General features: G+C 40.7%; 2 protein-coding genes, 1 long non-coding RNA gene and 7 gene segments (V, D, J or C); all 10 read right to left on the bottom strand.

Annotated features, from left to right (window-relative positions):
* Nucleotides 1–7,311: 7,311 nt before the first annotated feature.
* On the bottom strand, nt 7,312–8,108 carry LOC125023828. The segment is given in 2 exon segments: nt 7,312–7,646; nt 7,898–8,108. Coding segments are annotated over 2 exon segments (399 nt in total).
* Nucleotides 8,109–9,620: 1,512 nt separating this feature from the next.
* LOC125023350 lies at nt 9,621–10,412 on the bottom strand. The segment is given in 2 exon segments: nt 9,621–10,108; nt 10,201–10,412. Coding segments are annotated over 2 exon segments (522 nt in total).
* Nucleotides 10,413–11,746: 1,334 nt separating this feature from the next.
* LOC125023366 lies at nt 11,747–15,256 on the bottom strand. The gene is made up of 3 exons (XR_007114584.1): nt 15,069–15,256; nt 12,134–12,812; nt 11,747–12,033 (listed from the first exon to the last, which is right to left on the bottom strand). It is a non-coding gene; the product is annotated as an uncharacterized LOC125023366 (long non-coding RNA).
* A 3,928-nt stretch (nt 15,257–19,184) lies between these two features.
* Nucleotides 19,185–20,090, bottom strand: LOC125023827. The segment is given in 2 exon segments: nt 19,185–19,857; nt 20,027–20,090. Coding segments are annotated over 2 exon segments (399 nt in total).
* A 602-nt stretch (nt 20,091–20,692) lies between these two features.
* Nucleotides 20,693–21,239, bottom strand: LOC125023826. The segment is given in 2 exon segments: nt 20,693–21,066; nt 21,153–21,239. Coding segments are annotated over 2 exon segments (426 nt in total).
* Nucleotides 21,240–21,873: 634 nt separating this feature from the next.
* LOC125023825 lies at nt 21,874–22,437 on the bottom strand. The segment is given in 2 exon segments: nt 21,874–22,296; nt 22,374–22,437. Coding segments are annotated over 2 exon segments (378 nt in total).
* Nucleotides 22,438–24,314: 1,877 nt separating this feature from the next.
* Nucleotides 24,315–24,773, bottom strand: LOC125023824. The segment is given in 2 exon segments: nt 24,315–24,628; nt 24,706–24,773. Coding segments are annotated over 2 exon segments (378 nt in total).
* An 8,492-nt stretch (nt 24,774–33,265) lies between these two features.
* LOC125023823 lies at nt 33,266–34,043 on the bottom strand. The segment is given in 2 exon segments: nt 33,266–33,579; nt 33,780–34,043. Coding segments are annotated over 2 exon segments (372 nt in total).
* Nucleotides 34,044–66,520: 32,477 nt separating this feature from the next.
* LOC125023347 (solute carrier family 2, facilitated glucose transporter member 1) lies at nt 66,521–73,151 on the bottom strand. Its single transcript, XM_047610573.1, has 11 exons — nt 72,978–73,151; nt 72,709–72,795; nt 72,280–72,378; nt 70,650–70,810; nt 70,323–70,563; nt 69,804–69,966; nt 68,801–68,985; nt 68,564–68,665; nt 68,249–68,350; nt 67,397–67,600; nt 66,521–66,957 (listed from the first exon to the last, which is right to left on the bottom strand). The coding sequence occupies exons 2-11, from the start codon at nt 72,766–72,768 to the stop codon at nt 66,778–66,780; spliced, it is 1,497 nt and encodes a 498-aa protein (XP_047466529.1). The 5' UTR covers nt 72,769–72,795; nt 72,978–73,151; the 3' UTR covers nt 66,521–66,777.
* Nucleotides 73,152–78,250: 5,099 nt separating this feature from the next.
* Nucleotides 78,251–135,553, bottom strand: smoc1 (SPARC related modular calcium binding 1). 6 transcript variants are annotated; one of them, XM_047610569.1, is made up of 15 exons: nt 135,161–135,553; nt 117,440–117,605; nt 116,864–116,947; nt 113,604–113,713; nt 113,410–113,509; nt 110,857–110,907; nt 110,298–110,345; nt 106,309–106,398; nt 105,607–105,687; nt 96,539–96,731; nt 94,254–94,336; nt 90,201–90,306; nt 89,498–89,742; nt 88,733–88,786; nt 78,251–81,981 (listed from the first exon to the last, which is right to left on the bottom strand). In XM_047610569.1, exons 1-15 carry the CDS (start codon nt 135,260–135,262, stop codon nt 81,965–81,967), a joined length of 1,530 nt encoding a protein of 509 aa, XP_047466525.1. In that variant the 5' UTR covers nt 135,263–135,553; the 3' UTR covers nt 78,251–81,964. The 6 variants fall into 6 exon arrangements, with proteins under 6 accessions (XP_047466525.1, XP_047466523.1, XP_047466524.1 ...); XM_047610567.1 differs by having other exon boundaries at nt 88,753–88,786; nt 135,161–135,552; XM_047610568.1 differs by having other exon boundaries at nt 78,251–81,978; nt 88,753–88,786; nt 135,161–135,552.
* Nucleotides 135,554–136,232: the final 679 nt, after the last annotated feature.

Below are 136,232 nucleotides of genomic sequence, written 5' to 3'. Positions count from 1 at the left end.
GCAGCGGCATTTTGAATTAGTTGTAACCTCTGAATACTTGAATTCGGGAGTCCAGTGAATAAACCATTACAGTAATCTAATCTACTTGTTATAAATGCGTGGATTCATTTTTCAGAGTCTGATTTTGACAGAAAGCCCCTCAATTTGGAGATATTTTTGAGATGATAAAAAGATGATCTTGTAATGTGATTGATATGACTTCTGAAATTTAGATTGCTGTTGATAATTACGCCCAGATTCCTTGCTTCAGTTTTGCTATGAAGAGAGAGAGAGTTGAGATGTTCTGCAATTTTCAGTCTCTGAGCCTGTGCACCAAAGATGATTATTTCCGTTTTGTCTTTGTTGAGTTGTAAAAAGTTTTCTGACATCCATTGATTAATATCTTTCATATTAATCGTAAGGGATATTATGGGTGATAGGTCATCTGGGTGTACTGAAATGTAAAGTTGCGAATCATCTGCATAATTATGGTAACTAACATTATGTTTGCGTATGACATGAGAGAGTGGAAGCATATAGAGATTGAATAGCAGTGGTCCAAGAATTGACCCTTGAGGTACCCCACATGTAATGTTCATTTTGTTTGACTTTTTGATATAATATCATTTGAAATACCCCATGCACAACAATGGTTCAGTATAAAGATCCAGATAATGAGAGACTGGAGAAGACAAACAGGTGCAGGAGGCTTTGAGGTGGATAAAAAAAAAGAAAACTGTGATGAGGAGGTTTTTGTATTGAGGAGGAGTGAGATGTAGCACTGTGGAAACTAGCAGCACAGAAGTACACTGCACTGCTGTTCAGGTCGACTTTCTCAATTTTTAATGTACAGTTTTTGTCTTTATTTGCATCCCCTTCTATCTTCACACCCGTTCCACTCTCTGGGGTTCCAGTGGTTGCGAATATGTATCCCAGGAACTGCATTTGTCCTTTTGACTGTTTGTACCAGAGGATTTGGTTGTAGGTGTCTATACTGTGTGAACAGTAGATTTTAGCTTCTTCTCCAGGATTTTTGTTCATATGAGCTGGAGTCTGGTGGACGTTATCACTTTGAGAGGAACCTGTTGGAAAATGATGAATAAAAAGTCAGAAACAGTACAACATGAAGGTTTCTGAAGTTAAAAAATTAATATTAATAATGTAAAATGATTCAAAACTGCAGCTGAAATACCAAATCTACAAACAGATCCTGTTTAAAAAAGTTAAATTAAAAATATTGATGACTTTACCTGAAACCAAAACAGAGTTAAAAGTAATGTAAAGGAATAACATGATCATTTTGTGTTTGATTGTTGTGAAGGAAATACGACGAATGAAGTAGTTGTAATGTTTCCAAGCTTCTTTCTGAACTAAACCCTCCCCAGTCTTTATGTGGGTGGTGTCATTGTGCGTCCTCCTCTTCTGACATGACAACAATGGTTCAGTATAAAGATCCAGATATTGATAGACTGGAGAAGACAAACAGGTGCAGGAGGCCAAGAGCTGTGATGAGGAGGTTTTTGTATTGAGGAGCAGTGAGATGTAGCACTGTGGTATCTAGCAGCACAGAAGTACACTGCACTGCTGTTCACATCCAGGTCTTTAATTGTTAATGTGCAGTTCTGGTTTTTATCTGCGTTTCCTTCTATCTTCACATCAAGTCCTTTCTCTGTAGTATCTCTGTCCCCGTACATATATCCCAGAAATTGAATTTGTCCTTTTGACTGTTTGTACCAGAGTATTTGGTTGTAACTGTTTATACTATGTGAACAGTAGATTTTAGCTTCTTCTCCAGGATTTTTGTACATATGAGCTGGAGTCTGGTGGACGTTATCACTTTGAGAGGAACCTGTTGGAAACAAAAAGACATCAAAGAATAGTCGACAAGAGCAGAATAAAATGAAACATGTATTTTACCGGATGTACAAATGAAAACATTACCTGAAACCAGAATGATATTAAAAGCTATGTAGAAGATGGAAATGATGACGTTGTATTTCATGACTGAATTTAAGTTCACCCTTGTTGCAGTTCTACTGATTATTGACGTCTCATCTCTGCTGGGTAAAGTAGTTGTTTAGGTGGGTGGTGCTATAGTGCATTGTTCTCTTCCTGATGTACCACTGTACACTACAAGCTCACTGCCACCTGATGAAAGGAACCTAAATAACAAAGATCTGGACTGAATCCACAAATCCTGCTTCAACAGAATAATATAATGTGTATTGTTTTTTAGTCTCGCTCTGAAAAAAAGCTTGAAGACGCTCTGTTTGGAACTGATTATGCATGAGCTTGGGCGTTTTTTCTTTTTTTTTTGTCATTTGCACAGGTACTTTACAGTACAGGTACATAGATAATAAAATAAATACAGCAAATTATTAAAAAATAATAAAGCTGGAAAGTGCACTAATAGGCACAGAGTAATAGATATATAATATGTATAATATGGAAATAGGAGATGCCCTTGGTGTGGCTACAGTCTATTGTTTCACTGTCACCGTGGTTTTTCCACAGTATGGAGGTCTGTGTCACATCACTACAATTACTACAATTTCACCTTTAATCCAGAGCATAAATATAACAAAGCTGAGGCGACCGTGTTGGTTAATGTCCATGTTGTGGACGTCAGAGGCTCATATGTAAATGAGAGTGTGTTTGCAGAGTAAATATAAAGAGTTGCAGGGTGGGAGTGTCGCCTCTTTGTGTGACGTTCTTTGAGTATTTGTGGTGCTTGACATCCCCCTACAGTACATGAGACAGAAGAGCAGAGCTGAGGTTTTTGTTCAGCTCTCACATGCGTCTGTATCACTGTGTTGACTGACTGCACAGAAATACAAGCCTTTATCTCCTGGGACCAGATCCATCACGGTGAATGTTCCACTGTGAGCATCGGGTTTGGTGACTGAGAATTTGTGACCCCTTGAATTCTGCTTCAAAGTCAGGTTGGGTGGTTGCTCTAGTGAATACTACTTGTTTCATGAGTTCTCCTGGCAGCTGTCTGTACCAGTACATCTGGTAGTAGGTAGCACCTTTGGTGTGTCTGCAGTCTATGGTTGCATTATCACCCTTATATTTCCACAGTATGGGGGTCTGGGTGACATCACTCCCATCAGTTAGACCTGTATAAAAAACAGTAAAACACTTTTTAACATTTGATTTAAAGGATTTCTCCTGCTCCTTGTTTTTATATATATATTTTGTTCCTTGCAGGTTTTATATGTTGTTTAATGTAGCTTGCGCATACAACATTACAATAAAACATCTTGAATTACTTAGTCTGCGTTACATATTTATTTCATATACTCAAGATTTATTTCAACAAAATGTTGGAAATGATTTAATGTAAGCGATTAATCTCATATGACATTACCTGAGCTCCAAAGTAAGAAGACTGACAGTACGAGGAGGTCTTGGTTCCTAACGATAATATCCATGTTAGACGTAAACTGACTGAGTCTCAGATTATTACACAGACATGAGGAGTTGCAGGTGGGAGTGTCTCTCTAAGTAGAAATGTGAGCGTTGGCGTTGGTTGGATTCGTCATCACTATGGAGGACCAACTCTGCCATAATTAAAAATGAAAAAGTAAAAGAATAAATAAATAAATACGCACAGATAATGTGATATATAAGTAAATACGTAAATATAAGCCATGAATGCTGTCGAGTTATTTATTTATTGATGCACGCACTTCACCATGCAGAAACTTTTTGCCTATTGGTTGTTTGGTGAGTGCATGGATCGACTGCACATGCCTTGCTTTTCACAACCAGCCAGGTAGTTTGGATTGAAAATAAATAAATAGCATTCATGGCTCATACATAATTATTCATTCATTACATTTCTTATAGAATATATATTCAGGTATTAATGGATTTATTTATGGCGTATGTCTGTGGGTATTTGTTTCTTCATTTATTTATTTATTTTTAACTATGGCAGAGTTGAACGATATGAAGCTGAGGTTGAGGCTGAGGCAATTCAGTTCTTCTAAATCTTCTTCAACCTCCTTTCATTCTGCATAGTTTTTTATTGTGAGCCTTGGTCTTTATTTGCCCTCCCTTCTATCTTCACACCCGTTCCATTCTCTGTGTTTCCAATGCCTCCTACCATGTATCCCAGGAACTGCATTTGCTAAGCTAAAAAGACATTACCTGACTTTATCACTGAGAGAGGAACCTGTTGGAAAATGATGAATAAAAAGTCAGAAACAGTACAACATGAAGGTTTCTGAAGTTAAAAGATGAATATTAAGAATGTAAAATGATTCAAAACTGCAGCTGAAATAACAAATCTACAAACAGATCCAGTTTAAAAAGTTGAATTTAAATGTTGATGACTTTACCTGAAACCAGAACAGAGTTAAAAGTAATGTAAAGGAATAATACGATCATTTTGTGTTTGATTGTTGTGAAGAAAATATGAAGAATGAAGCAGTTGTAATGTTTCCAAGCTTCTTTCTGAACTAAACCCTCCCCAGTCTTTATGTGGGTGGTGTCATTGTGCGTCCTCCTCTTCTTGAATGGAGTGCACATTGACAATAAACTGGACTGGTGTAAGAACACTGAGGTTCTCTACAGGAAGGACCAGAGTCCACTCTATTTTCTGAGGAGACTGAGGTCCTTCAACATCTCCTGGACATTGTTGAGGATGTTGTTTGAGTCTGTGGTGGTCAGTGTGCTCCTTTACACTGTTCCATTCTGGGGCGGCAGTCTGGGAATGAGTCTCTAACCGACTCAGCTATATACATATATATATAGACCCCGCATTGAGCGCTCAATCATACGTCAACGTCGCCGCCATCTTGGATGTGGCAAAGTGGAGCCATCGGAGAAGATTCCTCATTCATTTTCATGTGGAAGTTTACCAACTGGTTTACAGTACAAACCAGATCTCACGGCATTACCTTTCACAGATAAGAATGAAAAGGGAGTTTAATGGGTGCAACTGTTGGTAGTTGTAGTTGATTTTGTTTAAATATTTGTGATTTTAGAGGTTGTTGTTTGGACGGTTGCACAAATCTAGCTAATGGCTGTTAATTTTGGCTGTCACTTGTTGATAACACGCATGAATATTATCTGGGTAAGTGTATATGTAGATGTGGTGTTTGTATGTGTTTTAGGGGGCTGGAATAACGCTCCTTCAGCCAGACACTTCCAGGCCATCTACCGCCATTTGATGGTGCGGTGTGTCTCCAAGCACATCAGGAAATGTAGGAGGATGAGACCGTGTCCCTGACATACTATGGCACAGGGTATTTTGGGTAAAAATGGACTAATACTTATTTCTAAAAGCTTGTCTTACGTGGATAACTATTCTCTACCATCGTATACAATGATATGTATGTAGGACTAGTTGAAATTTTGAATATATATTTTTTTAATAATAGTTAAAAAATGAATAAAATATAAATAATTTCATTACTATTTGTTTCCCGAATATATAAGTGTGTGTGAATGGATGAATAAGAGGCATTAACTTAAAGCACTTTGTAGAAAGGCGCTTAATGAAGTTCAGTCCATTACCTTTTATTAGTTTACGGGGCAGATTTGCAACATCCAATATGGCGGACGCGTTAACGTATCGCAGGAACGGACCAACTCGTTCAATGCGGCGTCTATGTATATATGTCTATGGACTCAACAAACTGATCCACAAGTCCAGTGATGTTGTAGGGGTGGAGCTGGACTCTTTGAACACAATGTCAGAGAGGAGGATGTTGGTCAGAGTGACTGTGAATTCTTGTGTAATATTTCTTCATGCATCTTACATCTTATTTTTCATAGGACTTTTTTTTCTTTTTGTATTTGACTCTGTCACCTTGAAACTGTCACTTTATGGGAGCAACAAGGATTAATGAAGTAATTAAAGTACTCTGATTGATAAAATAACAAGAATGGTTCAGTATAAAGATCCAGATAATGAGAGACTGCAGAAGACAAACAGGTGCAGGAGGCTTTGAGGTGGATGAAAAAAAAAAACTGCAATGAGGAGGTTTTTGTATTGAGGAGCAGTGAGATGTAGCACTGTGGTAACTAGCAGCACAGAAGTACACTGCACTGCTGTTCAGGTCGACTTTCTCAATTTTTAATGTACAATTTTTGTCTTTACTTGCATCCCCTTCTATCTTCACACCCGTTCCACTCTCTGGGGTTCCAATGGTTGTTAATATGTATCCCAGGAACTGCATTTGTCCTTTTGACTGTTTGTACCAGAGGATTCTATCATAGTTGTCTATACTGTGTGAACAGTAGATTTTAGCTTCTTCTCCAGGATTTTTGTACATATGAGCTGGAGTCTGGTGGACTTTATCACTGAGAGAGGAACCTGTTGGGAACAAAAAGACATCAAAGAATAGTCGACAAGAGCAGAATAAAATGAAACATGTATTTTACCAGATGTATAAATGAAAACATTACCTGAAACCAGAATGATATTAAAAGCTATGTAGAAGATGGAAATGATGACATTGTATTTCATGACTGAATTTAAGTTCACCCTTGTTGCAGTTCTACTGATTATTGACGTCTCATCTCTGCTGGGTAAAGTAGTCGTTTAGGTGGGTGGTGCTATAGTGCATTGTTCTCTTCCTGATGTACCACTGTACTCTACAAGCTCACTGCCACCTGATGAAAGGAACCTAAATAACAAAGATCTGGACTGAATCTGCAAATCCTGCTTCAACAGAATAATATAATGTGTATTGTTTTTTAGTCTAGCTCTAAATAAAAAGGTTGAAGACGCTCTGTTTGGAACTGATTATGCATCTGCTGTGACGTTTTTTCTTCTTTTTTTTGTCATTTGCACAGGTACATTACAGTACAGGTACATAGATAATAAAATAAATACAACAAATTATTAAAAAATAATAAAGCTGGAAAGTGCACTCATAGGCACAGAGTAATAGATATATAATATGTATAATATGGAAATAGGAGATGCCCTTGGTGTGTCTACAGTCTATTGTTGCACTGTCACTGTGGTTTTTCCACAGTATGGAGGTCTGTGTCACATCACTGCCGTGGGTTAAACCTGTGTGTGTAACAGTTAGGTTAATATAATTCAGATTTTTAAATAGAAAACTTAACAATTACTACAATTTCACCTTTAATCCAGAGCAGAAATATAACAAAGCTGAGGCGACCGTGTTGGTTAATGTCCATGTTGTGGACGTCAGAGGCTCATATGTAAATGAGAGTGTGTTTGCAGAGTAAATATAAAGAGTTGCAGGGTGGGAGTGTCGCCTCTTTGTGTGACGTTCTCTGAGTATTTGTGGTGCTTGACATCCCCCTACAGTACATGAGACAGAAGAGCAGAGCTGAGGTTTTTGTTCAGCTCTCACATGCGTTTGTATCACTGTGTTGACTGACTGCACAGAAATACAAGCCTTTATCTCCTGGGACCAGATCCATCACGGTGAATGTTCCACTGTGAGCATCGGGTTTGGTGACTGAGAATTTGTGACCCTTGAATTCTGCTTCAAAGTCAGGTTGGCTGCTTGCTGTAGTGAATACTACTTGTTTCATGAGTTCTCCTGGCAGCTGTCTGTACCAGTACATCTGGAAGTAGCCAGCACCTTTGGTGTGTCTGCAGTCTATGGTTGCATTATCACCCTTATATTTCCACAGTATGGGGGTCTGGGTGACATCACTCCCATCAGTTAGACCTGTATAAAAAACAGTAAAACACTTTTTAACATTTGATTTAAAGGATTTCTCTTGCTCCTTGTTTTTATACATATATTTTGTTCCTTGCAGGTTTTATATGTTGTTTAATGTAGCTTGCGCATACAACATTACAATAAAACATCTTGAATTACTTAGTCTGCGTTACATATTTATTTCATACACCCAAGATTTATTCCAACAAAATGTTGGAAATGATTTAATGTAAGCGATTAATCTCATATGACATTACCTGAGCTCCAAAGTAAGAAGACTGACAGTACGAGGAGGTCTTGGTTCCTAACCATAATATCCATGTTAGATGTAAACTGACTGAGTCTCAGATTATTACACAGACATGAGGAGTTGCAGGTGGGAGTGTCTCTCTAAGTTGAAATGTGAGCGTTGGCGTTGGTTGGATTCGTCATCACTATGGAGGACCAACTCTGCCACAATTAAAAATGAAAAAGTAAAAGAATAAATGAATAAATACGCACAGATAATGTGATGAATAAATAACTACCTAAACATAAGCCATAAATGCTATATATTTATTTACACACACTTCACCATTCAGAAACTTTTTGCCTATTGGTTGTTTGGTGAGTACACGGATCGACTGCACATGCCTTGCTTTTCACAACCAGCCAGGTAGTTTGGATTGAAAATAAATAAATAGCATTCATGGCTCATACATAATTATTTATTCATTTAATTTCTTATAGAATATATATTCAGGTATTAATGGATTTATTTATGGCGTATGTCTGTGGGTATTTGTTTCTTCATTTATTTATTATTAACTTTGGCAGAGTTGAACGATATGAAGCTGAGGTTGAGGCTGAGGCAATTCAGTTCTTCTAAATCTTCTTCAACCTCCTGTCATTCTGCATAGTTTTTTATTGTGAGCCTTGGTCTTTATTTGTCCTCCCTTCTATCTTCACACCCGTTCCATTCTCTATGTTTCCAATGCCTCCTACCATGTATCCCAGGAACTGCATTTGCTAAGCTAAAAAGACATTACCTGAAACCAGAATGGTGTTGAAAGTGACACTTAAGAACCAGACCAACATGTTGAGTCCTGTAAATGTTAAACTGAATATATTGTTGTGATTGATTGTTTCCTTCAGTGCTTCTGCACTTGTACTGATTATTTCCAACCTCCTCTCTGAGTCAAGCCTCCTATCAGCAAAGCATCATGAGTTCATTAGATGGGCGGAGTCACCGTTGATCCTCCCCCTCTCAACGTGTCAATCATCTTCTCCATTAGCTCCAAACACCACTAGTTGAGACTAAAGGCCTTGTTGGAGATGTGCTACTGCCACCTAATGAGAGGAAGGGAAACAGGAGGCTGTGTTAGAGATGGAGGTTTTTGTATTGAGGAGCAGTGAGATGTAGCACTGTGGTAACTAGCAGCACAGAAGTACACTGCACTGCTGTTCACATCCAGGTCTTTAATTGTTAATGTGCAGTTCTTGTCTTTACTTGCATCCCCTTCTATCATCACATTAAATCCTTTCTCTGGAGTAACACTTTTAAAATAAAGATATCCCATCAGCTGCATTTGTCCTTTTGACTGTTTGTACCAGAGTATTAGGTCATAGTTGTTTATACTGTGTGAACAGTAGATTTTAGCTTCTTCTCCAGGATTTTTGTTCATATGAGCTGGAGTCTGGTGGACGTTATCACTGAGAGAGGAACCTGTTGGAAAATGATGAATAAAAAGTCAGAAACAGTACAACATGAAGGTTTCTGAAGTTAAAAGATGAATATTAAGAATGTAAAATGATTCAAAACTGCAGCTAAAAATAAAAAATCTACAAACAGATCCAGTTTAAAAGGTTGAATAAAAAATGTTGTTGACTTTACCTGAAACCAGAACAGAGTTAAAAGTAATGCAAAGGAATAATAAGATCATTTTGTGTTTGTTGTGAAGAAAATACGAAGAATGAAGCAGTTGTTATGTTTCCAAGCTTCTTTCTGAACTAAACCCTCCCCAGTCTTTATGTGGGTGGTGTCATTGTGCGTCCTCCTCTTCTGACATGACAACAATGGTTCAGTATAAAGATCCAGATATTGATAGACTGGAGAAGACAAACAGGTGCAGGAGGCCAAGAGCTGTGATGAGGAGGTTTTTGTATTAAGGAGCAGTGAGATGTAGCACTGTGGTAACTAGCAGCACAGAAGTACACTGCACTGCTGTTCACATCCAGGTCTTTAATTGTTAATGTGCAGTTCTGGTTTTTATCTGCGTTTCCTTCCATCTTCACATCAAGTCCGTTCTCTGGATTACCATTGGTCTTGTACATATATCCCAGGAACTGAATTTGTCCTTTTGACTGTTTGTACCAGAGTATTTGGTCATAGTCGTCTATACTGTGTGAACAGTAGATTTTAGCTTCTTCTCCAGGATTTTTGTACATATGAGCTGGAGTCTGGTGGACTTTATCACTGAGAGAGGAACCTGTTGGGAACAAAAAGACATCAAAGAAAAGTCGACAAGAGCAGAATAAAATAAAACATGTATTTTACCAGATGTATAAATAAAAACATTACCTGAAACCAGAATGATATTAAAAGCTATGTAGAAGATGGAAATGATGACGTTGTATTTCATGACTGTATTTAAGTTGATCCTTGTTGCAGTTCTACTGATTATTGACGTCTCATCTCTGCTGGGTAAAGTAGTTGTTTAGGTGGGTGGTGCTATAGTGCATTGTTCTCTTCCTGATGTACCACTGTACACTACAAGCTCACTGCCACCTGATGAGAGGAACCTAAATAACAAAGATCTGGACTGAATCTACAAATCCTGCTTCAACATTTGGGTATAATGTGTGTTATTCTTTAGTCTGGCTCTGGATCATAGTTTGGCTTCGTTTGAGAAGAAGGAGAATAATCTCAAGTTGTAGAGTGAAATGAAACCTTAGTTCAGATCTGTGAGATAGTATAAACAGTCGAAAGAGTGTTCGGATGAATATGAATAAAAATCTATGTCTGAGCTGAATGGAGAATACGACTGTGGAATATAAAGATATTATATAAAGTACGTGTGTAGAAAAATGATTGTATGAAAATCAAACTCTTCAAACCTCCAGTTTCAGGACAGTCTATGGTGATAGAATTAAAGTTTGATTCTCAACTGCAATACAAGCTCTTCAGTTTGGTTCATAACCTGCAAAGAATCAACATAGAGTCATTACTGGTGACCTATGCTGTTGACCTTTCACAGTGGCTGCACCGTGACGAGTAGTTAAACCACATTTATGGTTATACAACAGATCTACACCCTGTCCTGACGTGTACCTCCCCAGAGATGTAACTACATGTTACAACAACGCAGACCACAACAACTGTCTTGTCCCTATGGGATGTAAAGTAGCAATAAATAAAAATGGACACAATTATAGTCATTTGACACAAATAGACACAAAATCATCACACAAAGTTCAACATTCCCAAATATTCTATCCAGTCTTTTGTGCATTCTTGCATTTTTATTTTAAAACATATTTAAAATGTCTGTGGTTTCAGTGACAGTGACTGTTGTTCAGCATTTATCACCTCCAACTCCAGCACTAATGTTGTCGTCATTCTTTGACTGCCTTCTAGTGTTTTAGTGGTGTAATTACAAAAAAAGGCTGACACAACAGTGCACAGGTAGCATGGTGGCCAACCTGAGCTCCCACAATTTGCTTGAATAATGTTGTGAAACCTGGAAACTAAACCTTGACTGATTTGACCTCACAGTCGTGGACCTTGGAGTCAGGTGACTTTGTAGCCCTCAGCTCCTGGAGTCAGTGGTCTCCTCTTGAATCTGTTAGTTCCTCTTTGCTGGATCCAGTCCAGTCACATGTTGTGTTTACTGTGTTAGATGAGATTTAGAGATGACTCAACCAATGACTGACCTGGAGACCTTTTGATATAATATCATTTGAAATACCCCATGCACAACAATGGTTCAGTATAAAGATCCAGATAATGAGAGACTGGAGAAGACAAACAGGTGCAGGACGCTTTGAGGTGGATGAAAAAAAAAAAAACTGTGATGAGGAGGTTTTTGTATTGAGGAGCAGTGAGATGTAGCACTGTGGTATCTAGCAGCACAGAAGTACACTGCACTGCTGTTTAGGTCGACTTTCTCAATTTTTAATGTACAGTTCTGGTCTTTTTCTGCACTCCCGTCTATCTTCACACCCGTTCCACTCTCTGGGGTTCCACTGCCTGCGAATATGTATCCCAGGAACTGCATTTGTCCTTTTGACTGTTTGTACCAGAGTATTTTATCATAGTTGTCTATACTGTGTGAACAGTAGATTTTAGCTTCTTCTCCAGTAGTTTTGTACATGTCAGCTGGAGTCTGACGGACTTTATCACTGAGAGAGGAACCTGTTAAAAAGAAAAATATGAGCAGAGTGAAACAGTTTCAATGTTAATTTTAAATCCACAAATTGTTTTAAAATATGTGTTGAAGCTAAAAAGACATTACCTGAAACCAGAATGGTGTTGAAAGTGACACTTAAGAACCAGACCAACATGTTGTGTCCTGTAAATGTTAAACTTATTATATATTGTTGTGATTCATTGTTTCCTTCAGTGCTTCTGCACTTGTACTGATTATTTCCAACCTCCTCTCTGAGTCAAGCCTCCTATCAGCAAAGCATCATGAGTTTATTAGATGGGCGGAGTCACTGTTGATCCTCCTCCTCTCAACGTGTCAATCATCTTCTCCATTAGCTCCAAACACCACTAGTTGAGACTAAAGGCCTTGTTGGAGATGTGCTACTGCCACCTAATGAGAGGAAGGGAAACAGGAGGCTGTGTTAGAGATGGAGGTTTTTGTATTGAGGAGCAGTGAGATGTAGCACTGTGGTAACTAGCAGCACAGAAGTACACTGCACTGCTGTTCACATCCAGGTCTTTAATTGTTAATGTGCAGTTCTTGTCTTTACTTGCATCCCCTTCTATCATCACATTAAATCCTTTCTCTGGAGTAACACTTTTAAAATAAAGATATCCCATCAGCTGCATTTGTCCTTTTGACTGTTTGTACCAAAGTATTACGTTGTAGGTGTCTATACTGTGTGAACAGTAGATTTTAGCTTCTTCTCCAGGATTTTTGTTCATATGAGCTGGAGTCTGGTGGACTTTATCACTGAGAGAGGAACCTGTTGGAAAATGATGAATAAAAAGTCAGAAACAGTACAACATGAAGGTTTCTGAAGTTAAAAAATGAATATTAAGAATGTAAAATTATTCAAAACTGCAGCTAAAAATAACAAATCTACAAACAGATCCAGTTTAAAAGGTTGAATAAAAAATGTTGTTGACTTTACCTGAAACCAGAACAGAGTTAAAAGTAATGTAAAGGAATAATACGATCATTTTGTGATTGTTGTGAAGAAAATACGAAGAATGAAGCAGTAGTAATGTATCCAAGCTTCTTTCTGAACTAAACCCTCCCCAGTCTTTATGTGGGTGGTGTCATTGTGCGTCCTCCTCTTCTTGAATGGAGTGCACATTGACAATAAACTGGACTGGTGTAAGAACACTGAGGTTCTCTACAGGAAGGACCAGAGTCAACTCTATTTTCTGAGGAGACTGAGGTCCTTCAACATCTCCTGGACATTGTTGAGGATGTTGTTTGAGTCTGTGGTGGTCAGTGTGCTCCTTTACACTGTTGCATTCTGGGGCGGCAGTCTGGGAATGAGTCTCTAACCGACTCAGCCATAGACATATATACGTAGACGCCACATTGAGCGCTCAATCTTACGTCAACGTCGCCGCCATCTTGGATGTGGCAAAGTGGAGCCATCGGAGAAGATTCCTCATTCACTTTCATGTGGATGTTTACCAACTGGTTTACAGTACAAACCAGATCTCACGGCATTACCTTTCACAGATAAAAATGAAAAGGGAGTTTAATGGGTGGAACTGTTGGTGGTTGTAGTTGATTTTGTTTAAATATTTGTGATTTTAGAGGTTGTTGTTTGGACGATTGCACAAATCTAGCTAATGGCTGTTAATGTTGGCTGTCACTTGTTGATAACACGTATGAATATTATCTGGGTAAGTGTATATGTAGATGTGGTGTTTGTATGTGTTTTAGGGGGCTGCAATAACGCTCCTTCAGCCAGACACTTCCAGGCCATCTACCGCCATTCGATGGTGCGGTGTGGTGTGTCTCCAAGCACATCAGGAAATGTGGGAGGATGAGACCGTGTCCCTGACATACTATGGCACAAGGTATTTTGGGAAAAAATGGACTAATACTTATTTCTAAAAGCTTGTCTTACGTGGATCACTATTCTCTACCATCGAATACAATGATATGTATACAGGACTATTTGAAATTTCAAATATATATGTATTTTTAATAATAATTAAAAAAATAAATAAAATCTAAAAAATTTCATTACTATTTGTTTCCTGAATATATTAGTGTGTGTGAATGGGTGAATAAGAGGCATTAACTTAAAGCACTTTGTAGAAAGGCGCTTTATGAAGTTCAGTCCATTACCTTTTATCAGTTTACGGGGCAGATTTGCCACATCCAATATGGCGGACGCGTTAACGTATCGCAGGAACGGACCAACTCGTTCAATGCGGCGTCTATGTATATATGTCTATGGACTCAACAAATTGATCCACAAGTCCAGTGATGTTGTAGGGGTGGAGCTGGACTCTTTGAACACAATGTCAGAGAGGAGGATGTTGGTCAGAGTGACTGTGAATTCTTGTGTAATATTTCTTCATGCATCTTACATCTTATTTTTCATAGGACTTTTTTTTCTATTTGTATTTGACTCTGTCACCTTGAAACTGTCACTTTATGGAAGCAACAAGGATTAATGAAGTAATTAAAGTACTCTGATTGATAAAATAACAAGAATGGTTCAGTATAAAGATCCAGATAATGAGAGACTGGAGAAGACAAACAGGTGCAGGAGGCTTTGAGGTGGATGAAAAAAAAAAACTGTGATGAGGAGGTTTTTGTATTGAGGAGCAGTGAGATGTAGCACTGTGGTAACTAGCAGCACAGAAGTACACTGCACTGCTGTTCAGGTCGACTTTCTCAATTTTTAATGTACAATTTTGGTCTTTCTCTGCACTCCCATCTATCTTCACACCCGCTCCACTCTCTGGGTTTCCAGTGGTTGCTACTATGTATCCCAGGAACTGCATTTGTCCTTTTGACTGTTTGTACCAGAGGATTCTGTTGTAGCTGTTTATACTGTGTAAACAGTAGATTTTAGCTTCTTCTCCAGTAGTTTTGTACATGTCAGTTGGAGTCTGACTGACTTTATCACTTTGAGTGGAACCTGTTGGGAACAAAAAGACATCAAAGAAAAGTCGACAAGAGCAGAATAAAATAGTAACAGATGAAAAATGTATTTTACCAGATGTATAAATAAAAACATTACCTGAAACCAGAATGATATTAAAAGCTATGTAGAAGATGGAAATGATGACGTTGTATTTCATGACTGAATTTAAGTTCATCCTTGTTGCAGTTCTACTGATTATTGACGTCTCATCTCTGCTGGGTAAAGTAGTTGTTTAGGTGGGTGGTGCTATAGTGCATTGTTCTCTTCCTGATGTACCACTGTACACTACAAGCTCACTGCCACCTGATGAAAGGAACCTGAATAACAAAGATCTGGACTGAATCTGCAAATCCTGCTTCAACATTTGGGTATAATGTGTGTTATTCTTTAGTCTGGCTCTGGATCATAGTTTGGCTTCATGTGAGAAGAAGGAGAGTAATCATAAGTTGTAGAGTGCAATGAAACCTTAGTTCAGATCTTTGAGATAGTATAAACAGTCGAAAGAGTGTTCAGATAAATATGAATAAAAATCTATATCTGAGTAGAATGGAGAATACGACTGTGGAATATAAAGATATTATGTGAAGTACGTGTGTAGAAAAATGATTATAACAAAATCAAACTCTTCAAACCTCCAGTTTCAGGACAGTCTGTGGTGATAGAATTAAAGTTTGATTCTCCACTGCAACACAAGCTCTTCAGTTTGGTTCATAACCTGCAAAGAATCAACATAGAGTCATTACTGGTGACCTATGCTGTTGACCTTTCACAGTGGCTGCACCGTGACGAGTAGTTAAACCACATTTATGGTTATACAACAGATCTACACCCTGTCCTGACGTGTACCTCCCCAGAGATGTAACTACATGTTACAACAACGCAGACCACAACAACTGTCTTGTCCCTATAGGATGTAAAGTAGCAATAAATAAAAATTGACACAATTATAGTCATTTGACACAAATAGACAAAAAATCATCACACAAAGTTCAACATTCACAAATATTCTATCAAGTCTTTTGTGCATTCCTGCATTTTTATTTTAAAACATATTTAAAATGTCTGTGGTTTCAGTGACAGTGACTGTTGTTCAGCATTTATCACCTCCAACTCCAGCACTAATGTTGTCGTCATTCTTTGACTGCCTTCTAGTGTTTTAGTGGTGTAATTACAAAAAGAGGCTGACACAACAGTGCACAGGTAGCATGGTGGCCAACCTGAACATGTTGTGTTTACTGTGTTAGATGAGATTGAGCGACGAGTCAACCAATTCAATTCAATTCAATTCAATTTAATTCATAAAGCACATTTCATGCACAAGGCAGACTCAATGTGCTTTACAAGATGTATACATAGTTACAATACCAACATTTACATAAAAATTCGTTTGGAATCAATTGAATGGTATAGGTGCAAGTAAACAATCATATGTATGCCATTTTCACCACATACACACCTAAACTCACACAACCACACAACCACACTTGACACACACAGCTCAGCAGAATGCGGTTGAAAAAAGATGACAGTTTTTTAATCTGTTTTTAAAGATGGCTACTGATGTGGATGTCTAACTGTGTCAGGCAAGGTGTTCCATTTTTGTGGGGCATATACACTAAAAGCTGCCTCCCCTTCTTTGGATCTGGTGCGAGGGATGAGTAAATTGCCTCTGCCTGTTGACCGAAGTGTTCTTGCTGGGGTGTACGTGATGAGCATATCTGTGATGTACTGAGGTGCAAGACCATGTAGTGCTTTATAAACCCGGAGCAGTATTTTGAAATTGATTCTTGTTCTAACAGGTAACCAGTGCAAAGATTTAAGAACAGGTGTGATGTGTTGATATGTGTGATGCAGCTGCATTTTGAATTAGTTGTAACCTGTGAATACTTGAATTCGGGAGTCCAGTGAATAAACCATTACAGTAATCTAATCTACTTGTTATAAATGCGTGGATTAATTTTTCAAAGTCTGATTTTGACAGAAAGCCCCTCAATTTGGAGATATTTTTGAGATGATAAAAAGATGATCTTGTAATGTGATTGATATGACTTCTGAAATTTAGATTGCTGTTGATAATTACGCCCAGATTCCTTGCTTCAGTTTTGCTATGAAGAGAGAGAGAGAGTTGAGATGTTCTGCGATTTTCAGTCTCTGAGCCTGTGCACCAAAGATGATTATTTCCGTTTTGTCTTTGTTGAGTTGTAAAAAGTTTTCTGACATCCATTGATTAATATCTTTGATATTAATCGTAAGGGATATTATGGGTGATAGGTCATCTGGGTGTATTGAAATGTAAAGTTGCAAATCATCTGCATAATTATGGTAACTAAGATTATGTTTGCGTATGACATGAGAGAGTGGAAGCATGTAGAGATTGAATAGCAGTGGTCCAAGAATTGACCCTTGAGGTACCCCACATGTAACCTGAGCTCCCACAATTTGCTTGAATAATGTTGTGAAACCTGGAAACTAAACCTTGACTGATTTGACCTCACAGTCGTGGACCTTGGAGTCAGGTGACTTTGTAGCCCTCAGCTCCTGGAGTCAGTGGTCTCCTCTTGAATCTGTTAGTTCCTCTTTGCTGGATCCAGTCCAGTCACATGTTGTGTTTACTGTGTTAGATGAGACTGAGAGACGACTCAACCACTGACTGACCTGGAGACTTTTTGATATAATATCATTTGAAATACCCCATGCACAACAATGGTTCAGTATAAGGATCCAGATAATGAGAGACTGGAGAAGACAAACAGGTGCAGGAGGCTTTGAGGTGGATGAAAAAAAAACTGATGAGGAGGTTTTTGTATTGAGGAGCAGTGAGATGTAGCACTGTGGTAACTAGCAGCACAGAAGTACACTGCACTGCTGTTCAGGTCGACTTTCTCAATTTTTAATGTACAATTTTGGTCTTTCTCTGCACTCCCATCTATCTTCACACCCGTTCCACTCTCTGGGTTTCCAGTGCCTGCGAATATGTATCCCAGGAACTGCATTTGTCCTTTTGACTGTTTGTACCAGAGGATTCTATCATAGTTGTTTATACTGTGTGAACAGTAGATTTTAGCTTCTTCTCCAGTAGTTTTGTACATGTCAGTTGGAGTCTGACTGACTTTATCACTTTGAGAGGAACCTGTTGGGAACAAACAGACATCAAAGAAAAGTCGACAAGAGCAGAACAAAATAGTAACAGATGAAAAATGTATTTTACCACATGTATAAATAAAAACATTACCTGAAACCAGAATGATATTAAAAGCTATGTAGAAGATGGAAATGATGACGTTGTATTTCATGACTGAATTTAAGTTGATCCTTGTTGCAGTTCTACTGATTATTGACGTCTCATCTCTGCTGGGTAAAGTAGTTGTTTAGGTGGGTGGTGCTATAGTGCATTGTTCTCTTCCTGATGTACCACTGTACTCTACAAGCTCACTGCCACCTGATGAAAGGAACCTAAATAACAAAGATCTGGACTGAATCTACAAATCCTGCTTCAACAGAATAATATAATGTGTATTGGTTTTTCGTGTAGCTCTAAAAAAGTTATTTTGATTTTGTTTATTTGTTTTCCTTCAAACGTTGCAGCGACAAAGACCACAACAACTGTTTTGTCCCTATTGGGCACAAAGTAGCAAAAAAAATGGACACAGTTACAGTCATTTGACACATATAGGCCCAAATACAGCACACAGTTCAACATTCCCAAATATTCTATGGAGACTTATGTGCATAGCATGGAAGTGAACCTAAGCTTTCCCTCCCACACACAAACCTTTAATGGTGGAAATCTCTCTTGAAGACGCTCTGTTTGGAACTGATCATGCATCTGCTGGGCCGGGTTTATTTTGCCATTTGCACAGGTACATTACAGTACAGGTACATAGATAGTAAAATTAAAACAACAAATTATTAAAAAATAATAAAGCTGGAAAGTGCACTCATAGATACAGAGTAATAGATATATAATATATATAATATAGACCAGATGTACAGAGACAACATCAATATCAGGGCATGGTGTTGGGCTCAAGTCACTCAGGTTGTGCAGTGTAAACACTTCTACACATATGAAAAAGCACATTGTTATAAAAAATATTGTAATGTTCATCATGTTTGTCGCTGTGCTGTAAGGTCAGTCACATGAGGTCACTCCCTCATTTGTCGCTATTCTGACAGGGGCTGGGAAGGAGGTCATCAGCTGAAAAAGTCCCTGCAACGACATATAAATCGTATGTTACCAGACTCCTATTCTGTACGTCCTGTTTCTGAAGAGGTGAGACAGGGCTAAAACGTACCTAGGGACATACTGGCTCAGAGGCATGACTCCACATTGCAGAATAAAAATCTATACGTCAAAATTTCCGGCTGTAGTTATAGTTTATTTACTGATACTGAATTGTTAACCTAAGTGACTCCTCTGAACTTGGTCTTCAGAATATTCAGCAATTCCAACATAAGTGAGAAGTTTAACAGCGTCACATTGCTCTTTGATGATCTGTCATTGTGTAGTACAGGAGATAACGTCACCACCAGTTCATTGGGGTTTTTGTTCAGCTCTCACATGCGTCTGTATCACTGTGCTCACTGACGGCACAGAAATACAAGCCTTGATCTCCTGGGACCAGATCATTCACCGTGAACGTCCCCTCCTGAGCCTCGGTCTTGGTGGCTGAGAACTTCCCTCCACTGAATTCTCCAAAGTCGTGATCTTTGTTAGTTGTTGTTGTGTACACGATCAGTTTCATAGTTTCTCCTGGCAGCTGTCTGTACCAGTACATCTGGTAGTAGCTAGCACCTTTGGTGTGTCTGCAGTCTATGATTGCATTATCACCCTTATATTTCCACAGTATGGGGGTCTGGGTGACATCACTCCCATCAGTTAGACCTGTATAAAAAACAGTAAAACACTTTTTAACATTTGATTTAAAGGATTTCTCTTGCTCCTTGTTTTTCTATATATTTTGTTCTTTGAAGATTTTATGTCTTTTATTTGATTAGTGTTGCTGTTTTTACTGTGCATACGACAATAACCGATTAATCTCATATGACATTACCTGAGCTCCAAAGCAAGAAGACTGACAGTACGAGGAGGTCTTGGTTCCTAACCATAATATCCATGTTAGACGTAAACTGACTGAGTCTCAGATTATTACACAGACATGAGGAGTTGCAGGTGGGAGTGTCTCTCTAAGTTGAAATGTGAGCGTTGGCGTTGGTTGGATTCGTCATCACTATGGAGGACCAACTCTGCCATAATTAAAATGAAATAAATAAAAGAGTAAATAAATAAATACCTACAGATATATGTCATGAATTAATAAACAGATTGTTTAATACATAAATATATGTGCCATAAATAAACAAATACCTAAATATATGCCATAAATGCTATTTAGTTATTGATGTAAGCACTTCACTATGCACAAAGAAATGTAATGCAGATAAGGGGCTGTCCAGACTGTTTGAACGTTTTGCCTATTGGTTGTTCGGAGAGTGCATTGATCGACTGCACATGCCTTACAGCCAGCCAGGTAGTTTGGATTGAAAATAAACAAATAAATAAATAGCATTTATGGCATTTATTTAGGTACTTGTTTATTTAATTACTTATGGAAATTTTTTTTAGGTATTACTTAACCGTGACCTCAGAGGGGGTCAAAATTGTGTCGAAACATTTTCAAAGCGTTTCAGAGGAAGGCAGGCTGCAGGTGTTCAGAGCGTTATCTCTCTGCAGACAGATCAAAGGCACTTTTTGTACTGACTCCAGGAGAGTCTGCAGCACTGTGTCGAATGGCGGCACAGAAATACACAGCACCGCCGTCGTCTCGAGTGACGTTGGAAACAGTCAGGCTTGAATTGTTGCTGCCGTCGCCGGTAAAGCTGATCCTTTCCTTCACCTTGTCATCTGAAAATGGAAACTTCATATTCAGATACCCCAAGAACATCAGGCCTCCGTGTTCGTCCTGTTGGTACCAGAGAGTCCGATCAAAGTGTGTTATGCTGTGTGAGCAGTGAATCTCACTGACTATAGATTCACCAGCTTTTTTAAATATGCTAGGCGGTGTTTGGAAGACTTTAGGGGAGTTAGAAACACCTGTTTGAAAAAACAAAAAGCACAAGAGATGTTTAGATTGTGAACTTCTTTGATGTTTTGAGTGTTCCTCTGACCGGAGTACTCACCATTATTCACTGGCAGATGAAGCAAACAGAGCACGGAGATCAGGTTAAACATGTTTAGAAGGTCCTTCCTTTCTCCTCTGTGACATATATTAAATTATAGCTGTCTCTCCAGGAGCAAGGAGCGGCATTGTGTGGTGTGTCGTGATCTTTTGGGGGTTTTCCTGTGTGGTTGTGTCCTCATTTCATTTGCAGAGATTTGTCTCCCCCTGTGGGTTGGAAAAAATACCACGTGTGCTTTCTGCAAACAGACTTTGAGGAAGTTGGAGCAATAATTCAAAACTACAATATATATAAATATATATGTATGTATATATATATATTTATTTACTAAAGGGATAAGGATGGAGGTTGAATAGCTTAATAATGAATGCAAAATTATAATAATAATGGATATTTATAAATAGCATTAGGCAAAGTTTTGTGTTGTGTGTTAATCCTTATCCTTAAACTTAAATTAATAAACCATGTTCAGTATTTCCTATGACTGCATCGATCTGTTCCGTGTTATGTGGCATAAATGTCTTCACATCCATCGGTTTGACCTGTAATGATATTTGCAAGCTGTAACGTAATAGACAGTATTAATTTTACCTTTTATTCAAAACAGAATTTAAAAAAATAAAAGAAGAAGGGGAGATGATGATGGATACTATTAATGTCAGGTTAAAATCTTGTATAAATGAGGGGTTGGATGTTTTATGGTCGTTTTCACCGCTTCATTCAGAGTCACATGTGGTTCTCGAGGTCCCCCTAGAGTGCAGGAGATTATCAGTTTTGGTAAACGTGAACATTGCACTGAGGTTTTTGTTCAGGTGTCTGCAGCGTCTGTATCACTGTGTCTCACTGACAGCACAGAAATACAAGCCTTTATCTCCTGGCTCCAGATTCTTCACTGTGAACGTCCCACTCTCAGCAACATCCTTGGTGGCTGAGAATTTCTCTTTGCTGAATTCTCCAAAGTCATGATCTTTACTGCCGGTCATAGTGAACACAATTCGCTTCATAGTTTCTCCAGGCAGCTGTCTGTACCAGTACATCTGGAAATAGCTGCTGCCCTTGTTGTGGTTGCAGTGTATTGTTGCATTGTCACCCTTGTTTTTCCACAGTATGGAGGTCTGTGTCACATCACTCCCATCAATGAAACCTGTGTAGATTAATATTAAAGGTTTGCGTTGTTCGTGTAATACGTTGACATGTAACATTTGGTTTGTTTTTAATTACCTGAAATGCACAGCAAAGAGAGGAACACCCTGAGGACGCCTTGTTTAATGATGCTTGTATCCATGTTGTGACAGACAGAAACTGCCACAGTCTCGTACAGTTACAGAGTTATCAACAGCTGCAAGGGGAGTTTCCCAATGAGCAGCTCCATACAAATCTGAATTGACAATTAAAGAGCAGTGGAAGTGGCGTTAGAGCACCGCCAACAGGTCATCATCTGTACTTTAGATCAGAAACAACAACAAGCTTAAGAAGGCTGATTTGATGATATGATGTATTTCCCCCCTTCAGGAAGCGTTTACGCTCCTGGCAAAGATCTGCCAGGCCAATTAAAAATCATTTATGTGAACTTTAATGTAGTGATGGACTGAAGAGTCACAGAGATGCTCGTTATCTGAGTGACTTGGGTGAAGTTTAATCTGTATTCACTATATTTTGTCACTAAGAAGAACAGTGTGATCAAGTCAAGATGAAAATTTGCTTCACAAGGACTTTTCTAGCTATGTGCATGTAATGTATGTCGAAATTAATCTCAGTACAACCTCAACAAAATAATTTCAACATTTCTCTCTGTGATAAACCAAATGTTTTTCACTTTTCTTCGGATTAAACTATTGCAAGCATGTTTTATACAGATTGACCCAAGCAAACAGTTGTGGTAAAGCAAAAAGTTAATTAATTTTCTATACCAGGAACTGTAATTTTGGGCGCTAAGGATCTTCAGCCCTGGTTGAACTTAAGGAAGAGATTTTATCTGACAAATAAATGATCAGTTTGTAAAATAAATAGTTAGAAGCATTAATGTTGCTGTAAATTAATCTTTACTTACACATTTAGTCAAAATTTATGTAATTAATGTCAGAAGACGTCAAAGCTGAAACAAAACTGGTGATCAGATTCATCAAAGGTTTGCTTGAGGTGGAGGCTGCAGGTGTTCAGGAGCTTCAATGTCTTTCTGTGTGTCAGACAGATAAAGGAAGGTTTTTGTATTGGGTTTAGTGGAATCTGAAGCACTGTGTCGACTGGCAGCACAGAAATACACAGCGCTGTCACTTAATTCAAGATTAGAAATGTTGAGGCTTGACTGTGTACTTCCATGTCCATCAAAGCTGATTTTATCCTTCACGTTGTCTTCAGGATATGGGAATATGGTGTTCAGATATCCCAGGAGCTTCAGAGCTTTGTGTTTGTCTTGTTTGTACCAAAGAATAACGTCGTAGTTTGAGATACTGTGTGAACATTTAATCTCACTGTTCACAGATTCACCAGCTTTCTTCACCATGAAAGGAGGTGTCTGGGTGACTTGTTTGTTGTCGGAGGCAGCTGTGGAACAAAGCAGACCAGACTTTAAATGCAGGAACTGTAAACTTTGTCTTGTTCTAGAACATAGTTGTTTGTCTCACCCTTATTTCCCGACAGATGAAGAAAACAGAACGTGAAAAGCATTAAAATCATGTTGAAGAAGTTTGGATTGGATTGGAGACTCCTACAGCCAGTTTGTCTTTCAGGTCCTTGTCAGTTCAGTCTGTGGATGAGAACGTTTCACTGGTTCAGTGGAAAGAGCAGAGGAGGAGTCAGAGAGGAGTCATTTGTTGAAGTGTGTCTCCTCCTGCTGGAGGAAAAAGATGCTTTCAGAGAGGAAAGACTGTTGAGCTGCATCAGGACTTGTTTGTTCTCAGGATGATAATTATTTCAGTATTTAAAATATTTTGAACTTTTCTTTTTAACAGACTTTTGTTCCGTCTGCTGATCTTTACTGTTTATATTTGGTAACAAAGTGATGAGACCATGTTTGACAATGTGTCTATAAAGTCAGAATCTGACACATAACTGTCTCAGAGATAAAGAGCTGCAGGTGGGGGTGTCATGCATTGTGTGGTGTGTACATAGCTGCTCTGACGGTGCTTTGGGGTTTTTGTTCAGCTATTAAATGCGTCTGTATCACTGTGTCTCTCTGACAGCACAGAAATACAAGCCTTTATCTCCTGGCTCCAGATTCTTCACTGTGAACGTCCCACTCTCAGCAACATCCTTGGTGGCTGAGAATTTCTCTTTGCTGAATTCTCCAAAGTCATGATCTTTACTGGCAGTCGTAGTGAACACAATTCGCTTCATAGTTTCTCCAGGCAGCTGTCTGTACCAGTACATCTGGAAATAGCTGCTGCCCTTGTTGTGGTTGCAGTGTATTGTTGCATTGTCACCCTTGTTTTTCCACAGTATGGAGGTCTGTGTCACATCACTCCCATCAATGAAACCTGTGTAGATTAATATTAAAGGTTTGCGTTGTTCGTGTAATATGTTGACATGTAACATTTGGTTTGTTTTTAATTACCTGAAATGCACAGCAAAGAGAGGAACACCCTGAGGACGCCTTGTTTAATGATGCTTGTATCCATGTTGTGTCAGACAGAAACTGCCACAGTCTCGTACAGTTACAGAGTTATCAACAGCTGCAAGGGGAGTTTCCCAATGAGCAGCTCCATACAAATCTGAATTGACAGTTAAAGAGCAGTGGAAGTGGCGTTAGAGCACCGCCAACAGGTCATCATCTGTACTTTAGATCAGAAACAACAACAAGCTGAAGAGGGCTGATTTGATGATATGATGTATTTCCCACCTTCGGGAAGCGTTTACGCTCCTGGCAAAGATCTACCAGGCCAATTAAAAATCATTCATGTGGACTTTAATGTAGTGATGGACTGAAGAGTCACAGAGATGCTCGTTATCTGAGTGACTTAGGTGAAGTTTAATCTGTATTCACTATATTTTGTCACTAAGAAGAACAGTGTGATCAAGTCAAGATGAAAATTTGCTTCACAAGGACTTTTCTAGCTAGGTGCATGTAATGTATGTCGAAATTAACCTCAGTACAACCTCAACAAAATAATTTCAACATTTCTCTCTGTGATAAACCAAATGTTTTTCACTTTTCTTCGGATTAAACTATTGCAAGCATGTTTTATACAGATTGACCCAAGCAAACAGTTGTGGTAAAGGAAAAAGTTAATTAATTTTCTATACCAGGAACTGTAATTTTGGGCGCTAAGGATCTTCAGCCCTGGTTGAACTTAAGGAAGACATTTTATCTGACAAATAAATGATCAGTTTGTAAAATAAATAGTTAGAAGCATTAATGTTGCTGTAAATTAATCTTAACTTACACATTTAGTCAAAATGTATGTAATTAATGTCAGAAATGTCAGAAGAAGTGAAAGTGATCAGATTCATCAAAGGTTTGCTTGAGGTGGAGGCTGCAGGTGTTCAGTGGCCTCAATGTCTTTTCTGTGTGTCAGACAGATAAAGGAAGGTTTTTGTATTGGGTTTAGTGGAATCTGAAGCACTGTGTCAACTAGCAGCACAGAAATACACAGCGCTGTCACTTAATTCAAGATTAGAAATGTTGAGGCTTGAATATTTACGTCCATCTCCATCAAAGCTGATTTTATGCTTCACGTTGTCTTCAGGATTTGGGAAGTCAACATTCATATATCCCAGGAGCTTCAGAGCTTTGTGTTCATCTTGTTTGTACCAGAGAATAACGTCGTAGCTTGAGATACTGTGTGAACATTTAATCTCGCTTTTCACAGATTCACCAGCTTTCTCCACCATGAAAGGAGGTGTCTGGGTGACTCGTCTGTTGTCGGAGGCAGCTGTGGAACAAAGCAGACCAGACTTTAAATGCAGGAACTGTAAACTTTGTCTTGTTCTAGAATATTGTTGTTGGTCTCACCCTTATTTCCCGACAAATGAAGAAAACAGAACATAAAGAGCATTAAAATCATGTTGAAGAAGTTTGGATTGGAGACTCCTACAGCCAGTTTGTCTTTCAGGTCCTTGTCAGTTCAGTCTGTGGATGAGAACGTTTCACTGGTTCAGTGGAAAGAGCAGAGGAGGAGTCAGAGAGGAGTCATTTGTTGAAGTGTGTCTCCTCCTGCTGGAGGAAAAAGATGCTTTCAGAGAGGAAAGACTGTTGAGCTGCATCAGGACTTGTTTATTCTCAGGATGATAATTATTTCAGTATTTAAAACACTTTGAACTTTTCTTTTTATCAGACTTTTGTTCCGTCTGCTGATCTTTACTGTTTATATGTGGTAACAAAGTGATGAGACCTTGTTTGATAAAATGTCTATAAAGTCAGAATCTGTCACATGACTGTCTCAGAGATAAAGAGCTGCAGGTGGGGGTGTCATACATTGTGTGGTGTCTACATAGCTGCTCTGATGGTGCTTTGGGGTTTTTGTTCAGTTATTAAATGTGTCTGTATCACTGTGTTGACTCACAGCACAGAAATACAAGCCTTTATCTCCTGGCTCCAGATTCTTCACTGTGAATGTCCCATTCTCTGCGAAATCCTTGGTGGCTGAGAATTTTTCTTTGCTGAATTCTCCAAAGTCATGATTTTTGTTGCCAGCTATTGTGTAGACGATTTGTTTCATAGTTTCTCCAGGCAGCTGTCTGTACCAGTACATCTGGTTATGACTAAAATCCTTTCTGTGGTTGCATTCCATTGTTTTACTTTCCCCCATCTTTCCCCACACTATGGAGGTCTGTGTCACATCACTTCCATCAGTTAGACATGTGAGATTAACAAATACACACTTTAATATTCTACAGAGTTGTGCATGTCTTGTTTCCCTCATTACTTCCTCTTCAAATAAGAAACAGTCACAACCTGAAAATGACCTGAAATCCACATTTAAACTGAAGAACAACAATCTGAGGATGCCTTACTTAACAACGATAATATCCATGTCGTACTGAACAGGAAGGATTTTACCTTTCATCCACAGCAGAAATATAACAAAGCTGAGGTGAGCGTGTCTGCTAACTTCCATGTTCTGGAGGTCTGAGGCTGATCAATGAATGGCAGCGTATTTACAGACATGTGAAGAGTTTTAGGTGGTGGGAGTGTCTCTGCTTTGAGTGACGTCCTGTGATCATCATGATGAGTCAAGCTGTGATTGTTGTGGTATTTATGAAGAAGAGTGTCACCACTTTCATTTTCTAAGTCACTGAGTGGATCTGAAACAGACTGTACTGAGAGGAGAGTTTACAGACTTTAATGCTCTTGTTCCACATTAAGAGTTGTGACTATTTTCATATTTTATTGATATTAAAAAAAAAAAAAGGAACAGTTTAGAGGTGGGTGGGTTCCTTGTTCATGAACACTTCATCCATGGATAAACGGGATTAGTACCAGTGACCCTATGGTTCCACATCCACTCTTTTAACCACTTGTCATTTTAACTCTCTTTAACTGATCAGATGATACAGAACATCATCATCAGCATATCTGATGATTTAAATGCATCTTTAGTTGCATATCGAGTCAATATGTATGTCATTAATGTTTGATAAATGCTCACAACCATCATAAAGTGAAGCAATATTTATTTCCAACATCACAACAAGTGTCAGAAGACGTCAAAGCTGAAACAAAACTGGTGATCAGATTCATCAAAGGTTTACTTGAGGTGGAGGCTGCAGGTGTTCAGGAGCTTCAATGTGTTTTCTGTGTGTCAGACAGATAAAGGAAGGTTTTTGTATTGGGTTTAGTGGAATCTGCAGCACTGTGCCGACTGGCAGCACAGAAATACACAGCACTGTCACTTAATTCAAGATTAGAAATGTTGAGGCTTGATTGTTTACTTCCATCTCCATCAAAGCTGATTTTATGCTTCACGTTGTCTTCAGGCTTTGGGGAATCATAACTCAGATATCCCAGGAGCTTCAGAGCTTTGTGTTTGTCTTGTTTGTACCAGAGAATAACGTTGTAGCTTGTGATGCTGTGTGAACATTTAATCTCACTGTTGACAGATTCACCAGCTTTCTTCACTATGAAAGGAGGTGTCTGAGTGACTTGTCTGTTGTCGGAGGCAGCTGTGGAACAAAGCAGACCAGACTTTAAATGCAGGAACTGTAAACTTTGTCTTGTTCTAGGATATTGTTGTTTGTCTCACCCTTATTTCCCGACAAATGAAGAAAACAGAACATGAAGAGCATTAAAATCATGTTGAAGAAGTTTGGATTGGAGACTCCTACAGACAGTTTGTCTTTCAGGTCCTTGTCAGTTCAGTCTGTGGATGAGAACGTTTCACTGGTTCAGTGGAAAGAGCAGAGGAGGAGTCAGAGAGGAGTCATTTGTTGAAGTGTGTCTCCTCTTGCTGGAGAAAAAAGATACTTTCAGAGACAAAAGACTGTTGAGCTGCATCAGGACTTGTTTGTTCTCAGGATGATAATTATTTCAGTATTTAAAATATTTTGAACTTTTCTTTTTAACAGACTTTTGTTCCGTCTGCTGATCTTTACTGTTTATATGTGGTAACAAAGTGATGAGACCATGTTTGACAATGTGTTTGACAGAATCTGACACATAACTGTCTCAGAGATAAAGAGCTGCAGGTGGGGGTGTCATGCATTGTGTGGTGTGTACATAGCTGCTCTGATGGTGCTTTGGGGTTTTTGTTCAGCTATTAAATGCATCTGTATCACTGTGTATCACTGACAGCACAGAAATACAAGCCTTTATCTCCTGGCTCCAGATTCTTCACTGTGAACGTCCCACTCTCTGCGACATCCTTGGTGGCTGAGAATTTCTCTTTGATGAATTCTCCAAAGTCATGATTTTTGTTGCCAGTCGTTGTGTAGACGATCTGTTTCATAGTTTCTCCAGGAAGTTGTCTATACCAGTACATCTGGAAATATAAACTCCCCTTTGTGTGGTTGCAGTGCATTGTTGCACTTTCACCCTTCTTTTCCCACAGTATGGAGGTCTGTGTCACATCACTTCCATCAGTTAGACCTGTGAGATTAACAGATATACACTTTCATATTCTGCAGAGTTGTGCATGTCTTGTTTCCCTCATTAATTCCTCTTCAAATAAGAAACAGTCACAACCTGAAAATGACCTGAAATCCACATAAAAACAAAAGAACAACAATCTAAAGATGCCTTACTTAACAACAATAATATCAATGTCGTACTAAACAGGAAGGATTTTACCTTTCATCCACAGCAGAAATATAACAAAGCTGAGGTGACCGTGTCTGCTAATGTCCAAGTTTTGGAGGTCTGAGGCTGATCAATGAATGGCAGCGTGTTTACAGACATGTGAAGAGTTTCAGGTGGTGGGAGTGTCTCTGCTTTGAGTGACGTCCTGTGATCATCATGATGAGTCAAGCTGTGATTGTTGTGGTGTTTATGAAGAAGAGTGTCACCACTTTCATTTTCTAAGTCACTGAGTGGATCTGAAACAGACTGTACTGAGAGGAGAGTTTACAGACTTTGATGCTCTTGTTCCACATAAATGGTTGTGAGGCTGCAGGTGTTCAGGAGCTTCAATGTCTTTTCTGTGTGTCAGACAGATAAAGGAAGGTTTTTGTATTGGGTTTAGTGGAATCTGCAGCACTGTGTCGACTGGCAGCACAGAAATACACAGCGCTGTCACTTAATTCAAGACTAGAAATGTTGAGGCTTGATTGTTTACGTCCATCTCCATCAAAGCTGATTTTATGCTTCACGTTGTCTTCAGGCTTTGGGGAATCTAAGTTCAGATATCCCAGGAGTTTCAGAGCTTTGTGTTCATCTTGTTTGTACCAGAGAATAACTTGATAGTTTGTGATACTGTGTGAACATTTAATTTCTCCGTTGACAGATTCACCAGCTTTCTTCACCATGAAAGGAGGTGTCTGGGTGACTTGTCTGTTGTCGGAGGCAGCTGTGGAACAAAGCAGACCAGACTTTAAATGCAGGAACTGTAAACTTTGTCTTGTTCTAGAACATATTTGTTGTTCTCACCCTTATTTCCCGACAGATGAAGAAAACAGAACGTGAAAAGCATAAAAATCATTTTAAAGAAGTTTGGATTGGAGGCTCCTACAGCCAGTTTGTCTTTCAGGTCCTTGTCAGTTCGGTCTGTGGATGAGAATGTTTCACTGATTCAGTGGAAAGAGCAGAGGAGGAGTCAGAGAGGAGTCATTTGTTGAAGTGTGTCTCCTCAACAAGATGCTTTCAGAGTGGAAAGCTTGTTGAGCTGCATCAGGACTTGTTTGTTCTCAGGATGATAATTATTTCAGTATTTAAAACACTTTTCTTTTTATCAGACTTTTGTTCCATCTGCTGATCTTTACTGTTTATATGTGGTAACAAAGTGATGAGACCTTGTTTGATAAAATGTCTATAAAGTCAGAATCTGACACATAACTGTCTCAGAGATAAAGAGCTGCAGGTGGGGGTGTCATACATTGTGTGGTGTGTACATAGCTGCTCTGATGGTGCTTTGGGGTTTTTGTTCAGCTATTAAATGCGTCTGCATCACTGTGTTGACTCACAGCACAGAAATACAAGCCTTTATCTCCTGGCTCCAGATTCTTCACTGTGAACGTCCCATTCTCAGCGAAATCCTTGGTGGCTGAGAATTTTTCTTTGCTGAATTCTCCAAAGTCATGATTTTTACTGGCAGTCGTTGTGTAGACGATCTGTTTCATAGTTTCTCCAGGCAGCTGTCTGTACCAGTACATCTGGTTATGACTAAAATCCTTTCTGTGGTTGCATTCCATTGTTTTACTTTCACCCTTCTTTCCCCACAGTATGGAGGTCTGTGTCACATCACTTCCATCAGTTAGACCTGTGAGATTAACAGATACACACTTTAATATTCTGCAGAGTTGTGCCTGTGTTGTTTCCCTCATTACTTCCTCTTCAAATAAGAAACGGATACAACCTGAAAATGACCTGAAATCCACATTAAAACTAAAGAAACATCAATCCGAGGACGCTTCGTTTGACAACGATAATATCCATGTCGTACTGAACAGGAAGGATTTTACCTTTCATCCACAGCAGAAATATAACAAAGCTGAGGTGAGCGTGTCTGCTAACGTCCATGTTCTGGATCTCTGAGGCTGATCAATGAATGGCAGCGTATTTACAGACATGTGAAGAGTTTCAGGTGGTGGGAGTGTCTCTGCTTTGAGTAACGTCCTGTGATCATCATGATGAGTCAAGCTGTGAGTGTTGTGGTATTTATGAAGGAGAGTGGCACCACTTTTTTTTTTTATACTAAGTCACTGAGTGGATCTGAAACAGACTGTACTGAGAGGAGAGTTTACAGACTTTGATGCTCTTGTTCCACATAAATGGTTGTGACTACTTTCATATTTTATCGATATAAAAGAAACTTGAGGAGCAGTTTAGAGGTGGCTAGGTTCCTTGTTCGTGGGCACTTCAGCCATGGATGCACAGGAGTTTTCCCAAGTGCTTTTAAGAAAACTCTGGTCAGGTCTCTTCTGAAGAGGAATAATTTCGACACTATTCCAGACCAGTGTCCAATCTGCCAGTTTTAAACAGAATTTTTCACAAAGTGGGTTTTAACTAGTTGAATGATTTTATGAAAAGTCACAGTTTGTACAATATTTTCCAATCTGATTGTCGGACAGTCACAGTACTGAGACTGCCCTGATCAGGTTTTAAATGATATTCGTATGAACCTGGAAAAGGGTAAAGTCTCTGTCCTGGTTATACTGGATTTGAGTGCAGCGTTTCTCATGGTAGACTACAATATTTTTTTTTAAGCCAACTTCACGACATGATCAGCCTCTCATGTGCTGTTTCTAACTGGTTTAAATCCTACCTCTCTGGCAGACAATTTTATGTGTTTATCAATGGAGCCTCCTCTTCTGAGAAATAAAAACTGGATTGTGGTGTCCCCTAAAGCTCAATCCTAGGTCCACCACTTTTTAATCTGTACATACAGCTACTTGGTGATGTCAACAGGAGAATGTTTTCACAGCTACGCTGATGATACCCAGCTATACATCACCATGTCTCCTGATGACCTTGGACCGGTTGATGTTCTTTTTAACTGTATTTTAGATATTAAGACCTGGATAGCAGAGAACTTCCTGCAGCTCAACCAGGACAAAACTGAGGAAACTTTTACCAAAATTATGATCAATGTCTCTATCTCCTTCACAATAGGTAAAACAAACCTGGGCGTTGTTATTGACTTTCATCATTGTTTTATCCATCACATTAAAAACTTAGCAAAAACTGGATTTTATCACCTCAAGAACACAGCCAGAGTCAGGCCATTTCTCTCTCGAGCAAACACAGAGACTCTGACCTAAGGCTATTTTTTTGGTTTATAGATGTCTTAATGGTCTTGGTCTCTCATATTTGTCAGATCTGCTTTTACCATGTCGCCCCCTTGCAGCCCTGAGGTCCTCTGGTACTGGCCTTTTAGTGGTTCCTAGAGTTAAGACAAAGAAGTATGGTGAGACATCTTTTCAGTTTTATGGCCCACATCTACGGAACAGCCTGCAGGAGGACCTCAGGGCTGCACAGTGTTGATATTTTGAAAAAGACACTCAAGACCCACCTTTTTACCTTAGCTTGTAATTAATCTTAAATGTATATTTTACCTATTTTTTTCTGTGGGTTCATTTTATATTTGTTTGTTTTCTATGTAAATCACATTGTGTTGCAATTCATTTGTTCAAAAGGTGCTATGTAAATAAAGTGATTTGAGTTAGGAGTCATTTGTTAAGCTGTGCCTCCTCCTGCTGGAGGAAAAAGATGCTTTCAGAGAGGAAAGACTGTTGAGCTGCATCAGGACTTGTTTGTTCTCAGGATGATAATCATTTCAGTATGTAAAACATTTTGAACTTTTCTTTTTAACAGACTTTTGTTCCGTTTGCTGATCTTTACTGTTTATATGTGGTAACAAAATGATGAGACCTTGTTTGATAAAATGTCTATAAAGTCAGAATCTGACACATAACTGTCTCAGAGATAAAGAGCTGCAGGTGGGGGTGTCATACATTGTGTGGTGTGTACATAGCTGCTCTGATGGTGCTTTGGCGTTTTTGTTCAGCTATTAAATGCGTCTGTATCAATGTGTATCACTGACAGCACAGAAATACAAGCCTTTATCTCCTGGCTCCAGATTCTTCACTGTGAACGTCCCATTCTCAGGAGCAGTCTTGGTGGCTGAGAATTTCTCTTTGCTGAATTCTCCAAAGTCATGATTGTCATTGCCAGTCCTTGTGTAGACGATCTGTTTCATAGTTTCTCCAGGCAGCTGTCTGTACCAGTACATATGGATAAAAAACAACCCCTTTGTGTGGTTGCAGTGCATTGTTGCACTTTCGCCCTTCTTTCCCCACACTATGGAGGTCTGTGTCACATCACTTCCATCAGTTAGACCTGTGAGATTAACAGATACACACTTTAATATTCTGCAGAGTTGTGCATGTGTTGTTTCCCTCATTACTTCCTCTTCAAATAAGAAACAAATACAACCTGAAAATGACCTGAATCCACATTAAAATAAAACAACAACAATCTGAGGATGCCTCGTTTGACAGCAATAATATCCATGTCATACTGAACAGGAAGGATTTTACCTTTCATCCACAGCAGAAATATAACAAAGCTGAGGTGACCGTGTCTGCTAACGTCCATGTTCTGGAGCTCTGAGGCTGATCAATGAATGGCAGCGTATTTACCGACATGTGAAGAGTTTTAGGTGGTGGGAGTGTCTCTGCTTTGAGTGACGTCCTGTGATCATCATGATGAGTCAAGCTGTGATTGTTGTGGTATTTATGAAGAAGAGTGTCACCACTTTCATTTTCTAAGTCACTGAGTGGATCTGAAACAGACTGTACTGAGAGGAGAGTTTACAGACTTTGATGCTCTAGTTCCACATAAATGGTTGTGAGGCTGCAGGTGTTCAGGAGCTTCAATGTCTTTCTGTGTGTCAGACAGATAAAGGAAGGTTTTTGTATTGGGTTTAGTGGAATCTGCAGCACTGTGTCGACTGGCAGCACAGAAATACACAGCGCTGTCACTTAGTTCAAGACTAGAAATGTTGAGGCTTGATTGTTTACGTCCATCTCCATCAAAGCTGATTTTATGCTTCACGTTGTCTTCAGGCTTTGGGGAATCATAACTCAGATATCCCAGGAGCTTCAGAGCTTTGTGTTCATCTTGTTTGTACCAGAGAATAACGTTGTAGCTTGAGATACTGTGTGAACATTTAATCTCGCTGTTCACAGATTCACCAGCTTTCTTCACTATGAAAGGAGGTGTCTGGGTGACTTGTCTGTTGTCGGAGGCAGCTGTGGAACAAAGCAGACCAGAATTTAAATGCAGGAACTGTAAACTTTGTGTTGTTCTAGAACATAGTTGTTTGTCTCACCCGTATTTCCCGACAGATGAAGAAAACAGAACGTGAAGAGCATTAAAATCATGTTGAAGAAGTTTGGATTGGAGACTCCTACAGCCAGTTTGTCTTTCAGGTCCTTGTCAGTTCAGTCTGTGGATGAGAATGTTTCACTGGTTCAGTGGAAAGAGCAGAGGAGGAGTCAGAGAGGAGTCATTTGTTGAAGTGTGTCTCCTCCTACTCGAGGAAAAAGATGCTTTCAGAGAGTAAAGACTGTTGAGCTGCATCAGGACTTGTTTGTTCTCAGGATGATAATTATTTCAGTATTTAAAACATTTTGAACTTTTCTTTTTATCAGACTTTTGTTCCGTCTGCTGATCTTTACTGTTTATATGTGGTAACAAAGTGATGAGGCCATGTTTGACAATGTGTTTGACAGAATCTGACACATAACTGTCTCAGAGATAAAGAGCTGCAGGTGGGGGTGTCATGCATTGTGTGGTGTGTACATAGCTGCTCTGATGGTGCTTTGGGGTTTTTGTTCAGCTATTAAATGTGTCTGTATCACTGTGTTGACTCACAGCACAGAAATACAAGCCTTTATCTCCTGGCTCCAGATCCTTCACTGTGAACGTCCCATTCTCAGCGACATCCTTGGTGGCTGAGAATTTCTCTTTGCTGAATTCTCCAAAGTCATGATTTTTATTGCCAGTCGTTGTGTAGACGATCTGTTTCACAGTTTCTCCAGGAAGTTGTCTGTACCAGTACATATGGAAATATAAACTCCCCTTTGTGTGGTTGCAGTGCATTGTTGCATTTTCACCCTTCTTTCCCCACAGTATGGAGGTCTGTGTCACATCACTTCCATCAGTTAGACCTGTGAGATTAACAAATACACACTTTAATATTCTCCAGAGTTGTGCATGTCTTGTTTCCCTCATTACTTCCTCTTCAAATAAGAAACAGTCACAACCTGAAAATGACCTGAAATCCACATTTAAACTGAAGAACAACAATCTGAGGATGCCTTCTCTCTGAGACTGTACTGAGAGGAGAGTTTACAGACTTTAATGCTCTTGTTCCACATCAACAGTTGTGACTACTTTCATATTTTATCGATATAAAAGAAACTTGAGGAGCAGTTTAGAGGTGGCTAGGTTCCTTGTTCGTGGGCACTTCAGCCATGGATGCACAGGAGTTTTCCCAAGTGCTTTTAAGAAAACTCTGGTCAGGTCTCTTCTGAAGAGCAAGAATTTAGACACTATTCCAGACCAGTGTCCAATCTGCCAGTTTTAAACAGAATTTTTCACAAAGTGGGTTTTAACTAGTTGAATGATTTTATGAAAAGTCACAGTTTGTACAATATTTTCCAATCTGATTGTCGGACAGTCACAGTACTGAGACTGCCCTGATCAGGTTTTAAATGATATTCGTATGAACCTGGACGAGGGGAAAGTCTCTGTCCTGGTTATACTGGATTTGAGTGCAGCGTTTCTCATGGTAGACTACAATATTTTTTTTTAAGCCAACTTCACGACATGATCAGCCTCTCATGTGCTGTTTCTAACTGGTTTAAATCCTACCTCTCTGGCAGACAATTTTATGTGTTTATCAATGGAGCCTCCTCTTCTGAGAAATAAAAACTGGATTGTGGTGTCCCCCAAAGCTCAATCCTAGGTCCACCACTTTTTAATCTGTACATACAGCTATTTGGTGATGTCAACAGGAGAATGTTTTCACAGCTACGCTGATGATACCCAGCTATACATCACCATGTCTCCTGATGACCTTGGACTGGTTGATGTTCTTTTTAACTGTATTTTAGATATTAAGACCTGGATGGCAGAGAACTTCCTGCAGCTCAACCAGGACAAAACTGAGGAAACTTTTACCAAAATTATAAACAATGTCTCTATCTCCTTCACAACAGGTAAAACAAACCTGGGCGTTGTTATTGACTCTCATCTTTGTTTTATCTATCACATTAAAAACTTAGCAAAAACTGTTTTTTTTTACCTCAAGAACACAGCCAGAGTCAGGCCATTTCTCTCTCGAGCAAAGATAGTGACTCTGATCTAAGGCTATTTTTTTTGGTTTATAGATGTCTTAATGGTCTTGGTCTCTCATATTTGTCAGATCTGCTTTTAACATGTCGCCTCCTTGCAGCCCTGAGGTCCTCTGGTACTGGCCTTTTAGTGGTTCCTAGAGTTAAGACAAAGAAGTATGGTGAGACATCTTTTCAGTTTCTTGGCCCACATCTACGGAACAGCCTGCAGGAGGACCTCAGGGCTGCACAGTGTTGATATTTTGAAAAAGACACTCAAGACCCACCTTTTTACCTTAGCTTGTAATTAATCTTAAATGTATATTTTACCTGTTTTTTCTGTGGGTTCATTTTATATTTGTTTGTTTTATATGTAAATCACATTGTGTTGCAATTCATTTGTTCAAAAGGTGCTATGTAAATAAAGTGATTTGATTTAGGAGTCATTTGTTGAACTGTGTCTCCTCCTGCTGGAGGAAAAAGATGCTTTCAGAGACAAAATACTGTTGAGCTGCATCAGGACTCATTTGTTCTCAGGATGATGATTGTTGCAGACTTGTATTTAAAACATTTTGAACTTTTCTTTACAGACTTTTGTTCTGTCTGCTGATCTTTACTGTTTATACATGGTAACTGAATGATGAGGGATAAAATGTCTATAAAGTCAGAATCTGACACATAACTGCCTCAGAGATAAAGAGCTGCAGGTGGGGGTGTCATGCATTGTGTGGTGTGTACATAGCTGCTCTGATGGTGCTTTGGGGTTTTTGTTCAGCTATTAAATGCGTCTGCATCACTGTGTCTTGCTCACAGCACAGAAATACAAGCCTTTATCTCCTGGCTCCAGATCCTTCACTGTGAACGTCCCATTCTCAGGAGCAGTCTTGGTGGCTGAGAATTTTTCTTTGCTGAATTCTCCAAAGTCATGATTTTTACTGGCAGTCGTTGTGTAGACGATCTGTTTCATAGTTTCTCCAGGCAGCTGTCTGTACCAGTACATCTGGTTATAAGTAAAATCCTTTCTGTGGTTGCAGTGCATTGTTGCACTTTCACCCTTGTTTCCCCACACTATGGAGGTCTGTGTCACATCACTTCCATCAGTTAGACCTGTGAGATTAACAGATACACACTTTAATGTTCTGCAGAGTTGTGCATGTGTTGTTTCCCTCATTACTTCCACTTCAAATAAGAAGCAATTACAGCCTGAAAATGACCTGAAATCCACATTAAAATAAAAGAGCAACAATCTGAGGATGCCTCTTTTGACAACAATAATATCCATGTCGTACTGAACAGGAAGGATTTTACCTTTCATCCACAGCAGAAATATAACAAAGCTGAGGTGTCTGTGTCTGCTAACGTCCATGTTCTGGAGGTCTGAAGCTGATCAATGAATGGCAGCGTATTTACCGACATGTGAAGAGTTTTAGGTGGTGGGAGTGTCTCTGCTTTGAGTGACGTCCTGTGATCATCATGATGAGTCAAACTGTGAGTGTTGTGGTATTTATGAAGAAGAGTGTAACCATTATTATCTTCTAAGTCACTGAGTGGATCTGAAACAGACTGTACTGAGAGGAGAGTTTACAGACTTTAATGCTCTTGTTCCACATTAAGAGTTGTCACTCTTTTCATATTTTATTGACATAAAAAAAAAAAAAAAGGAACAGTTTAGAGGTGGGTGGGTTCCTTGTTCATGAACACTTCAGCCATGGATAAACGGGATTAGTACCAGTGACCCTATGGTTCCACATCCACTCTTTTAACCACTTGACATTTTAACTCTCTTTAACTGATCAGATGATACAGAACATCATCATCAGCATATCTGATGATTTAAATGCATCTTTAGTTGCATATCGAGTCAATATTTATGTCATTAATGTTTGATAAATGCTCACAACCATCATAAAGTGAGTCAATATTTATTTCCAATATCACAACAAGTGTCAGAAGACGTCAAAGCTGAAACAAAACTGGTGATCAGATTCATCAAAGGTTTCTTGAGGTGGAGGCTGCAGGTGTTCAGGAGCTTCAATGTCTTTTCTGTGTGTCAGACAGATAAAGGAGGGTTTTTGTATTGGGTTTAGTGGAATCTGCAGCACTGTGTCGACTGGCAGCACAGAAATACACAGCGCTGTCACTTAATTCAAGATTAGAAATGTTGAGGCTTGAATATTTACGTCCATCTCCATCAAAACTGATTTTATCCTTCACGTTGTCTTCAGGATTTGGTAATTTGTTGTTCAGATATCCCAGGAGCTTCAGAGCTTTGTGTTCATCTTGTTTGTACCAGAGAATAACTTCATAGTTTGTGATACTGTGTGAACATTTAATCTCACTGTTGACAGATTCTCCAGCTTTCTTCACCATGAAAGGAGGTGTCTGGGTGACTTGTCTGTTGTCGGCGGAAGCTGTGGAACAAAGCAGACCAGAATTTAAATGCCAGAACTGTAAACTTTGTCTTGTTCTAGAATATTGTTGTTTGTCTCACCCTTATTTCCCGACAAATGAAGAAAACAGAACGTAAAGAGCATTAAAATCATTTTAAAGAAGTTTGGATTGGAGGCTCCTACAGACAGTTTGTCTTTCAGGTCCTTGTAAGTTCAGTCTGTGGATGAGAACGTTTCACTGGTTCAGTGGAAAGAGCAGAGGAGGAGTCAGAGAGGAGTCATTTGTTGAAGTGTGTCTCCTCCTGCTGGAGGAAAAAGATGCTTTCAGAGAGGAAAGACTGTTGAGCTGCATCATTTGTTCTCAGGACGATAATTATTTCAGAGTTGTATTTAAAACACTTTGAACTTTTCTTTTTAACAGACTTTTGTTCCGTTTGCTGATCTTTACTGTTTATATGTGGTAACAAAGTGATGAGACCTTGTTTGAGAAAATGTCTATAAAGTCAGAATCTGACACATAACTGTCTCAGAGATAAAGAGCTGCAGGTGGGGGTGTCATGCATTGTGTGGTGTGTACATAGCTGCTCTGATGGTGCTTTGAGGTTTTTGTTCAGCTATTAAATGTGTCTGTATCACTGTGTTGACTCACAGCACAGAAATACAAGCCTTTATCTCCTGGCTCCAGATTCTTCACTGTGAACGTCCCACTCTCAGCAACATCCTTGGTGGCTGAGAATTTGTCTTTGCTGAATTCTCCAAAGTCATGATCTTTACTGCCGGTCGTAGTGAACACAATTCGCTTCATAGTTTCTCCAGGCAGCTGTCTGTACCAGTACATCTGGTAATAGCTGCTGCCCTTGTTGTGGTTGCAGTGTATTGTTGCATTGTCACCCTTCTTTCCCCACAGTATGGAGGTCTGTGTCACATCACTCCCATCAATGAAACCTGTGTAGATTAATATTAAAGGTTTGCGTTGTTCGTGTAATATGTTGACATGTAACATTTGGTTTGTTTTTAATTACCTGAAATGCACAGCAAAGAGAGGAACACCCTGAGGACGCCTTGTTTAATGATGCTTGTATCCATGTTGTGTCAGACAGAAACTGCCACAGTCTCGTACAGTTACAGAGTTATCAACAGCTGCAAGGGGAGTTTCCCAATGAGCAGCTCCATACAAATCTGAATTGACAATTAAAGAGCAGTGGAAGTGGCGTTAGAGCACCGCCAACAGGTCATCATCTGTACTTTAGATCAGAAACAACAACGAGCTGAAGAGGGCTGATTTGATGATATGATGTATTTCCCACCTTTGGGAAGCGTTTATGCTCCTGGCAAAGATCTGCCAGGCCAATTAAAAATCATTTATGTGAACTTTAATGTAGTGATGGACTGAAGAGTCACAGAGATGCTCGTTATCTGAGTGACTTGGGTGAAGTTCAATCTGTATTCACTATATTTTGTCACTAAGAAGAACAGTGTGATCAAGTCAAGATGAAGATTTGCTTCACAAGGACTTTTCTAGCTATGTGCATGTAATGTATGTAATGTAATGTATTGAGGTTCATTTGTCAAAATTAACCTCAGTACAGCCTTAACAAAATAATTTCAACATTTCTCTCTGTGATAAACCAAATGTTTTTCACTTTTCTTCGGATTAAACTATTGCAAGCATGTTTTATACAGATTGACCCAAGCAAACAGTTGTGGTAAAGGGAAAAGTTAATTAATTTTCTATACCAGGAACTGTAATTTTGGGCGCTAAGGATCTTCAGCCCTGGTTGAACTTAAGGAAGAGATTTTATCTGACAAATAAATGATCAGTTTGTAAAATAAATAGTTAGAAGCATTAATGTTGCTGTAAATTAATCTTAACTTACACATTTAGTCAAAATGTATGTAATTAATGTCAGAAATGTCAGAAGAAGTGAAAGTGATCAGATTCATCAAAGGTTTGCTTGAGGTGGAGGCTGCAGGTGTTCAGTGGCCTCAATGTGTTTTCTGTGTGTCAGACAGATAAAGTAAGGTTTTTGTATTGGGTTTAGTGGAATCTGCAGCACTGTGTCGACTGGCAGCACAGAAATACACAGCGCTGTCACTTAATTCAAGATTAGAAATGTTGAGGCTTGACTGTGTACTTCCATCTCCATCAAAGCTGATTTTATGCTTCACGTTGTCTTCAGGATTTGGAAATTTGTTGTTCATATATCCCAGGAGCTTCAGAGCTTTGTGTTTGTCTTGTTTGTACCAAAGAATAACGTCGTAGTTTGTGACACTGTGTGAACATTTAATTTCTCCGTTGACAGATTCACCATCTTTCTTCACCATGAAAGGAGGTGTCTGAGTGACTTGTTTGTTGTCGGAGGCAGCTGTGGAACAAAGCAAACCAGACTTTAAATGCCAGAACTGTAAACTTTGTCTTGTTCTAGAACATAGTTGTTTGTCTCACCCATATTTCCCGACAGATGAAGAAAACAGAACGCGAAGAGCATTAAAATCATTTTAAAGAAGTTTGGATTGGAGACTCCTACAGACAGTTTGTCTTTCAGGTCCTTGTCAGTTCAGTCTGTGGATGAGAACGTTTCACTGGTTCAGTGGAAAGAGCAGAGGAGGAGTCAGAGAGGAGTCATTTGTTGAAGTGCGTCTCCTCTTGCTGGAGGAAAAAGATGTTTTTATAGAGGAAAGACTGTTGAGCTGCATCAGGACTTGTTTGTTTTCAGGATGATAATTATTTCAGTATTTGAAACATTTTGAACTTTTCTTTTTAACAGACTTTTGTTCCGTCTGCTGATCTTTACTGTTTATATGTGGTAACAAAGTGATGAGACCATGTTTGACAATGTGTCTATGAAGTCAGAATCTGGCACATGACTGTCTCAGAGATAAAGAGCTGCAGGTGGGGGTGTCATGCATTGTGTGGTGTGTACAAAGCTGCTCTGACGGTGCTTTGGGGTTTTTGTTCAGCTATTAAATGCGTCTGTATCACTGTGTCTCTCTGACAGCACAGAAATACAAGCCTTTATCTCCTGGCTCCAGATTCTTTACTGTGAACGTCCCTCTCTCAGCAACATCCTTTGTGGCTGAGAATTTCTCTTTGCTGAATTCTCCAAAGTCATGATAGCCAGCTATTGTGTAGACGATTTGTTTCATAGTTTCTCCAGGCAGCTGTCTGTACCAGTAAATCTGGTCATAAGTAAAATCCTTTGTGTGGTTGCAGTGCATTTTTGCACTTTCACCCTTCTTTCCCCACAGTATGGAGGTCTGTGTCACATCACTTCCATCAGTTAGACCTGTGAGATTAACAGATACACACTTTAATATTCAGCTGAGTTGTGCATGTCTTGTTTTCCTCATTACTTCCTCTTCAAATAAGAAACAGTTACAACCTGAAAATGACCTGAAATCCACATTAAAACTAAAGAACAACAATCTGAGGACGCCTCGTTTGACAACAATAATATCCATGTCGTACTGAACAGGAAGGATTTTACCTTTCATCCACAGCAGAAATATAACAAAGCTGAGGTGACCGTGTCTGCTAACGTCCATGTTCTGGAGCTCTGAGGCTGATCAATGAATGGCAGCGTATTTACAGACATGTGAAGAGTTTCAGGTGGTGGGAGTGTCTCTGCTTTGAGTGACGTCCTGTGATCATCATGATGAGTCAAGCTGTGAGTGTTGTGGTATTTATGAAGAAGAGTGTCACCACTTTCATTTTCTAAGTCACTGAGTGGATCTGAAACAGACTGTACTGAGAGGAGAGTTTACAGACTTTAATGCTCTAGTTCCACATAAATGATTGTGAGGCTGCAGGTGTTCAGGAACCTCAATGTCTTTCTGTGTGTCAGACAGATAAAGGAAGGTTTTTGTATTGGGTTTAGTGGAATCTGAAGCACTGTGTCGACTGGCAGCACAGAAATACACAGCACTGTCACTTAATTCAAGATTAGAAATGTTGAGGCTTGAATATTTACGTCCATCTCCATCAAAACTGATTTTATGCTTCACGTTGTCTTCAGAATTTGGGGAATCTAAGTTCAGATATCCCAGGAGCTTCAGAGCTTTGTGTTCATCTTGTTTGTACCAGAGAATAACTTGATAATCTGTGATACTGTGTGAACATTTAATTTCTCCGTTGACAGATTCACCATCTTTCTTCACCATGAAAGGAGGTGTCTGGGTGACTTGTCTGTTGTCGGAGGCAGCTGTGGAACAAAGCAGACCAGACTTTAAATGCAGGAACTGTAAACTTTGTCTTGTTCTAGAACATATTTGTTGTTCTCACCCTTATTTCCCAACAGATGAAGAAAACAGAACATGAAGAGCATTAAAAACATGTTGAAGAAGTTTGGATTGGAGACTCCTACAGACAGTTTGTCTTTCAGGTCCTTGTAAGTTCAGTCTGTGGATGAGAACGTTTCACTGGTTCAGTGGAAAGAGCAGAGGAGGAGTCAGAGAGGAGTCATTTGTTGAAGTGTGTCTCCTCCTGTTGGAGGAAAAAGATGCTTTCAGAGAGTAAAGACTATTGAGCTGCATCAGGACTTGTTTGTTCTCAGGATGATAATTATTTCAGTATTTAAAACATTTTGAACTTTTCTTTTTAACAGACTTTTGTTCCGTCTGCTGATCTTTACTGTTTATATGTGGTAACAAAGTGATGAGACCTTGTTTGATAAAATGTCTATAAAGTCACAATCTGACACATAACTGTCTCAGAGATAAAGAGCTGCAGGTGGGGGTGTCATACATTGTGTGGTGTGTGTACATAGCTGCTCTGATGGTGCTTTGGGCTTTTTGTTCAGCTATTAAATGTGTCTGTATCACTGTGTTGACTCACAGCACAGAAATACAAGCCTTTATCTCCTGGCTCCAGACTCTTCACTGTGAACGTCCCACTCTCTGCGACATCCTTGGTGGCTGAGAATTTCTCTTTGCTGAATTCTCCAAAGTCATGATTTTTATTGCCAGTCGTTGTGTAGACAATCTGTTTCATAGTTTCTCCAGGAAGTTGTCTGTACCAGTACATATGGAAATATAAACTCCCCTTTGTGTGGTTGCAGTGCATTGTTGCATTTTCGCCCTTCTTTCCCCACAGTATGGAGGTCTGTGTCACATCACTTCCATCAGTTAGACCTGTGAGATTAACAGATACAAACTTTAATATTCTGCAGAGTTGTGCACGTGTTGTTTCCCTCATTACTTCCTCTTCAAATAAGAATCAAATACAACCTGAAAATGACCTGAATCCACATTAAAACTAAAGAACAACAATCTGAGGATGCCTTACTTAACAACAATAATATCCATGTCGTACTGAACAGGAAGGATTTTACCTTTCATCCACAGCAGAAATATAACAAAGCTGAGGTGACCGTGTCTGCTAATGTCCATGTTCTGGAGGTCTGAGGCTGATCAATGAATGGCAGAGTATTTACAGACATGTGAAGAGTTTCAGGTGGTGGGAGTGTCTCTGCTTTGAGTGACGTCCTGTGATCATCGTGATGAGTCAAGCTGTGATTGTTGTCGTATTTATGAAGAAGAGTGTAACCATTATTATCTTCTAAGTCACTGAGTGGATCTGAAACAGACTGTAATGAGAGGAGAGTTTACAGACTTTAATGCTCTTGTTCCATATTAACAGTTGTGACCACTTTCATATTTTGTCGATATAAAAAAGAAAGGAACAGTTGAGAGGTGGGTGGGTTCCTTGTTCATGAACACTTCAGCCATGGATAAACAGGAGATTAGTACCAGTGACCCTACGGTTCCACATCCACTCTTTTAAACACTTGACATTTTAACTCTCTTCAACTGATCAGATGATACAGAACATCATCATCAGCATATCTGATGATTTAAATGAATCTTTAGTTGCAAATTGAATCAATATTTATGTCATTAATGTTTGATAAATGTTCACAATCATCATAAATTGAAGCGAACTTCATTTCAAACATCACAACAAGTGTCAGAAGACGTCAAAGCTGAAACAAAACTGGTGATCAGATTCATCAAAGGTTTGCTTGAGGTGGAGGCTGCAGGTGTTCAGGAGCTTCAATGTCTTTTCTGTGTGTCAGACAGATAAAGGAAGGTTTTTGTATTGGGTTTAGTGGAATCTGCAGCACTGTGCCGACTGGCAGCACAGAAATACACAGCGCTGTCACTTAATTCAAGATTAGAAATGTTGAGGCTTGATCGTTTACGTCCATCTCCATCAAAACTGATTTTATGCTTCACGTTGTCTTCAGGATTTGGGAAGTCAGCATTCATATATCCCAGGAGCTTCAGAGCTTTGTGTTCATCTTGTTTGTACCAGAGAATAACGTCGTAGCTTGAGATACTGTGTGAACATTTAATCTCGCTGTTCACAGATTCACCAGCTTTCTTCACCATGAAAGGAGGTGTCTGAGTGACTTGTCTGTTGTCGGAGGCAGCTGTGGAACAAAGCAGACCAGAATTTAAATGCAGGAACTGTAAACTTTGTCTTGTTCTAGAATATTGTTGTTTGTCTCACCCTTATTTCCCGACAAATGAAGAAAACAGAACATAAAGAGCATTAAAATCATGTTGAAGAAGTTTGGATTGGAGACTCGTACAGACAGTTTGTCTTTCAGGTCCTTGTCAGTTCAGTCTGTGGATGAGAACGTTTCACTGGTTCAGTGGAAAGAGCAGAGGAGGAGTCATTTGTTGAAGTGTGTCTCCTCCTGCTGGAGGAAAAAGATGCTTTCAGAGAGGAAAGACTGTTGAGCTGCATCAGGACTTGTTTGTTCTCAGGATGATAATTATTTGAGTATTTAAAACACTTTGAACTTTTCTTTTAAACAGTCTTTTGTTCCGTCTGCTGATCTTTACTGTTTATATGTGGTAACAAAGTGATGAGACCTTGTTTGATTAAATGTCTATAAAGTCAGAATCTGACACATAACTGTTTCAGAGATAAAGAGCTGCAGGTGGGGGTGTCATACATTGTGTGGTGTGTACATAGCTGCTCTGATGGTGCTTTGGGGTTTTTGTTCAGCTATTAAATGCGTCTGTATCACTGTGTTGACTCACAGCACAGAAATACAAGCCTTTATCTCCTGGCTCCAGACTCTTCACTGTGAACGTCCCACTCTCTGCGACATCCTTGGTGGCTGAGAATTTCTCTTTGCTGAATTCTCCAAAGTCATGATTTTTATTGCCAGTCGTTGTGTAGACGATCTGTTTCATCGTTTCTCCAGGAAGTTGTCTGTACCAGTACATATGGAAATATAAACTCCCCTTTGTGTGGTTACAGTGCATTGTTGCATTTTCGCCCTTCTTTCCCCACACTATGGAGGTCTGTGTCACATCACTTCCATCAGTTAGACCTGTGAGATTAACAGATACACACTTTAATATTCTGCAGAGTTGTGCACGTGTTGTTTCCCTCATTACTTCCTCTTCAAATAAGAAACAAATACAACCTGAAAATGACCTGAATCCACATTAAAACTAAAGAACAACATCTGAGGATGCCTTACTTAACAACAATAATATCAATGTCGTACTAAACAAGAAGGATTTTACCTTTCATCCACAGCAGAAATATAACAAAGCTGAGGTGTCCGTGTCTGCTAACGTCCATGTTCTGGAGGTCTGAAGCTGATCAATGAATGGCAGCGTGTTTACAGACATGTAAAGAGTTTCAGGTGGTGGGAGTGTCTCTGCTTTGAGTGCATCCTGTGATCATCAGGATGAGTCAAGCTGTGATTGTTGTGGTATTTATGGAGAAGAGTGTCACCATTATTATTTTCTAAGTCACTGAGTGGATCTGAAACAGACTGTACTGAGAGGAGAGTTTACAGACTTTAATCCTCTTGTTCCACATCAACAGTTGTGACTACTTTCATATTTTATCGATATAAAAAAAACTTGAGGAGCAGTTTAGAGGTGGGTAGGTTCCTTGTTCGTGGGCACTTCAGCCATGGATGTACAGGAGTTTTCCCAAGTGCTTTTAAGAAAACTCTGGTCAGGTCTCTTCTGAAGAGGAATAATTTCGACACTATTCCAGACCAGTGTCCAATCTGCCAGTTTTAAACAGAATTTTTCACAAAGTGGGTTTTAACTAGTTGAATGATTTTATGAAAAGTCACAGTTTGTACAATATTTTCCAATCTGATTGTCAGACAGTCACAGTACTGAGACTGCCCTGATCAGGTTTTAAATGATATTCGAATGAACATGGACAAGGGGAAAGTCTCTGTCCTGGTTATTCTGGGTTTGAGTGCAGCATTTCTCATGGTAGACTACAATATTTTTTAAGCCAACTTCACGACATGATCAGCCTCTCATGTGCTGTTTTTAACTGGTTTAAATACCTCTCTGGCAGACAATTTTATGTGTTTATCAATGGAGCCTCCTCTTCTGAGAAATAAAAACTGGATTGTGGTGTCCCCCAAAGCTCAGTCCTAGGTCCACCACTTTTTAATCTGTACATACAGCTACTTGGTGATGTCAACAGGAGAATGTTTTCACAGCTACGCCGATGATACCCAGTTATACGTCACCATGTCTCGTGATGACCCTGAACCGGTTGATGTCCTTTTTTAACTGTATTTTAGATATTAAGACCTGGATGGCAGAGAACTTCCTGCAGCTCAACCAGGACAAAACTGAGGTTTTAGTTTTTGGCCCTGAGGCTCAGAGAGAGAAACTTTTACCAAAATTATAAATAATGTCTCTATCCCCTTCACAATAGGTAAAACAAACCTGGGCGTTGTTATTGACTCTGATCTTGGTTTTATCCCTCACATTAAAAACTTAGCAAAAACTGGATTTTATCACCTCAAGAACATAGCCAGAGTCAGACCATTTCTCTCTTGGGCAAACACAGAGACTCTGATCTAAGGTTCATTTCTTGGTTTATTAATGCCTTAATGGTCTTGGTGTCTCATATTTGTCAGATCTGCTTTTACCATGTCGGCCCCTTGCAGCCCTGAGGTCCTCTGGTACTGGCCTTTTAGTGGGTCTTAGAGTTAAGAAGAAGAAGTATGGTGAGACATCTTTTCAGTTTCATGGCCCACATCTACGGATCATCAGATGTTGTGGTATTTATGAAGAAGAGTGTCACCACTTTTATTTTCTAAGTCACTGAGTGGATCTGAAACAGACTGTACTGAGAGGAGAGTTTACAGACTTTAATGCTCTTGTTCCACATTAAGAATTGTGACTATTTTCATATTTTATTGATATTAAAAAAAAAAAAAAAAAAAAAGGAACAGTTGAGAGTTGGGTGGGTTCCTTGTTCATGAACACTTCAGCCATGGATTAACAGGGGATTAGTACCAGTGACCCTACGGTTCCACATCCACTCTTTTAACCACTTGTCATTTTAACTCTCTTTAACTATTCAGATGATACAGAACATCATCATCAGCATATCTGATGATTTAAATGCATCTTTAGTTGCATATCGAGTCAATATTTATGTCATTAATGTTTGATAAATGCTCACAATCATCATAAAGTGAAGCAATATTTATTTCCAATATCACAACAAGTGTCAGAAGACGTCAAAGCTGAAACAAAACTGGTGATCAGATTCATCAAAGGTTTGCTTGAGGTGGAGGCTGCAGGTGTTCAGGAGCTTCAATGTCTTTCTGTGTGTCAGACAGATAAAGGAAGGTTTTTGTATTGGGTTTAGTGGAATCTGCAGCACTGTGTCGACTGGCAGCACAGAAATACACAGCGCTGTCACTTAATTCAAGATTAGAAATGTTGAGGCTTGATTGTTTACGTCCATCTCCATCAAAGCTGATTTTATGCTTCACGTTGTCTTCAGGATATTGGGAATCTAAGTACAGATATCCCAGGAGCTTCAGAGCTTTGTGTTCATCTTGTTTGTACCAGAGAATAACTTGATAATCTGTGTTACTGTGTGAACATTTAATTTCTCCGTTGACAGATTCTCCAGCTTTCTTCACTATGAAAGGAGGTGTCTGAGTGACTTGTCTGTTGTCGGAGGCAGCTGTGGAACAAAGCAGACCAGAATTTAAATGCAGGAACTGTAAACTTTGTCTTGTTCTAGAATATTGTTGTTTATCTCACCCTTATTTCCCGACAAATGAAGAAAACAGAACGTAAAGAGCATTAAAATCATGTTGAAGAAGTTTGGATTGGAGACTCCTACAGTCAGTTTGTCTTTCAGGTCCTTGTCAGTTCAGTCTGTGGATGAGAATGTTTCACTGGTTCAGTGGAAAGAGCAGAGGAGGAGTCAGAGAGGAGTCATTTGTTGAAGTGTGTCTCCTCCTGCTGCAGGAAAAAGATGCTTTCAGAGAGGAAAGACTGTTGAGCTGCATCATCACTCATTTGATTTCAGGATGATAATTATTTCAGTATTTAAAACACTTTGAACTTTTCTTTTAAACAGTCTTTTGTTCCATCTGCTGATCTTTACTGTTTATATGTGGTAACAAAGTGATGGGACCTTGTTTGATAAAGTGTCTATGAAGTCAGAATCTGACACATAACTGTCTCAGAGATAAAGAGCTGCAGGTGGGGGTGTCATACATTGTGTGGTGTGTACATAGCTGCTCTGATGGTGCTTTGGGGTTTTTGTTCAGCTATTAAATGCATCTGTATCACTGTGTTGACTCACAGCACAGAAATACAAGCCTTTATCTCCTGGCTCCAGATTCTTCACTGTGAACGTCCCACTCTCAGGATCAGGCTTAGTGGCTGAGAATTTCTCTTTGCTGAATTCTCCAAAGTCATGATTTTTGTTGCCAGCTATTGTGTAGACGATCTGTTTCATAGTTTCTCCAGGCAGCTGTCTGTACCAGTACATCTGGTCATAAGTAAAATCCTTTGTGTGGTTGCAGTGCATTTTTGCACTTTCACCCTTCTTTCCCCACAGTATGGAGGTCTGTGTCACATCACTTCCATCAGTTAGACCTGTGAGATTAACAGATACACACTTTAATATTCAGCTGAGTTGTGCATGTCTTGTTTCCCTCATTACTTCCTCTTCAAATAAGAAACAGTTACAACCTGAAAATGACCTGAAATCCACATTAAAACAAAAGAACAACAATCTGAGGACGCCTCGTTTTACAACAATAATATCCATGTCGTACTGAACAGGAAGGATTTTACCTTTCATCCACAGCAGAAATATAACAAAGCTGAGGTGAGCGTGTCTGCTAACTTCCATGTTCTGGAGGTCTGAGGCTGATCAATGAATGGCAGCGTATTTACAGACATGTGAAGAGTTTTAGGTGGTGGGAGTGTCTCTGCTTTGAGTGACGTCCTGTGATCATCATGATGAGTCAAGCTGTGATTGTTGTGGTATTTATGAAGAAGAGTGTCACCACTTTCATTTTCTAAGTCACTGAGTGGATCTGAAACAGACTGTACTGAGAGGAGAGTTTACAGACTTTAATGCTCTTGTTCCATATTAACAGTTGTTACTGTTTTCATATTTTGTCGATATAAAAAAGAAAGAAACAGTTTAGAGGTGGGTGGGTTCCTTGTTCATGAACACTTCAGCCATGGATAAACAGGGGATTAGTACCAGTGACCCTACGGTTCCACATCCACTCTTTTAACCACTTGTCATTTTAACTCTCTTTAACTGATCAGATGATACAGAACATCATCATCAGCATATCTGATGATTTAAATGAATCTTAAGTTACAAATTGAATCAATATTTATGTCATTAATGTTTGATAAATGTTCACAATCATCATAAATTGAAGCGAACTTCATTTCAAACATCACAAGTGCCAGAAGACTTCAAAGCTGAAACAAAACTGGTGATCAGATTCATCAAAGGTTTGCTTGAGGTGGAGGCTGCAGGTGTTCAGGAGCTTCAATGTCTTTTCTGTGTGTCAGACAGATAAAGGAAGGTTTTTGTATTGGGTTTAGTGGAATCTGAAGCACTGTGTCGACTGGCAGCACAGAAATACACAGCGCTGTCACTTAATTCAAGATTAGAAATGTTGAGGCTTGATTGTTTACGTCCATCTCCATCAAAGCTGATTTTATGCTTCACGTTGTCTTCAGGCTTTGGGGAATCTAAGTTCAGATATCCCAGGAGCTTCAGAGCTTTGTGTTCATCTTGTTTGTACCAGAGAATAACTTCATAGTTTGTGATACTGTGTGAACATTTAATCTCACTGTTGACAGATTCACCAGCTTTCTTCACTATGAAAGGAGGTGTCTGGGTGACTCGTCTGTTGTCGGAGGTAGCTGTGGAACAAAGCAGACCAGACTTTAAATGCAGGAACTGTAAACTTTGTCTTGTTCTAGAATATTGTTGTTGGTCTCACCCATATTTCCTGACAGATGAAGAAAACAGAACATAACGAGCATTAAAATCATGTTGAAGAAGTTTGGATTGGAGACTCCTACAGCCAGTTTGTCTTTCAGGTCCTTGTCAGTTCAGTCTGTGGATGAGAACGTTTCACTGGTTCAGTGGAAAGAGCAGAGGAGGAGTCAGAGAGGAGTCATTTGTTGAAGTGTGTCTCCTCCTGCTGGAGGAAAAAGATGCTTTCAGAGAGGAAAGACTGTTGAGCTGCATCAGAACTTGTTTGTTCTCAGGATGATAATTATTTCAGTATTTAAAACACTTTGAATTTTTCTTTTTAACAGACTTTTGTTCCGTCTGCTGATCTTTACTGTTTATATGTGGTAACAAAGTGATGAGACCATGTCTGATAAAGTGTCTATGAAGTCAGAATCTGACACATGACTGTCTCAGAGATAAAGAGCTGCAGGTGGGGGTGTCATGCATTGTGTGGTGTGTACATAGCTGCTCTGATGGTGCTTTGGGGTTTTTGTTCAGCTATTAAATGCGTCTGCATCACTGTGTTAACTCACAGCACAGAAATACAAGCTTTTATCTCCTGGCTCCAGATTCTTCACTGTGAACGTCCCATTCTCAGCGACATCCTTGGTGGCTGAGAATTTCTCTTTGCTAAATTCTCCAAAGTCATGATTTTTACTGGCAGTCGTTGTGTAGATGATCTGTTTCATAGTTTCTCCAGGCAGCTGTCTGTACCAGTACATATGGATAAACAACATCCCCTTTATGTGGTTGCAGTACATTGTTGCACTTTCGCCCTTCTTTCCCCACAGTATGGAGGTCTGTGTCACATCACTTCCATCAGTTAGACCTGTGAGATTAACAGATACACACTTTAATGTTCTGCAGATTTGTGCATGTGTTGTTTTCCTCATTACTTCCTCTTCAAATAAGAAACAAATACAACCTGGAAATGACCTGAAATCCACATTAAAATAAAAGAGTAACAATCTGAGGACGCCTCGTTTGACAACAATAATATCCATGTCGTACTGAACAGGAAGGATTTTACCTTTCATCCACAGCAGAAATATAGCAAAGCTGAGGTGACTGTGTCTGCTAACGTCCATGTTCTGGAGGTCTGAGGCTGATCAATGAATGGCAGCGTATTTACAGACATATGAAGAGTTTCAGGTGGTGGGAGTGTCTCTGCTTTGAGTGCATCCTGTGATCATCATGATGAGTCAAGCTGTGATTGTTGTGGTATTTATGAAGAAGAGTGACACCACTTTTATTTTCTAAGTCACTGAGTGGATCTGAAACAGACTGTACTAAGAGGAAAGTTTACAGACTTTAATGATCTTGATCCATATTAACAGTTGTTACTGTTTTCATATTTTGTCGATATAAAAAAGAAAGGAACAGTTTAGAGAGGGATGTGTTCCTTGTTCATGGGCACTTCAGCCATGGATGTACAGGAGATTAGTACCAGTGACCCTATGGTTCCACATCCACTCTTTTAACCACTTGTCATTTTAACTCTCTTTAACTGATCAGATGATACAGAACATCGTCATCAGCATATCTGATGATTTAAATGAATCTTAAGTTACAAATTGAATCAATATTTATGTCATTAATGTTTGATAAATGTTCACAATCATCATAAATTGAAGCGAACTTCATTTCAAACATCACAACAAGTGTCAGAAGACGTCAAAGCTGAAACAAAACAGGTGATCAGATTCATCAAAGGTTTGCTTGAGGTGGAGGCTGCAGGTGTTCAGGAGCTTCAATGTGTTTTCTGTGTGTCAGACAGATAAAGGAAGATTTTTGTATTGGGTTTAGTGGAATCTGCGGCACTGTGTCAACTAGCAGCACAGAAATACACAGCGCTGTCACTTAATTCAAGATTAGAAATGTTGAGGCTTGAATATTTACGTCCATCTCCATCAAAGCTGATTTTATCCTTCACGTTGTCTTCAGGATTTGGGAAGTCAACATTCAGATATCCCAGGAGCTTCAGAGCTTTGTGTTCATCTTGTTTGTACCAGAGAATAACGTTGTAGCTTGAGATACTGTGTGAACATTTAATCTCGCTGTTCACAGATTTACCAGCTTTCTTCACCATGAAAGGAGGTGTCTGGGTGACTTGTTTGTTGTCGGAGGCAGCTGTGGAACAAAGCAGACCAGACTTTAAATGCAGGAACTGTAAACTTTGTCTTGTTCTAGAATATTGTTGTTTGTCTCACCCATATTTCCCGACAGATGAAGAAAACAGAACGTGAAGAGCATTAAAATCATGTTGAAGAAGTTTGGATTGGAGACTCCTACAGACAGTTTGTCTTTCAGGTCCTTGTCAGTTCAGTCTGTGGATGAGAATGTTTCACTGATTCAGTGGAAAGAGCAGAGGAGGAGTCAGAGAGGAGTCATTTGTTGAAGTGTGTCTCCTCCTGCTGGAGGAACAAGATGCTTTCAGAGAGGAAAGACTGTTGAGCTGCATCAGGACTCATTTCTTCTCAGGATGATCATTTGTTCAGAGTTGTATTTAAAACATTTGGAACTGTTCTTTTTAACAGATTTTTGTACTGTCTGCTGATCTTTACTGTTTATACAGTTCCCTCCAAAAGTATTGGAACAGCAAGGCAAATTCCCTTGTTTTTGTTGTTCACTGAAGACATTTGAGTTTAAGATCAAAAGATGACTATGAGACAAGAGTCCAGAATTTCATCTTTTATTTCCTGGTATTTACATCTAGATGTGTTAAAAAACTTAGGATATATCACTTTTGTATTACACCACAACATTTTTAATTGAGCAAAAGTAGTGGAACATGTGAATGACAAGTGTTTCTTGTTGACCAGGAGTTGCCTTTAAGGTTGATTGTTCAAACATTAAATAGCTCTGCATGACTAGTCTACTTATTGGCCTGGGTTGAAACCTAAATTATGCATTTCTTGTTAAAGAACATAAACCAACATGAAGACCAGAGGTCTGTCTATGGGAGAAAAGCAAGCCATTTTCAAGCTGAGAAAAGAAGGAAAATCAATCAGAGCCATTGGACAAACATTGGGCATAGCAAGCCCAACAATTTGGTATGTCCCAAATAAGAAAGAAACTGCTTCTGTACTAAGCGACAGACGTCGAACAGGTCGGCCAAGGAAAACAACACTGGTTGATGATAGAAATATTGCGAGAGCTGTGAAGAAAACCCCCAAAACATCAGTAAGTGACATCACCAACGACCTCCACAGTGCAGGCGTGAAAGTATCACAATCCACTGTTGGAAGAAGACTCCGAGAGCAGAAATATAGAGGCCACACCAAAAGATGCAAACAACTCATCAAGAGAATCAAAAGGCCAAATTGAAATTTGCAAAGAAGTACAGAGATGAGCCACAAAAGTTCTGGAACACAATCTTATGGACCGATGAGACCAAGATTAATCTCTACCAAAGGGATGGAAAGGCCAAAGTGTGGAGAAAGAAAGGAACTGCTTATGATCCACAGCATACAAGGTCATCTGTGAAGCATGGTGGAGGTAATGTCATGGCTTTGGCGTACATGGCCGCTTCTGGAACAGGCTTGTGGTAACAAAGTGATGAGACTATGTCTGATAAAATGTCTGGAGTCAGAATCTGACACATAACTGTCTCAGAGATAAAGAGCTGCAGGTGGGGGTGTCATGCATTGTGTGGTGTGTACATAGCTGCTCTGATGGTGCTTTGGGGTTTTTGTTCAGCTATTAAATGCGTCTGTATCACTGTGTTGACTCACAGCACAGAAATACAAGCCTTTATCTCCTGGCTCCAGATTCTTCACTGTGAACGTCCCATTCTCTGCGACATCCTTGGTGGCTGAGAATTTCTCTTTGCTGAATTCTCCAAAGTCATGATCTGATTTGACCGAACTTGTGAACACGATCAATTTCATAGTTTCTCCAGGCAGCTGTCTGTACCAGTACATCTGGTTATAAGTATAACCTTTTGTGTGGTTGCAGTGCATTGTTGCACTTTCACCCTTCTTTTCCCATAGTATGGAGGTCTGTGTCACATCACTTCCATCAGTTAGACCTGTGAGATCAACAGATACACACTTTAATATTCTCCAGAGTTGTGCATGTCTTGTTTTCCTCATTACTTCCACTTCAAATAAGAAGCAATTACAGCCTGAAAATGACCTGAATTCACATTAAAACACAAGAACAACAATCTGAGGACGCCTCGTTTGACGACAATAATATCCATGTCGTATTAAACAGGAAGGATTTTACCTTTCATCCACAGCAGAAATATAACAAAGCTGAGGTGACCGTGTCTGCTAATGTCCATGTTCTGGAGGTCTGAGGCTGATCAATGAATGGCAGCGTGTTTACAGACATGTGAAGAGTTTTAGGTGGTGGGAGTGTCTCTGCTTTGAGTGACGTCCTGTGATCATCATGATGAGTCAAGCTGTGATTGTTGTGGTATTTATGAAGAACAGAATCGCTGCTTTCATTTTCTAAGTCACTGAGTGGATCTGAAACAGACTGTACTGAGAGGAGAGTTTACAGACTTTAATGCTCTAGTTCAACATAAATGGTTGTGAGGCTGCAGGTGTTCAGGAGCCTCAGTGTCTTTTCTGTGTGTCAGACAGATAAAGGAAGGTTTTTGTATTGGGTTTAGTGGAATCTGCAGCACTGTGTCGACTGGCAGCACAGAAATACACAGCACTGTCACTTAATTCAAGATTAGAAATGTTGAGGCTTGATTGTTTACGTCCATCTCCATCAAAGCTGATTTTATGCTTCACGTTGTCTTCAGGATATTGGGAATCTAAGTACAGATATCCCAGGAGCTTCAGAGCTTTGTGTTCATCTTGTTTGTACCAGAGAATAACGTCGTAGCTTGAGATACTGTGTGAACATTTAATCTCGCTGTTCACAGATTCACCAGCTTTCTTCACCATGAAAGGAGGTGTCTGGGTGACTTGTCTGTTGTCGGAGGCAGCTGTGGAACAAAGCAAACCAGACTCTAAATGCAGGAACTGTAAACTTTGTCTTGTTCTACAATATTGTTGTTTGTCTCACCATTATTTCTCGACAGATGAAGAAAACAGAACGTGAAGAGCATTAAAATCATGTTGAAGAAGTTTGGATTGGAGACTCCTACAGCCAGTTTGTCTTTCAGGTTCTTGTCAGTTCAGTCTGTGGATGAGAACGTTTCACTGGTTCAGTGGAAAGAGCAGAGGAGGAGTCAGAGAGGAGTCATTTGTTGAAGTGTGTCTCCTCCTGCTGGAGGAAAAAGATGCTTTCAGAGAGGAAAGACTGTTGAGCTGCATCAGGACTTGTTCATTCTCAGGATGATAATTATTTCAGTATGTAAAACATTTTGAACTTTTCTTTTTAACAGACTTTTGTTCCGTCTGCTGATCTTTACTGTTTATATGTGGTAACAAAATGATGAGACCTTGTTTGATAAAATGTCTATAAAGTCAGAATCTGACACATAACTGTCTCAGAGATAAAAAGCTGCAGGTGGGGGTGTCATGCATTGTGTGGTGTGTACATAGCTGCTCTGACGGTGCTTTGGGGTTTTTGTTAAGCTATTAAATGCGTCTGCATCACTGTGTTGACTCACAGCACAGAAATACAAGCCTTTATCTCCTGGCTCCAGATTCTTCACTATGAACGTCCCATTCTCAGCGAAATCCTTGGTGGCTGAGAATTTTTCTTTGCTGAATTCTCCAAAGTCATGATTTTTACTGGCAGTCGTTGTGTAGACGATCTGTTTCATCGTTTCTCCAGGAAGTTGTCTGTACCAGTACATATGGAAATATAAACTCCCCTTTGTGTGGTTGCAGTGCATTGTTGCATTTTCGCCCTTCTTTCCCCACAGTATGGAGGTCTGTGTCACATCACTTCCATCAGTTAGACCTGTGAGATTAACAGATACACACTTTAATATTCTGCAAAGTTGTGCATGTCTTGTTTCCCTCATTACTTCCTCTTCAAATAAGAAACAGTCACAACCTGAAAATGACCTGAAATCCACATTTAAACTGAAGAACAACAATCTGAGGATGCCTTACTTAACAACGATAATATCCATGTTGTACTGAACAGGAAGGATTTTACCTTTTATCCACAGCAGAAATATAACAACGCTGAGGTGACCGTGTCTGCTAACGTCCATGTTCTGGAGGTCTGAGGCTGATCAATGAATGGCAGCGTATTTACAGACATGTGAAGAGTTTCAGGTGGTGGGAGTGTCTCTGCTTTGAGTAACGTCCTGTGATCATCATGATGAGTCAAGCTGTGATTGTTGTGGTATTTATGGAGAAGAGTGTCACCACTTTTATCTTCTAAGTCACTGAGTGGATCTGAAACAGACTGTACTGAGAGGAGAGTTTACAGACTTTAATGCTCTTGTTCCACATTAAGAGTTGTCACTCTTTTCATATTTTATCGATGTCAAAAAAAACTTAAGGAGCAGTTTAGAGGTGTCTAGGTTCCTTGTCAATGGGCACTTCAGCCATGGATGCACAGGAGTTTTCCCAAGTGCTTTTAAGAAAACTCTGGTCAGGTCTCTTCTGAAGAGGAATAATTTCGACACTATTCCAGACCAGTGTCCAATCTGCCAGTTTTAAACAGAATTTTTCACAAAGTGGGTTTTAATCAGTTGAGTGATTTTATGTAAAAGTCACAGTTTGTACAAAACTTTCCAATCTGATTGTTGGATAATCACAGTACTGAGACTGCCCTGATCAGGTTTTAAATGATATTCGAATGAACATGGACAAGGGGAAAGTCTCTGTCCTGGTTAGACTGGATTTAAGTGCAGCATTTCTCATGGTAGACTACAATATTCTTTTAAGCCAACTTCACGACAAGATCAGCCTCTCATGTGCTGTTTTTAACTGGTTTAAATCCTACCTCTCTGGCAGACAATTTTATGTGTCTATCAATGGAGCCTCCTCTTCTGAGAAATAAAAACTGGATTGTGGTGTCCCCCAAAGCTCAATCCTAGGTCCACCACTTTTTAATCTGTACATACAGCTACTTGGTGATGTCAACAGGAGAGTGTTTTCACAGCTACGCTGATGATACCCAGTTATACATCACCGTGTCTCCTGATGACCTTGGACTGGTTGATGTCCTTTTTTAACTGTATTTTAGATGTTAAGACCTGGATGGCAGAGAACTTCCTGCAGCTCAACCAGGACAAAACTGAGGTTTTAGTTTTTGGCCCTGAGGCTCAGAGAGAGAAACTTTTACCAAAATTATAAATAATGTCTCTATCTCCTTCACAACAGGTAAAACAAACCTGGGCGTTGTTATTGACTCTCATCTTGGTTTTATCCATCACATTAAAAACTTAGCAAAAACTGGATTTTATCACCTCAAGAACACAGCCAGAGTCAGGCCATTTCTCTCTCGAGCAAACAGAGACGCTGACCTAAAGTTCTTTTCTTGGTTTATAAATGTCTTAATGGTCTTGGTCTTTTATATTTATCAGATCTGCTTTTACCATGTCGCCTCCTTGCAGCCCTGAGGTCATCTGGTACTGGCCTTTTAGTGGTTCCTAGAGTTAAGACAAAGAAGTATGGTGAGACATCTTTTCAGTTTCATGGCCAAAATCTACGGAACAGCCTGCAGGAGGACCTCAGGGCTGCACAGTGTTGATATTTTGAAAAAGACACTCAAGACCCACCTTTTTACCTTAGCTTGTAATTAATCTTAAATGTATATTTTACCTATTTTTTTCTGTGGGTTCATTTTATATTTGTTTGTTTTATATGTAAATCACATTGTGTTGCAATTCATTTGTTCAAAAGGTGCTATGTAAATAAAGTGATTTGAGTTAGGAGTCATTTGTTGAGCTGTGTCTCCTCCTGCTGGAGGAAAAAGATGCTTTCAGAGACAAAAGACTGTTGAGCTGCATCAGGACTCATTTGTTCTCAGGATGATAATTATTACAGACTTGTATTTAAAACATTTTGAACTTTTCTTTCTTACACATATTTGTTCGTTAGCTGATCTTTAGTGTTTATCATGGTATGTAATGACTGCTGAGGGTAGAATGTCTATTAAAGCCAGAATCTGAACAACTGTCTCAGAGATAAAGAGCTAGCGTGGGGGTGTCATGCATTGTGTGGTTGTACATAGCTCTCTGATGTGCTTTGGGGTTTTTTTCAGCTATTAAATGTCTGTATCATGTGTATACTACACACGAAATACAAGCCTTTATCTCCTGGCTCCAGATTCTTCACTGTGAACGTCCCATTCTCAGCAACAGTCTTGGTGGCTGAGAATTTTTCTCTGCTGAATTCTCCAAATTCATGGTCGTCATTACCAGTCCTTGTGTAGACGATCTGTTTCATAGTTTCTCCAGGAAGCTGTCTGTACCAGTACATCTGAGTATACGTATAATCTTTTTTGTGGCTGCAGTGCATTTTTGCACTTTCACCCTTCTTTCCCCACACTATGGAGGTCTGTGTCACATCACTTCCATCAGTTAGACCTGTGAGATTGACAGATACACACTTTAAATTCATCGAGTTGTGCATGTTTGTTTTCCTCATTACTTCTCTCAAATAAGAAACAAATACAACCTGAAAAGATCTGTAATCCAATTAAACAAAGAGCAACATGACATGCTCGTTTGACAACAATAATATCCATTGTGCTAGTCTGAACAAGGAGGATTTTAACCTTTCATTCAGCAGATGAAATATAAGCATGAGTGACGTGCTTTTCTAAGTCCATGTTTGGAGCTCTGAGGCTGATCAATGAATGGCAGGTATTTACGACATGTGAAGAGTTTCAGGTGGTGGGATGTCTCTGCTTTGAGTGACGTCTGTGATCATCATGAGAGTCAAGCTGTGATTGTTGTGTATTATGAAGAAAGTGTAACACATTATTATTTCTAAGTCACTGAGTGGATCTGAAACAGACTGTCTGAGAGGAGGTTTTAAGACTTTAATAGCTCTTGTTCCATCGCATTTTCAGAATCAAAGTTGGTTTAACTTACTTTCATAAATAATTTTATTCCTGATTATACATAAAAACTTGAGGAGCATGTTTAGAGGTGGCTAGTTCCATTGATTTGCTGGTGCATTCAGCTTGGATGAACAGGAGTTTTCCATTAGACTGCTTTTAAGAATAACTTGGTCATGGTCTCATTACTGAAGAGGTATATGGTTTTTAGGACGCAATTTCCAGACCAGTGTCTGCAATTATGCCAGCTTTTAACACAGAATTTGTTTATCACAAGTGGGTTTTAACATAATTGAACTGATTTTATGAAAAGTCACAGTTTGTAAATTTTCCAATCTGATTGTCAGACAGTCACAGTACTGAGACTGCCCTGATCAGGTTTTAATGATATTCGAATGAATGGACAAGGGGAAAGTCTCGTCCTGGTATTTGGATTTGAGTGCAGCTTTCTCATGGTAGACTACAATATTTTTTAAGCCAACTTCAGACAGATCAGCTCTCATGTCTGTTTTAACTGGTTTAAATCCTACCTCTTGCAGACAATTTTATGTGTTTATCAATGGCCTCTCTTTGGAAATAAAAACTGGATTGTGGTTTCCCCCAAGCTCAGTCCTAGGTCCACCATTTTAATCTGTACATACAGCTACTTGTGATGTCAAAGGAAATTGTTTTCACAGCTACACTGATGATACCAGTTATACATCACCGTGTCTCCTGATGACCTTGGACGGTGTGATTCTTTTTTAACTGTATTTTTAGATATTAAGACCTGGATGGCAGAGAACTTCCTGCAGCTCAACCAGGAAACTGAGTTTTAGTTTTTGGCCCTGAGGCTAGAGAGAGAAACTTTTACCAAAATTATAAATAATGTCTTATTCCTTCACAACAGGTAAACACACCTGGGTGTTGTTATTGACTCTATCATGTTTTATCTCAAGTTAAAAACTTAGCAAAAACTGTTTTATTTTACTCAAGAACCACCATTGAGTCAGGCCATTTCTCTCTCAAAGATAGTTTTTGATCTAAGGCTATTTTTTTTGGTTTATAGATGTCTTAATGGTCTTGGTCTCTCATATTTGTCAGATCTGCTTTTACCATGTCGCCCCCTTGCAGCCCTGAGGTCCTCTGGTACTGGCCTTTTAGTGTTTCCTAGAGTTAAGACAAAGAAGTATGGTGAGACATCATTTCAGTTTTATGGCCCACATCTACGGAACAGCCTGCAGGAGGACCTCAGGGCTGCACAGTGTTGATATTTTGAAAAAGATACTCAGGACCCACCTTTTTTACCTTAGCTTGTAATCAATCTTAAATGTATATTTTACCTGTTTTTTTCTGTGGGTTCATTTTATATTTGTTTGTTTTATATGTAAATCACATTGTGTTGCAATTCATTTGTTCAAAAGGTGCTATGTAAATAAAGTGATTTGAGTTAGGACTCATTTGTTGAGCTGTGTCTCCTCCTGCTGGAGGAAAAAGATGCTTTCAGAGACAAAAGACTGTTGAGCTGCATCAGGACTCATTTGTTCTCAGGATGATGATTGTTGCAGACTTGTATTTAAAACATTTTGAACTTTTCTTTACAGACTTTTGTTCTGTCTGCTGATCTTTACTGTTTATACATGGTAACTGAATGATGAGGGATAAAATGTCTATAAAGTCAGAATCTGACACATAACTGTCTCAGAGATAAAGAGCTGCAGGTGGGGGTGTCATACATTGTGTGGTGTGTACATACCTGCTCTGACTGTGCTTTGGGGTTTTTGTTCAGCTATTAAATGCGTCTGTATCACTGTGTCTCACTGACAGCACAGAAATACAAGCCTTTATCTCCTGGCTCCAGATTATTCACTGTGAACGTCCCATTCTCAGGAGCAGTCTTGGTGGCTGAGAATTTTTCTTTGCTGAATTCTCCAAAGTCATGATTTTTATTGCCAGTCGTTGTGTAGACGATCTGTTTCATAGTTTCTCCAGGAAGCTGTCTGTACCAGTACATATGGATAAAAAACAACCCCTTTGTGTGGTTGCAGTGCATTGTTGCACTTTCACCCATCTTTCCCCACAGTATGGAGGCCTGTGTCACATCACTTCCATCAGTTAGACCTGTGAGATTAACAGATACACACTTTAATATTCTGCAGAGTTGTGCATGTCTTGTTTCCCTCATTACTTCCTCTTCAAATAAGAAACAGTTATAACCTGAAAATGACCTGAAATCCACATTAAAACTAAAGAACAACAATCTATGAATGCCTCTTTTGACAACAATAATATCCATGTCGTACTGAATAGGAAGGATTTTACCTTTCATCCACAGCAGAAATATAACAAAGCTGAGGTGACCGTGTCTGCTAACTTCCATGTTCTGGAGGTCTGAGGCTGATCAATGAATGGCAGCGTATTTACAGACATGTGAAGAGTTTCAGGTGGTGGGAGTGTCTCTGCTTTGAGTGACGTCCTGTGATCATCATGATGAGTCAAGCTGTGAGTGTTGTGGTATTTATGAAGAAGAGTGACACCACTTTTATTTTCTAAGTCACTGAGTGGATCTGAAACAGACTGTACTGAGAGGAGAGTTTACAGACTTTAATGCTCTTGTTCCACATTAAGAGTTGTGACTATTTTCATATTTTATTGATATTAAAGAGGTGGTGGGTTCCTTGTTCATGAACACTTCAGCCATGGATAAACGGGATTAGTACCAGTGACCCTATGGTTCCATATCCACTCTTTTAACCACTTGTCATTTTAACTCTCTTTAACTGATCAGATGATACAGAACATCATCATCAGCATATCTGATGATTTAAATGCATCTTTAGTTGCATATCGAGTCAATATTTATGTCATTAATGTTTGATAAATGCTCACAACCATTATAAAGTGAAGCAGTATTTATTTCCAATATCACAAGTGTCAGAAGACGTCAAAGCTGAAACAAAACTGGTGATCAGATTCATCAAAGGTTTGCTTGAGGTGGAGGCTGCAGGTGTTCAGGAGCTTCAATGTCTTTTCTGTGTGTCAGACAGATAAAGGAGGGTTTTTGTATTGGGTTTAGTGGAATCTGCAGCACTGTGCCGACTGGCAGCACAGAAATACACAGCGCTGTCACTTAATTCAAGATTAGAAATGTTGAGGCTTGATTGTTTACGTCCATCTCCATCAAAGCTGATTTTATGCTTCACGTTGTCTTCAGGCTTTGGGGAATCATAACTCAGATATCCCAGGAGCTTCAGAGCTTTGTGTTCATCTTGTTTGTACCAGAGAATAACTTGATAATCTGTGTTACTGTGTGAACATTTAATCTCACTGCTGACAGATTCACCAGCTTTCTTCACCATGAAAGGAGGTGTCTGGGTGACTTGTCTGTTGTCGGCGGAAGCTGTGGAACAAAGCAGACCAGAATTTAAATGCAGGAACTGTAAACTTTGTCTTGTTCTAGAATATTGTTGTTTGTCTCACCCATATTTCCCGACAAATGAAGAAAACAGAACGTAAAGAGCATTAAAATCATGTTGAAGAAGTTTGGATTGGAGACTCGTACAGCCAGTTTGTCTTTCAGGTCCTTGTCAGTTCAGTCTGTGGATGAGAATGTTTCACTGGTTCAGTGGAAAGAGCAGAGGAGGAGTCAGAGAAAAGTCATTTGTTGAAGTGTGTCTCCTCCTGCTGGAGGAAAAAGATGCTTTCAGAGAGGAAAGACTGTTGAGCTGCATCATTTGTTCTCAGGACGATAATTATTTCAGACTTGTAATTAAAACACTTTGAACTTTTCTTTTTATCAGACTTTTGTTCCGTCTGCTGATCTTGACTGTTTATATGTGGTAACAAAGTGATGAGACCTTGTTTGATTAAATGTCTATAAAGTCAGAATCTGACACATAACTGTCTCAGAGATAAAGAGCTGCAGGTGGGGGTGTCATACATTGTGTGGTCTGTACATACCTGCTCTGATGGTGCTTTGGGGTTTTTGTTCAGCTATTAAATGCGTCTGTATCACTGTGTCTCACTGACAGCACAGAAATACAAGCCTTTATCTCCTGGCTCCAGATTCTTCACTGTGAACGTCCCACTCTCTGCGACATCCTTGGTGGCTGTGAATTTCTCTTTACTGAATTCTCCAAAGTCATGATTTTTATTGCCGACCACTGTGTAGACAATCTGTTTCATAGTTTCTCCAGGCAGTTGTCTGTACCAATACATACGGATGTAGCCAACTCCCTTTGTTTGGTTGCAGTGCATTGTTGCACTTTCACCCTTCTTTTCCCACAGTATGGAGGTCTGTGTCACATCACTTCCATCAGTTAGACCTGTGAGATTAACATGAAGACATGCAAACCGTTTATATTTCAACAGAGTTGTGCATGTGTTGTATAAAACTTGCACTTACAGATTGAAAATTACCTGAAGTCCACTGTAAAAAAAGCAACAATCTGAGGATGCCTCGTGTGGTGATGATAATATCCATGTTGTTCTGGACAGACGATGTCAACGTGTCATGAAGGTGCAGAGATATGAGGAGGTGTAGGAGGGGTTGTTACTGCAGAGTGTCATGTGATTCTGTGAGCACGTCTATAGAAAGTTCCCCGTACAGTCCATCACTCACATCTGCATTAACTGAGACGTGTTCAATTGAATGTTTGTTGTCAGCTCCTTATACTGTATCATTTGTCAAACCGCTGCCAAGATTTTGCGTGCAAATATCTTAGTTATTAGTTTGTGTGCATAATATTCCCACGTATTAGAAGTTGCTAATTTTACAGAGTGCAGTTTTATAGTTTTTGCAGATTAGTGCAGATTGTATCACTGGCAATCATTTTATTGTTCATTTCCCCCAAAGTTGCTGGGACTATAACATTTAAGCTCGTGTCACATGGGAATCTGGAGGTAGAATGTTTCCTCATAAAGATACAGATGCATGACTCTGATATTCTTCAGACACATGAGTTGGATCACACTCTTCTTTCTACGGCAAATTAATTGATTCTACAGTTTAAAACCGGGACTGAATTTACACTGAAATGAGATAAAATTTGAAGTTTATTTGCACAACAGCATGTTTTATAGTTTGGTCCAGTAGGTGTCGCCATTTCCATACCTTTCATGGAGACAGAGAGGTTTCCAAACAAGTAAAAATCATAAGTGAGTTATTGTGTCTTTGAATGGACCAGTGAAGTTGTTGATATTTAAACGTAATACTACATGATTTCTGATTTAAAACTTCTTCTCTAACTTCCTGGTTACCTTCCTCGTGCATTCCTCCCAGTGGATGACGCTGGAGGAATCATGTGTCCTCAGATAAACCTGTGGTTGGTTTTTACAGACAGGTGTACACAGCTCAGAGACGTGAGAATTTCACAGACTGATATTAAACTGGAAGGTTATGTCAGAAGTGCAGGAAACTAAAATTCAAGGAAACATTGTTCGCTATGAGACAGGTTCGACTGTGGAGGTCTGACAGTCTGATTGGGTGACTCAGCGTATCAGTAAGATAAAATGTTATTCTAATCCACTAATAATCGGAATAAAAAAGCCTCTTGTAATTCAATCAGAACAGAATGGGCCAGTTGATCAGATCATTAGGTGTGATGTAAACCTTTGATGGTTGGAGTGAATTCATTGTTCTTGCACATGTTTACCCCACAGTGAAAATGTCTCAGTCCATGTCAGTCACCTTATGTTCACTTAAGTTGAATAAGCTTCTTTTGTTTCATTTCTGACAGATTTGAGCCTCCACAACTCACAGAACCCCTTTTGGGATGCTTCAACCCATCCGCCACAACATTAAAACCACTTACAGGAGAAGTAAATATAAAACATTGAGCATCTTGTGACAATTCAGTGTTCCGCTGGGAAACTTTTGGACCTGGAATTCATTCATGTGGATGTTACTTAGTCATGTACCACCCACCCAGACCAGACAATGCACCAAATTGGTATTTCTGATCATTATTATCTCAGTCAGGTTGCAGTATTGTAAACGTAGCCAGCGTCTCTCTCTCTCTTTTTTTTTTAACTGAAACGTTCACTCGGTGCTTCATACGTCTGCTTGTGAAGGAAAAACAAAACCAACTTTCTCCAAGAACTATATTAATAACTTGTTGCAGATTTGTTTCATTGGAAACAGGACAATCAGGAATGCCTGAAAACTTGCAGTACAAATGTTAGCCATTATTCACTTTTAAACTGTTGGGAAAGTAACTGAGGCCATGTCAACCACAACAGGAAACTTGAAAGAGTCAGTGCATTTAACATGATTGCAAAATGATTGCAATATTTTTATTTATTTATTTATTTCCTTGTTGTTGTGACTTTTGAAAGGATTTGTAAGGACGATTGTGGCTGTTCGGGATAACTTTGGCCGAACTTTTTTGTTGTTGTTTTTTTTTCTTTTTTGAGAAAGGCAGATTTTGCTAAAGAAGAAGAAATGAGATTTGTGAATTGCGCTGATTAAGTATGGCTTTTTATTTTTATCACAAGAAGTGTCTCTGAAGTCATTCGTTCAGTGGTGTGAGGACCGCAATCAGGATCCAAAACTTGAGAAATAAAACTGAAACTATATCGGGCTGTGTCAGGTGAAGGTGTTGAACCCAGTCTTATTGTGCAGAGGGATGCCCTCCGCTCCTCTGAACTCCTCCGCAATATCGTCGAACGTTCGGCCTTTCGTCTCCGGGAGGCGAATCCAGGTGAGGGTGAAGGCGAGCAGAGCCACGCTCATGAAGAGGAGGTAGACATAAGCGCCACAGATTTTCTGTGTGTGAGACAAGAATCAAACTTTAGCAGGATATGTGCATATAAAATATCACTTAGAAATAAATGAGAAAGGAGAAAAACAAGAAGGTTGTTTGATTTGGTCCCAGTTTCAGGCTGGCTGCTCTGTTTCCCTGGTTAACGGTTAATTTAATTACTTCTTAAACTATTTCAGCCTGGTTTTAAAGGGATAAAGGAATAGATTTATAAGTGTAATAAATAAGTAGAACATTTACAAGATTTATATCTGTTTTACTAAAGCTGCAGTTTAAAGCAAACTCAACAGATTTATAGCCAGAGTTTAACAGCCACGTCTCTAAGGTGTAGGTGAAATTGCAAAAGCAAACAAAGAAATCCACCTCTGTTCCCCTGAAGTCTATTTTAATTATACAGCACACAGGCCAGCAGTTTAAAAAAAAACTAAAATTGTAAAATTGTACCAGTAATGGAGGAAAGAGGAGAGCCAGGACAAACTTCCCTCCCCAGTTGAGCATGCTGGTGAAGGCCATGGCGATGGGTCTGCCGGGATGGTCGAACAGCTCAGCAGCGATGAACCAGGAGATGGGACCCGGGCCCAGCTCATACGCAGAGATCAGGCAGAACACCAGCAGGACCTGAAGGCTCCGCAGCTCTGGGACCAGGTGCTGCATGGTGTACACACAAGTGAACAATACGCAGCCTGAGCTCACAAACAAACCTCCGCAAACATTCACAGTTCAGCCAGGAGTTATAGTTCTGTTCTGGGACCTCCTTCCCCTCCCACGTGGAAAAACTAAGGCAAGGAGAACAGCAGCGATGACCCCCTCCCCCAGGTATAGAACAAAGTAGACATGAGTGGCACCGAAACTGAGACTGATGCACCATAAAACAAGGAGCTGGGTCTCATGGAGTCAATAGTCAACGGTATCGATACATCTGATACCAGGTCTTTATGCTCTACAATCGATTCTCAAATCAAAATACTTTCGATACTTCAGTCATTGGTGGTATTGTGGTGGAACATTAGAAAGTAACTAAACTATTGAGTTGTGGCAACACAACAAACCTTGTGAAACACCTCAGGTTAAACCACAACACAGAATATGACGCATTTATAATGAGGAAGACCAACACCAGAATTCTCCACCTACCAGTTAAGTGCTAGTTACATATTCATTTATTGGAGGCTGCAGCCATTGTTTTTATTTTACATACATATATGCATTGATTAGTACTTATTGATTGATTGTAACTGCATCAACAACGGTTTACTTGTTGTTTACATAACGACCACTGAGCTACGTAGGTCTTACCAGGACCGAGTCGACTATGGTCACGAGTAAGTTGCACACAGCTATGGAGATGAAACCAGTCAGGAGCAACTTCCTCCTCCCTGCCCTCTCCATCAGGAAGACCTGGGGGAAGGGGAGGGAAGAGACAACAGAGCGGTGGCTCCGCTCACATTTCAAGTCTGCTTTTAAAATTAAGATGCAACGTTATCTTGTTAGTGTTCAAACCGTTAAACTAGTGACAAAAGTTTACTGCAACAGCCAAGATTTGGTTGCACTTTGCATCAAACGTAGTCAGTTACAGAGGGAATCATTAGCTGACTACGTATCTGTACTCACTGCTACCAAAGTGAAGGTCACATTGACAGCTCCAACACCCAGAGTCAGATATTTGGCCTGGTCGAAGTTGGTCTGGAACATTTTGGTGGAATAGTTGATTATCTAGAAGAAAGTAGGAGGAATTGGGTTTAGTTTAGGATTTTTAGTGGGATACTGGACATTCCACTGAGCTGTGGCTGAATATTCATCACAACGAGCATCATATCACAAAAAGATAGAATGCGTTTTACGACCCACCGCGTTGAATCCGGAGAGCTGGCTTCCCAAGTTGACGATGAGGACGATAATAATGGGCTGCCTGTAGCTGCGTCTCTTGAAGAACTCATGGATAGTGACCCCGGTCTGAGCGTGGGCAGCCTCCTCCTTCATCTCCTCCAGCTCAGCCAACATCTTGTCTACACTGCCCCTCAGCCTCAGCAGAGCTACAGGGTCACAGCGGCAGGTTATTAAATTATTTTGGTTTGATTCCTACGAGTCTTAAAACTTCTCCACCTCATGTCTGTGTGACCAATGAAGCTGGATGACTGTGTTTAAATGCTGCATCATAGAAATGGTGATAATGGGATATGTGCAATAGTGTTAAAGGGACGTGCATAAGTGTAAATATGTATAATGATATAGGGATATGTGCAATAGTGAATAAGAGGGATGTGCAATGCATCATATGTAACTGTGGAATCTTGTGTATAATATTGTAATAGTGGCAGAGGGTTATAGGCAATAACAACAAAGGGATATTTACAAAACAATCATGTGCAAAATTTAATTAATTTAATTGTTATTTCTTTTGCTTTTTTTTGCATTTTTTTGTTGCTTTTTTTTCCTGCTAATGGGATTCAGGATGGAAATTAGCCATATGACTATAATTTACGTCTAAACATTTATTAAAATCACCCGATCAACCAACCAACCAATCAACCAATCACCCAGCAACCCAAACAATCAACCAACCAGGTGACCAGCTAATCACCCAACCAATTAATCACACAACCAATCAATCACCCAATCAATCGAACAACCAACCAACCAACCAATCAATCACCCAATCAATCAACCAACCAACCAATCAATCACCCAACCAACCAATCACCCAACCAACCAATCAACCAGCCAACCAATCAACCAATCACACAACCAACCGATCAGCTAATCAACCAACCACCCAACCAATTAACCAACCAATAAATCAACCAATCAATCAATCATAAATTGTTCATACTAAAACCAGAGAGGGACCCACCAGTTTCTGCCTTGGCCTCCTCTCCCCGGTTGATGAGGAGGTAGCGAGGGCTCTCAGGGCAGAAAGGCAGGACCAGGTACTGTATCAGGGCTGGAATGAGAGACAGGGACAGCATCATGGCCCAGTGATGCTCTGTGCCCAACGCCGTCTCCAGACCAGCCACCTGCAGCAGGCAAATACAGGACTGACTTAAATAGCCGCAACTGCTCAACAAACGCAAGCTATAATAAAAAAAGAAAGCCACCTAGGCCAGACCAGGCACTCCCACCCCATAGCAATGACACTCCTTGATGGCAAACCTGTACAGTATTAGGAAGGTGGTCATCATGTTTGGCCTAATTGTTTACTATTAGCGTCATCCACAAATATGAGGATAAAACTGGCCATGATGCACAAAAGTAAGACCTTCAGTAATTGACAGTCTGTTATTGGAAATGTGTGGAAGACAGTTGTCCAACAACCTCTGACCAAAGCCAACCTGAAGGGAATAAAAATCAAGACTGGCAGCGTTGTTCTCACCATTCCCACCAGGATGCCGGTGGCAAAGGACACTTGGTTGAGTGTGGCAAAGGCCCCCCTCAGGTTGGTGGGGGACACTTCCTGGATGTAGAGGGGGTTGAGGCTCATCACCAGGCCACAGAACAGGCCGAACACCAACCGTCCCAGGATGAGAACCTCGAATGACTCGCTGGCCTTGGAGGCAAACATCAGACACGCTCCGGCCACAGACAGACAGTTGACTATCAAGATGGAGTTACGCCTGGAAGTAGGCGGCATTGAAAACGAAATCAACTGTGGAAAGTCGGCAAAAAATAAAGGAAAAATGTGTTTACTTTGTCTTTTTACCTGCCGTAAGAATCTGCAAGGTATTTTACTCCCAGTGAGCCCAGCAAAGCTCCAAAGTCCTTAATGCTGACGGAGAGCGACCACAGGATAGTCAGACTGTGATCTGGCATCGACTGGTTGTGTCTGGTTCTCCAGGTGTGGTTGAAAAACTCTTCGATGATCTAAAAACAAGACACGATTTGCAACAGTAATGGCTGTATAAGTAAAGAGGGTTTACACTGATGCACAGTTTGCACTAGTTTGCATTAGTACTGCGTGTTTTACAAGTTAAGAAGATGACTGCAGAAAAAAAAAATCTTAAGGTTATTCAAAGATACATTTGGCGTTTATGACGTAGAGTTTAGTGCCGTCCACATGTGAAAAAGCCGAGAGGAGCCAGGCCTGGAGCTGAGCCGCAGAGTTTCAGGGGATCGTTAAATTTATTCAGTGTTTTATTCGGGCTGTGAAATAGTTCTTTGACAGGCATGTTTGAAAGGAGCATTGGCCTCTGCATGACTGTCTGTTTGGTCCTCTCATGGAATATGAGCCAGAACGGGACGTCTGTGATTTCAGTGGTATTCTGTGTGTGCAAAATGAAAAACTGCATTTGAAATAACAGTTTATTTGAAGAATGGATCTTCACTTACTCTTTAAACTCAATTTATAAGTAAGATTGAGAGCAAATGAAGTAACAAACTCTAAACATGTGACACTGTGACACTGTTGGGATTCTGACAATGAGAAGCTCCAGAACTCTGAAAGTATTACCATCTAATTCAACCTGCTACCTTATTCATCTTCTCCTTCTTCCCTTGGAATGTGATAAACAAAGTCTTCATTCTAAAGGACATACTTCGATTAGTGGTTCTTAAGTTACGAACTGGAATGGAAAGGCAGCTTCTAGGTTTTCTGCTCCTGCCGCATGGAGCAACCTACAGTATGAACTTCAAGATGTAGAATCCCTGAAAAAGTCTGGTTTGTCTGTGGGCAAATGTTTTATCTTTGTTATGCAACTCTGTGATTTTATAAGTGTGCTGCCCTCACTCTTGGAGAGGTCTCTCTTGTAAAAGATGGGAATAGTTGAATCAAAACAAAGGCTGGAAGTCGAACTAAAAAGCGTGGAGACACAGATAAACCAGGAACAGATCTTAAAAAAAAAAGAAAGAAAATAGAGGTCATGCATTGACGTCACTGCCACTCTGGGCCACGCCCCCTGAGTGGCAAAAACATGGTAAAATGTATCAGTAAATACAGCGAGACCAAGAAAAATGTGGATTATCAGATCAAATTAAGGACAACTGGATTCGACAAAGAATCATACGAACTAGTATGGATTTGTAAAAGTGAATTAGCCTCAGTTTCAGTTAGTTTAGATAAAAGATGCTAAAGCTAGAAGCTTTACTAAGAAGTAGCGTCAGCCATACAATACTGTAGCGTCTGACCGGACGTTAAAAGGATGGCGAGGAGTGATCGCAAATATTCAGTTTATTGTTTTATTGTTATTTATTGTTGGAACTGAAATAGTTGCTGTCGGCCGTAACCATGGAGACTTCAGCTCGCTGTGACGTGCATACCCCTCCATTCCCCGAACAACCTGACCTTAAACCCTTTTGTCGTGTTTCGCCCCTCAGCTCCTGCCGGCTCTGCTCACCTTGGCTGGAGCGTTGACGTTGCCCGTGTGGTATCCGATCTGCAGGGAGCCCAGCACCGCTGCAAGGATGGAGGTCAGGAGTGTGGCTGTCAGATGGCTCTGTGGCATTTAAGATAAGATGAATCCCACCAAAAAAACACATTTAATATATTTATTTAACCCTTAGCATTAGCTGCGTTAAACGGATGATACAACAACATCAATAACTGTTAAATAATATTCTGTATTATACTCTCAATATATAAAACACTCACAGCTCAGAGACTTAACTAATGCCACCAGTTTTTTCAATACAAGCAGTCCTATATGACTATTTGTAAAGATCAGCAGAGTATTTTTACACATCGGTAAGAGGCATATAGTAAGTGAGTCATCCTCTAGTTCTCCTGTGTTTTAATTTGTAGAGAAAAAGGGTTAAAAGGAACAAACCTCCTGAGACGCCATTAGTCGCGGTGAGACGGATATCGCTCTCTCTCGATGTAGGAGCATCTATTTTCTTCTGGTCGAGTTTTGACACTTACACATACGTATGGTGAGAAAAAGAAAAATCATGCACATGCTGGTGGTTTTAAAATGTAATTTTCCAGTTTTCTCCCAGCTACATCTCATCAAAACTATAGATAATATGGTTTTAGAACAAATATACATTAGCATATGTTATACATCCTACATTCAGTTTCTCACTCTCTTTAACTTACCTGTGCTGTGGAGTAAAGCAGAGGCTTGTAGCACGAATTCAAATGAAAAGTGGTCGAAACCTCACGTCTGTATCTACATATCTAGATATTCTTTTCCTCAACACTGTTCCTGAGCCTCGTACATTGATCCCGTCTTCATCCCTGAGTTTCAGATATAATCACACACACACAAACACACACACACATATTGGACCAGCGAGTCCAGTGATGAATTCACACCCAGCTGATGAATTTGCTGCAGACCTGACAGAATGGCAACCGTGGGCCTCCTCCGGTTCTCATGGATCAGCTGACCGACGTCCCGACTTCGGACTGACCGAGGATCTGTTCACAGGAACACCTGACGTTAACTCTAGACGCAGCTAAGCTGATCCCAGGCCAGGGACCTAAAAGGAACCGGTTTCCATTTGGAGCACTGAGCAGGCAATAATGCAGCCACGTGCTTCAGCTGAGTGTGTGTGTGTGTGTGTGTGTGTGTTGAATATGTATATGTGGAGTTGCGGGAAACGTCGTGTCCTCGGATGGTGTTCATTACGCTGGAAAACGAGAAGTAGCTCATAGACTTTCATCTAACTCCTCATGTCTTTCTAGGAACTGAGGGAAGATTGGTTCTGGTCCAACCAACTCATACTAGGATCGTAGCACTTCCCCCCACATACACCAAGACAAAGACACCCTACCACTGACAATGAAATGTACTAGTTAACATTTTCACTTAAATTCGGTTTGTTTTGCAATTTTGGACTTTATCCCATCAACATAAATGTCTAAGTAACAGGTCATCTTCACAGGGTTTCCCAGAATCAGGTTGAGTAATCCTTCTTGTAATCCCTCCTCTATCTCTGACTTGAATCAGTGCCTGTTAATAATTTAAATAGTATAAATCTGCTTTCCTGTAAGGCTTTACGAGAGTTCATTTAAAATGAAGCAGGACTGCGCTTCGTTGGTGGAGAAATGCTGAGGCAGAGATGCTGCTTTCAGGGCCGGTCGACGCCCATCTCACAATGCTGTGACAATGTGGAGCCTCAAGGATTTAACAGTAACAGCACCAGGATGGATGCATGTGTGTCACAAAAAAAATATCCTGGTAAACTGAAGATCCCAAACTAAGCTGTTTCTAGTCAAAGGAATAAAAAAGATAACGAGAAAACCAAGGGCTGAAGCCTCCTTCGCCTGATGTGTTGCTCATGCTTATGTTATTATATGTTTATATTTAATCCCTGTCTCCATAAATAGGTTTAACTTCCTGGAATAGGTTTGTCTGCACTCCCCATGCACCTCTTTCATGCTCTGCACTTATTCGGACTTGTTTCATACATAGTTTTTACTTCTCATTTCTTAGTACTATGCACTTCACGCATTGTTTGCACTCCTACCTTGCACTTTAATTGTCACGTTTATAGTGGTTATTGTGTTCTGTTGATGTCATTTGATGTTGTCCTTGTCCATTGTGTCTCTGATGTTTGCTGCATAATTAATTTCCTTCAGGATTACAGATAAATCTGAACTGAACTATATGAGCTCACAAGCCCAGAGTTAATGTATGAACCAGCTCATATCAGCTGATTGCTCAGCTGACGCCTCCACTGAAGCATCATTGGCTCCTCCGAGTCCTTTTAGTCCTTTGCCGTTTCCCAGCGAGCTGCTTTGCGACCCGCCTCCACCCCAGCTCCTCTTTTAATGCTGTGTCTGTTCATTAGTGTCATTACTGTCATTGCTCTGTTCCGTTCTAGGGTCTTTGCTGCTGTTTGCTTCCCAGAACAGAATTTACTGCCAAAAGTAGTTTACTACAAATTCAATAATTTAGTTTGAAACGCAAGTGATCCGGACCCAAACGCTGCTGAGTGCATATTTGTGTGCAGGCTTGTGAGGAGGGGGTTAAAGTTTGTGAGCGTATATTATATGCAGGTAATGTGAACCACGTTTTCCAACGAAGTTACACTTAGAATCCTAATGTCATTAACTCCCCCGCTTTATTTTCGTGTGATGTATTGTGCCGTCCTTATTGTTTCGTCCTGTTTCTTCTCATGGATCAGTGACGTTTAATCCGATCCAGCCTTATTGAATGGCTGTTAGACCGTCGGTTTGTGCGCTCGTTCGCATGTCGGCATGTAGTAAGTGCACATTTGCACATGAAGCATTTTCACCAGTAAAACACACACCTCGCCTCTTAAGTGGCTCCAACCGGAGCAGAATCTGATTATTTTCACTGCCGAGAACAACGGGCCAAATGAATAAAAAGAACGGAGGAGAAGAAAGATGAACTTAATCATAATGTTAGCGGAGGACGCATTCCCTGGCCTCACCACAAACCACATCATTTGTGCATGAAAATAAAGCTTTATCATAAAACGCACGAAAATATGTGCAAATAAATATTAAGTGTCCCCTGAGGGTAAGAGGTGATGGAAAACAGATCATCCGCAGAAAAGCCTCATAGATGCAATAGATGGTACTAGATTCTTATGTGTTATTTTTGCGATTATTTGCTACGACTGGCTAAGAAATCTGCAACGCAAAGAAGAGACATATAATGTATTTATTTTAAAGGGTTAATAGGGTAAATGCATAGACTAAAAGTGCAGCCACAACATTTGGAGCTCCCCCTGGTGGCTGGCTGTAGTATAGCAGTCATGCATTGATGTCACTGCCACAGAGGCCACGCCCCCTGAGTGGCAAAAACATGGTGAAATGTATCTGTAAATACAGTGAGACTGGGAACAATGATCCATATGAAGTAGTAAATGTAGTAAATTAAAAAAAAAAAAGTAGTGAATTTCTTATTGGGATGAATAAAGTATCCATCCATCTATCCATCCATCCATGAAAAGTGGACTAGCCTCAGTTTCAGGTTATTACAGTTATGATAAATGTAGATAAATAAAAGATGCTAACGCTAAGAGCTTTACTGAGAAGTAACGTAACATACAATGAAGAGGAGTGATCGCAAATATTTGTTTTGTTGTTATTTATTAGTGGAACTGAAATAGTTACAATTTAATTTGGAGCTCCCCCTGGTGGCTGGCTGCAGTATTGCTCATAAACTCCACCCCCTTCATGTTAGCAGAGAGACAAGCTGAGCTAAAACCTCAAACACACACACATCAAACAATTTGGCGTCTGTTGTTTTTAAGTTGTTCTTATTGTGTTTTTTGTTGGTTAGTTTTTTGTTTTATGTAGTTATGGTCGCTGTGATTGACCACTGTTCTCGGGGGAAGTAATTGTGGTCATATTTCCTGCCGACTTTGGAAATGCAGTGTTAACTTTAACTTTAATGGATAGTTTCAAGCGAACAAAACGACTCACTGTGCACTAAATTGTATTAGCGAACCTATTAGTTGTGGGAATGGAAGCATATTGCATTCACTTGAGAGTTAATTTCAGTTTTGATGAAAAAGTTCCATTAGGTCTTGTTAATACACTGGAGGCCTGCAGTTTATGGATGAAGATGAAGTGAACAGATAATTGTATGTCTCATTCAATCAGCTTTAATATGGATTTTTCACTCAAGACACACAGAGATACTTTAGTCTTTACGTTAAATAGATTCTATAATAGATGATGGATTGTATTTTTATTAGTTTTCTCCTAGTTTATGTAGACACATTTCAGGGATCAATAACTCACTAAAAGGAACAATCTTAAGACACTTATTTCCTCTTGTGATTGCCTGGACAATAACTGAGTGTCAGTCATTAGATAGCGCCGCACAGTTAGTTAAACGCCCACAAGTACAAACACACAATAAGAAAGTAGTAGTTAGCGCTACGGGTTAAAATGCGTCATCCACCTGCAAGCTCTGTTTCTGCAGCTGAGTTCCTAATCAGCGTGTGGATACGCCTGTCTGGAGCGTGACCTCTCACCCCTGAGCCCTGGCCTCCTGGTAGGCAACCCCTCTGACCCTGCGCTCAGGCAGCTGGGCAGGTGCTGCTGCACGCACAGAGGGCATCGGGCACAAATGGTGAACAGTGCCCCCCCCCCCTCCACACCATCCCCCCCACCCTACAAATACACACACACACAGCTTCCCCGCCCCCGCCGCTAATGTTTAGCTATCGCAGATGCTAATGGCCCTCTCTAAATTACCTGTAATGGTGGTTTTGATCTGTTTCTAAGTGTTTCAATGCGCACACAAAGGAGGGGAGGGGGGGGTAAAAAAAACTATGAGGACTTACTCATCCACACCTAAACATGTGGAAGATTGTCAATATGATCCCTGAATATGATTTACTGTCAATGAGCAAAAACATTGGAGTTAAAAATCCTATTTCAAAATAAACTACAACAATGCATTTGAGTGCTTTTGTTTACAAAATGTCCAAAACGGCACTTTTAAGTGTGTGTTAAGTTCAGCCAACAGTCCCAGACAGGCTACACAGAAATAATCTTTTTTTTTTTTTTTTTTTTTTTTATCCATAAATCCTTTGGTTTATTCTCAAGGAAACGCAGCAAAAGAAAGAGCATGTGATCAAAGCTGTTTTTACAGTTGTTGAGGCTATCTTGGACATCTTTAGTGACTTTTTTGGAAGTAAAATCTGTTATCACACCATCAGATTCAGAGAGAAGTAGAGGGGAAGAAAAAAAAAACGTAAACTGACGCCCTTCTGAAAGTTTTAAGCCTCATTAAAAAAAAAAAAAAAAAAAAACATCGCGCAGCACCTGTACTGCCCACACGTCACTTTCAAAAACCCAAATTCCTGCTTTCACCTATGAAACCCCCTCCGGCAACACGCCCACCCTCAACCCCACCTTAAACAAAGGAGAAAACACACACACACACACACACACAAACACACACATCCCTAAGCAGCTGCGTCATTATAAAACTCTTTTGAACTTCACACTGGAAGTCAAATGCCACATGTGTCAGTACAAGACAGATGTACTGCAGCTGCCTCTTGGCTCCAATTTCATCTGTGATACCCCCCCCTCCCTCCCTCCCTCCACCTCCAATTTCCAACCCCACTTCACCAACAAGCGCTTACCCCTCCACCTCCACCTTCCTTCATGCTCTGACAACATCCACACCTTTGAAGTCCCATCACTAAATCAGACGCACAAATCATCACCGGGGCAAAGACGGGTGCGTTTGTGGAGTCCGGGGTTCGGCACTCAAATCACAGGGGGGGGCGGGGGATTACCCTTAATTCTTTTCAGAGCGTCATCATTTGTAAAACAGAGGTCTTTCCTGTTGCACATCCAACAAAAAAAAAAGAAGAAGAAGAAGAAAAGGAAGCGTGAGTCTGCAGTAAAGAAAAAAAAAAGACATGAACTTTCTTCAAAATATTTATTGCCAGTTCATAAATTTTCAGTCAGCTCGGTTGATGCTGTGCGTGTAAGCTCCTTGTGCATACATGGAAAAATAAACCGGGCTTCAGTGTGAATTTATAGCCTGCAGTGAACCATGTTGGCCGTTAGGGGGCAGTGTTAAACTCCTTCTCCGAGGCTGAAGATGGTTTACAGACATGGGATAAAACTGCTTCAAGATCTCTGGAATAGTTTTTATTATTATTAAGCACAATTATGAAACTTTTTAAAAAATACATCCTTTACTCTTTGCGGTAATAGCTTGAGTCACAAGCAGTAGCAGAATAGTAAAAAGTAGCCATGTAGCATGTACACTTTTTTATTTATGTGGCAGCTTTGTGCCAGACTCGGTTGTTGAGCGTTTAAATTTAACTCTTAAGTGCGTCTTACCTCAGTTTATAAGTGTCAGGTGTCAAATGTGAAACGACTGGTATGTTTGTTTCAGGATTTAATGTGTCCACAGACATTTTTCTCATTACGGCTGCTTTACATTCAGGTGGGAGACGACATGAGGGGTACGCACCGCTGGGTGCCAAGATACACCTCATAAAATCAAGCAGTTTATCAATTTGGTCTCCAAAAAAAAAAAAATCTGTGTCAGTTTCAAATAGCTAGGGAGTTAAAAGTTTCACATAAAACATGTCAGATTTTATTGTGTCAACTGTAACTAAGAAAAAAAATATCAAAATCCCGGTCTTGGCATTCCTGTTGGTCCAAGACAATTCTGGCTTTTTTCCCCATCGGACTGACAGCCGTCTCCAGCCTCCTCCTCCACCAAACGTGCCCCTTTGTGATTTGCAGTGATTAGCCTGTTGGGTTGTTTTAGAGCTCGCATGTGATCTGCAGCGTCTGGAAGCACTTCAGCAGACACAAACACACACACACACACACACACACAAGCTCAGTGTTCAAACCCACATTGAAACAGGCACTCGGGACAGATACTGCGCAGCCGTCGGAGGAAGAAGAAGAAGACAGGTTTTCTTTCTCTTCCTTGGCGTTGCCGTCCAGTTGGAATTGGACCAAACTTGGTGATTGCAGTGGATTGAGCACCAGATACCGTATATACATTCTTGACTGTGTATAGCGATGAAGACAGAGGTCGTAAAACACGAGCTGGAATAGTAAAACAAACTTCACCATGGATCAAATAAACACTCCCCGCGGTGGATAACATGCAGTCTGCTTTAAGCATTTCATTGTTGTGGATTAGCTACTGCAGTAGCCTAATGTTTGACATAGTGTAGACACACAGAAAAGTATATATATATATATTTTTTACAAGAAGTCAGAATGACAGTGAAGGAAGCGAACACCCAAATGCCCCACAATGCAGTTTAGTAAGACCAACCAACAAAGCTTATTGTACATATTTACAACAGGAGCCTTTCCTTTAACTTTTTCTTTTCTTTTGTCTCATGAGCTCTTTACACAAAACAAACACACAAGCGTTCAGATCCCAACAGCAAAGGCACCATTCTCCAATTTTCAATTGCTCCCAAATGTGAGCGAGGAAATTTTATTTTACTTTTTACAATCCAAACCTTCTTCATAAGTGTTTTTTCCCCATGTCTGCTCAGCCATTTTCCTATTAATCTAACACCCTGCGGGGGTACTTTCAGAGACTTAACCATCTTGCATAAGGTGGCAAAGCTCCAGTATGCGCAATGTTGAGGGTTTCACAGACCAAGACTGACATCAGCTGCTGGAGGACAGACTGTAATTACATCCACATACACAAAATTACTTCTGATATTACTTGGGAGTATCCAATAATCACTCTGTTTGTAAATGTCACATCAATAACTCCGTAACTTCGTATGTGACAGCTGGAATGAGCTGAAATGGACTAAATTCTGAGCCGTGTAAACTTTTCAGTCCACTTACTGGTTTGGGTTTACTCATCGGTGGCACCTGTTTTTCCTGGCACCATAAAGGAAACAGATTTTTTTTGGACGGACTTGGAAAAATAAAATCGACGCCAGGGGGTCACAGATTTACAAATCCCAATTTGTAGTGGAAGAAAACAGAGGAAGAAAAAAAAAAGATATGACTGCTGCATAAGGAATTCAGCACCAGTGTTCTGGAAATACCCTTAATGTTTTTTTTGTTTTGTTTAAGTTTGGTGAAAATCAAAATTAACCTTATTTTACAGTTGCAGAACTGTGCATAGCGACTTGTAACAGGATATAACATTGCACACACGTTGTAAACCAATGGCCTTGATTGTGATATAATGTGTTCAACCACCAGCAGGAAGAAAGTATGATCACAACTCTGCACGTTCAGTTTTCTTTAAAACCTTTTTTAACATAGTATTTTCCAACAATCTTAATGTATTCTTTCATTGCAGTGGTTTCATCAAACTGAAAATGAGCTGTGACAAGCCCTCCGTATGTTACCCATTAGCATTTAGCTAAACTACCAGTTGGTGGAGACTAAAATGGAGCTAAAACATGAGTAAATATGAGGCTTGGTATGTAAGGATTGTGTCTCTCAAGTTTTTGAATGCCATAACGCACCTTTAATGTTCATTTCATCTGTTTAATTTTTGTTTGGTGCTACAATAGGTATATCTTTGTCTCTATATTGTATTTCTTTTAATGAAAAAGACAAAATTTGAATTATCTTCCTCTGTCTAATCACAGGAAACATGACTAATACCAGCTGACAAGAAGGAATAATTACAACTTGCCCAACTGAAAGCTCTCTCTCTGTTTTTCTTTCTGCTTCTTCTTCTTCTATGTCTTGTTCAGTTCTTTTCCATCAGGCTAGTTTATTTGGATTAAATAGATGTTAACTGACTTGTCTTTTTTATGCCCGATTTTAAAATGGTTTCTTTAAATTTGTGAAATGAGTTACATGGCTAGCATAAAGTTGCATCAGCTTGCAATGCATGCGCGAACGCACCGATAACCGAGAAAGGTCGGTCATGTTCTTGCATCAATTTTAAGTTTCCTAAAAAAATTGTTTAAGCTAAGTAAGTAAAAATTAGCTTTCCTTCTACACGGGTCACGGTGAAACAACATTTGATTCTAGAGGCGAAATGTTCACGTGTCTGGAAGCTTTTGTTTCAGTGCAAGTGGATTCATGCAGCTACTTCTCTGCTGATAATTTAGACTTCATTGTTAAATGCAAATCACAAATTACAAATTTGCTGAAATGGGTCATTTGGCTGAGAGTGATTTGTCTTCTGTGAGTTTTTCCACCAGCCTGTGTGCTGCTACGTTCAACTCGGGGCCTGTAAGTTTAATTTAATCGCCGCAAAAATGTAAAATTAGTGCCTGTTCTTGTTTTTCCGAGGACAGAATGAACCAAAACGGCCGACTGAACATACAGGGAGATGTATGTGCTCCTCCAGTGATGAGCCTGGCATCTCTTTACAAATATATTCTCATTCTTACCAAGAAACTTTCAGTCACTTCAAGAGAAAACAAAATAAAAAAAAAACAAAAAAAAAACACGCATAAACAGATAAAATGTCAAACACAGGGAGGAGAAAGTGCAAATATTTTGGCGCCGCTTCGTTTTCTCGTTTTTCTGTTTGTCTTTTTTTTTTTTTTTTTACTCAGGAACTTCTTAATTTTTCTGCTCCATCTTTCTCTTTCCTCTCAGCAAGCGTACAGATGCCTTCCCTCTGTGCCCTCTGCTCTTGTCTCAGCTTCTCAAACCTTCTCTCCTCACACCAGACGACCTACTGGGAACAGAAGAGGGACGGAGAGACAAAAGAAAACGTATTCACTCGTATGTTTCAGTGACCGGCATGCAGACAAGCTCATTGTTTGTATGACCATCTTTGTGAGGACATAACATAATTGTAACCATTACCCTAAAACTGAGTCTTAACCCTAAAACAGCCTCGTAAAGACGCGAGGAAAGTGTCCTCACTTTGTCAAATGTCCTCAATCTGATGGTGTAAAACTCAAACCGGTCCTCAGAAAGATAGTCGTACAAGAACACACACACACACACACAGCTTTTCCTCTTTACAAGACAACGGCCTAACGCACATTATTAAAGCAAATGTGTGCCACTGATGTATCAGCCAAACCCTTGAGTGCACAAACACACTGTATATGTATGAATGTCTGTACATGTGTCTGTCTGAAGGACCATGTGGGAAACAGATCCACCCTCTGCAACCGATGTCTCGGTTCATGTAGTTCATGTCTCACCATCATCATCTTCTTCGGTTCTACCACGCCATGCTTTGATGGACAATATAACACATTTAACCATTTACACAGACACTAAATAAATTATTTAATTAGATGTACTGTTTACACCGATCATGCATAACATTATGACCACCTTCCTAATATTTTGTAGGTCTCCCTTGTGCCATACCGTACTCTTCTGATTGAGGTGGTTAGGTGAGACTTTTCTTATTAAATGACAAAAGTAAACCCATTTAAACACAACTTCTTCATTTTCTTCCTCTTAATTTGTTATTAATTATCCTAAAGAGTCAACGTGTTAGCTGTTTGGCAGCTGTGCACCACCTACACACACAAATATGTACCATTGCATGGGCTCACTGTGCTACAACCAAGCCATAAGTTAACATGTCCCTGAACTTTTTTTTTTTTTTTTTTGAGTTGTAGTGCTGAAACTGCAGGGGGACGGCGCACTCATCAATCAGATACGTGGGTGATGGAGGGGGGGTGGGAAAAAAGAATGAGAGGAAGATGGGTAGAGAGTTGAGATTGCTTACAGATGGCTGTCAGAGGAGCAGAGGTCCTTCTGAGAGCGTAGGATGTATGCATTATATATGGATTTGCATTTGTCTTGTTTGAGTGCCCTTGTGTGTACGCCGTTCTTTTTCTATGTCGCATATGCAGTGTATATAGAAAACTACTGTCTTACATGAGGTTGCGTATGTGTTTGAGAGAGCAGCATGTGCAGATGCTGTCAGTGCTGCTCATGTTCTCAGTGAAATAGAAGTCCAGCTGATTTCACTCAGGAAGCTTCTTTAGTCTCAGACGATGCATTTAATTCTAAGCATGCGCATCACAGCCCCGTCCATCGCTCCGTAAATCACTGGTCACCCTCCATATGAGTAAATCTTACAGCGGGCACTTTTACATATACTTTAAGTGTATAAAATAAAACATTATTGCCTTTTGATTTTACCGTGAGCGGGCGGAACCAGCTGCCGACTGTTCGCAGTTTAAACTTTGACACTTTTATGTTAAACGTTGATTAAGTTGCTGTGTGTTACCAGATCACATCACTCAATCAGGTTATATGCAAACCTTCTTCTCTTTTGCTGTGCTCAAAGAGAGACCGGCTCAAGTGGTCATTAGATGAACTGCACATTTTTTTTCAATTCTTTCTGGTTCTAGAAAGAATTCCCCAAAAAAATCCCCACATGTTTTCAAAAGACTTTGTGAACCACATTTTTGATCAAATCAAAAGTGAAGAAGAGAATGTGGCACACAAAGTTAAATATTTGGAGCTCTTGGAGAGTCCAAAATGGACATATTGTTCAGTTTATCAAAATGTTGGATGTTGACCTGAGTTAGGTACAAGTGGCTAAATAGAGTAAGAAAATGATAAACGTAAAAAAAACAAAATGTGCAGCTCCACTCATAACCACTTGAGGCTGTCTGCAAAAGCGAGTGAATCTCAGTAGACCTCTATTTTTAAAATGCTAAACCTTAAAGCAGTTTACGTACAGCCTGGTACACAACACTCTTAGAAGCTAACTTCCCAATGCAGGACAACTTTCGTCGTCATTATCTACTGCAGCAACGTCAGTCCAGATGACCTTCTCCCCAGCTACTTTCACTAGCTCCTCTGGAGGAAACCCCAGGCACTCCCAGGCCAGACGGGAGATATAATCCCTCCATCGTGTCCTGGGCGACACCGAGAACTCCTTATGGTGTGGCATGCCCACAACACCTCTAACAGGAGGTGTCCGGGAAGCATCCTTACCGGATGCCCATCCAACCTCAACTGACTCCTCTCAACGTGAAGGAGCAGCGGTTCCACTCTGAACTTGTCCCGAGTGTCCGAGCTCCTAACTCTATCTCTAAGGCTGAGCCCGGCCTCCCTGCGAAGGAAACTCATTTCGGCCCCTTGTATCCGCGATCTCGTTCTGTCAGTCATTACCCAAAGTTCATGACCATAGGTGAGGGTTGGAACGTAGATCGAACGGTAAATTTAGAGCTTTGCCTTAAGGCTTGGCTCTCTCATCACTGCAGACACCAATCTGATCCATCTGTTGATCTAGCGCTCCATCCTACCCTCACTCGTGAACAAAATCCTGAGATACTTGAACTCCTCCACTTGAGGCAGGACAATCCACCCTTTTTGAACTGAGGACCATGGTCTCAGATTTGGAGGTGCTGATCTTCATTCCAGCCATTTAACTCTTGGCTGCGAATCACCTCAGTAAGAGCTGGAGGTCGTAGTTCGATGAAGCTAAGAGGACCACATCATCTGCAAAAAGCAGAGACGAGATCCTCTGATCACCGAACTCGACGCCTCCACCACCCAGCTGGTCACTGGTTTAAATTACTATATCAAGGACTAAACTTATGCATATTACGAGCTTTGCCTCTTTAAGTGACTGGATGTACTCACAAGTTGCTACTAGAGAGCCCATCCATACATCATCAATGGTACAATTAGAAATGGATTACTCAGGGGGGACCTCAAGATAATTATAATTTATCATTAAATACACAATAAATGTCTCATTAACATGGCCAGTCGTTAGATCATTTGGTAATCATTAAATTATAAAATCAACGGAGAGATCTTTGGACAAAAGTCTATTCTTTCCTTCCAAAATCCTTGACCTTTCCAACATGTACCTGTTAAACTTTACAGCACCACCACAATATTTCCTGATGCCTCTTTCCACTGAAGTCATGCTGCTCCTCTCTTTAGCTCGGATAAATGTCTCCGTTGTACTGAGCGGAGCGACAGTGGTGCTGATGAACTGGCTCGGCAATTACCAGGCTCCAGAGCAGCGAATGGTCCTCTCCCTCCCCTCTCCCCACTCACTGAGGACTCTGTCTGTGCCATTAACAACACAAAGCTCCTCCGGCCTCTCCCCGGACACCTTGGCCCCAGCCGTGATAAAGAGCTGAAAGCAGATCCTGTCTAGTGGTGAATCGCCTCGTCTCACCTGGGACCGGCCAATAAAGACACTTGGCTCAAGAGCTGGGAATGGTGGTGGCAACGGAGGGAGAAAGGACGTGGCTAAGAGGACGGATTCAGCGGCTGCTTCGCAGAACATGGATTTTAGTAGCAAACTCATCACAGGTAGTGATGTTAAAATTATGGCCTCTGATATTTCCAGTCTAATCTGATGTCATAGTTACTAATAGACGAGTAGAGCGGGGTAATTGCTGCTGGCTCTGAGAGCCTGAGAGGACAGGGCTCTGGACTCTGTAATGGTTCTGCAGCCTCGGTGCCAACAGGCCGGTTTAATAATGCCCTCCTTTCATTTCGGCCAAGACAAACAGAGGAGGAGCACAGGTGAGCAGGAAAGCAGACGAGAGGAAGCAAGAAGAGGATTTTGACATAAAACAGACAACAGACATGATACAAATAGCAGAAAACCATTTGCTTCTGCCAGTACCAACGTCATCTAAAAAAACAGCGGTGGAATTTTAAAATAGTCTTTGTCAGATTAAATCATCCTCTAGAGCGTAGAGGTGGTAACACTCATTATTCTTTTTCCTATTCACCAGTGCTGCTAATATATTATGATGATATGATCATACATTTGTGTAATTCATCATCCAATTAAACTACGTCAATATGGGTAAAAGAAATAAACATTTCTTTATCCACACTCTTCTTCCCACATTAGAGTTCTGACGATTCATTTAGAAAAAAAAAAAAGAAAAACTCATACTCATCAATCTTGATTTGAAAGATCTCAATTCATAAAATCCTTGGATGGACTTTTAAATATGCACCAGCAGTTCATGTGTGAGGGCGATCCAAAACCCTGAGAGCAGCGTCAGGCCTGAAAACTGATGGGATTTAAAAAGCACGCGACAGAGAACAGCTGTGCAAAAGCAAAGCAGTATGCAAGATGTGAAACTAGAGGTAAAATATTGTGGAAATACAACAATCGTATCTGCAATCGACTTTCATTTTAGTTTTAAGTGAAACTGGTTAGAATCTGAAATATCTCAACTTTAATGGAGACGCTGTGAATCTGAATCAAATTTAAGAAAATGGCAGTCACACCCAGACCTAGATGCAAACCTTTTTCCACATACGTATCTTTATTTATTACGTATCTTAATCAATGACCTCTTCTCCCTGTCAATCTTCCAACAAGTTTAGATCTACAACTAATGATTGTAATTGATGTTGATTAACTTTCAGAATAATTAAGTAACTAAACTGTTTTAAATGTTCCAGAACTTTTACGTATTGTAATCTTCAAATCAAAATCAAAATCAAACATTTGGTTACCGTTCTTGCACTATACACAACATGTTACTAAAGAGTTAAAATTATTAGTAATCGCATATATTCCCGCTTCAATAGTGCACCTAGTTTTTAAATACATATCCTGTCATTCTCGAAAAACAGCCAATGATGCATCAGGCAAACTCAAATCTCTCACTGCATCCTCTAATATCTTACACTCATTCTAAGGGTTGCAACTTTCTAAAAAGAACATCGTGACCTCTGCTGCTGAAGCACACTGCAAACTCATCAAACTGCTAGGGGCTAATTGAACCCTCCAACCAATAGCGTGACCGTGAGATGGGTTTGCAGAGACAGCCCCAGGCTTCCTGCTACGTATCCCATCTATAATGAGGTTTGCAGTGTCTCTAGAGGATGGATGCCACCCTCTGCACAAAGTCAAATCTCACACAAGGTATTCAGATGTTTCCCTTCGCCGCTGCCAACGTGTCAAGAGCGAGGAACCTCGTTGCAGATGTGCCCAGTCCCCCCCACCCCACCCCACCCCACCCCAAAACCCTTCAGCTAAAGGCACGTACTGTAAACTGTAAATACGTCTAAGCGACAACCCAGAGTTGCGACAAGGCACGATAAGATTTAATGCCTGACAGAGGCAGCTTGACTTAAAGATATCCAGGCCATTAAGGAACAGCTAGGCATACCTGAACAAAATGGCTGTCTATCTTAGCAAAGGCAGAATGCTGCCATATGTTCTCGCAGCCTCCTGATCCTTTCAAGCAGTCTCTACTTTTCTTTCTACATACCTCACTCTCTCTCTGAGTGTCAGCCATATAAAGCTGTCAGGCCATTTACCTCTAGCTCTTGAGCGTGAAGGTGATAGATTCAGTGAATGCAGCAAAAACAACCAGCCGAGCCGAGCCGAGCCGAGCCTCCCCTGCTCCACTCTGCTCCTCCAATACGGCGGCTGTTGATCCTGGCAGACGTTCCCAGGGTCTGGGAACCCTGACGTTATGCCCGCTCAGAGCCACTGTTCTCCGAGTGCTACAAGGCAGAGCCAGGGTAAACACATGACCTCAGTGCTATGTGGCACTGAACTGTCCCAGTGGCGAGAGTCGGCAGCACCAGCGTGACCAGCAATCACTCACCGGGGGAGAATCCCGAGAGACGGATTGAGTCAGAAAGATGGAGACAGACACAGGCGACCAGTAAAATAAATTCTTTGTATTATTTTTTTTATTATTACTGTTATTATTATTCTTGTTGACTTGCCATTTTTGGTATCCAACTCAAAGTGGGAGTAGGATTTCTAAATGACAAAAAGAGCTGGAACTGATGATTTGCTGCTTGTCTCGCTCATAAATGCCAGGACTGCGTGTATCGGCCTAAATATCGGTAGTATCGATACCAAGACCAGTATCGGTATTGGATCGATACTACAATTTCTTTTCTATATGTCCCCAAAAGTACTCCTCGCAGAGTTCATGCAAGTTACATTGTTCTTTTTTCTTATTTCAAAACAAAACAAAACAATTGTGCGCCATAAAAGGGACATTTTTAAAAATTTTATGCTGTTAAATAGTTTTATATTGTAATTCATTGATTAAAAACATGTTTATTTGCCTAAATATTTGTCCTGTATTTTATCATAATCAACTAACTAAAGGCAAAAATCCAAAGTTGTTCAATGATAAGGACATTTTAAGAAAAAGTATTAGTGTCGGTATCTGCGATACTATCCCTGTATTTACTTGGTATCAGATTGATACCAAAATTCCCAGTATCGCCCACCCCTAATAAACCCGATTAAACTGATGTTGAGGTAAAACTAGACATTTAAAGAAGGAGCCTAGGATTTTTGCAGATAACAGCAATGTTTCACTATCTTCAGCTTCCACCAATTGCGCGTAACAAAAGATGCCAATCACAATTGTGCACACAGGGACACCAAATGCTGCTGCTGTTAGTAGTTTTAACACAGGTAAGCCAACTGCTGCGCTCAAAGCCAGAGGCCAGAGGGTTAGTGAAAGCTTATTAGTTTGGCTTACTGAACAAATTTGTCCCTTGCCTTGTCCCTTGGTTGCCACTTGTCGTTGAGCTTCCTGCAAAACAGGGAATACAAAGGGATTTAGCTTCACACAGGATGTCTTGGTAATTATTACATTTTAAGATGATATTCATCTAATAACTGTGCAAAAGTGCAATTTACAAAAACACGTTATGTTAATATAATATAAACATATGTGACTGTGAAAGCCATTATTCACTTAAACCATCATTAATTAAAGTTTGGTGTGTACCTGGCAGCAGCCCCTCTGACAGTTACTAATGACCTCTGTTAGCAGCGCTCTGTAAGCTCATGGTGAGTTCTGATGAGGGATCTGCTAATACACCACGTTAGCCTTGTCTAAATATTCCTCGGCGAGTGCTGAGTGAAGTGGTGGACCTTATTTAGACTGCCAGCACATCTGTTTGTCACGTGCACCACATCATCTTTCACGCTAAATTACCGACCTGACTTTCTGAAACCACGGAATGATAATGAAATATTAACTTCTATTACAGTGTTAAAGCCGTTCAGCTGACTCAGGATATTCCCAATTTGAACACTTTAAAAGAAAAACGCTACCTAACTGGATGCCAAAGGCTATCTAAGCTGTCTAGTTCTTGAAGTTTCTGCGTTCAGATTTTCCCAGCTGGCTTGAGGTTCGTGCGAAGGTTGTGACCTTGCTCCACAACCGTGCCAAACCACTTTCAGCCCCCCCCCCTCTTATACCCCCACCCCCGCTTCAGCTTCTTTCTTCCCCTCTTACCCTCCTTGCTGACGCCCAGGCAGCCTTTCAGCTCCTGCAGGGAAATGGCCCTGTCCTTATTCAGGTCACAGTAGTCGGTGAATTTGCGGGCACATTTCTTGGGCTTGGCTTTCTTCTTCAGGTACCTCTTGAAAGGTTTTTGTTCCTTCTTGTTGATGTCATGGCTACCGTTGTTGTCCAGCTGGGCAAAGTACCAGTGCACCACCCTCTCCTCTAAAGTGTGACTGGGGTCGGGCTCGACAAATCTGGGAAAGGACAGAGGAACGTAGAAGACCCAAGAAAGGAATAAAATCTGATGTGTGTGTTTAAGATCCTGCATTGCACGTCTGACATGTAACCTCATCATGTGCCAAAAACATTCTTTTATATATATGTATATACGGTTATTTCAGGCAGTCTTGTTTTAGGGCACAAAATGACATCTCAGCTTTATTACACCTCAGCTTGGAACAACATTATTTTTAATATATTCTCTTCTTTAGCCTGGCTTAGTTTGGAATAGGTTCATCTTTTCAGACAGTGACACAGCCCAGTGACGTATGGCATGATATGAGCAGCTAGTTTTGCTAATGAAAAAAAGGAATTCATAGTTTATGTTTCAGAAAAGCAGAGGGAACTATTTACTTAAAGGAAAATCATGAATAAGTTTGAGGTGTTGCATAAAGAATCGACCAAGAGCTAGATAATAATTTACTGTACTTACCTCCCGCCACCAGAGGGGGCTGGTGAGTTTATGGCCTGCACCATGTCTGTGGTGAGGGCATCTAACAAGCTTGTAATGAATTCCACTTTCTTCCCCTCTGGGCAGCCTGGTGCAAATCAAAGACAAAAATACACCAAAATTACCTTCCACAACTAATTTGAGCCATTACGACGCAGTGAAGCTTTAGTGCACCAGTCAAACCAGTATGACACATGTCAGGCCTGCAGAGAAGGCATGCAAAATGTGTCCAGAGCTCAATGGTACATAAAATCTGTGGCCGACACCCAGCACGACCGGCTGAATTATGACGAATATGCTTACAATAGAGGTGAAATGCAGAGTTTGGCTGTTTTGTAAGCCTTCAGGAAAAACAGCGGCAGGGCACATGTCGAGAGGTGGGAGCGAGGTGTGCTGTGATGAGAGGGCTTTGTTGAGCAGTGCAGACCTGTTAACTTTTATGACACAATTTTGAACACCTTGGGTAGCTCTTTTTAATTGCCCAGATGTATGGTTTTAATAGCACGCTAAACCAGTGCAAATTTTTCCCTCCTAATTGTGTCTCTTAAAGGGAAACTTCAAAAGCAGCTGCATAGTAAACTAATCTTCTCATTCTGGCTTTTTTTTTTTAAGCCTCTTCGTCTTTTTCTCAAGCTTTCTTAGTCACCCCCCCCCCCCCCCCCCCCCCCCCCCCCCCCTTCTCCTCCCCTTCCTCTGAGCATTCGTGGCCTCCTTGTCCTCAGCGGTGCTGTTCATGTCTTTTCTTCCCTCTTTGTGCTGGCTCAGGGCGTTCTGTGGGTGGTGGTCCGCTGCCCCGGCCAGGTGAATCCAATTAGCATTTCCTACAACACGACAAGCTCGGAGAAGCACTGCCTTGCTGTGCCTTAATCCAAGTGTTAAATTGGGGTGTTATGAAGCGCAAACCGTTGCGTTGTATGCGGCCTATGTGTGCGAGGTGTCAAGGATACGGTGTGGTGCAGGGCCGCTGACGACTTTCAAATACAGTAAAGCTGCAGCAAACATAGTTGATTCTGGTGCAGACAGAAAGAGGGCCTACAGTAAAAACGTGTCTAAACAAAAACCCTATTTGCACGGGATTAGTTTTATTCCTGCTGACATCCTGTGATTCATGTGACGCATTCAGACAGGATAAACAAACTCTGTGTTTCACTCAAATTCATGTTCTATTGTCATGGCTCTGCTACTTTCCCGTCTCGCTCCACTGCGTGTCAGAGACTTTGCTACTTTGTTTTGATACTATTTATCCCAGGGAAGAAATTACCAACGGCCTGGCAGTATTTAAATCAGCTACACCCTTACTGATGAACACTTTCATAATTCCTTCATAATTCTTAACTGACAAGAGGCAGAAAAAGCTGAACATCAAACAGAAGTCACGGAAAAGTAAAACCTCACCCCTAAATCACAGAGATGTTGATTTGCACTGGATTTGTTTTATCAGAGGTGTAATTTTTACTAAATTCACAGACATGGACAATTCACACAGGATTAAGATCATAGATGACCTATGTGATTATTAGAATTTACCGGAGGACCGACAGGAACTAATCCTGTGAGAATAGGGCTTAAGGTACCTTGAAACTGCAATGCAGTTCTAAGCTGCAGTTCTTTATCAAACACCGCTCGACTATAAGCTGTGAACAGTATATAATGAACTGAATCCTGTGCATAATGAATCCAATTTATGCCTCTGCATCCCCTCTATGACATAAGCATACAGTGCCTAAGTACATGTTGCAAAGATGCAAATGCATTTAAGCGTTCATGTATCTCAGATGTATCTCAGTGGTTGGATAAGAACAGAACATTAACTCCTCCTTTTGCCTTTTACATGTGATATCCTCAGACATCCTCTAAAATATCGATATGGCAATATATTGCAATACTTTTTCTTTCATTTGTCCAATGAATTATCACTGTCATCTGATGTACATATATACAATGTGTATTTTAATTTAGAGCAAAGGGTTAATTTTCTGCGGATTTTTAAAGATGACGTTGTACCGAAGCGATGTCGATGAAATTTCGTAAAATTGGACCTTTTTAACCGTAAAGTTTCGATATTTTAATGACTTCGCCTCTGAGGCATTCAGGTAGCCTCGGAAACTTCAGAATCTCGCGATTGCGCCAGTCTTTACAGCTTTCAGATCGGACAAAGGGTTTGTAAATACAAGTAACTTTAAAAAACGAGTGATTTCAGGTCGTGGGCGGGCTGTGGGATCCAGAGGGTTAAGCTGCATTTACTATTTCTCAGTGAACTATGTAGAATATCGCAACATATCACAATATCATAATATCCCAATAATGCTTGTATCGTGACTCAAGTATCGTGATACGTATCGTATCGTGAAGCCCTTGCCAATACCCTCCCCTACTGGAGAACAGGGCAGATAATAGAGTGGCTCTCCGCATGAGGATGTGTTCACACTGTCGGTGAGTTTCTTAGCAGCAGAAGATGACTAAATTCCTGTCACTTTGCTTTATAGGTGCTTAAAGTGTCAATTTTGGCCTTTAAAGATGTGGTTTTAAAAAGTTCCACAACAAAATGTAGCTGTAGGTGTCAAGGACTGCATGTCACATTTCACATTTTGATTAAAATTCAGTTCCTAACCTGGAACAGATCCCATCTTTTAGTCTCTAGGTCTTATTGTGACACTCAGTGAGATTGAACCTGTATTTTGGTGCCGTTAATAGACTTGCCCTCTGAAGCATTCTTTTGCGACGACTATGAAACATTGTGCTTTGTTGTGGCGGTTCAGAACATCCATCTACAGTACATAAAAATATCTGCAGCGAGCTCCCTGCAGCCTCCGACACCCCCACCACCTCAGCCCCACCGCCACCGCACCCCGCGACACTCACACCTTCCATAAAACATGCCACACATCTGCTGCGCAGTCAGGAGTGAGCTTGACTCTGTAAACTCACCAGATGGGGAATTAAATAAGAGTTACAATGCAACCTTAAATGATGGGGAAACGGAGGGGAAACAAATGTAAGTGAGCAGTAACAAGGAGAGAGGAGTGGGAGCTGAGGTTACGACCTCTGGTTTAGAGGGGAGTCTCTGATCTTGGTTGCCTGGGAATCTGACACCAGAAAGCAGAGTTTATCAGGATGAAATTGTTTTATCTGGTAAAAACGTAGAATCTTTATATAAAAGTCACAGTTTTCTTTGCAATAGCCCTGTGACAATTAGTGGTTCTACATTTAGAAAACCACCTCCCTTATTAGTTTTCAATAGTGGCGCCAATTACAGGATAATGATGCATGTGCTGTTGTTGTGTTATGGGGTGATTTCTACTTTCTACTGACTCTACAGGAGTCTCAGGAAACCCAACAGATTTGCCACCATGTTTTATAAGGAAAAAAAAATATCATTATCATGCATATAGAAGAGAATAAAGTCGAAATACATTGTCATAAAGTACTCTGCCGAAGACTAATTAATAATTAATATTAAGAATTTAAAATTGCATTATTTTTTCAGTTATATTGCTGATATATTATTTTGGACTGTTGCATGTCAACAGTGGTGTAGATATTGTCACACACAGTTGCCTTGTCTGCTGATGGAGGACATAAACTCCGAGGCTCAGGACCATGTCCGTTGTCTCCGGGCACAAACACACTGTGGTCCGGGAAGTCGCAACAAGTGCACACAGTTTACACAAACCAGCTGTATCCTCTGTGCTCATGGCAAACGTGAGGTCTTTGGCAGGGTGGATAAATTGTGTGCGCTTGTTGGGACCCACATGGAGTGTGTCATGAGCAGGGTTTGTGTCTCGCGGAGACGTGGATGCATGTGACTTCCCAGAACACAACACATGTCCCTTTTCACTTTCACGTTTTTTGCTCTTCTGTTGTATTTCTGACAGACCCTCTAGCACCACAGGTATCTTTCAAATCAACCCTGTGGTGAAACTTTAAGGATGGCATTTTTGATTTCAGAAGTCGCTATGAAGAAAGAACAAACTGCTCCGCAGAGACTTTGTCAAACCAGAGGTGAATCAGACTGCAGTGAAAAGTGAAGGAAACCTGTCAGGTCTCTGACTTGGAACGGGTCTTCTGTGTCTGAGACGCGTGATCTCGCGGCTCCGTCACACTCCGGCGTCTGGTACCTGTTACAAAAAGGACAAAGAACCAACAAGTAAATCAAAGCAGCATCGAGAAGATGATAAAAAAAAAAAAACCTTCGAAAACAATTGCACTTCGAGGTGTTTTTAAAAAAAAATATGTAATGAAACAAATTCTGACTTCCTAAAACTAAAACCAGTTTTGTTTCATTTTGCATGTCTGTAATGTCTGCAAGGGATTACTTGACAGCGATTAACCTTTCTTTTTATGGCCACTTAATAAATAAATTAGATTTGATGTGCAGAAAGCTTTGTTACAGAGCCGTAACAAACTGTTCGCATTACGCGTGGCATGACTCGCTTTCTCCTGGCTATCGTATCAGTGGTCCCTGAATACGATGGAAAATTGAGCATGTGTGTCTCGTTTGGCTTTACTATTATTTTTTTATTTTTTTCTGTGAAAGCAAAAGCAAGTTGTCATTTTTATTTATTTTATTTTTTATTTTTTCAGACTCAGCAAAGCTACTGATCCAAGATGGGATGTTTGATGCATGATTCTGCACGTTGCCGTCCAGGGGAAAGATTTTAATTGGTATAAGTGGCAAGAGTTTAGGTCCAAAATGCAGTAAATTTTTATGTGAAGATATAATCACCTAAAGGTTAATATCCCCGAGAATTTGGTACGGGTGGGTTTTGCACACTGTGGGTGCAATTTTTATTTTAGGCTTTCAGTTATTTTCTATCGCCCAAAATTCTCATTGATGAAACTAAACCCGAGCTCTCTCTCTATATATATATGAGACATTGGAAAAGGTCTGTTCTTCATCCTACAAAGAGGATGATTATGGAAAAAAATACTAATTTATCTGTGCAGGGTTACAGTAATTCAGATATCCTCTTCTCTTTATATCAGATACAAGCCTTAATATTCGTGTTGTAAATACAAATCATTTAAAACTCATCTCTTTATTTATTTATGTGCGTGTGTTTGCTTGATGACAAAGGAATTTAGATAATTTTTTGTTGATGCACAATTGTGTGTCCACCATTTCCCGAAAGCAAAAAGTAAACAGTAACAACTGCACCGAAAGCTAAAGTCATTCCAGAAACAGTGTTTATAACCAGCAAACAGACAGATATTCACTTCAGTGCATGAAACAAAGTTAACCAGCAAGAGCAGCTTGGACGCCATGACAGTAGGTCGGTTTGGTCCAAGCTGACACATACGAGCTAATTCTTGATGATCTGTATTCACCAGAGAACGAAACCAAAGACATTCAGTGATCCCTTGACTTTTCAAGTTAGCATATATGTTGACATGTTCAGGATTGGAACAAAAATGCAGGACTGAAGAAGCACATTTACCCAAACGACCACCATTAATTGTCACCAAATTTGCCAGTAAAATCCAGCATCCAACCCTTTATAAATAGCACTAGGCCAAACTTACTATAGAACACATATAGTAGGTAGGGGGTCCCTACTTAATCTCTCCATCAGTTTGGGGGTCCTTGGCCTGAAAAACACCAAGGCCTGACATACACCCTCCCAGAAATGTAAATACACAACACAGACCACAAAGAGCTGTGACTGGTCTGCTTGGTAGTGGTAGTTTGAGTTGAATTGATTGTATTGGTAAAGGTGGAACACATTAAGGAAAGGTTAATGGAGATACAAACATTAGTACGACTCGTCTTTAGCCAAGTTTCGGCGAAAGTTTCAGTCGCCACTGTTGAAAGTGAAGCAGGAGAGTGGTCCAATGTGGAAAGAATTTGACTGGGAATTAAATATGATGAATGGCAGAAGAGTGAAGACGGTTTATGTAATGGAGAAGATAACAGCACACATTCATCTTAAGGTGGACGTTTTACAGATAAGATAGGCTCCAATATGGGGATACTTGAATTTACCAATATCAGGTACAATCCAATGAACATCTGTGGAACTGTTATTGGTTCAATTGTTCTACTATACATTTCTTGTATGACCTTAAATTTTTATTTGTATATATCAAAGTAAAATATCAAATGTAAGTGAAATTAAATATGTAAATACACATCAATGCCAATAAGTATTTAGTGAAGCAGGAAGTGGAAACAAAAATTAACCCGACTGACAAAAAAGAGCGCCAACTAGTGTTTGGGTGGTGTATTTACAGAAACTTGAGATTTAATTTGCCAATTTATTCTCAATGAACTGTTATGAACTACACTTTTCTTCAGAGCCTTTTCTTCTAGACAGCATTACCTGGTAGAGGTTCCAGGGATGGGCCGTCCCGTGTCGACCAGAACACACCAGCAGTAGCCCGTGGACTGGTGGCACTGCACCGCTTTGTAAAGGCCTCCGGGCCCACAGTCGGGGATGAAAATAGCCTGGCGAGGATTCTGCCGAGCATCATCCAGAGCACTCTGTCTCTCCTCGTCACAAGAGGGAACTTTCTCTAAAACCATGAGAAACACACTCAGTAGGGAGAAACAGACACACACATTAAAAAAAAAAAAAAAAAAGCATAAAGTAAACTAAATCATTCCTCAGGTTGTGGTAGGAAGTCGTTCGTATCTCTCCGTTGAACAGCAGGCCTCAGCCCTTGAGAGATGCTCCTGCGACACCTTGTCTTAGCGCGCTGTATTTACATTCACATCCATTTAGTTCATTGCTCACTCTTAAGCCAAGTACAACAGAGCTGCGTACTGAGCTCGCTGCCACGGCAACCAAGAGTGCTTTTACCACTCCTGATCCATTCTTCATTTAACATTCAAGTGCGCTGTGAAGCACTGAACGACTATAACAACTGTTTGGAGCCTTTTTCTTAAAGGTGCTCATGTGTGGTGGTATTTTTTACCCAAAGGGAGCTGACTGGTGCTAAAACAGCCGGTCAGTCAGTGGTCTCATCTCACTCAGCTAAAGTAACCAAAGCATAAATATGACACGAGATTCAAGGAGCTGTTAAATTAGATGTTGAATTACTGCATAATTTAATGGTTAAACCTAAAACAGTAGAAGAAGAAGAAGCGTTTGTATTCTTTACTCAAAGCCACAATTGTATTAGCCATATTTTTAACAATGGATGAAATGACAGAAGTGATTCCCACAGGATTCGCCTTTTAGCTCATTGTTTTGGTTTCTCAGAAGGCAAGTTATGTTTATTAGCGAGAACACATATACTTAATTTTTTTTAGAAGCCTCAATCCAGTATTTCTGCTGCTTAGAGAGACGTTAGACCCAGGGACCTCCTTCAGAACTGAAACACTTGTTTTCACCATTCATCAACTATCCAGGTGATAAGTGTTTATACAGCCGAAGTCGGCCATTCCAGTTATATCATCTGTTGAGTCTGTCTAGACCTGAGGTGACCATTACGTCAATGGCAATTGACCAGTAGATTGTGAAGGTAGTGTGGGTAGATCGCATGCCACTGAAATAATGTTTTAGATGTTAGTCAGTCAACTATCTGTTGCACCTCTAGAGCAAACAGCAAGGCAAACGTTAATTTTCTTTTTATTCACTTTATTGCAACATGCCCCCAGTTCAGCGGCACACACCCGCAGCCAAGACATCTTCCTTAAATGGACAGTGCTTATTTCTCTAAAGGTGCCGTGCAGCAATTTTTCTTCTTAGCATAATAAAAACAAAGATGAACAGAGCTTTTTTTAATAATTGACTTAGGACAGGGTTTATAGACACCTTCACAGTTTGTAAACAGTGTGACATTTTGTGAGGGGCGGGGCTTAGCTGGAGGCAACAAATGTCAAACACTGTAGCCTCTAAACGGCATTTAGCATATTTCAACAGACTGTTTTGGCAAAAATGGACGAGGAAAACGCATATTTTAGAGAATATACTAATATGCTCACTCTCCAAGACCGTGTGTGTTATTTTAAAAAGTTGACTCTGACTGATGGGACTATTTCATCTATCTCTACACTGTCACGCACTGAATGGACAATTTGACCAAATTTGACACAGAGGGGACGAAGTCTGGTCTATCTTTATCAAGTGAACCCTCTCCAACAAAGATATTACAAGAAGTAAGTGGAACCACTGTGGAGAGTAATGGAGTAAATGCAACTTCTGCTTGGAGACCCTTGAAACACACAACTATTGTTGCGTTAGCTCAAGGTTAGCATTTACATAACAAAAATCCCCTAAATAATGTTTAACTTAACATAATTTTAGTCACGATTTATTCTAACCCATAACGTTATCCAGGCTGAAACTGATGATCTATTACATATTAATCTTATCTGATAAGAAGTGTGCACACAGTTGTTGATTGTCTCACTCCAGTCCCTTCTTTTAATCTCCAAAGCCAAACCAAACCTACGCCTGGCAGTGGCTGGTATGTGATAAAACTTCAAGTTACTGATTTAGATTTTTCGGTTTTGGCACCAAAAAAATACAACAAGACGACATATTTAAGGCTGAAAGTGACGATGTTTGCCTCAAGCTTCCCTCTGTTTTGCCTCGCCGTGACGTCACAGTGACGCAGGCCGTGAAGGGGTCTATATATAGATCACTTTGAGTCGGTCATTGTAAAAGTCTCCCACAAGCCAGAAAAGTGTGGGCACCCCTGGTCTAGACGTTACCCGCCAACCTCAGCTCCACCTATTTGACCATTTTGTAATTAGCTGGGTGTCACATGCTGCCAAGATGGCGACAGCCATGGCCATCACTCTGAGCTTCAGAACCACACTGCACAAATAGCACGGGTGACGTCACTGGGAATTTATCCATCTTCATACTCAGGGATTACAGTCAGTGGTTTGAGACAGTAGTATTTCTGTCAACCCGCTGGTTACCAGCACCATTACACTGATTTAAGTGGCTCTAATGATCTTCTTTCTTTGGAAGTGGATTCGGAAAAGCCTTAGCACGTGAGCAGTAGCTCATGCTTCTGCAGTTTTGGTGGTTCTTAAACTGTCACTCTACTAAGTAATAATTTAGGTTATTTTTAGGTTTTGTGGAAATTGTGTCATGACGTTTATGAGTGGAGAGGAGAAACAAGAAGAGCTCAAATGTGTTTAATTAGCCTGATGTTCAAACGTGAAATCGTTCTTTTTGACGTCCACCACGGTGAAGTTTATAAAGATGGAGGGGACAGTGGTGGCAGGTTCAGCAGCACGTCTGAGACCTGAGCTGAGCAGAGTGGGACGTAGACAGGTCATATTTCCTGAGTCTGGCTGCCAACAGAGAGGAATTAAACTAAACGTGTCCCTGCACCGAGTAACTTTTTTCTCCTGCAAAGACTCACACTCAAGTGTTCTTTGTACTATCCTCGCCAAGCTTCCTTCACATCCAAATTATTTAGCACTGTTTATTATACAGAGGTTATGCTGGCGCCAGGCGCTAGGATTCCCAAAAGAAAATTGTTTTTATACATATAAATGGAAAATGGCTGGACGCTTGCAATGTAATCCTTTCGGTTTTGTGCGGAGGGGAAATTCAATCTGCGTCGTCTTTGCCTACGTCGAGTATCTGCGTTTCTGGTCTATTTATTTTTTTGTTTTTGTTTCTCTTTGGCGATTTTATTTCTCTTCCCTCGGCAGGAACTGTAAGATGAGAAACACAAACCCTCAGAAAACAAATATTGCCCAGAGATAAATAAAAAAAAGAAAGAAAAGAAAAAGGGAACCCACACAAGTCGGGAACAGCTGTAATAATTTGTTGTTGTGGTCCTCAGGGCGAATCGATCCCGAACAAAAGATGACCGCAGTCACCAGAAGTGACTAAATGTCACTTTAGTTGTTGTTGTCTCATCTTTCCTTCCGTACGACCACCCTCGCTCTCTCCCTCCCTTCCTACCTCTCTTTATATCTTTCCATTCACTCGACCCTCTGCTTCCCTCCATCCTAATTCCACCCCCTCCTCCCTTTAAACCTACACCCCCTCATCTCCCAGCCACTCTCTCCTCTTCGCTTCACTCCAATGGCTTTCAGCTGTTGGGTAATCACTGCAACATTGTCTTTAGCGAGCCTCTCTCTGCAGTTAAAATAGCCCAAATGTTAGGGGAGCTCTGTGTGGAGGTATGTAGGTGCATGTGTTTGTCTTTATGACGCCGAGTGCAACAAACCAGAAGGATGAGGGAGAGTTCACTCATAAAAAGGTTCTTTTCTCAACCCTTCCCTCCACACGATCCTGTTACTTTTCAACACATTTGCTTTGATTTGTTTGGCCGTGATGCGTCACTGTCTTTGCTACCTCACATAAACACGCGAATGGGATTAGAGGACGAGACATTAAACAGAATCGTACTCTCGGGCTGACATGATCGCATTATACCCCTTCAGCTTGTTGATTTTCTTCAGTCCGCCTTTAGCCGCCTCCAGGGAGCGACGACGGGAAGAGAGTCTCTTGTTCTGCGCACACTTCTTTAAATGAGCTACACGGCGGAGTGCTTCCCCCGTCTTTGCACGTCAAAGTCTGGCAACAAAACGTCTGTTTGAGAAACGGACTTCGCTTCGCGCTTCGCCTAAGCAAACACGTCCCACTAAAACAATCTCCACATCGGCCTAAATCATAATTATGGGGTATCCAGAGGCCGTGCCAGTAAATGAATAACGCATTTCATGTGCGTGCGAGGGGTTTGCTTAGTGAGCACTCAGGTTTTCCAGCATATCAGCAGAGACAGACAGAGAAGTTCTGATTATTGGGGGGTTTGAATAATGAGGATTGTTGCACCAAATAATCTCTGCTTACAAGCTGTTTTAGAAGAAGAAAGACGGCAAACTCTGAACAGTGATCTCAGACACTTGCTGTGTTTCCATTACCCCTAGAAATGCACAAATATTGCAAAAAAAAAGCTAATAGAAACACCTAAAAACACTTTTACGCTCTCATGAGGTGGTTTTTCAGACGTATCGCTATAAAAAATTATCGCAAACCTCTGGGTCTGAGCGATAAAGACCATGCCGAAGTGCAAAAAACTGCAGTTCATCAAGTGGCCACTTGAGGCTCCAAAAGGGAGCAAATCCCCATAGACCCCCATGTTAAAACTTTACAGCATTGCTGAATTTATTTCTAACTCATTGTTTGTTTTTTATTAAGGTTTAATATTCTGATTAATTAAGGGCGTTCCCGCTTTGAGTGACCAGCGGTGGCCTGAGCTAACGTCTGTATTTAGAATATCTGAGTGTGGGCAGAGTAAAGCTCATCCAACATGGCGTCCGAGGGCTCCGCCCCTTCAAGCTTCATTTTCGAGGTTCAGAATCCAGTGGGTGACGTCACGATGGGTTTGGTCATAGTATAACCAGTTAATGCTCTCACCTCAGTTACAGCATCTTTCAATGGCAACACATACAAAGCGCAATTGTATTTAAATTTCAGAAATATCGCTTTTATTTAGCGTAAAACTGTATTGGAAACGCAGCTAATGTCTCTCTGCTTAGTCTCAGACTCAAACACTGAATCCACGCCAATGATGGAAAAAAAATATTCAAGTTCTTTCCTCCGGGTTTCCTTTCCTTAAAAGAATTCCGGCACACCCTTAAACGCTCTTTCAAACTGATCGTGATTGTTAATATTTTTAGGGGAAATGTGGATTTCAGGAAATCACGAAATAATTCAATCGAAAATTTACAAACCGCAGCAAGTTTGGGCTCTGGCATTTATTCCTGCTCCATGTTTTATGTAGCGGTGTGGAGTACATGAACATGTTCAGTTTGATCAAACATGTAGGCTTCACATAGAAAACATTTCCATGGATACGCTGAGAAGGTGTCAACTTCTGAATGAGAAGACGTGCTCTGGAGGAATTCAATGACCGAGCCTTATTAGTCCAAACTTGTGATGTAGAGTGATGCAGTGTGCAGAGACCTCCCTGTCCGACCGGAGTTGTTCTGGGGTGAAGTGTGATTGCCGTGTGTGAGCCCAAATCAAGTGACCCGGTGTGGAACTGAACGCTCCTGGTTTCTCTAGGTCTGAAAGCACGCTTGGTTAAAAGTAAATTCTTTAACAAGCCGTCCTACATTAAACAGTTCCCTCCCTTAGGGAAAAATTAAGAGGCAGAAATATGGAGCCAAAACTCCCGTTTCTTTTCTTTCTTTTTTTTTTAAACTAACCGACTGGTTTTAGAAACACGGAGCTGAAATTATATGACAATGCTTGTTTGACATGTGCTCACACTCAAGTCATTTCCTTTCCCAAAAACAGATTACAACTGGTGTGGCTGCTCCACAGCACTCGACTATATACAAAGAACATGTCTGTCTGGTGTCTCTTGACATTGCTATGTAGTTTCCTGATTGTCAGAGAAGATGAAATCATAACGCATCAATCAGCCATAACATTATGACCACTGGCAGGAGAAGTGAATAACATTTAAACCATCTTGTGACAATTAAATGTTCTGCTGGGAAACTTTTGGACCTGGCATTCGTTCAAGTGGATGTTACTTTGATATGTAGCACCCACCTAGACCAGACCAGACACCCCACCACCCCAAAGAAATGACGCTCCTTGATGGTTGCAGCCTGACACTTTGGGAAACATTGAAGAACAGCACTAAAGATCCCAAACTGATCAGGTATCAGTGGGATGATCCACAGAGGCCCCTCCTCTCAACCCATAGGACCCAAAGACCCCCCCACTAACACCATTCTGGTCCCAGACAGCCTCAGAAGGCCCATGTCCATTCTCTGATGACTCACAACACAACTGTTTTGGAGGCATGTAAGGTGGTCATAATGTTATGCCTGATCATATATCTATAACTCTTGTTTACCTTATACATAGATGCTGTAGGCTACATCTGTTGTTGCTATAGTTGCTCTCATTTTTAAACCAATCAATGCTAGTTGACATAAAACGCTGCTCACACCAGAGCCAGAATGTCGCCACAGACGTAAAATTCATTAAGCTGCTTGATACAGAACGACAGACCTGGCACTGATTAGCTCATCAAGATTGCGTGAACTCGTCTTTTGCATGATCTTGAATGTAACAGACATTAATTTGTATGTAAAAGTCCAGCACTATAGCTTTAGCTTCCATAAATGGTCTGGTTTGCTTTCCAACTCTAATCCCCAGTCGCGGGCATACAGTCTCCTTTCATTATACACACAATCACATACAGATGCAGACACACACACACAGACACACACACACACACACACACACACACACACACACACACACACACACACACACACACACACACACAAATCGCACAAATCGCTCATGTCTCAAACGTGATGACATCTCCCCCTTCGGTCGGCCTTGTCGCTTGTCCTTTGAGGACACCGGATGCTAATTGGAAACAGGAAGCTGGTGTTTCCAGCGAGGTTTCAAAGAGCTGTCAAAGCAAATATCTCTCAGCTAAAATACGACCCTTCGATGCTGCCCTGACCACAGCTTCCCCTGCCACAGCACCATCATTCAAAGATACTCAAGACAGAAAGGAACACATTACAATCAAGCCGTTGTGAGCTCCATTGTTTGCAGCGTAGCGTTTAATCTGAAAGTATGTGGTGAATGATAAATAATGAAAGGCTTAGAAATAAAAGACAATCACACGAACGGGCATTTACATATTCATTCAAAATATTCATATATGCATGTGGAGAGGCTTTAGATGTGGCTGATGCAGTTTTATGTTTGTTTGATCTGTGCTAAGGTTTGGATTATTCGCTGATAAATCAACCATTCAACCAGTTATTTTCAATGGGATAGCATCATTTTAATTTATTTACCATGCAGCCTGTGATTGATTTGCCTTTGAAGCGAATCCATTCTGACATGTGATATCTTTAAAACTTTAAAACCAACGGGGAAACGCGGGATCAATAGACGATTAAGTTCATTCAGCAAATAAATTCTAAAAAAAAATGAGGAAATAAATGATAAATGTCTGTTTTACGACTTTCACAATCAGACTACATCTAATAAAAGGCAAGCGTCAGTCGAGCCAACTAATCCATCCATCCATCCATCCATCCATCCATCCATCCAACACTAACACACACACACTCCCTCATAACCCCCACAGCATTCAGTCCTTGAGAAGAAGTGTGAAAGGCGTCCAGCTGCCCAGAGGGTAGTGAACACGTCGAGGCGTAATTGAAAAGGAGACAGAGAAAACTAAACAAATTACACAGAAGGAAAAGAAACCAAGAAACATAACCCGGGCTTCAAACTGGGAAAGTTTTGCGTTTCATTTCATCGTAAACTGACAGTTTTGAAACTGGTTTCACCAGAGCCAAGGATTTTATTCACCTCACAGACCCTGACACTATGGAAGAGAACTCACCAGCAATGAAACGACTGTTCTTTTATATTAATTTTCACTCACCCATGCGTCATGCATCACTGTATGCACCAATCAGCCACAACATTATGACCACTGCAGCAGAACATCGACCATCTTGTGACTATTCAGTGTTCTGCTGGGAAACTTCTGGACCTGGTATTCATTCATGAGGATGTTACTTAGACATGTAGCACCCACCTAGACCAGACCAATATATACAATTTAGAAAAATAAAAACTGGTAGTGTACAGTGATGCAATGACTGGAATAAATACAAGCAAGACATGGCTGTTGCCGTGGATGGTGCATGCAGAAATGGGGATGTGTGCTACACTTTTAAGTGACTTAGTTATGGTCGGAGGTAGGGGTCTGGGAAGGTTTGCTCAGGGGAGAGATGGCCTAGGGAAAAAAACTGTTCAGGTTTCCTGGTGGTTCTTGTCCTGAACCAGAACCTGCATCCTGACACAGGCAAACACTTCAGGAACAACTCAAAAAAACCCACAAAGAGCAGCACTATAGATCCCGAACTGATCAAGTATCTGTGGTATGATCCACACATCAACCCATAGGTCCCACCAACTACATCCTGTTTCCAGACACCACAGGACACCCTCAGAAGGTCCATGTCCATTCTCTGATGAGTCGCAACTGTTTTGGAGGCGCAAGGGAGACCTACACAATATTAGATAGGTGGTCATAATGTTACGCCTGATCGTTGTATGCTGCATGTATTCTTTATCTAGATGCAAGTAGAAAGTTCTCAGCTTGATTCTCCTCCTCCCATCCCTTCTCTTGTGGTCCACCTTCCTTTCTTTCTTAAAAACATATTTTTCTTATTTATCTGGGATCTTGCATAAAACCATAAGTATGAACCTCTTTGAGATGAATGTGTGTGCAGTAGGTGGTCACACTGGGAGGAGAAGAAGATTTATCAGCCGGCTCGTCAAGGACAAAAACTGACGGGATGTTGTCGATCTCTGGACTACCCTACATTAGTTTTTAGTTTAAATGTACTATACAGACGAACCTATGTACACGTTTATCAGAATAAAGAGGCGTTTCTTTCACTCACCTTGCTTCCTGGACGTTGAGCTGTTCTGCTTATTCTCCTTGTAAACCAGCTGTTTTATCCATAGCGTTGGAGCGGTTATCTCTGCAGTGACAGAAAGACGATTCAATAGCTTTCACATGTTTAAAGAAAAATCTACCCGAGCTCCGCTCGGTGTAACCTCACCAGTGGCTGCGCATTTCAAAAACAACAGCCAGGCTGTGCCCGCGAAATTAAAATCACATCCAACATTCGATTATTTCCAAAAATATCAGATCATGTGGTATTTTGTTTTGGGGTTTTTTTGACATCTGGACTTTTGCATTTGATGTAATTTTTCAGAAACTGGATCTTTGGTTTGAATATTAAATTCTTGACACGCTGGAGTTACAGTGGAGCGCTGGAAAGTGTTGCACAAGTACACAAAGGAGCAACGCTGTGAGTCATTGTGAACACCAGGGCCGTCTAGGCAACTCCATAGGGCTTCTGAGCTGGAGAGGGCCCAAGGGACAGCTGATATAGGTTTAATTTTCATCTATAAATGCTACATTAAGCAAAATGCTAACATGAAGCTTTTAAGTTTTTTTTTGGGGGGGGGGGGGCTCCAAGCTGCCTCTTGCCTGGGGCCCCCAGAGTGTCTTGAAACACCCCTGGTGAATGCACGTTATGCTCTCTCACCGTCTCACCAATGATTTACAGGTGGAAGAGCAGTTAGAGGAGGCTTACCGTCGCCTTCGGGGGGGACGTGAGTCTCCATGGTGGGTGTGGGCTTGGAGCCATCGTCTGGGTTGAGGGTGAGAAAGAAACGGAAAGAGACTACCATTATTGAGGTTAATACAATCTACTCTCCAGAACTGTTGAATGGTTGGGATTTGCACATGGCCCGGCCAAGACAGACAGACAGACAGACAGACAGACAGACACATAGACTGAATAATAGAAACACACAGCACCACCACCACCCACATGTTCATCCGCACACACACCACTCCACGTTCAGACTGCACATTCACACACTCTCACATCAAACACACATTCACACAAGGAGGACGCCCTCCACGGGGCGGCTGCATGACGGCGATGCAGGTGTAGCAGCACTGAACAAAATCCGCAATTAATCCAAAAACAGCTCGTCGCACTTTGAGGCTGCAGCTGGTCGGTCGGTTGCTCCACCCAAATCACTGAGTCAGATTAAGATCTCAACACGTATCCTGACTGAATTATACAAACAAATAAAATGAGGGTGTGATAAAGTTTAAGGAATCAAAATTCGACTCATGTTTTTGTGCATGAGAAGCATATTCCTAAACCAGATGTTCAGGCCATGCCATTTGATGCAGATAGCTGACAGTAAAGAGGTATAAGGGAAGAATGTCTCCCTTTAATGCCACAAACCAATGGTACTGAAGAAATATGGCTTCAATGTTCAATAATCCTATGGTTTTACATGTTCTTCACAGTAAATCTCTGAACAAGACACAGCAGCCTCTCAAAAAAGTTTGGGAAACGTTCACCGAGTTGAATCAATCAACCGTCCAATTGTTTCGAGATGCAGAGCTTCACTTTGAGAATAATGTACTTCAGTTGGCAAACGCCCCCCCCACCACCCCCACCCTATCCCACTCCCCCCCATCCCACTCCCCCAACCCCATTTAAAAGCCAGCACAGTCTCACGACACTTCAAGAAATTCATCAGTTGATTTGTTTACAGACTAGGGACACGTTTCCATTTCATTTTGTAGTGACACTGGCCACAGTTATTAGCTATGAAGGTGTAGATGTGTAGAAAAATAATTAATAATGTTTTTTTAATGCTTGCATTTTGTTAACCCTCACTATTTTCTTTGCATTAGGTGAAGATTAGGTAACAAAAACCCTTGGCTATGGTTAGAAAACGATCACGGTCTGGGTTAAATTGCTGAAATGCATTACTTTTAAAGTGGTGCTCTGTTACGATTTGAGTCCAAACTACACAACTTACATGAGTGTAGCGTATGCCCAGCACTCATCACCAATAAACGTGAAAAATGTTGGTTTCTCCTAATCTTCTACTCAAAATATGTCACTGAGCTCACAAACCAGAGTAAAGAACCAAGTGTTCGGCACGTCAAGATATATTTTAGCCAAAAACTACAAATATTCTCAGAGAATATGTACATTAAAGAAGAGACAGGCTGAGGGAATCCCTTGTTTAATAAATTCATATATATATATATAAATATATATAATATGCTGTGAGCTGCCTAGAATACTCACCCATGTGCAGCTTTGCAGAATCTGGAACAATCCTTAGGAAATAATTCAATCAAAAGCAAACAACAGAAAACTTTGATTGGAGGTCATTCTACAAACACTGAAGTTCAGTCCTTATATCAGACGACATGTTAGTTATACCGAAACACACGAGGTCAAACTGACCTGATCTGGTCAAACTGTAAATAAAAAACAGTAGTTATTCAGTAGTTCCTCAGACGGGCGCAGACCTGGGTCAACAGACGCAGACATGGTGCAAATATGTTAACAGACTTCTCTTTATTTACACTCTCTGAGCTGAGCATGTTAACTACACACTACTGGTCAAAAGTTTTAGAACAGGATCCTCTGGTATAGTTGGTCAGAGCTTCATCCTGCAGCAAGATAATGACCCAAAACTTTAGTCCAAGCTCTACCAGAACTACCTCAGGATAAAAACTAGATGGAAAGCTTGAAGACATGGAGTGGACCATGGCCTAGTCTCTAGACTTTAACCACATGGAGCTGGTTTGTGATGAACTGGAGGTTTAGAATATATGTTGGGTTATATATTGATTGTTTATCTGGTCTATGCTTTAATTTTGGAGTAAAATGAGACATTAAACTGCACTAAATTGCAATAAAAAAAAACAAAGAAATATTGGAGTGTTCTATAATTTTTGACCGGTAGTGTGTGTGTGTATATATATATACATAAATGTGTATATATATACACACTATTACAGTAGAAAGATTCTTCCAGGTCATGGTATACCTAAAACAAAGCTAAAACAAATATAACTTGACTTGTTTGAGTTTTCTTGGAGATGTTTCATCACTCATCCATGCGTCTCCTTCAGTAAACACTGTACCACTGTGCACTCAAAGCCTGGCAACACAATGAGGAAGAGACTTGTTCACTCCAAGAACAAAAAACCCAAAAGCGCACAAAAGCACGGGTCAAGCATGGGTCAAAAGAAAAAAAAAGAAAGAAAAAGGGAGTTCTTCAGGTCAGAACTCAGGAGTCAGCTCATTTGACGACAACAACTCAGACATTTTAGCCACAGAGGACAAGTGGTTTGAAAGAGGATAAATAGGATAAAAAGCTATTTAAAATCAGTGAAGCCCTCAATCAATAATCAGGCTCTTACATCTCTCCCAAAAAAGGTTCCACATTCCCATCTTCAGCCTGTAGTCTCTGGCCATTAATGGGTAATTAGCGTAACACTAAAGTGCAGTTTGTACCTCTGTGTAACCTATGTACGTAGCCAACGCCAGCCATTTACACTCACTCTGTAAAAAAAAACTGCACTTTCAACAATGCTGACTGAAGCTTTTGCAGAAATTTCGCTGTCGACGAATCAAACAACTGTTTGTAACCTCCTCAGTTAACATCTCAATGTCTTCCATCATTTTTGAATTTGAAAATTGCAAAGATGGAGAAGCAGACACAAATAATGAAGCAGGAACAGCTGGCGCACATCTGGCTACGGCATTAGGAACTTCGTAAGGTCTGGGCAAGTTATCACAGAGGTACAAACCGTGCATAATTGTGAAAACGCAAAAACTTGACACCATCCAGTTAATCTGAACAACATCTTCCAATTGCAGGTGAGCGGGTTTCAGGTGTGCATCATGAAATGAAATAAAAAACCGTGAAACTCCCACACCCGTCATTTAGAAGTGAAGAAGCCACTTAGATGAGCAGTGGTCAGTAAAACTCAAACAAGTCCAAGTTGTCTTTATTTTAACTTTGTTTTAATTAAGCTTCAGTTGTTCCTATTTACCTCAGCTACCATCTGCAGCACATCACCAATCCCTCACACAACTCTGCTGCACATGAAACCCCTTCAAGGACAGGAAACAACCAAAATATTACAATGCTCACTGTCACACTGACCTTAGGGTGCCCATCGTTTTCTACTTTTAATCATATTTTCCGTAAAAATTTCTGAAGCAGAGACCTCGATGATCCAAGTAGATCCAGTGAAGATCTTTATCTTTGCTTTGTTGAAAACGTTGCCATGTTTTAGACTTTTCAGTGTGAGCAGTATTGTTTTGCAGGATTTTGTCCACTCAGCAGTCGGATCCGTCACTGATGTTGATACTAAAGCCTAACAGACATGTTAGGATCGCATTACCCTGCAGAGCCTGTATCTGAGATCTTATCTTGTTCATTTAACTAAAAAAAAAATAAAAAAAGCATCATGCAAACCTCCAAAAAAGGGGAAAAAATAAAGTTTTGCTTTTGGAGTAGAAGTTCTTTTTTTCAATGTATCATTTTACTATTTTTAGTTTCCTTTCAGAATTAAAAGTGAAACGTTACTCGTGTACTGGGTGTACGGGTTCTGCACAAATATGGACTTTGCACGAATCAGCTGAAGCGCGACCGGGATCAAAAGACATTTTGAACTTCTGCTCTCTCGCTCAAGCAAACAGAAACACACATGCACACACTCGACATGCAGCAGATCTCAGCTCACCTTTTCTACCAGAGCTTGGCGGCCCGGGCGGCTTATCGGTTACTGACCCTGTAAAGGGAAAAAAAAAACAAACAAAAAAAACATGAAAAAAACAAGGGCTAGAAAACTGAGACAAACGGAGGAATTTGGAGGAATTCCTAATTCGGGTATCTGCAAAATGATGTATGATCATTTGAAATTCACCACATTAATGGAAATCGTTTTTTTTGTTCCAGGTTAACACAGGATGCAAAGAAACGCAACACTTCCACCGATTGCCCAACCCGCTGACGTCTTATAGAGTTAGACGCAGAGGTTGATCAGTACATTCTGTTAGTACTTGATAGTAGGCACACAGGCGTATTGCATCATCTCAACACAAACCTGAATCATCTGCTCCATCTGTGGAAAATTATTACGGAAAAATATCAACAACATCCGTCTTCATTTCGGCGCATGCAGGCAGTCAGTGTCATGCATGGATGCATGGAGGGAAGGAACAAAATCATACAACGAATTACAAGGGAGAGGCAGAGGGGGAGAGATTTTGAGTGACGGCAACTAGAAGGAGATTTACTACCTGACAATCCACTTGTCCCAGCATGAGTTCCCATAAATTCACGGAAGTTTCCTGCAAATGTATGTGAGATGATTGATTTGGGTCATAACGTACAGGGGCGTCTGAACATGTCAGCAAGGGTCATTTGACAGGGAAGGGACGGTAAAAAGGGGGGGAAGGTGTGTGACTCCGGCAGCTGTGGACAATATCAGGTTTATTGTGCCCAGATTCTGGTTCCGGTCTTCATACATGCCTTTGCAAGAAACAATGAAGATATCGGATCTTATGCAGGACAGGAAGGAGACAGGTAGACAATAGGCTTTTCATAAAAGTTGAACAATAAATGATTCCTCCCACTAAGACGAATAATGTAGAATGCCAATCAATCTTATACATTTTTATTTTATTTATTTTTATCATCTGTTGATGGATTAATCATCTATTTTAGTCCAGTAAAAGTCAAAAACCAGTGAAAAAACTTGCATTCACAGGTTTACATTGGTCTAAGTGACTTCTTCCTGTAAATTAATAAATTAACAATAGGTCCAAAACTAAGATATTTCCTCTAATATCATTAATTATGTGGCAAATTCCCAAATCTAAAATTGTTAAAATAGCTAAAGTTTGGCTAAATAGCTGCCAATAACTGGCCTTCATACAGCTAAACAATTATTTGACCAATTGTTTGCAACTAAATGTATGAGTGAATCGGTACGTTTACATGCACGTTAAAAAAACTAATTAATGCCTTAGTCTGACTTTAACTGGACAACTTGTATGTAAACATGTTACTCCAACTAAAATCAGAGTTGTCTGATTAAGACACCCAGATAATTCGACTGGAAGTCGATTTTCTCCGACATATACGCCTTAATCGAACTTTAACTGGACAAAAGAAGAACAAAAACATCCTAGAAAGCCGGTCACTGAAGAAGAAGTTAAACAAGGGGTACGAGCGATAGCGCGCACATTACGTACGAGATTAAAAAAGCTGAACTATGATCCATCTTGTTGTTGTTTAAAATGCCAGTCTGCCGTATGAAGTAATAGGTCAACCGGAAAGGGGGCCATTTTAACCCACTGACAAGACACATATCACCACCTAGTGTGGAGGAGGAGGACATGTTCCCATCAGTTATTCGTTTTTCTATGTTGCATGTAAACTGGGACAAGGGCCGCATTCAGAAAGTCGAATTTTGAGCATAGCTCGATTAAGCTGTGCATGTAAAGAGGGTAAGAGTGTAGTTTCTGTTAATTCAGCAACGTAAAGCTGTGTCGTCCGTTAACTCAGAACATCGACTTGGTTCGATTATGAATTTTAAACCGTCTCAACACCAGTGACCTTTGAGGGAACGCAGAGCTGATGAGTTCAAAATGGGAGAAGCTAACATCGATTCCCTGTAGAAGAACTGTGTAAGATATGCAGAAGAGATACAGAATGGTTTGCGGTCAACAAAAAGACGGATTAGTTTCAAAATAAGCACAGGCACAAATGAATGCGCTGTTCCGCTTTCTGGCCAGACAGGGTCTAAACGTACAATGAATTGTTTGCTCAGAAATAAAAAAATAAAAAAAAGAAAAGAAATAAAAGTAACTACAGCTTTGAACTTCTACCAGTTCAGTGTGGTTTCCAAGTATGGAATAGATATTCTCTTCAAAGGACTGAGAAGCTGCAGGTGCCAGGGGGAAACCATACATGTGATTAGTGGCAAAAGCTGGTCCTACAGAGAAAAGAGAAGCCATGGAAGATGGAGGTAGATAGAAGCCGATAAAGGAACGGGGAGAGGAGGAAACGCCACAGAGGGAGAGATGAGGGAGAGGGGGAAGTCCTCTGGTCGGCTTTAGAGGGCCATGCGACCACACTCTTCTCACAAAATTTACACCATATGCTCTAGTGGCTGTGCAATCCAACTCTGGCAAAGGCCCCTGTGTATTATCTTCTGAGGGAAAATGATGGTGATTATCATAAAGTGTTCCCATCCAGGATGAGTGTGCAGAGTCCTGAGAGCACTTAGACGTGGAGGTGGGGGTGGCTGGAGGGCTGGAGGGCTGAGAGGCCCCAGCGTGTACGGCCATTAGCCTTCTCGTTGACCTTGCACCTGCTATAAGCCACATGCCATGCAGTACACATGTGCTCATAGTATGTATGGAGCGCTGTTCATACACGCAAAACCTTCTGACGCTGCTTTAGCATCAGTTCACGTCATCATTTACTCTCTCTACCTTTATTTATCTTTGATCCAATAAACATCCAATATCCATGAAACTGTTTCCATCAGGCTTTTTGAATTATTAGAAATCGTCCACGTACTAAAGGGCTATTTAGGTCAAACACATTTCCATTTTGTGACTTAAGTTCCAGGAACTTCTGGCACAAGGTGCAGCCACAAGAGAAAATTTTAAGTGCATGTTTTGCTGCTGCTTCTTCTCCACCCAAATACAACCACACGACCAGAAAGTTTTAGTCATGCAACCTGCTGCATATTACTCTGAATGCTGACGTACACGGCGCTGCAGAAGATGCAAGCTTGCAAGCCCCTCCCCTCCCCTCCCTGCCCCTTCCATCACCAGTACCTGAACACACCGGGGTCCTGTTGTGCACGGAGGAGCCACTCACTGGCTTCCCGTCGCTGGTCACGCACCAGCAGTAACCGGTCAGAGTGTGGCACTGAACCTGCACGGAGGAGTAAAAATAAAAGAAAAACGTGAAAAACACATCAGAGATGACGTTTGTTGGAGGACGTGCACGGCGCGATTCACACTCGGACCTGGGTGAACGTTCCGTCCTCGTTGCATTCTGGGATAAACATGGACTCCTGAGGTCTCCTCGCTTCCAGGGCCTGGTTCCTCTCAGCGCGACACTTTGACTGACCCGCATCTGTAACACATAGACAGGGCAGCCTGTTCTCAAACCGCTACCGAAGACGCGTGCTCTGTGTCAACAGCACCCTGTTTACACCTAGGGGGGGACTGGTGGGGGGGGGCGGTTTACTACCGCTGGCCTCTGCCAGGCTTTCATTCATTCATTCATTTACATCCTCTACTGTAGCCGTGTCACACTCATAGTTCACATACAGTTGGATCTGGAACCAGCATCATAATGATGTCATCTTCCTTCTCCTTTTTCTGCTCTTCCTCCTTTCCCAACTACTTCTCCTCCTCCCTTTCTCCTTTTCATCATCCTCCTCCTTCATTTTCTCTTCTTCTTGTTCTACACGTGCCCCTTCTTGTCCTGCTCCCCAACATCTTCCTCCTCCTCCTCCTTTCTCTTTATAAATGTATCCCACAGGCCCAGACTGGCCCCACTGGCAGGGCCGCTTTTGGCCCACAGGCTGCATCTTTGTCATTTCTGCTCTACAGTTTCATTAATAAACAGCCTTTTTTAGTGATGGTTGCTCACAAATCTTTTTTCAAAAAAAAAAAAAGCAGATTCCAGACAGACTGTATGATACACTTGTTAAAAGAAATAAAAAATAAACACATTCCCGGACACTGACCCCTGCCTGTGCCAGATGTAGGCTACGGCCGCTACGCTGTGAGTCATGTCTTCTACATTCATATTTCGTCAGTGGAAATTGAGCTTGTGTTTCTGTGTGTCCGATGAGCCGTAGCTGCTGCTCTCAGCTTTAAAGGTCAGAGACTGGAGTGGGCCGGTCACCGGTTCAGATTCCCCTCAGCTCTAACTGTAATGTTTTCACTGCACTCCCAGCTCCTGTGGAGTCAGACTTCACGTCCAGCTCTTCCTGTATACATATTCACGCCGGGGAGTCGACCGGAGCGACCGCAGTCGTCCGCTTTTGGCAAAACATTTTCCCTGGATTAATAATAGTTTAGTGTAAAAAAAAAAAAAAAAAGACAGACATGTCGTCTCCTTCAGAGTAGAAGACAGACGGAGCCGGAGCAGAGAGGTGATGTCACCGAGGACGCCGGACGTGGTTACATGAATTTATAAATGAGTTGTTTTAGTCCTGCTTCAGGGGAAGGGCTCATTAAACTCTGTAGTGCTCACGATCAAAAAAACAGAGACGGTTCTTCAGCTCTCGAGTCTTTTGAATCTCTCCCCAAAAGGTCAAACCCCCCACCACGTTCATACTTTGAGACTGGAAAATAGTGGTTCATTAGAGCATCATTCATTGGGTAAAGAAATCAGAATTTCCATTTATAAGTGAGTTTGTAGTTGTTATAGATCATAGTTTATAACAGTTTCTGGAAACACCCATTGATGTTCCTCTTCTTCTACTCAGATCGACCTTAATGATCCACAAGGGAAACGGTTTGGTCACAGTAGCTCAGTTGCAGTTTTAAAAAAAAAAAAAAAAAAAAAAAAAAAAAAAGTCTTGAAAACCACAAGTAAAAACAGCCATAGTTAAAAAATAAATAAATAAATGAAAATATAAAAAATAAAAATAAAATATAGAAAATAATATATAACATATATAATAAAATAAAATATATAAGATTTGCATCTTAGGAGATTAGCAACTAGTCCTTGGATGAAATACGTTGAAGAAACAAGTCTAGTTTCTTCTTGTTTTCTGGATATGGATGACTGAGAACTGTAAAAACAGCTTCATGATCAGCGTCTGTTAGCGATCTGCTGTTGGCTGATGGTCGTTTGTTGTGATAAGATATGAATATCCTAATGAACACTGAAAAGGTCTCGTTATTTATGTTTTTTACCCTTCAGAAGTGGCACATCTGTTGCAATTATATCGTTTCACTTGCTGAATAACGACGTCATTTGTTGTCCTTTATTCACAGTTTATAAACGGACCTGCCTGTTGATGCGTAAGCTGTTATTGGCGGTTGTTTGTTGTACCTGTATGCCTTGTTCTGAAATATATCTGCTGTGTTTAATCCGATTCTCACGCACCCCTCAACAAAGCCGTGTCACTGTAAACATGGGAGTTGGTTCGTGAACTTCCTGCCTGAAGAAATCAGCACTTTGATTACAAGAAAACAGAGTTGATGCTTCTGCAAAGACCGAGTGGGCTTTGCCCGGCTTCCCTCCCCTCTGGCGCACCTCCGATATTATGAAACTAAATCGAGCTTCACCGAACGGAGGGGGCGAAATTCACTCCAGAAATGCATTTGGTTCGGGGTGATGTTTTCCTAATGGAAGAGGTGTGGCGGGGGTTTAGAACTTTGGGATAAAATGCCAAGTTCTAACCTTGACTCTAGACTCTATCAATCTCTACTGTTGTTGAGTGGCTGCCGTCCAGACACAGAGGAAGTGTGTGATCCCGGTCTGTGAAAGCTTACACGCCTGCAGATAGGCGGAAAATGAAAGACATCTTCTCATTCAGTTCCAGTTTCCCCAAACTTCCTGGTGCGGCTGTGGCTGCAGGCTACATCTGAAACCTCAACAACTCTGCACCGAAAAAAAGCCTAAAATCTAAGAACATGTAATAACAGTTTCTCTCTTGAACATAGTATGTTTTGAATTTGTCTACATTTGTTCAAAACACAAGTCATTTTGATTTTTTTCATTAACAAGTTATGTGTAAGTCAACAAATCTTCTTTTGAAGACTCCCACATGAATTCTTTGGTGTATACTCTCCGACTCCCCATTTCTCACCAATCAACCAGCTCCACAAAAGAAGAAATTGTAAAAAACGGGAGACAGGACTTTATTAATAAGTGAAATAACCGGAGACTCTTGATGTAATTTGGATTTAACAATAACCAGTGGCTTCAAAATACTTTATATGTGACACTAATGTTGGCATGTTGTGTTAAAATACTTTATTCAAATTTAATTTCAAGCTAATGTTTGCAAATGACCGTGATTTAAAGTAAGCAGAAATGTGTTTTTTTTTCCCTCTACGTAACGTTAGCTTACGTTAGCCGTTAGCTAACACCATTAGCCGTTAGCAAGGGGTTTTAGCTGTAAGTCGGCCATGCATTATTGCTTTATAAGTTCCCATCAATGATATGATTATATTAGATTTGTTGGATTTTAGGTTTGATCTGAAGCATCAGAGATAAATGTGTCATTCATGTCATTCATTAGTGTCTCATCGGTACCTTTGAGCTCCAGGTCTCTGCCCTCAGACGTGGACGTTGGTGCAGGAGCCGCCGGCAGCTGATCTAGTTTCACCCAGTTTTTGCCTTAAAGACAAAAAGAAGAGGTCACGCAGACGCCTGTGCAGTTTCAACTATATGAACTCCATTTGTTTGTACCCTTTTGAGCGCTGTTAACATTTTTGGGATGTCAAGTATTTATTGGATGTTTCAGGCCAAACTCTGGAGCATTCAAAGGGCAGTATATGGTTTGTCTCTGTGCTTCATCTCTTCAGCCCCACATGCAGGAGCTCACACACCGAGGCAACTCTCCACAATGTTGTAATTTAGTAAAAGTAATCAGTCCTGCAGGACGTCCAAAATCTTGTTGCCGTGTGATGTAACGTACAATAAATCCAAGGAGAAGCAACGTGACCACAGCCTTTTAGTGCCAACTCACACAGCCAGCAACTTCTCATCGTTTCTGCTTCTAAGAGTGAGTAGAATAATCCCACACCTGAGCTTCTTTGAATGCCCCCTGACAAACAGTCTTGTATGTCTCCATGAAGGTTTGTGACGTACCCAGAGTTTGGTTCTCACCTCGGCAGCGTCCTCGGTGCGCCAGCGTGAGCGTCTTATCTTTGCAGCGCGCCCTCTGCAGTTCACAGCCGGTCTCGTAGCTCCGTCCGTCCGAGCCGCACACCGGCTTCCCCTGCGTCCGCGAGCAGATGACCCCGCAGTGACTGTCTCTGTCTCCAATCAGCCACTGCAACAAGAAACCCAGAAACACCTCATTGCTTAATTCACCTCATGTTTTAACGGAACGGGACAGATAGAGCTTGTTTCTGTCATTCCTTGAAAAATTGGTTTGTTCTTTCTTCTTGGCTCCTTTTCTTCCCTGCTAGTTTCCCTGTGTTCGAACAAAGGCAGCTTTCAGTGGAATCTGAGATTTGGCCAAACTAACATACAAATTGGGCTCATGGGTCACTGGTACATTTTGCTCAAAACATTTCTGTGTTGCTTGAACAGCTTGTCTGCTGCTGCCTTTCTCTGTTTAGGCTACTGCAACGCAACGGTGTGAGCTGCTCCGCGCTAAAGGCTCAGCCTAATTTCTCTAATTGATCTTTGGCTGAAGGCTGGTTGAACCTTGATTAAGTTTTTAAGTAGCCAAACCACACTCAGAGCAATGGGAATCTTTCATCCCCCTCTCCCAAGATCTTTACTCGTGATCTATTAGTGAGTCCATTCTACTCCAATGTTGGACGACGGCCTTCCCTCTGACAGCAGTAATGGTTCTTGGCTCCGCAGCTGCCTCAAATATATTTAAGCTCTACAGGATTTCAGGGGGGAAACGCTGCCAGACAGATAGAGTTGTGGGTTAGTGAGTAGAGAGAGTAGGTGTGCACTGAGCAGCACCAGAATCGTTTGCTGTGAAAACAGCACGAGCAGCGGACCTCAGTCAGCTCGTGTTGAACCGTACTTGATTTTTCTTATCTGAAAATGATGATTGAACTTTAGTGGTTGCTCAGTTTAATATAAGACATGAAAAAAAAAAAGAAAGTGAAGTAATTTTCGAGTAGGAAAAAACTTCATGGGTTTTGCACCCCAGCTCTCTAAAGTAATTACCGTCGTGCCGTTTGAATCCGACACAGGAGATCTCGTTAAGGGCAGGTACTCTAAGTTAAGGTGGTGGAAAATGAGACGTAACCAGAAACAAAGGGCGCGCTTTCCAACCTCCCCCGTGCCAACTCCTATCAGCCGATCGGAGGCCTTTTTCCAACTGATCTATATTAGAAATGCATGTGTGTGCCTTCAGCTTGCATATTCTCCTAACCACAGTGCCCAACTTCCAAATATTAAAAAAAAAAAAAAACCTAAACAACAGTATTTTTGGAAAACATCAAAATGTTGCTTGGAGACAGATTTTCTCTGAACATATAAGGAGCAATCAGACAAACGTTAACAAAGTGTAGATCGTAACGGTGCCAAGCTGCTGATGTCATGAAAGAGCTGATGCACGAATGGATCTCATACACAAATGAATCACCGGGAGTTTTCGTCAAACAGTTTTTTTTTTTTTTTCTGTGCTTTTGCATCGGTGTTACTATCCATTTAAAGGAGCCGGTCTGTTTCAAACCCTCCCGTTCTTTCCATTGATACACTGCTTTTAAAACTTACAAAAGCCAAACTAGAAAAATGGCTTCAGCCACTTTTCTAGCAAATTTGATTTTAAAATATCAGTGGCCACTTCAATGAATCACCCGTAAGCCACTGTCTACGGTGAGAGTAGTGTTTATTTAGAAGACTGTTTGGAAATTATTACAGATTTACAGTGAAACTGTGTGTGTAACATTCGATAAAATGGCAAGATAACGTTTTGCTTTGAGTAAATGGAACCAAATAACATTCGATGTCATGCTAGCGGCTCTCTGAAGGCTGATTTATGACATGACCTGGTGCTCGTAGCTCTTTATCGAAACACTATGAGTGACAGTGTTACAAAATCAGAGTTGCTTAATCGCTCATGACGTTGATGTCCGTTAAAAAAAATGCAGCGGTGGCAAAAGTGGAAGCCAGCTCAGCGTTCATACGCAGGCGTAACCCACAGCGACAGTGAAGTGTTTGGAGTCTTGCTTCATATCACCGGCCAAAAGCCAAAGTAAAACCAAGGCTTGTGTCCTTAGGTTTGCAGGACATGAACGTCTGCGTGGTGCTAAGATACTAACAATTAATCCTGATGGGATCACAGACTGTAAAATTATGGACAACGTGTCACCACTTCCTTGCTTTGGCCCAACTGATGCTATTTTCCCAGGAACACTGACTCGCGTTTCTTGTTCATTTAATAGACCCCTCCACAGTTTGTAAACAATGTGAAGTGTTTTGAGGGGCGGGACTTGACTGGAGGCAAAACATCTCAAACACTTTAGCTTGTTAACACTGGTTAGCATATTTCGACGGACTGTTTTGGCAAAAATGGATATTTTAGAGAATATACTAATACACTCACTCTTCAAGACCGTGAGTGTTATTTTCTGACTGATGAGACTATATTCACTGACCCCTACACTCTTAATAACTGGATGGACGATTTGACCAAAGGAGGACACAGAAGGGACGAAGTCTGGTCTTTATCAAGTGAAGTCTCCCCAGCAAAGATATGATAATAATTCAGTGGAACCAACTGCTTGGACACCCCTGAAACATACAACTAATGTTGCGTTAGCTTGTGATTAGCATTAGCATTAACATGTAACAAGAATCCCCCAAATATCAATCAACTTAACTTAATTTGAGTAACAATTTATTCTAACCCACAATGTTTTCCAGGCTAAAACTGACGATCTGTTACATATTAATCTTATCTGATAAGAAGTGTGTGAAGTAGTTGTTGATTGTCTCACTCTACAATCATTTCTTTTAATTGGCAGTGGCTGGTATGTAATAAAACTTGGCACAAAAAATACAGCAAGACGTCATTTTCATGGTTGAAAGTGACAGCGTTTCAAGCCTCACTCTGTTTTGCCTCCAGCTAACATTGTGACGTCACAGTGACGTAGCCTATTAAGGGCAACTGTTAGTCACCATTATGTCATATCCTGGTTCTATAATGTCGAATAATTAACTAAAATGAAACTTATCCAAACAATTGACACTTGAACATGCATCAGTACTATATTAACTATCTGAAAATGGCAGAAACCATCCTTGAAAAACAACTATTTCACTAGTATTTTAGTGTTTAACATCTACTAACACGGAGGAGGTGGAGCTTGTGACCTTTACCGTAGCCAGTCACCAGGGGGAGCTCTACTGGCTTTGGCTTCACTTTGGAGAAGCACTTCCATCTCTAAACAGTCTATCTGATCATGGATGTCTGCACTAAATTTCATGGCAAACTATTAAATATCCATCAAGACCTTTTAAATAGTTGCTAAGACCAAATTAAAACCAACTGATGCTAAACACGAAGCCTCGCTGCTCAGCCACAGCTGCAGCACTACTTGAGTTTAACATTCTTTGCCACATGACATTTCTGTCTCTCCCTCTAATGACCTGGAAAAAACACACACACACACACACACAGGAGTTTAAAACTTGTTGTAGAAAACCGAACGAAGCCAAAAACGTGGTGGGGAAAATGAGACTCAGGTCAAAAAAAAAATAATAATCTATTTACAGTCCTCTGTGGTTTTTGTTCTTTACAGATACCAAACCGCTTCTGCCAGCGCTGACAGTTATGACGGTCATGAACGTTGATTTATAAATCTCAGAGCTGGTTTCAAGAGTCACTGGATCATTCTCTTCATTTTAATGAAAAGAAATCTGTCTTGTTTTACTGCAATGAATAGAGTTTAATTCAGGAAAAAAAATAGAATATTTTAACCTAATGCGATAATTTTTACAACTAAATATAACATTAGGTAGACTTAGGGCAGATTTATGCATATACGTCCACAAAGAAAGACTATTTCTGAAACAGAAGAAAAAGGCAGTAGACGTCCAGTATGTGCCAGAATAAAATCAGGGCAGGGGCAGCGTGTTTAAAAGTGGAAGGTCACAGATTTATTATCCTCATAAAATATCATGTCTTTTAAAAATCTCCAAATTCTGAGACACTCTTGGCCGCTCGAGCTCCAACCCGTTAAAATCCTTATATAAAAAGGTGGAAAAGAAATTCAAACAAAAAGAAGAAGAAGGAGAAGAATCCAACGCACCTCGCCGCGCTCTAACAATACGTCCACAACGCGCCAGACAGTTTAATGTGATTTCAGCCTTGGCACAGAAGCGTGGTATAGAAGAGCTCGTGTCGGATAGCTCCGAGTAAAACTAAATCATGGTGTGCGTCCTCATGAGAAAGTGCAGACAGGGAGGAAAACATAGCACATCATTTCATTTTTACTTTGCGTGTCTTCCTCTTGGCATCGGGGGGGAAGGACAGGAACGATCCAAAAGTCTGAATCTGTACTATATCTGACTCTTATTCAAGAATTACGAGGCATACTCTGCTGTTTTGATATTTATTTCATCATACTGGGAGAAAACTGATTTACCATCGTTTAAAAAAAAAACAAAAAAGCAGTTTATTTCAGGGCAGTTAAGTGTCTGAGTCAAAGTACTGTGGACAGAGAGCGGTTTGTTCCTGTGATGAACTGTTAAACCGGTAATCCAAGGCACGTCTTCTAAAATCAGGGACCATCCAGCCACTCCTCCAGGTTAAGAGACACAGAGTCTGGCCCACAGGCTGACCCGTCCTCCCCACAAACTTAATGGATCCAGCTCTTATACCTTCCACTGTCTCAGTAAAGCCACAGATTTTGAGACAACATTGTCCGCTAAGTGGAAATTCTCCCACATTTTCTTAGTCATACCGTCCCACCCACGGACTCGTCTCCCGTAAAGGTGAAACCGGAGACTCTAGCAGGTCAAAAAGGGAAAAAAAAAAGCTTCACAATTTACTGCCGCGGGTCCCTTTTTTTTACGTCAATTGAAGGTTAATATTTTAATAAAGGACTCTTAAAAGCAGGGAAAACGTGACTCAGCGAGTGACTTTTTGATTCATTCCACAGAATAACTCTAAGGCACCAGGGTGCATATCGTATCTAACAGCTTGTAAACCTGCATGAGTTATTGTTCAGTACGTTACGAGGGACTCTTGAAAATTTTCCTTGGAAGGAAGATAAACCTGTGATTTATCTTTTTCTCGCAAAACACAAATTGATACCAGATTAAAGCTTTTGAGTTCAGTGTTTTTTTTTTCTATGTTGCTGAGAGTGAGGTGAGTAGATTGATACCTCTGTCGCATCTTAATGATAAAAGTTAACCAGTTAGCTCAGCATAGCTTAGCATTAAGACAGGAAATGGGGAAATGGTAGCCTGACTCTGTTAAAGCAAAAAAAAGCAGCTGACCACAAGACGTTTCCAGCATGAGACCATTAGTAACATGTTCCAGCCTGACACATGCGGTACCACCACTGACTGTTTATACTATGGACACACCCATCATGACGTCGCCCATTGGATTCTGAACCTCGAAAATGAAGCTCGAAGTGGGCGGGGCTTGTAGTCGCCATGTTGGATGAACTTTACTCTGCCCACACTCAGATGCTCCAAATATGGACATGAGAGTTGTGTTGGGGCGGAGCTAAAGCAGCCTGGATGTTAAGACCCGCCCACCCAACTCTCCGTTACCTGTTAGCTCAGGCTAGCACCTGTCACTCAAAGTGGGAACGCCCTTAATTATGCAGAATTTTAAACTATTGAGACCAAGTTCATTTTTTACATCAGGCTGTATACATGTTTAATGTCGCTGGAAACTTGGGCTTTTTAACATGCAGGTCGATGGGGATTTGCTCCTCTAGTGGCGACTTGATGAACTGCAACTTTTTGCACTTTGGCGTGGGCTTCATCGCTCAGACCTGGAGGTTTCTGCCTGGGTAATACATAAAGGAGTCCATTTTTAAACAGATGATGACATTAGGCAACATCAGTGAGCAACACGTCAGCAGCAAACCTGCACACACTGTAGCTGGACACGCTTGGTCGTTTTCATTCATTCGTGCCATAAACAAAGGAATAAATCTCACTAAGTTAATACTTTTAGTAAAGAACAAACAAAAAATGGCCTCATTAGAAGAGTTAACTGTAGAAGTGATTTTATATCCTTTCACTTTTGGAAAAGTTGTTTACTGTTCATGTGCTAAGCTTCAATTCTGTTTTCTCTCTGCAACAACGCACTGACGCACATTTATGACGAGTCACAGCCAACTACATGATCTGTAAAGATGCAAAATGTGAGGAAGCTTCTGGGTTGTGCAGGACTTTCATTGGTACTGTACAGAAAAGAAACTCATTCAATAAATACTTGCCAACATCTCATCTTCTACTACCACTTATCCTGGAGCCTATCCCAGCTGTCACCGGGCGAGAGGCAGGGTTCACCCTGGACAGGGCGCCAATTTAGAATCACCAATTAACCTAACGAGCATGTCTTTGGAAACAGGAGAACCTGGAGAAAACCCACACAAACACAGGGAGAACATGCAAACTCTAGAAAGAAAGAAACCCAGAAAGACCCAAGCTGGACTCGAACCCTTCTCGCTGGGAGGCACCAGTGCTAACCACAGACGCACTGTGCCGCCCTACTCGGGAAATTTTAGATTAAATCAACCATCACTTGAAAGACAGGAGGAATGACAGGTCTATATTAAACTCTCATCTAATCTAGTGCCTCAGACTCTGTCCTGTATCACAGTCTCGTCTCCGGCCGAGTGTGATTTTCTGCAGGAATGTTACTTTTAATGTGTCACAGTTAAATACTGTCCAGATAATGCGCTGAATGACAGCCAGATTACGTGTTTAAAATAAACACAGCGGGGTTAACTAGATGAGGGAGGTTTGTAGTTCGGGGCAAACAGACAACATTGTCACCCCTTCCCGTGGTCTCCAGTTTACCAAACATTATCTGAATCGTCCTGATGTGGTAAACCCCACCTGTCTGGCAACATATGGAGATTAAAGCAAACAGCCAGGAGTTATTTTAAGTCACTCTCAGACCCAGGTCTGTTTGACAGCCATCAGCTGCTGGGGTATAAACCAGGATGACGGGACCTGGCATTATCTCCTGAGAGAATACAGCCCCTCCTGTTAGGCCAATAATGACTGAGGTCGAGTCCCACCCGTCGCCTCGTAATCAAAACCAAACAAACACGTCTAAATCAAACACATTAACATGTAACAGGAGCTGTTAGTGAACCTGCTTTGCTCTAAATAACATTAATTACCTGAAAGTGTAGCGTTACATCACAGAGAAACAGGCTTCACATCAAACCTTTACAGAACTTAATGGAGTGTTGAATGCATCCCAAGAGGATAAACCCACTTTAACAATCGCACAGATGCCCTTTTGTTAATTTGCAAAGTGGAGAATAAGAAGAAATGTGTATTTTTTTTCCTCTTTAATGGGTCTCTGTTATTGAGAGGACGTGATGTCCTCCTTTTTCCCTGATAGCCCACCTTCGAGATGGAGTCAGAGATGAGCCAGAGGTAAATCACCAGGGGAGTTACCCGGTGGTTTGGTGATTGTATCTGGACCGGGGAACAATAAGCAATGAGATTCTCACATTTAACGAGCCAAATTCCCCCACAGATACGCGGACGAGCCGGGAGAACACAGACCCCCGAGCTCTTTCGTTTCACCACCACTCATAAAATAAGTGAAACGCAAACCCCCGTTGTGCAACCATTACGGCATTAGCAAAAATGGCCTTTCTTTTACTGTCACTGGCAGGGAATGTGTTCCAGCTCCACCCGCAGCCATGGAACAAGAAGAAAGAGCGTGATTAGAAAATGATCATTTATATAAATATATATATGCTTAAAATGGTTGATGTGAAAGGTTGTAAATAAACAAATCTGCAGATGTGCTACAGTAAATGTGATTAAGGTAAAACTTTCCAGCTGGCTTTATGTGCGGGGAGTAGAACGCTTTGGACAAAATCATATAACACAATATAAACCTTTATTACACCTGTCAGCTGTTTTTTAAGTGATGAATAACTCGTGTTTAGTTTGGCTGATTTATATCTCAGATGCTCAGGTGGAATAAAACGACTCTGGACAAACACAAAGCTGCAAAACGAAGTGAATGTTTCATGCATTTGTCCCGAACACTGTTCCTCATGTTCTTTAAGCTAACGCTGCCTGGCAACTACATTACCCACAATGCAACCCAACCATCAGTAGTTCAGACACCTCGGACCTTATTGTAAAAGCTTTTAAGGGGGTATTTAGATGAGCTCTTCTCCCGAATGTGTCGAACCTGATCTCATTTGACGGCAGGAGCGGCCCCGAGGTCCACCCCTCACTCTGAATGATGACATTCATCACATCACACAGTCTCTGAAACCGTGAAAGGCGTCACACAGCATTTTTCACACATGCAATAATGCGCCCCGAGGCTTGTAAACGTGTCTTTGTGTGTTCATTTGCTGAAAATGACACTTAAATTGACCCTAACGATGACGATGCGCCGCATTTTTACCACAAACCCACAGCAGACCGACCACAGCGAGCGGATCACAGGTGTGTAGCGGTGGCTCCGTTCCAGTTTGCCAAGACAAATTAAAGCAGTGACTCCTTTAAGTGGAATGCCACTGTCTTTATTGCACATGTGCATGTTTTACAACTTAGTATTTGTGTATTTTACCACTCCAGCCTCCAGAGGTTCACATTTATTTCTGCACACTCTGGATATCTGTGAGCAGACTCTAGACACCTAATTAAATTATATGATTCATCAAAATGAATGGTTGAACATTACGAGGTACTGCAGACTTTTTATTTTTAATAAATGCACCATCTACACCGTACGTCAGTAATATGTATATTTAATTAATTGATATTGGTAGATGGCTGGAGCTTTAAAGAAGTCAAACAAGAGCTGATGCATTGGTTTTCACACATCTAACTCTAAAACACTTCTGACTTGTACGTGATTTGAGGAACTTTACTCGCAAACACCGCACTGCTGTGGGCTTTTCCATTTGACATTTTGCTATCAAGCATAGTTGGGGTAGATTACATCGATATGTTGTGGTGTTTTCATATGCTTCATTCTGGAAGATAAGTGTATACAAAGTCATGTTTGGAGTATTCGGTTAGTTCAGTGGTCTCCACGAGAGGCCAAGAGAGATAAGATTCCAAACCTGCTGCCAGAAGTCTTCCCGTAAGTGTTGTGTTTGGAAACCGCCGGTTGCGTTGCCGTCATTGTTAAAACTCAAAAATGTAGCGTTGCAGTCCACACTCAATGACGCTATTTAAATACTTCTGGTTAGTTTGTGTCCTTAAACAGCAGAATTTCATCTGTACTTTGCAGCAAATGTTCTTTTGCTAATTAAACGTGATTTGTCTGGGACAGTTTTTGGAGGATTGTTCGTTCCATCACAGTCACAGCTGATTATAACTTATATCTATATCTATCTATTTGCAGACTAGCAAAGAAAAATTAAAAGCCAAATTTTTATTATTTTTTTAATAATTTTAACTTTGAATTAATAAAAAAAATAGAATAAAATAAAATGAAATAGTGAAACAAATAAAATGTAATTAAAACAATAAATCAATTCATAATATATAAAAAATATATATAAAATAATTCCCCAAAAAAAGTTTAATATGAAAATGCATTAGTTTTTTGTTTTTTTTTAATAATATTAACTGTGATCAACAAGAGAAATTACTTGGCCACATAATAAAGTAAAGTAAAATAAAATAAAATAAAATAAAATGTATATTACAATCAAAAAATATTTATACAAGATTTGGCTATGTAAAAATTACTTAATGTACACTATATACACAGAAAGGACACAATAATGTAAATTAATATATTAAAACAATATATTATATAATTCACAAAAAGAACTTTAATATGAAATGCCTTAGTTGCCATAGCAACCCTCCAGGCTTGATAGTACGTGGCTTAATGAGATTCTGCGCACTGGAAAGTAAAAATTACCTTGACGTGAATGACATCACTTCTTTTGAGGAGACTGCACAGATGGATTCATTACCGAGCGAGTGGGGTCTATGTGTGCCAGCTCCACGCTCACGTGTGATCGGCTCATTATCCCCTTTGGCCACAACAACAACAACAAACAAGCGATGCAACAACACGTAAAGACACATAAGACCACCTAATGCATCCCCTGTGTCATTAATCGCCAGCCGTTTACTGCGTTCCCTCGCTAGCCAACAAGTGGATTCGTCAAATGGGGTAAAAGGAGGATAAAAGTGAGACGACCGCAGACGTAACAAGCCAATGAAAGTTGTCCACCAAAGTCAGGACTAATTGTTTACTGTTGCGCGCTTTTAACGGGCCGAGGTAATCACTTTTGTCCGATAATTAGCGTTTAGTTTTCAGGAAATCTCTAAAGCAAATGCCATCCCTCATGCTGTTTAAATGAACACGCTTCACCTATAAAAAGGAAAGAAAATAGAGAAAATAGACAGGAAGGTATGAAAAGCTGCACTCTTCTTCTTGTCTTCTTATTCTTTTGAATTGGTAATCGAGTTGTGTCTTGATGTTAACTGACTAAAGGAGCTTACGTCTACTTCTTCATTTCATGACAGTCATGTTTCTGTTGCTAAATATTTAAAATGTTAACGCTGATTTGTGGAGAAGGTGCAGAGCAGCTGAGTCGAGAACCGAAAGGATCTGAACATTCAAGTCTTTGTGTTTCTCCCACGAGTTTAATGAGCACACGTTTATCGTTAACATGTATCAGCCACAGCACTATGCTGACAGATACTTGATCAGTTTGGGATCTAGTGAATTTGGAGGCCAGGTCAACGCTTTTTGGTCAACGCTTTGTGCTGTTCTTCATGTTTTTTTGAGTTGTTCCTAAACTGTTTTTCTGTGTGTGTCTGTGAGTGTCATTGCTGTGGGGTGGGGGGGTAACAACATCACAAGGTGGTCAATAGTGGTGGGAAAAAATATCAATATGGCAATATATCGCGATACTTTTTCTTTCGATACAATATCAATTTTGAACATCTTAATACTGATTTAAAAGAAAAACAAAAAAGTCATGTTTTGGGCCGATCTTGTACAACTTGTGCACCTCCACCACCACTTTTTCTGTACCAGTGCAATAAATTGGAAATGGATCATTTGGATTAATACTGTTTTTTTGACTCAATTTGTCAAATTAATTATTATTGTCATCTGATGTACATATATACAATGTCTATTTTAAGCTGCATTTAAAATTTGAACTACGCAGACTATTGCAATATCATAATATCGCAATAATGTATCGTATCGTGACTCGAGTATCGTGATACGTATCGTATCGTGAAGTCTAGTGTTCAGTGTTATTTACTTCTCCTGTCGATGGTCATAATGTTGTGGCTGGTGTGATTCAGTAGATTCAGCCAATCAGTTAAAGAGTTGCCAGATCCCATTTTCACACCACGCTGAAATCAGTCAGGAGACAAACACGTGATTAATGAGCATTAAGGACTTCCTTCCTATTTCTTTTGAAGTCGTGTGAAGAAATTAAAATCAAAGTTTGACTGAGGGGGAGACGGAGGCGTCCTTCCTTTTCGGAAATGGCTCCAAATCTGATTAACAGCATTCCTTGTTTGTCACTAATGCTACATCCTGGCTACAGAACAGTCAGCTGTCTCTGCTGTTCCCAGGAAGTGAGGAGGTGGAAGTAAATGTGTGTGTGTGCATCGCACATTTCAATAGATTTCACATCGCCACATAAGCTGAGACCACACACTCGCTCAAATCAAAGGAAACTCAAATATGAGGCAGAGCAGACGTTAATCTGCTCAACGGGTTTTGATAGCGAGGAGGAAGTCTGCCGTCCGGCTCGTATCGTTAAGGATTACAGAGAGCCATAACTCTTTCAACGGGCGGTCTTCCTCTCAAACAAGAGGGCCGTGCATGTCACCGCGGAAAAGCCGAGCTCCCACCAGTGGACCGAAGATTAAATGAAAACGCACCCCGTAAAGAACAGCTCTCAGGAGGCTCCGCAGAAGAAAAAGTAAGGCTGAGCCGGAGCAGCAGCGATCCACGAGCGGAGCTCAGCCGGACTTTGACTGCTTTTCATTACGCTGATTAGAAAGCCCCGAAATTGAGCATGAAATGCATTTGCTGATCACGCAGTCATCACAGGGAATCAACATGTGTAAGCAATTTGATTGGTCACTGGTGGAGTCACCCTGGAAGACATCTGTTAATGTCCAAAGAAATATAAGTGGAGCCTAGGTGTCTAGTCACATGCGAACCAGTGTGTTTTTTAAGGACAACTTTGACATTTATTGTGGTTCAGTAGTTTAAAGTTGTCATATTATTTCATGGTGTGTCCCGTTTCCCGCAAATTGTGTTGTTTGTTCTGAACGAGCCCAAAGTTTCCAAGAATGCTCATTAACAGCACCAACAGTATGATGGATTTTCCCTCGTCTGTGGCCGTGCTGGTGGATGCAAAGAACGCCAAAGCGCAGACAACAGAACCAGCGGATTTAGACGGTTAGAAATGTTTGGGGCTGAGGTTGTCGTCAAATTGTGCAATAATTTAAAAAAAAATTTTAAAAATATTAACATCGTGGCGGTGCCAGAGGAAGAACCAGAGGATTGCTAAAGTTATAGGCATTCATTCCTCAGAGATTACAAATGTCAGCACAAAATTTAGTGGAAGTTTACTTCAACTGTAAACCTCGTGGTCACAGTAGAAAGTTTATTGTTTTAAAATGTTTGTCTGGATCACAGAGGGAAAAAAAATCAACTTCTTCAAGATTTAGACAATCTTGATACAATTCTTGATACAAACTATAATTATATAATAAAAAAATGATTTGTTTATAATGGCATTTGTACAAAATTATACATTTATTGCACCTATTCATGCACCATCCTACAGAACCTCCATCACACTAAAATTCCAACTTCTGATCAAGAATATTTTTACTTTTTTTCTACACAATTTCACAGATTATCCACTGCCACCACCGTTAAGTTTATATTCTGCCCTATTCTCAGCTTAACTTAAGAAACATCTAAATATTCATAATATTATCCAGAGGATAAAAAAGTATGATTTGTCTCATTCCTCAAAGGAAGAATCCACGATCACTAACAAAATCACAACGCCGCACAACTGAAGAACCCCAAAAAAAAAAACACAAAAAAACACAGGCTTCATCACCAATCACCGTTTTCAGGGAATTTCTCCTTTAAGTTAATCAGAAACGTCTGCGAACGTCAGGACCCAGGTTCATCTAAAAGCTCTGTGCTTCATCACTTCCACGGCCTTATCACTTTTTATGTTTGTTTGGTTTTCAGTGCCAAGTATTTAGTGCTAAACCTGTTCTTGACACACACAAATTACAAACATGTGATAAACACCGATCCGGCATAACATTATGACCACCTGCCTAATATCGTGTGGGTTTCCCTTGTACCTCCAATCTAGTTGTGGCTCGTCAGAGAATGGACACGGGCCTTCAGTTCAGAGGGTGTCCTGTGGATTCTGGAAACAGAATGTTGATGTTTGGGGGGGGGCTTTGGGTCCTGTGGGTTGAGGGGAGGGGCCTCTATGGTGGATCATCCCACAGATTTATCGGTTTGAGATCTAGTGAATTTGGAGGCCAGGTCAACACCTTGTGCTGCTGTTCTTTTTGAGTTGTTCCTAAAGTGTTTTTGTGTGTTAAGGAGTGTCATTGCTATGGGGTGGGGGTGTCTGGTCTGGTCTGGTCTGGTGGGTGGCACATGTCTAAGTAACATCCACATGAATGAACGCCTGGTCCCAAAGTTTCCCAGCAGAACTCTGAATTGTCACAAGATGGTCGATGTTATTTACTTCTCCCGTCTGTGGTCATAATGTTGTGGCTGATCAGTCTATAGTCACGATACACATCATAAAAGAAACCCTAATCCCATTTAAGTTTCCTTCCCCCTCGTGAGATGATCCATAAGAAAACTCTCTTATGAAGACCAGATGGCGTGTGTTTGTGTGTTTGCTCTGGGTCTTTTTCACATCAACTGTTGGGGCGCGTAACTCAAACTTACTTTTACGGTACATTGCATAAAAGTTGTTCTGAAGAGCCCTCATTTGAACATCTGTCCCAAGTACCGACAAACACGTTCCCAGCACATAGCAGGAATAGTTAGGATTCCTCAAAACGTCCGTCCAGAGCATTTTGTTGCATCTCTTCTGTCTTTGTTCTGTCTAACAGAACTGTGGCGTTTACAAGTTTGTAGGATGCTTGAACCTGGTGAAATGAACTAAATGTCCTGTATCAAAACAAAGAAGAGCACTCTACTCCAGCTCGTACAGAAAACTGTCGACTGAACTAACTCAACTCCAGCTACTAAACTAAACAGAAACCCTGCACCCTGCGCGAAAGAAAGAACTTAAAAATGTGAGCTTTGGAGAAGCAGAACGACCCTCAAACTGACCCCCAAATAGCCTGGTGCTATTTACAAATATACATGATTATTATCATTTGGCACTCAATATTGAGCTGTTCAAACAACACACAGGTTCAAAATTTTCATTTTTGTTAATGTGCACCAGTAGGGTGGTAAAGTAACGTAATATTGTAACGTGCATCTGGGATTTGCAGATGCATCTGGGCTCTCAGCCAATTGTTTGGAACCTTACAGAGTCGGTCTATAATATGCGGCCTCGTGATTGGCTCAGCAGCAATAGGGGCGGGGCTTACTGTGTATAGGAGGCTTAGATTGACAGGTCTTGTGCTAGCGTATGGATTCATGTTAACGTGCATTTAAAGGAATTCAATAAAAAAATGTTTAATCAACCAAAGCATTTTGCGACCCCCCTGCAGTACCTCCATGGACCTCCTAGGGGTCACGGGCCCCCTGTTGAAAACCTATGATTTAAATTGAATAGCTTTCTCTGTTGCATTGTGGGAAATGTAGGATCTTGTGTTTTGGGGTTTTGAGGCCTTCGCTGCTTTTATTAACAAGCTGGTGTTGTGTGAGTCCCCCCAACTTAACTTAACGTGTTCATATTTTAATTTCTGTGCCGTCTTGTCAAGTTAAATTCCTCCTCTTAGGAAAATGACACAATAAATTTAATCCTCATCATCAACATTAAACAAGATGCAGATCAAGTGTCTATTAACTAGATGTTCAAATAACTGAAATATTTCTGTCTCGTCTGCTGACCTCTTACGTTCCTCAGTGTTCTTCTTGACAACAGATCAGGTTTGGAATAAAGTTTACAGAAAGCCTGAATTCTGCAGCTGCTGAGAACAGGAGAACACAACCCCGCTTCTCCCTTAATTTCCCCCCTGTGTGATTGCTCATCATCGAGCCGGAAAGAATCCCAAACTTCCACTGATCGCACCACTAATGCACGTTTTGGCCTTAAAAATTCTCTTTATTGTCTGCTTCTTTCTTTCCCTCTCCCCTCCCTTCATTCCTTCGTGCACTGTAAGCGTTCTTAACAATCACCTGTACTCACATGTTACATGCAGAACACTCACACCTGCACCGTGGCTAAGATCTACCTCACACCAATAAAATTAAAAAAAAGAATCTTTCTCGCTTTTGAACCGGGACTCTACTTTCTTTCCCAGGACAGAGGTATGCACTCTTGGCTGCTTTGCTGCTCTGGTCTGGGCTGTTTATGTTTGTTTTTCAATGAGTTTACGAGTCCTCGCTGATGCTGTCACCGAAGTATGCAAGTCAAAGCATCCCGTCCCTGGTACTAACAGGTTGATTCGATGAAGGGGGATTAAGCATAGATGGGTAAGAGCCGATAGCATCCTCATGTGTTAGCTGGAGTTTCTTTATACCCCCCCCCCCGAGGGAAACTGATTACTTGTGCCTGCACCACCTGCCTCATTAGATTGATCATTCCTCCAAACGTCTGCTCAACGGTAATCCTCGAAGACGGGAAGAAGAGAGATTTTTAGGGTTTGTGAGAAGCGCTTTTTAAGTGAGATCATATATTTTAATCTGACTAAACAGTGCAGCATGTGCTTTTACCATCGCAGCTTATTCAGGCACCGCTACCATCAATCATCATCCCACATCCTTATCATCGGCTTCACCAGACGAACAAATGACTAAAGCAATAAAAAGAGACGTCAAAGTTAACGCGCGGGCCGAACAAAAAAAAAAAAACGTTAAAAAGCTTCGTTAGCCCAACCCCCCTAACCCAAGTTCTGACAAATTTTGGACATGTGTCTATTGCATCATGGAGCCTCCGGGGAAATGAGACCGGAGCAGTGCTATGCAGTGAGGTGAAATTAGCTCAGGCGTTCACCGCTGATATCAACGTGGAACGTGGGGGTGTGAGCTGTGGTATTACGGCAGCTGTGAGCAATGTTAAAAGCATCCAGTTTGGTGTTTGGTGGGGGTGTGCAAGCCTGGCCGAGGGTGGCTGCTGCTCCTCTGTGCCTAATCCATGCCAGGAGGAGGAGGAGGAGGAGGAGGAGGAGGAGGAGGAGAGTTTAATTTGGGGATAAAGTTGATGGAGATGTTCTGGTTCTTCACTAAACGTGCTCCTGCAGAAAGCTTTTGTTTGTGAGGTTTTAGCCTCTCAGCATATATTTTATCCAGCGTGGGTTTGTGTTTCTAATCGGACGCTTCTGATGATTCTGATTTCCGAATATCTCCTGAACACATCACCTGTAAATGCGATAAAACCGAACGTCCTCTCACCAAGAACAATTCTCAGCAAAGCAAAGTTTGAAGCCGCTGCAGCTACTTCCAGAGAAGGAAAGGCCTCAGACTTGCTGTGAAATAGTTCCAATATGTGAGAGAGTATTACACATTCACCCCCCCCCACACACACACACACACACCCCTACACCCCTGCACCCCTCCCCCAACCACAAATATTACAGTGAACTGAAACAATGCTGCTCCCCTCCACCTCGCATCACTTATTCCCCTCTCGCTGCCCCGCACGGTGCCGTGGGTATTTGTAAAGAAGCCCGAACAAGAGGTGGAGGGGGAACAAGTAAGGCAGTGTGTGTGTGAGAGAGAGAGAGAGAGAGAGGGAGGGAGAGGTAAAAAGAGATGGAGAGATGTGACAAAGGTCTGTCCCAGAAAAGGGAGCAGGAGCAGGGATGCTGCAGTATGAGGAGGAGGAGGAGGAGGAGGTGGAGGAGGTCACATTGATCAAAAGAAAAAGGGCACGCGTTGCATTTTGGTGGATTTAAGCTTTGCAAACTTTTTTTTTTTTTTTTTTTTGTCAAGAGTCAAGTCTTAAAATTCCAGACAAAATTCTTACATAAAAAGTTTGTTGGTTCGAGAAATCAAATAAATAAAGGCTGTTATTATTATTTAGTCTTCAGATCCATCAGTGTGATTCTGATCCTGGAGATTCTGTTATGTTTGTGTGTTTAAGTTCTTAAATGTGATGCCAACTGATGAGTGCACTGATTGCCTCCAATGACTCTCATTGCACAGCAAAAATATTTGATTAATGGGTTCAAGTCTGGACACACAACAAAAAAAACACACACACAAAAAAAAATGGTCTAATGCATCTATTCCTCTAATAATAACAATAATGCTTATTTTTCCCTCAGAGCACATATTTAAAGTTGCTTTGAAGACTTGATATCTTGATGTCATGAGAAATGTCTAAAAGTGTTTTGGAAAAGTGCAAGTCTGTGCAGTCTGCTAAATTACGCAACACTGGCTAAACTTTGGCACACTGCGTTACTGTGGTAAATACGTTTTTTTTTTTTTTTTTTTTTTTTTTTTTCCTGTGGAGGTTTTTACTGTGGGAGTGCGAGCCGGTAGGCAGGTATATATCCACTACTCACCCTTGAGCCGGGCTTCTGCGCCGACGCTTGAGGCAGGTAACAGAGAAACAGGGGCGCCAGGAAGTAGGAGAAGGTGAAGATGAGGAAGCTTGACAAGAGCATAATGGAGCGTCGGTGAGCGCGGAGCAGGGAGCGGCAGGTACGGGCTGAGCGCGGCGCAGTGCGTCCGTCTGTCACACTGATGATGATCAACAGGTCCAAAAAAGACAGAGAGAGGATAAAAGACTGCTTTCCTTTTAATGATTCTCCTTTTTTTTCTTTCCTTCCAATAACTAATTCACATAGTGCCACGCGTGGGATCGTGAAATCAGGACTTGGCGGCGCTCATTGTGGTGATGAAGTTTATCCACTTGCGGGACGATCAGCTGTTCATCGCGGATTCCACAGGTTGAGTCGCGCCTGTATCCATTGCAACCTCATTTAAAAGCAAAGGAGGGAGCAGCACCGGCTGACTGACGCTCCGAGGAGCCAATAGCAGCGAGGGACGAGGGTGAGACCACGCCCACTTCAATTTTTTTTTTTTTTTTTTTTTTTTTTTTTTACAAGATGAACTGTCCACAGAGGAGGAGAGGAGGCTGCTGTGGTCAGTTAGGAGAGAGGAGCAGGAGAGGCAGCAGCTGCAGGGACACGCAGTGTATTACCATCAGTCTTTGAGAGCGCAGACAATGGCCCGAGCAATTGCGAGGTCAAATTTTAGGTTCTCATCCCCATTCAGGGACATATAATGCTCTATAATAGCCCAGTATCCTGCTGCCGTGACATTTAGCCCGTGTACTTGGGCCACAATGGAAAACATCTATTGAGTAAAGTCAATAGCTGTCACGGGCTCCGCAGGGGGCCGAGCCGAGTCTGTGGATGTGGCTCAGAGAGTGTGTGTGTGTGTGTGTGTGTGTCTGTTTTCAGAGGTTGATCGGACAAAAACAGCTGTCTGTGCCACTCCACCTCTAATTACTGGCTGCACTTTAACAGATTCTTAAGATCAGACCTCGATTTAACGGCAGAGCCTCTGATCCTGAGGAAGTCGTTTCTGCAAAATAAATAATAAGCCGTCATTTAAAAAAAAAAAAAAAAA

This window comes from Mugil cephalus, chromosome 17 (genome assembly GCF_022458985.1).
Source record: "Mugil cephalus isolate CIBA_MC_2020 chromosome 17, CIBA_Mcephalus_1.1, whole genome shotgun sequence".
In the NCBI taxonomy this organism is placed as follows: domain Eukaryota; kingdom Metazoa; phylum Chordata; class Actinopteri; order Mugiliformes; family Mugilidae; genus Mugil; species Mugil cephalus.
This window is presented reverse-complemented; position numbering and strand designations above follow the sequence as displayed.

What these genes read in the sequence shown, in the direction of transcription:
- smoc1 (XM_047610567.1), bottom strand. Translation starts at nt 135,262, where the DNA reads ATGCTCTTGTCAAGCTTCCTCATCTTCACCTTCTCCTACTTCCTGGCG. An exon ending in GCACCGAGGACGCTGCCGAG is followed by an intron (nt 116,948 to 117,439) that starts GTGAGAACCAAA and finishes TTTGTCTTTAAG; the next exon opens with GCAAAAACTGGGTGAAACTA. An exon ending in AGGACGGAACGTTCACCCAG is followed by an intron (nt 113,510 to 113,603) that starts GTCCGAGTGTGA and finishes TCCTCCGTGCAG; the next exon opens with GTTCAGTGCCACACTCTGAC.
- LOC125023347 (XM_047610573.1), bottom strand. Translation starts at nt 72,768, where the DNA reads ATGCTCCTACATCGAGAGAGAGCGATATCCGTCTCACCGCGACTAATG. An exon ending in ACGTCAACGCTCCAGCCAAG is followed by an intron (nt 70,811 to 72,279) that starts GTGAGCAGAGCC and finishes TCTTGTTTTTAG; the next exon opens with ATCATCGAAGAGTTTTTCAA. An exon ending in CCGGCATCCTGGTGGGAATG is followed by an intron (nt 69,967 to 70,322) that starts GTGAGAACAACG and finishes TGCCTGCTGCAG; the next exon opens with GTGGCTGGTCTGGAGACGGC.